Source organism: Sander lucioperca, chromosome 14 (assembly GCF_008315115.2).
Source record: "Sander lucioperca isolate FBNREF2018 chromosome 14, SLUC_FBN_1.2, whole genome shotgun sequence".
Lineage (NCBI taxonomy): Eukaryota > Metazoa > Chordata > Actinopteri > Perciformes > Percidae > Sander > Sander lucioperca.
This window is the reverse complement of record NC_050186.1, coordinates 29,638,738-29,782,916: the sequence shown is the minus strand read 5'-3', so window position 1 is coordinate 29,782,916 and position 144,179 is coordinate 29,638,738. Positions and strand designations below refer to the sequence as shown.

At 37.0% G+C, this 144,179-nt stretch overlaps 6 protein-coding genes across 13 annotated transcripts; 2 read left to right on the top strand and 4 right to left on the bottom strand.

Moving 5' to 3' along the window:
- Positions 1-43,947: 43,947 nt before the first annotated feature.
- Positions 43,948-77,208, bottom strand: galt (galactose-1-phosphate uridylyltransferase). 2 transcript variants are annotated; one of them, XM_035991455.1, is made up of 12 exons: positions 77,119-77,208; positions 75,714-75,824; positions 74,062-74,231; positions 73,442-73,517; positions 72,091-72,139; positions 69,399-69,528; positions 67,745-67,801; positions 60,525-60,647; positions 54,485-54,617; positions 52,420-52,503; positions 44,948-45,102; positions 43,948-44,674 (listed from the first exon to the last, which is right to left on the bottom strand). In XM_035991455.1, exons 2-12 carry the CDS (start codon positions 75,748-75,750, stop codon positions 44,579-44,581), a joined length of 1,110 nt encoding a protein of 369 aa, XP_035847348.1. In that variant the 5' UTR covers positions 75,751-75,824; positions 77,119-77,208; the 3' UTR covers positions 43,948-44,578. The 2 variants fall into 2 exon arrangements, with proteins under 2 accessions (XP_035847348.1, XP_031148485.1); XM_031292625.1 differs by lacking the exon at positions 77,119-77,208 and having other exon boundaries at positions 75,714-75,838.
- Positions 77,209-77,472: 264 nt separating this feature from the next.
- sigmar1 (sigma non-opioid intracellular receptor 1) lies at positions 77,473-84,364 on the top strand. The gene is made up of 5 exons (XM_031292626.2): positions 77,473-77,749; positions 77,880-77,931; positions 80,718-80,866; positions 81,867-81,959; positions 82,071-84,364. Exons 1-5 carry the CDS (start codon positions 77,605-77,607, stop codon positions 82,298-82,300), a joined length of 669 nt encoding a protein of 222 aa, XP_031148486.1. The 5' UTR covers positions 77,473-77,604; the 3' UTR covers positions 82,301-84,364.
- A 1,648-nt stretch (positions 84,365-86,012) lies between these two features.
- katnal2 (katanin p60 subunit A-like 2) lies at positions 86,013-93,648 on the top strand. 6 transcript variants are annotated; one of them, XM_035991451.1, is made up of 16 exons: positions 86,013-86,270; positions 86,991-87,061; positions 87,457-87,623; positions 87,776-87,812; positions 88,096-88,198; positions 88,284-88,382; positions 88,694-88,765; positions 88,910-88,987; positions 89,441-89,539; positions 90,369-90,432; positions 90,522-90,640; positions 90,780-90,871; positions 91,513-91,623; positions 92,076-92,238; positions 92,959-93,061; positions 93,225-93,648. In XM_035991451.1, the coding sequence occupies exons 1-16, from the start codon at positions 86,217-86,219 to the stop codon at positions 93,359-93,361; spliced, it is 1,569 nt and encodes a 522-aa protein (XP_035847344.1). In that variant the 5' UTR covers positions 86,013-86,216; the 3' UTR covers positions 93,362-93,648. The 6 variants fall into 6 exon arrangements, with proteins under 6 accessions (XP_035847344.1, XP_031148483.1, XP_035847345.1 ...); XM_031292623.2 differs by having other exon boundaries at positions 93,222-93,648; XM_035991453.1 differs by having other exon boundaries at positions 86,024-86,270; positions 87,471-87,623; positions 93,222-93,648.
- Positions 93,649-118,147: 24,499 nt separating this feature from the next.
- hdhd2 (haloacid dehalogenase-like hydrolase domain containing 2) lies at positions 118,148-124,211 on the bottom strand. 2 transcript variants are annotated; one of them, XM_035991563.1, is made up of 10 exons: positions 124,061-124,092; positions 123,000-123,051; positions 121,679-121,801; positions 121,418-121,520; positions 121,154-121,259; positions 120,614-120,698; positions 120,062-120,227; positions 119,751-119,801; positions 119,427-119,490; positions 118,148-118,450 (listed from the first exon to the last, which is right to left on the bottom strand). In XM_035991563.1, exons 3-10 carry the CDS (start codon positions 121,777-121,779, stop codon positions 118,347-118,349), a joined length of 780 nt encoding a protein of 259 aa, XP_035847456.1. In that variant the 5' UTR covers positions 121,780-121,801; positions 123,000-123,051; positions 124,061-124,092; the 3' UTR covers positions 118,148-118,346. The 2 variants fall into 2 exon arrangements, with proteins under 2 accessions (XP_035847456.1, XP_031148516.1); XM_031292656.2 differs by lacking the exon at positions 123,000-123,051 and having other exon boundaries at positions 121,679-121,788; positions 124,061-124,211.
- A 4,970-nt stretch (positions 124,212-129,181) lies between these two features.
- Positions 129,182-130,460, bottom strand: ier3ip1 (immediate early response 3 interacting protein 1). Its single transcript, XM_031292658.2, has 3 exons — positions 130,303-130,460; positions 129,784-129,885; positions 129,182-129,264 (listed from the first exon to the last, which is right to left on the bottom strand). The coding sequence occupies exons 1-3, from the start codon at positions 130,391-130,393 to the stop codon at positions 129,209-129,211; spliced, it is 249 nt and encodes an 82-aa protein (XP_031148518.1). The 5' UTR covers positions 130,394-130,460; the 3' UTR covers positions 129,182-129,208.
- A 600-nt stretch (positions 130,461-131,060) lies between these two features.
- Positions 131,061-143,939, bottom strand: skor2 (SKI family transcriptional corepressor 2). Its single transcript, XM_031292659.2, has 9 exons — positions 143,712-143,939; positions 139,527-141,541; positions 138,788-138,851; positions 137,899-137,976; positions 135,400-135,465; positions 134,942-135,040; positions 134,641-134,708; positions 133,516-133,579; positions 131,061-133,006 (listed from the first exon to the last, which is right to left on the bottom strand). The coding sequence occupies exons 2-8, from the start codon at positions 141,510-141,512 to the stop codon at positions 133,523-133,525; spliced, it is 2,418 nt and encodes an 805-aa protein (XP_031148519.1). The 5' UTR covers positions 141,513-141,541; positions 143,712-143,939; the 3' UTR covers positions 131,061-133,006; positions 133,516-133,522.
- Positions 143,940-144,179: the final 240 nt, after the last annotated feature.

Genomic DNA, 144,179 nt, shown 5'->3' with positions numbered 1-144,179 from the left:
TTCCTAAAATATGGCAAAGAAAGAACACTTTATGAAATATGGAAAGGAAAAAGATGGATGTCTTTACACAAGAGCAGTACACCCAAGTATGCGCCAGTTGGGACGCCATTTTCTGTAACTCCAATAACCATGTGTGCTGAGCAACTACCTAATATTTAAGATGTGCATTTACCACAATAACATATTTTTTTTTTTTACTTTTATTCAAACTGTCCAATACTTTTCATGTTGGATTTGAAAAGCCGTTTAGCCCCTGCTCATGTTTATCTTGTACATGTTAAAAGTTGTCGTAAAGGAAGTGAAATATGAAGCTATCTCTTTCCCTCAATGCTGCAACAGTGAGAATGTCCCCATTGTGGGAATAAAGGGCTTTTCACACGGGGAGCCACACTTCACCTGCGTAGTCGCGTGGATCCGCGGGATCTCGCTCCTCATGTAAAGGACAATTCTCAAACATGTTATGTCACTGAGTGGCATGTTTTCAGTTTTTAGCTATTTCTATTCTGTTGTATATGTTATAGGGTTAGATATGTAAATATGTACATACAGTATATAAATACATTATCTAATGATGTTTTACAGTTTCTTTTGTTTGATCATAATTACTGATAAAATAAGACACATTCTATTCTATAGAAAATGCATTTCCTGCGGAAAATGCGTGGGAATGCTGAATAGCTGAATTGCTAAAGCTAAACTGGTTGAATAGCTTAAATCAGTAAGAAGAAGTTGAAGTAGTGAGAAGAGTTGAAAAAGTGGAAATCGTTTTAATACGTATGAATTTCATTAAAAAGTTAAAAGCTTATGCTAAACTGAACTGTTGGCTTCAAAAGTTGAATAATGACAAAAGACGTAGAACATTGTGAGGTCTGAGTATATTTTCTAACTGATAATCACTCACAAATGCAGAAATATGAAACAAATAGTACAAAAAATCTTAAAGCTCAAATGCACTACACTGCTAAAAAATCTGGAAAATTGTTAGAGTTGGAAGCTAAACTGCATTACCCAAGTGAAGAGCTAAAATACATTGTTAGAAAAGCTTGAAGCTGAACTGTAATACTGTCAAAGATGAAAGTTGAAATGAATTACCTAAAACGGCTGAAAGAAGAAATACTTTGTATTATTATCAGACACTGCATAGAACGAAAAAGCATCAATCTAGCTGATATGAGATGTGAAATATATTAGGTAAAAAGAATGGGGCTGAATAAAAGGAAAGAGAGGACAGAGAGAAGGAGAGAAGAGAGGAGAGAAAGAGAGGAGAGCCAAAATAAAACATGAATAGCTGAATTGTTAAAGCTAAACTGGTTGAATAGCTTAAATCCGTAAGAATAAGTTGAAGTAGTGAGAATAGTTGAAAAAGTGGAAATCGTTTTAATACGTATGAATTTCATTAAAAAGTTAAAAGCTTATGCTAAACTGAACTGTTGGCTTCAAAAGTTGAATAATGACAAAAGACGTAGAACATTGTGAGGTCTGAGTATATTTTTCAACTGATAATCACTCACAAATGCAGAAATATGAAACAAATAGTACGAAAAATCACAAAAGCTTAATATTTTAAAAAGTATAAATAGTAGAAAAAAAGTTGAAGAAGTCCCATCATTAGCTGAAAGAGCTGAACATTTTAAAAGTTGAATGGTTTTAATAGCTGAATGTATGCAGAAGTTTCAGAGAGCCAAAAAACGTACGGAAGAGGGAATAAGAATAAGAAAAATAAACAAAATGGCCGACAGGAATAACAATAGTTGGAATGCTGTTGAACAGCATTCCCACTAAATATACGGCCAGAGATACTGCTTTACGGCAAGCTCTGAGTTGCTTCCTTTTTTCTCTCGAGGCATCGACAACACAGCTGCCAGGTAAGGCTGTCCCTGTCAATACACGTGCTAGAAAGAGGTTTGCTAATGTTTTAAAGACCACGCTGAAATATTCACTCTGACATTCTGGTTCCGCTTCAGATGCCGTCAAGCGGGATCTCTGATCGTAATCAGTCCTTCACTGACCAATCAGCATTCATTAGTAGAATGCTAGCGTGTTATGCACAACAACGACTCAACCTGTAAGAAATCAAAATGACATAAGTACTCGTTCATTCAACTTTCGACCTATAATCCATGTTGAACTTGCAAAAACTACAATCAAATCTGAGATTTCTCAATGACAATCAGGCAAAAGAGACAAATTTAGCCGTCTAGCTCCATAGAGTCCCATTCATTTTGCACTGACCTGTGATCACCCGCAGTGGAACTCTGGTGAAACTGCAACCTAATTCGGTACAATGGGGCTGAATAGGGAGTGGAAAGGCTTTCCGTAGACCGGCTTTGATGTAACTAAACTGTGACAGTTTTATAATGTTAACGACGTGTTTAAAAGCGTGACCGTTACGCTCTGCCGTTTAGCTATGAGGACCAAAAACGCCCCTGGGTCATATTAGAGGGTAGGAATAAACAAGTATACATAGGAATTATCATCTTGTTTGAAAAAACTTGGTGTTTTATTTGGAAAACTATGCTTTTATTTGTAAATATTTATTGGCAGTTGCATTATATATTCGCACCTTGACGTATTTTCCTGTTTTGTTGTATACTAATTGCAACCAACATTAGCCTAATAGCATGAAAATGCATTTATATTGTATTCCATTACTGGGTACTGTATGTACAGTAATTGAGACACAGCTTCAGCTGATCAGAACATCTTAATGTCTCTTTCCATGGTGCTGAAAAAGTTGAATAAGTCTGCTGAACTCCCAGTCAGCCATGTTGTATATTGTTATTGGTATACAGTTTAAATCTGAGTATTAATTATGAGTTACATTGGGATTTGTAAAGAGAGGGAGGCCTGGTGGTTCATGGAGGTTTTAGAACATAAGATTTAAATGATACATCTTATTGTTAGAATTAATAAGTCAGGGTCATCGACTATGGGTCTATTCTGTGCCCCGTTTTGTTTTAGTGACAGATGATGTTGTCTGCTTCGTAATGTTCAATTTAAATGTTCTTTTGTTGCAGTTCCTTGCCTTTTCACTGATGTAGTGTTCCAGGCAGCAGCTGCACACTACTTCAGTGGAATAAGGTTTTGAGTGGTTTGTGGTGAGTCTGGACTCCCTGTGATTTGAAAACTCTGTGGCTAGGTAGTCCTAATGAGATGAGATGCACCTTGTTGTCCCTTTTGATTTAGCAGTGTCCGTCCTGGTCTTAAGTCAGTGTGGTATTCTCATTTTACACTTCCATGTGCTGTCAACGGGTCTTATTTTACAGTGGAGCCAAGTTACAATCAAGAAAGTAATTAGAGTTAAACAAACAAATTAGAGAGGTTAAAAAGTAACATCAATGACAGTAGTAAACAAAATAATTAAGTGCAATTAAGAGTCATGAAACAGTAGTAATGACACGGTACTGAAACAGTTTGACTTGACAATTAGACACAATTACACTCAAAACACTGACATTTGTAAACAGATGTTTGAACTGCAGCAGCATTGGATGTAATCAATATTTTGAAGTTCATTCCAGGAGTTTGGAGTAAAAGACAGAAATAAATGTGTCTGACTGGACATAAGGTACATCAAGTAAAAGCTATTGTACTTACGGTAACAAAAAAGTAAGGAATGAAGCCAACTTATAAATAATAGATGTCTAAATAAACGACAGACGATTGAACAATAGTTGGATTTAATTGGATTACTGCTACTACGCAAGCCGAGATCATAGCATATAAAACTATATCAGTTACCACTGCTTAAACACTTAACATTTCAAACTGCACTTACCCTCGTCTCTGTGGTAATTCACACCCTGTTTGATGAATAAGTTATATATCAAATTAAATAATTTATGAGACTCCATTAACATTTCCATGGTTAATTGATAAAGCAATTAGCCATCTGTTGATGATCTCTTCACACATACTGACTGGTGTAATCTATACACACACACCTACATAGATCAGAGGATACACACTTGCAGCTGTCACTGTAAGACAAGGTTTGTGTGTGTGTGTGTGTGTGTGTGTGTGTGTGTGTGTTACAAAATGACTTCACCATGTGTTTCATTGTTGACCCAGCAAGTCATGAGCTTGTGTAAGTGTGTGTACGTGTGTGTGTGTGTGTGTGTGTGTTTGTGTCAGGTAGTGCCATCTGTTCTTCCAGTTTTAGGCCACGGCATGTTTTAACAAAGATGATCTTGAATCAACAGAGCAGTACACTCACCTGTGACCGAGCCATCTGACTACAGTATTAAACACTGACAACAATAAATGTCATTGAATTGCTCCCGCCTGCACCATCATGTGTTGCTATGTTTCTTAATCAGGCTTTATTAAAAGTCAATCTATTTCATCCGGGAGTTTATAGAGTCTGTTGGGGAGTGTAAGAGGAACAATTAACATTATGAGCTGCATTTAACGCTGTCAACAGTAAATGTAAAATCATATGGAGTACGAGCTGCAATTATGACTCACATTTAAATCCACATCGAGTTCAGATCTGAGTCATGATTGCACAAGGGTACCCACTTTGAAGTTGCTCTTCCCATCAAGTAAATTATTTTCATCCAGACGTCAACAGAGCATGCATACTGCTTTACAGAAAATGCTTCACATTTATAGTCAGAATTCAAAGTCAAGCTTGTGTGTTGTCCAGTACAAGTACATTGACACTAAGCAGCTCAGGAAGTTAGTGGTCATTCACTTTGCCTGCCAAGATTTTCCCAACCAGTTAGTCCACTGACGCAAAGGTGTGACCTGAAAATCCACATGGGTGCTTCTCAAACCTCCAGTCTGCCACTGACCCAAGGCCCATTATTTTCCATCTCAACTTCCAGACTTATTTTCATCTGCATATGAACTATCAGGATTCCGCGTAATGAAATGAAAACTATCCAAATGTTTAACTTTTTGTCATTCCAAAAAAAGTTTTTAAAAGATTATCCCTGTTTATTTTAAATTTTACAAAATAAAAATCTAATTAGAAAACAATAATACAGATACAATTTTGATTTTATATTACTATTTGTTTGTTATTGTTAGTTTTTATTGTATTATTTCTTACATAAGAATTCGAAAAATAAAGCATTCATTCATTCAAATAGATGCAATGCAATCACCACCAGCAGGTTATCCTGAGAAAACAATATATATTTGATGGATTAGAACAAAATGTGGTACAGACATTCATGGTTTCCAGACAATGAATCCTTATGTCATGATCCCATGACTTTTCCTCTAACGCCATCAAGGTTACCATTTGCAATTGTTTTGTGAAATGTAGCTCAGCGTAAATTCTGTCAGGTAGACTTCTAATACGTTGTCTTTATTCTCTTTAACTGATCAGCTGGGCAGTGGGTGTTTCGGTTCTGTATACCAATTAGAATCGGGCACGTATGTTCTATCCAATCACAGCATGACTACCTTGTTTTAAATATCTTCTCTCTCCCGTTTCTGTCAGTTGTATTTTCAGACGAGAGTGCGACCCGCCTCCTCCCCTTCTACCTCCAGGCATTGTCGACGGTGTATCGGTCTTCTCCCGGCTGACGGCCCATTTTATATCTCGGATTTTCTCACCACCACCACCAGTGTCTAGATTCCATTGGGGGATGTGTTTGGTTTTCCTAAACATTAATTGTATAGATCCCCTTTTACAATGGGAGTCTAATCTCCAAATAATTGTTTGTACTTGTTTGGTTAATTGTTAGTAATAAATGTTTGCATATCTGCAACGAAGTCTCTCCTGATTGAAATAATTGTAAAAAAGAAACTATTTGATTGATTGTCCTAAATTTGGTAAAGACCCCCCCCCCCCATAGACAAATTAGGTCAAAATATGTATTTGTTAAATACTTTGGAACAAATACCTGCAAAAATAATGACATTCCCATCATCCTCAGCCGCTCTTTGTGTTCTAATTAGCAAATGTTAGCATGCTGTTGGATGTTGGATGTGAGTGTTGGGAACTACACAATAATCCACTATGCTGAGTACAAAGCACTTTAAACCTGTGCCTATTTCAAGAACCTGCAAAAACAAGTGGATCTGTCAGGCTCAGTTTATTTTTCTTTAGTAGAATTTAACATCACTTCAGAACTTAGAATTGCATCCCACTTTGTGGTAAACTGAGCGAGGCACAGATGCTCTGCAATCTTGAATATTTTAACGAAAACTGCCACCCACAGGCCACTTTCACCCCTCAACACAAGTACCAAGAAATTGCAAAAGCACTTGTTACAGAAAAGGTGTTTTTTCTTCTAGCTCGAAGGAAATTCAAGCTTATTCGCATGGCAAATGTAAGTGCAATCAATAAAAGACCTTCAACCTCTATTTATTTTTGGACCAATTTATAAAGTCTCGTCTGACAGGACATGTCTCTAAGAAAACTTCTGAATGACTTATAATTACGTTTGTAGTTCCTGCCACTTTCAGAGGCAAGAAACAATAGCTGGCTGATTAATGGTCGGCTAGTGAAAATAAAGATGTTCTATTCCTTTCTATAATGATGATTTGGACATTTTCTTATTAATTTTCCATAAGGTTTCATTGGGGTGACCCTGAATCTAAAGTCTTGCCATGCATTTGCTCCCACTTGCAACTTATTTTCCGCTCTTCCTTTACTCTCTCTCCTTTCCTCTCCTGTCCCCACCCCCCACCTTTCTCTGCTCTCCTCCTCCATCATTTTTCACATCTCAGTCAACGCCTTTTTCTTTTCATTCTTTAATTCTCATACTCTTTCTTTACTTTTTGTTATCCTGTAATTTCTGTCTTTGCCTCCAGTTTCCTTTTCTTTTTCATCTGTGCTTCCATATTCCTGGTTTCATCCAGCACGTCCTCTCTGCTCTCTAGGCAGCTAATTAATCTTGCCATGTGCTAATTCCTCATTTAGTGGCAGCTCAGCAGGAGGATCCATAAGGATTTAATGTGTTTATTAAAAGTTTGACTGCTGGTCGATGGAGACTTCTCTTCTCCCAGCGGCCTACTCTCTGTCTCTGCCAGAAGGACAATGCACAGCATGCATGCCTGTGTGTGTTTGTCTGTGTGTGTGGATTCCTCAGGGCTGCTGTTTAGTAATTGATTTTCAATATCTGTGACACGTTGGGTGGCTGAAATGAAGCAGACAGTGATGAAACATTTTAGCAGTTGCTGTTTCAAGGGGACACACAATTTTTTTTCTTCAGATTAGAGTATCCCTGTTTGACAGTTTTTCTCAATTGTTTACACACACTTTCTGAATGCATATGTCATGTTCTCAGAACTCTACACACAACTCCCAAAACACACACACACACACACACACATGCACACACACAAAAAATTTGTACTCAACTTGCTTTTACCAATTACAATATTCTACATACAGAACCAAAAAAAAAAATATACTGTATACATTAAAAAAAAAGAAAAAAAGCAGATATTAGGCTGCATCCATTTCTGAAACAGGGAACATGACAACATCAGAAATAGACCTAGAGGATGAGAGGTCACGTGACTGACAACCGCAATGGTCGCTCAGAGCTAGAGCTCCTCACCTACCTCCGTATTTTCATTGAAAAACCAGGTCTATTTCTTCTTCCTCGACGTCAATCGTTTTATTTGTTACCACAGTGACTCAGTGAAATGCCTGCAGGCGCAAGAAAGCAGGTCTCATTGTCGTCTAAGTAATTTACCTAGACACAGAAATCTGCTAACATGGTGGCGGCTAACATGGCTATTGATGCTAGCGCGGACCTAAACATGGAAAACATTGTAGCCAAGGTCTTGAAGTGTGCTTGACAGCGAGTGGTCCAGGACAAGAATGAAACTATATTACAGTTTTTTTCCAACTGCTTGTACACATTTTCAAAACTATGTCTCCTTTTTTCAAAACTCTACACACAAAATGCAAAATGCCTCACATCTCCTTCAAAATCAAACACTTCATTCAAAATACCATAAACACATCTCAAAATGAAGCATTTGCATCAAATGGCAAACACTTTTTTCATAATAGTACATTTTTGGATATACCATGTACACACTAAATCTAAAGCTCTTTTGTCTTTCAAGGCTTATGTCTACATTTACAATGTTCTAGAGTGAAAGTAATCTGTTGAGAGGTGTTGAAAAGTGCACTGTAAACAACAATGTAATGTTACAGTAAAACAGAAAATATTTATTGGGCAAAACATTACGTTTGTAACAGTAGCATGAAACAAGAAAACAAAAGTACAAACATATGTAAACCAAAGGTATCATTTTTAGAATAAAGTGTGTGTGTGTGTGTGTGTGTGTGTGTGTGTGTGTGTGTGTGTGTGTGTGTGTGTGCGCGTGCGTGTGTGTGTGTGTGTGTGTGTGTGTGTGTGTGTTTGTGCGTGCTAGTGTGTCTGGGCGATTGTATGCACTTTGTGCAAAACAAAGTCTGATTGATTTGTAATGCTGAAATAGTCATTAGATAGTTGCATGCAGTATGGACGCCACTGTAAAGCTACTCAAGATGGACTTCTCTCGTTGGTCAATACGTGGTTGATCACATGATGAATAAGTGTGGCCCTGATCTCATCAGAGATTGCTCTCCTTTCTCTTCTTCCCTCCTCCTCCTCCTCCTCCTCCTCCTCGTTGTCATCCCCTGTCTTTCCCTCCTCCTCCCCTTGCTCTGTCTATTGTTGGCATCCATTGTTCAAAACAGGTAATCTGACCTTTGACCTATGTATAGGCCTATACTGAAGCAGTGATTGGTTAGTGTTCAGTTATGACATAATGTGTTTGCACATGTGTGTGTGCCCTGGTAAATAAGTGTATCATTTTAATTGGTTGTGTTTAGAAAAGGAAAGCAAGTCACTTCCTGTTAGATTTTTGTGTCTTAGGTAGAGACTTGTGTGTAGTGTTTTAAAAAAAAGTGTTTTATGCAATTGAAAACTGAGTGAAAGGCTGAGAAATAGCTTATGGTTTTGGAGATTTGCGGTGTAGTTTTGCACTTTGAGTGAGAGGTTTCAAAAATCGTGTGACATGAAAAGATTTTGTGTGTAAGCAGTTGAAAAAAACTGTAAGTAATGTTCAAATGGATCTGGCCAGGTGGACTGTGCTGCCGGCATCACTGCGGTCCAGGATTGCTGTTGTTAAAATGAACATAGTTCCCCGTGTGAATTTCTTAAGTTCAACGATCCCCTTACCACCACCAATAAATTTCTGGAAGAAACTTTATACTTTAATTCGGCAGTATATTTGTAACAATAAACAACCTAGTACTGGTAACAAACCTTTTGCTTGTAAGTGTGGAGGGACAGAGGTATTTATACTTTAGGCCAGTTATTCAATGAGAAAGGTTTGTTGAGTTTTGAAGACCTGAGAGCTAGTTTTGAGGTCTCCAGGACATCCTTTTATTTTTATCTTTGCTTAAGATCAGCCCTAAAATGTTATGGAGTGCCATGGGGAAACAGTCTTGAGGTGCACCCAGTCATTCAATGTTTTTTTGATTTTCCTGTGAGAGGATTAGTGTCCAAGATGTATGCTAAGCTGTTGCAAGTATCCATAGGAGAACTCCCAATAGTAAAGAAATGGGAACGAGAGCTGAGCTGTGAGGGGAACGCAATTAATTGGGAGACAGTTTGGGACAACATTTTCCACTGTTCCAACATATGCCATACGACATATTGGACATGGATCCTCAGAAGAGATACGTCTCGAAAGCCATTCCCACTCCCTATTGTATTTTCTGTCAACCTGAACAAACTGGAACTTTCCTGCATATAGTCTGGGAGTGTGAACAGGTGCATGAGTTCTGGCATAAAACAACATCAATAATATCTGATGTTATAGGATGTCTAATTCCTACTGACCCAATTGTTTTGTTACTTAATGATGACTCTAAATTACACCTGCTCGAGAGACAGAGGAAGATTTCGCTAGCCGGCTCAAATGCAATCAAGAAAATGATAGCTCAACGCTTGCATGTATGCAAACATGTATGCATTTAATTGCACATGTTATACTGTTATTTTGCCTACCCCCCTGCATATCTTAATTTGTATCAACATTCATGGGAAAAACTTTTTTACACCATTTGGGACAGAAAAAAATAGTTTTGCATTTGCATGCGTGTTGGCTCTTGGTCCTGGTCCAGTGAAGGTCTTATGTGAGTTAGGCGGTTAACATTCACCTCTGATACCCTGAAACTGAACATGGTTGTTGCCAAGAACAAAGCAATTAAGCTGATGTTACTTCATCAGTAGTGTGCTCGGTATAAAAATGTTTTAATTAAATAGATAGATAGATTGTCAGTTTTTGTGTATTGGTGGGATCCTGACGGAGATGTTGTTGTTGGCATTGCCTAACTCTTTGGTTGCAGTATAATAGTTATTTTTTTAGATTGTTCATAAGCAAACATTTTAGCACATGAATTTAGCATATACTTGCCACATAGTTGATCTGTCTGAAAAATATACTGTATCTACTATATCTTCCATAGTATCTACTTCTTAGATCTTATGACTCATAGATTTATGTTTGGTTTAATTCCAGACTTGAATTAGCACTTTTTTGATAGGTGAGTTTTTATATACATATAACAAAATTGCTTCCATATTTCAGAACTATGGAAATAAACAACTACTTTCTGAACAATGATGTCATGTGGTTGTGATCCATTAATCTCTTGCTGTGCATTAGAAGTTGTGGTCTCACATCTCTCCTCACTTCATTCCATTGCTGAACCAATGCCAGAGTTGGCAGGAGAGATGATTAAGAGTGGAAAACAATCTTGAGTGTTCATATTTCTTTACCCAGTGAGAACAATTGAGGTTTGCTTTTAGCAACCAGAATAGCTTGTAGTTCAGCACCATGGATAGCTCCACCACAGAAGTATGCATAAGTGAGCTACTAGCCATGGAGATGTTGAGCTGGATTATCTCTGTGATATGTATTTTTTTCACATGACTGCAGAAAAATGACTTTAAAGCAATGTTGTGTGGACAGTTAAGTTTCACAATTTGTATGTGTACTGTGTACTCCCTCACAAACAACTTTTACATGGAAGGATGGATTTTTGTTCTGTCGCTATCTTTCCCTCTTTTAAACTGAAATGTTGTTAACTCTTGTTTCACCTTCACACACACAAACACGCACACACACACACACACACATACTGTATCCCGCTGTGACAGGGTCAAGTTGAGCGATATCGTCTGCCATGGGACAATCGGTCAAAGCCAGGACAGAAAGTTGGCAGAGGACAATATCAGATACCAGAGAGGCACGCTGCCAGGATGAAAAGAGGAAGAGGGCAGCCAGGCAGAGAAACAAGCTAGAGAGAAAGCAAAACTGAAGGTGAGGTTTGTGAGGTGGGGGTTTTGATAAAGTGAGAGGTTACATTAGAGATAAAGTCAAGGTTTATTCTTTCTCATCTCAGACTACAATCAACAGTGATGTCAGTTTGCACTGAACACACCATGAGTCCACTTTTACATTGCAGATACAGTTTTTCTCAATCGATTTGGTACATTTCTCCAAACTCAGGTAACAGCTCTCAAAACAGTTAACACAGCAAACTAAACACACTCTTATGTTGGCGAAACAGTTAAGTATTCACTGCACAATGAAACACAGTATTTTATTCTAGTAATGCATTTATTAAAATTCAATATTAACATCAAAACTAAAAGTGTGTTCTCTGTTGATTTGATAACAAATTCAGCTGAAGATACACAAAGAAATAAATGAAAATACATGTTTTTCATTAAGTTCTTTAATGAGGAGTTCAGGTGTATAACAATGAGTTGTCAACCCACAAAAAAATATTATGCAAATAAGTACATAGGTAAATAAATTTAAAAAAAAATGTACTGCATTCACTGAATCAATTAATGTATTGATCATGCCTCTCAATTACATCTGGTCAGAGAATTTCATCAACATCACAGCAAATATTTTCACCAGTCATGCATCGTGGGAAAAAACGCCTTGGATGCTGTATCCATCCTTGACGTGCTTGTGCCCCAATATCTCCACAGGCCTCTTCCATCGCTTGAAGAAGACTTACTTGGTTGTAAGGGTTGCGATCACATACTTTCCATCTCCAAAAGGAGAATAATTGGATTCAGGAAAGGAGAATATGGTGGAAGGAACAACATCCTGAAATGTAGGGGATTCTCAAACCACTCTCGCACTAGTGCTGAATGGTGGAATTGGACATTGTCCCAAAGAACTACAAAATTCCACACCATTTGCTCCTGATCACCCTGCAGAAAGAGGATTTCATTGAGGAGGTTTAAAAAATGAAGGAACCTCACACTTGTATTGTATAGTCACAAGACAGCATTGTGTGCCACAACACCAGTTGTAGAAATTGTGGCACAGAGAGTGATGTTGCCTCCTCGTTGTCCAGGGACATTGACTGTAGCACGACGGCCAATCACATTTCTCCCTCTTCTCCTTTTTTTGTGAAGATTGAAGCCTGCTTCATCAATATACAGGTACTCATAATGAGTTGCACTGCCATCCAACTCCAAGATTCTCTAGAGTAAAAAGAACACAAGGTACAATACAGTAAGTTAGTGTTTTACAGTAATGACATTGATTGCAGTCAATACTACTGTGAAACTGTTGCTGAAGTTTGAGTTCACACTTTGAAGCAGCAGCATACATAGATATGCCTAAATATTTTCACTTACAGTAGCATGGAATAGTTTATGGACAGAAACTTAAAATTCAGGAAAAATATATCTTTGTGTTGACAGTAAAAGTGCAGTAATTGGGTTGCACATACTTGAACAAACTGGAATCGCAACTCCTTCACTCTAACGGAGTTCCTCTCAAAGGGCACTTTGTATACTTGCTTCATTCGGATTGCATTTCTCCTTAGAACACGATCAATTGTGGAGAGACTGCATTGGTGGATATTGTGGAACAGTTGATTGTCCTGTGTTATTCTTTGCTGAATTTCTTTGAGGTGGAGGGTGTTGTTCTGGACCACCATGTCAACAATGGCATGCTCTTGTTTAATTAAAAGAAGTCCACCTGAATGTTCTCTAACTTCAATTCTGAAAAATGTTTGGACAAGCAGGAACATTTACTGTAGAAATCTAGACCTATGTCAAACAAGACCACATGGACTCTCATTGTAGAAGTAGAATGATAGAGTTACTTACCGGTTTTCCCTCTGAAATATGCAGATAATTGAAGCCACTGTGGATCTGTTTATATTGGGCTGAACTCTCTGCCCAACTTCTCTCAGTGAGAGACCATGATTTATGACATGGTCAATAAGTGTGGCTCTGATTTCATTTGAAACATGTGTGTACCCTATCCTTCTACCTCTCCTCCCTCCTCTTACACCTTGCCCTCCTCTTCCTCTCTGTCCATCTCTTCTTATATTTTCTACTCTTTCTCTTTCCACTATACCATTGCCCTCCAATCTATCCATCTCTTCTCCCTCTACTCCTCTATATTCTCCTCTTCCTACATCTTCAGCTCTTCTTGCTCTTTCTCCATCTCCTCTTCCTCTCCCTCTACCCTGTCCACCACCTCTCACTCTTACACCTCTTCCTTTTCCACTGCTCATTCTTCTTCTTTTTATTGTCTTTTCCCCTCATTCGTCTTCTTTGTTGTTTTTCTCTTCCCCTTTTGTAGTTGTTGTAATTAAGACAGCTGTGTGAACAATTAGGAAATTGACTTTTTCTGTGTTGAGTGGATTACTAACTCATCAGATATCAATTTGGGGTTAATTGAGGACATAAGGTGTGCAACTGACTATTTTACAATTCACAGAGTTTTGTTTGTTGTGTTTTGAAAATGGTACAAAATGCTTGTGATCTTTGTGAAGACCAATGAAAAAGCTGCAAATGTTTTTCCTGATATATTACAGATTTGGTTGGCTGTATGAACTGCTGTGATAACATTAGGGAATTTTGTGCACAGTGTTTTGAGAAAATTATGCATTTGATTTGTAATTTGTATGAAATGAAGGAGAATTTACTATCTGTTTAGGACAATTACAAAGTGTACAGATCACTGTGTTAACTGTTTTGACAGCTGTTACCTGAGTTTGGAGAAATGTACCAAATTGATTGAAAAAAACTGTAAATAAGAACTTCAACCACAGAAGGTCAAGAAAATCAAGATTTTCAACTGGTGTTAAGTTACTCTTTAATAGTAGTAGTAGTAGTAGTAGTAGTTGAGTTTCATATCTTGCGACCATGGCATAAGGGAAATAAGGGAACAACAACTATTGAAATAAACACTGTAAAATGGAACCAAGACTAATATGTTATGTAATACAGTGTTTGTGTAATTACCTGACTCAAAAAAGTGGATTACTCTTTGATTATTTCCCATTTCCATAATATTTTAAATCATAGTCTTAAAAACATTATGTTTTAAATTGTACATTTTGTCAATCAAACTCTAAGAAGTAATTCAGAATTTTGAACTAGATTTATTGTGCTTTATTCCACATTGGGTTTATTGATTTATGCATAAAGTAAGGTCTGGGGTAAAACTAAGCCTGGACTTACATATTTATTCATTATACATTATAAGTTCAGCTGTTACCTGTATCTCTTTAATCCCTATAACATTAGTGATCAAATTGTGATTGTGCTTCAGACCTTGTATTATTCAGGTGTTCCTGTTATTGTATCCTGTTGTTCAGAAAGTTCAGAGTGTTTCTAGAAACTCCCCGGTCAGCTAGACGGTTTTTACAGTGTTGGAGGTCTTTAACAGTTACTATCACCCAGAAACCCATTTTGGAAAGCTAATGGTGTTTATAAGAGCCATCCTGGTTTGGGACAGCTGGAACATAAAAATAGATTGCAGCCTATATTCATAATGTACAACCTGATAAAAACTATTGTAGACTGTTTCTGTCATGATGGAGGCACACATCCGGTAGGAACCTCTGAAACCCACTAGTAAACAATCCATCAGCTGTTTATTTATGTAACACCTTTTATACAGGTTCACACAGATTTTATTACAGTGCAAATACGTGCATGTAATGCAAAAGTGAGGTGAGGTTGGATTAAACTTTCTTGTATACCCACATTTCTTGACTTTTGCTTGATGTTGAGCGGCTGCTGTTGGGTCCCTACAGTACACCACACAGTGTATTTTATGGGTTCATTTTCTTGTTGAACCTAAATGTAATCAATGTGCGTCTCAGAATGAAAATATCCCCTATTTCACACTGTCTGGTCTAACATTGAATTTATCAGCTGAATTATTTTCTCGTCTTTGGAAAGTCAAACCTGGATTTGTCTTTGAGTCTAACAACCTGCAGTTAATACTCTTTGGGGTAGGAACTGCTCACAACAAGCCAACACACACACACACACACACACACACACACAGCTAAATTTACAGTCCATCTGATGACACCTGTGGTAAATGAGCCAGGAAATGGAATACTGTTCAACACCCACATGCACACGCACTCTTACACACGTTTTCAATGCAAATATTTAAAAGCAAAGACAAACTATTTTATAGCTGTATACAAAAATGGGAAATCACTCTGTTCAATGTGACAGGAATGAGTCCCAAAGTAGCAATATTATGCACCCAAACACACACAAACTACACACACACATACAAATACTCTTACACATTCTTAAAAGCTTGAAATCCATCCAGACGTAACATCCGAGACAACTGGCGAGTCATCAGATTTTAAGAAATTATTTCATGGTCTGTTTATTAAAATATTAAATTTACTCACCATCGTTTTATTTGACACACTCTCACACACATACACCTAACATGCCCACACATACAGTACATATATAGGGCATACATATATTCAGAAAAGGGGTAACATACCCAAACTGACACATGGGAAAAACAACTGCAGACTTAAAACATAAGTTTAAGTAAAAATGGAAAAAGGTAAATCAGAGTGTACTAACATTTCCATACATATTTATTATACATAGTATATATGAAAATGTTTTGATTTTATAGCTTAATATATTGTTTTATATTTTAATAATACTTTCAAATGTAGGGTCCTTTGAATTTATATATTGGATACACACATGTAAACACACCCACATATTTGTACCTCTGTGTGGACCTTCATTGATAATTCATTAAGGAATTCCCTCGCCTCCAATCATTGCAACTACATGGCTAACCCCAATCATAACCCTAAACTTAACCTAGATCTAACTTTATTAACTCTTAAACCAAGACTTAACCATAAAACAGCCTTAGGAGAGGTGAGAACGATAGTTACGTATTGTAACGTATTGATAAGATCGTAAGATCCAGGCCACCTGCTTCACTAACATTGGCTGAAGAAAAATGCTGATATTGGGAGCAGAGCTCTGATCTCGCAGCTGTAATATACAGTAACTGCAGACATAAAAGAGGCCTGTGCAGGGGCACAAGGGCGCAAAAGAAATCTTCAAGGCTGCGCATGCGCGAGGGATAAACCCAATAGCAACAGCTCTTAGAGATACAATACGTAACTATCGTTCTATTTCGTATAGGTTTCGCCTTCTAAGAGCTGTTGCTATTGGGTTAAGGGCAAAGCTGATGTAGTCAATGCCACCTGTGACACCAAAATCCACAAGCAGATAGCATAGACTAGCTCCTCTTCCTTCTCACACTGTACACTTTTTTATGTAAAAAAATGATATTGTTTGCTTAAAAACCTGATAGGATATCTCCATGACTGGCCTGCTTAACATTGTGAGGCCCTGCCACATGGATTCTGAAGGTGCTCCATAATTAAGATTAAAATCATCATTAATTAATGCAAAGCACATTCCTCACGGCACACTGGTGTAGGAGGATGGAGACATGGCATACCAGCTCTAATAGCGCATCACATGCCGTTAAGTGCGGATAAGACAGAGTGAATCATGGAGAAACATCACGCAATGAAAGCGGATGAAAAAAGGCACGGAGATGACCAAGACGCCGTTGCGCAGATGTCAGCCACTGTCATACCTCTGAGGAGGGCTGTGGGTGCTGATAACGCTCTCGTGGAGTGTGGCCAGATGCCACTCCCTTTACACTAAAAGCGTGGTTGATAACCTCAAAAAGCCGGTGAGACAGCCGCTGTTTCGAAAGAGCCGCATGAGTGTGGCGGAAGGAAGAAACCCTCAAGGTAAGAAATTCTCGGCCAAAAATAGTTTGTTTTTCGCATGCGCAACAGCAATAGCAACAGCTCTTAGAGGGCGAAGCCTATATGAAATAGAACCGGCCAACATGTCCTCACTTTCAAAAAACATTGGTCCTCACAAAGATAGGGGTACAGGAAGCAGGCACACACACACACACACACACACACACACACACACACACACACACACACACACACACACACACCATAACAACATTTCAACCTGCGCAAATCAGTCACAGTAAAACTAACCCTTTGGAAATATCCCTGAAATTGACTAGAGTAGTAGAAGTAATTTTCTAAAATAAACCAATGTACTGCATGTTTATAAGGTTTGTGCGTATGTGTTTTTGTGTATACAGAGTGAAAAGTCAGCAGACCTACTCCATTATCCCCGGTCAGTCTTTAACAAGCTCTGAGACCCTGTACGGCCCTGCAGCTGTCATCTACCAAACAAGCACACAAACACACAAAATAGACACCGAGCATTGTCACTCTAAACACACACACACACCATTTAACTTTCCGATACACATCCATACAACTTATGAACCCACACAAGCAGCCTTTCTGCTGACACTCTGCACAGACAGTCTCTTTAATTTTGTCTCGCACACACACACACACACACAGTAAACACACGTTTGCAGTCATCTAAGTTGATGGGCTCATCAATTTTTTAATCTGCATTGTTCTTAAGACAGCAATTACTGTCCTTCCCTCTTGTCACATTGCCCAATAAAAATTGGTCACACAGGGTGAATAGCTTGTTATTGCAGTAATTACATACAATTGGTATAACTCTCTTCTCACCACTCTTCTGCTCTCTGTCAGTTGTCTCTCCCCTTTGCTTTCCCCCACCTCCATTCATCTCCATCAGGTTTTTTTTTCTTTCCTCTCACACCGCTTCCCTCTCTCACTTGTTTTTGTTTTTCTGCAATTCAAATGTCTGCTTATTATAAGCAACTGTGGGCTTGTTTTCCAGGGAGCCAATGTTGATGGCTGCAATTTAGGGGGTGTTTTCTTTGGGTTTGGGGTTTATTGTGTCTATCTGCTGTACACAGAAGCACCACAGATCTAATATAGACTCTAAGTCTATGGGACTGTATACAAATTATTAGGTAGTGAGGGGAGGTAAGAAAAGGGGAAGAATGGTCTGATTTAAATACATAAACACAAGCGACACAAGTGACATTTGAATCATGCCTTCATTTTGTTCAAAAGAAGTACGATTTTGTACACCATAGGTCAATGTCACACTTAAGTGGATAAGAGCTAATAAACGCCATTATCTAATTTGATTCCTTCCACAAATTTAGTTTAACACCTTTAAACACCTGCCTGTTGCTTAAAAGATTTAGTGAAGGTACAATTTCAGACAGTTGTTAATAACAATACTCTTTCACTGGTGGACATCAATGGAGGACAGTAATTGACTCTCTAAATGTGTAGCTTCCTCTGTGTGTCAGTGCCCAATGCCCCTTTCAGCATTCTGACAGAGATTGTGGTTTACAACAGTTATTGGTTGATTAACCTAGACAGCAAGGTGGTAGCATTATTCTCTGAGCAGCACTAACTTCTGTGGAGAGTTAGTGAAATGGGGCTGTCAAATTAATGTCTGGAATCTACACTGTAGACAGGTGGAGGCGATAAATTCAAAACCTACTTTTGTCATCTGGAAAAATCAAATAGACAGATAGAATGCAGTCCATAGTGTTGTGTCAAGATAATATGTGAAGAGCATTTTTGTTCTTGCATAACTTGTTTCCACTGAAGTTAGCATTTCTCTAGCCACCCTGAGGCAGTGTGTCATGACGAAGGGCATCACACAATATCTCTATTATCCTGTACATGCAGGTTACAAAATAAGAGCTTGCTTCCTTGCTAAGCAGGGTGGGCTGACCTGTGCTGCAGTGGTAAATTACAATACCGCTGGGAGCTTTGATGGACAGTTTGATGGCCAACTTCCAACTCTTACTTTGGGCAGCCTGTAATCTTGCATTGCCCTACTTTCCTCCACAGTGCTGCGGAGGACGGTCTGGCTAGTCCACACAGCATTCCAGGATGGGAGAAAAACGATTTAAGAGGACTATGGTTAACTACTCCTCAGATCTCTGCAGGGTTAATCGAGACAACTAGCTAGACTATCTGTCCAATCTGAGTTTTCTGTTGCACGACTATATCAACCTTTGAACGTACATATGTTTCACCAAAACAAGTTCCTTCCTGAGGCTATTTTGCAGAGGCGCCGTGGCTCTGCTCGGTGCTTAGTACTGCCCAAGACGATTGTGATTGGTTTAAAGAAATGCCAACAAACCAGAGCATGTTTTCTCCCATCCCGGATTGCTGTGTGGACTAGCCAGACCCTCCTTTGCAGCGCTGTGGAGGAAGGTCTGGCAATGCGAGACTAGTATTACGGTAAAATAAAAAAGGGTAGGGTTCCTACTGCGAACTGACTAACGGCAAGAAGTTTTTCTTTCCTCTTTTAGATGGAATGGAACAGGAATTGTGGGGAGAGAAATACTGATACGATTGGTTGACGCTTCACCATGTCATTGGAGCGCTGAAAAAAAGTTGAGGCAAGGTCAACTTTGATTTGTAGCGCATCACGCCCGTCATGCAGAGAAGTGTCTGGCGTCAGTTTGTAGCTAATGCCACCGCCTTCCATTGAAAATAATTTGTAGCCTGTTGCTTTGTCACTTGTAGTCTGAACACACATTAATTAACTCACCCAGTAGAGTGTGCGCCCCACGTATTCTGAGTCCTTGGCAGCGGCTTGGGTTCGAATCCGACCTGCAGCTCTTTGCTGTGTGTCATCCCCTCTCTCTCTCTCCCCCTCTTTCTGTCTACTATCACTATCTAATAAAATAAAAAAAAACACCCAAAAAATAATCTTAAAAAAAAGAAAAGAAAGAAAAATACAGTATAGTTATTTCTTAAATCCTTCAAAAAATGATTTATTCTTGTTTCACTTCATGACATCTGTCTTCTTGACTTTAACCAGCCAGCCAAGTGAACCTCTCCTCGTATGATTGCTGAGATGCTCAGTCTAACTACAGAGGTGCAATGAAATTTTAACTTTGTTAAGTGCCAACTTTATCAGAGATGTCAGCAGATAGCTGGAGTGTGATTGGATTTTATTGTCAAAGAGAAAATCTGACCCTTGGATGCAGTTAATAATGAGAGAGCTACACCAGTGCTTTGGAGAGACTTTATTTTCCCATCTCACTCTGCTCTTTGTCATGTATCAGTATTACACTGTGAGAGAATATTGCCAACAAGATTGGAGTGTTAGTCCCTGATCTGTGGACATCTTCTGCTGTGGAGCCTTCCCACCTCGTACCTGGCTAATAAAATATCAGCATAATGAAACTGAAAGGCTAGAGCACCGTCTGCCCCTAACATGGGAAAAAAAAGATATAGCTGACAAAATAGCTGTTCAGCTGTCACACAATCAAAACATGCTGTCTGGTTGTATATGGTTCACAATTATGCAGAGTGAATTTATATTTATCTAAGATTTATCTCAGCAATATATGACTAAAGGCCATTGGTTTTGGTCTTTACCAGTTTTCAGTGATAAATACCTTAATATTCTGAAAACGAGCAGATCAGTTCAAACTAATTTCACCTGGATTTTTTTGTCCCTACACATTTCAAAGTTACTGTATGTTTCCTGCTGCAAGAGGACATATCACTGCAACTGAAAGTAAACAAGATCCACCTGCATGTTACGCTTTGTAATAGAAAGTGAAGAGATAAATGGGGAGACAAGTCATATGTGTCTGTGTTTCTAAGTAAAACAAGACTAAAGGCCTTTGCACAGTAAGTCTGTATTTTCCGTGTGCATTTTTTAATCCGTCATCTGATAAAATGTATTATGTATAGAAACCTTGCACACTGAGTCCTTTGCGATTTATTATTCTAATCGTTGTGAAAATTCGCAACACGAGACAAAATGGAGTCGCCAGTGGCAAGGGTTACATTCTATTAAAAGTTAAAGCATGTTAGCAACTACATTAATTAGGCGTGTAATGGATAGTGCTAGTTCCAAACGAAGCTAATGAATGATTGACATTAGCAAGAAGTTATCGTTTAGCTGGTTCTGACTGGTTGAACAACTCTAAAGGCTTTTGACGGATGCGAAAAAATGCATAAAATGGAACCTGTTTCAAAAACTATGATGATGGACGAACATTTCGTGAAATGTGATTGACACAACCTGAGGCTGTATTTATTTTTAAACACGCGATGATTTCAGACGAAAATTACAGACTTGGTGTGCAAAAGCCTTAAGAGTCTACAACCAAGCTACTTTGTGAGCCTGTAATGCTTATTGTGTAGATAAATATATTGTTAGACAAACGTTTTTGATCATTAGGTTGAAAATAAGCTATAGTCAACACAAATGGACAATCCCCAGAAAACCATACCACAATGATTTAATGATTTAGTAAATAGATAAGACAACAAAATATCACCAAGAACAAAGCATATGTCCTGTATATACAGTAGTCAAACAATGAGATGTCATCCATAAACACAAATTATCCTGCTTCAGCATTGTTCTTCTTGTCTATATTTGTCAGTATGCATGCATACTGTATTCAACATTTAGACATTTTTTATTCAATACACAATAAAAACATGTTCCCCTCCCTCTACCAAGCTGTGTGGTGAGCGTCTGGCGCCATAAGGCTGCCGTGCACGTTGGTGGCGGTAGAGAGTTGTCGTCCCCCCGAAGCGCTTTGAGGGTCTATGATAAAGCGATGATAAAGCGCTATATAAATGTAATTAATTATTACTATTATTATTATTCAAGGTACACAAGTAAATGCTAGATGAATCCATGTATCAAAGCTTATTCCATGAAGGGGCTTTGAAGCCTAGATAAATTATATTTGCACAGTCTACTTGAATGGAGGGATAATTCAATTACCATGTTTTGTCATTTTTTGTCCTATGTTACTATGATTCTGTATGTCATTATGTGTTTGTTGTATTATTTGATTATTATAAATGACCATTTTCACCTCCTCCTTGAAATTGTACAGTATCTGTAGTGATAACATGGAACTTCACATCGGTATCACATATCAAAAGTCACATCCTTCCAAACATTTTTTTCTTTAACTGACAACACATTTCTTTATTAGTGCTTGTTATCCTTTGACATATCAGAGGACAATACATGTGCCTAAAGAAGGATCCGGATGAAGATTCTTTTCACTCTCCTCACCTGGACAAACATGTTGTGACTCGAAGCACCTGACTGCTGTAATGATTCACATTTCCTCACCTCAGTCTTCGTCAGGTCGTCCTTGTGAACCTTCTGTGTTCCGTCTGGTTCCCTGTTGGCTTCCTGGCTGACAGATTGGTAAATGCCTGATGGTTCCTGGCTGGTTCAGTGGCTGGTCACCAGCTGCTGGCAGGCCAGGTGGCTGCTAACTGGCTGTTGGCTAGCGGTCTCAATAGTTATCATCTGCTGGCTGTGTGGCCAGTTACCTGCGGCTCCCAGGCTGTGGGACAGAGACTGGCTGCTGGTATACTAATTGGCTTGTTCCCACCTTGAGGGATTGAATGGCTGGGTATAATGAAATCAGAGCTTATGGCACTGAAAAACAACCAGAAATGTTTATGGGTGCATGTGAGTTATGACCTGTCATCTAATTAAAACACATATTTCAAACATGATGCGTATGAATCTGTGGTAACATGCTGTATATTTACATTTACGTTTAGAATTAAAGGGAAATTACAGTATCAGTTTCAACAGGGGTCTTATTCTGATAATGGCCATTCTCACCAATGAGCCACCTCCGTTTTAGAGATTCATTAAACACGACTCCTGCAAGATTCATCATATCGGGTCAATCAGGACAGCCATCCTTAAGCTTAAAGTGTAACGTAAGGTTTTGTCTCTGAGTATGACTGAAAGTAGAAACAGAAATTAGCCACCTTGATTAGTAGCTGCATAGTGGTATAGTTCTGGGGCAGCATGCTGGCTAACTGTTAGCTAGTATGGTGTACATTTATTGATATAAATTTCCTTTTTTTACCACCCTGCAGTACACTTTGTAATACTGTTATTGTTATCCTTTCTCAGATATCCCGCTTTCATTGGCATTTATATCCAATTTCCAAAACAAGCTAATGTAGCAGTAATAGCTTCAGAGTTCATCTGAAACACTATCACTATAAGTACACTGTTATCTTACATGAAACTGAATCAATGACAATACAAAAACACAAACGTGTCAGCAGGAATACATAAAATGCAAATAATTATCTGGCCATATTTTCAACCATGTCCTTTTCCAACTTTGTTTTTGGAGAAGACAGACATGTTTTTTTTGTATTCTATTTATGGCCAGTAGTTTTTTAACAATATTCACTCTGTAATTGTCTCTTTATGTGCTGGTTTTCATTGTTACTCTCTGTGTCTGCCTTACAGGATGCATTGTATGCACTTGCATTTCTGACACAGTAACCTCTTAATGTGTGTTTGCTGCCCCCAGTGTTCAATACACATGCCATTTTGAACAGAACTTTGGGACCTGTAGCCTATTAAACACACTTGCCATTACTGCCAGTAATCGCAAATCATCCAAAAATCGTAAAGATCGTAACTGTAAGGTGTGTGGAGGATTTTTCCCTCTGTGGTTTTTAGGTCATCACTGTCTCTCTGCCAATACTGCCTTGTATGGTTCTGTCCTCTGATTAGCTTACATTGATTCAGTATAGACTGAGTGGTCATTACTCAGTCTATAGACTGACTAAGCACTAACTGACCTATGCCTTTGTGTATGTAAACGACCGTTATTGGACTTAAAGGAATTTAGTAAAACAGATGTGTCTGCATGCAACCAGTATTGGCAGATTAGACAAGCCTACATATATTTAACTAATTAAAAATGAATTATATAGTATGTATTTAAGCTCAGCCTTTTACTTTGAGGTGGGTAGATTTAATCCATAAGAACATAGAATAGCCATTTATAAGTTTTTCTTTCAGCATAAGCCTTTTCAGTCACCAATTACTGTTAGAGTTTACAATGTGATATGTTTATAATTACTGTTTTATGATGACTGACACACTGAAACAATCTACTAAACTAAACTAAACTAAAATCAGTCTCCAAGCAAAAACATACAGTAGATTATGCCTCAAGACAGAAAAGAATGGCAACTGGTTCTGTTTATAGAGGGATTATTGTTACAGCTGAGTTGCAGTAGATCCTGGGACGAAACCATAAAAAAACAATGACATGGACATTGACAATGACAAAAGAAAACAAAACAAGATAGAGAAATGTGATGAGGCAGAGAGATGGGACGTGAGCCAGTTAAACCAGTGCCAGCATCCACAGCAGTTAGAGCAGCAGCTGGCTGGGTCAATTGAAGATGAGGCTTCAGTCTGCCAGGCTACTAACCTTGTTTTCTGTTAGGTGAAATCATTGTGTGACTAAGGATAACCTGCACGCTCAGAGCAGTCTTACACTCATAAAGACAGCCAGCAGTCAGTGATATGAAGCACGAAGACCAAGAAACACATCTGGGTTCCCAACAGCAGTTTGGCCATGAATTCTTATTATTTAGATTCAGATGTCCGATAGATGTATTGTGCTTCTTTTAAAACCCAAACGTCAAAGTGCTGATTGTCTTTTCTGTTGCTGACAAATTCTGTTTATTGGCATTTACCTGAATATGTCCCACCTACAGTATTTAGCAGTGTTTGCAATCGTGATTGAGTTACCTACTCAGGCATTTTGTGTTCAAATAAAGATAAGAACAAATTGGGGCACCAGGAAGCTCACCTGGTTGAGCGCGCGTCCCATGTACAAAGGCTCAGTCCTTACCGCAGCAGCCGTGGGTTCGATTCGACCTGCAGCCCTCTGCTGCATGTCGTTCCCCCTCTCTCTCCCCTTTCCTTTCTTAAGATGTCCTGTCGAATAAAGGCCTAAAATGCCCCAAAAGGATAAGAAGAAATGAAAGTTAACCCTGAGTGAAGAATAAGTATGTAAGATTTAGAAATGACTAGACAATAAGTTGTCTCTTAATATGACTAAAACAGAATGTATTTTATTGCATCACACCTAGGCTAAGAAAACTATGTGTGACCAATATTGTCCTAGATGGTCAGATTTGTCCTGCCAAGCCCTCTGTTAGTTACCTATTTTGTCTGTTAGACAGTAGTTAAGGTGGAGAGAGTGTAGCATGAGAGACTCTGGGGAAAGTGAACAATTGAACCAGGTGTTCTTTTAGAAAGCTAATCATTCTTTTATTCATTCATTCAGATCATTGAATGGGCAACTCTCATTTACAACGACAAACGACAAAGACAACAAAACAGAACAAACAATACAATAATCAATAAAGAAGGTTTGAGAATTCTGAGCTGTTCTGACGACTCATCTGAGCTACTAATCTGTTCGTGGTTTCAAGGTCTAGGAAAAACACTCTAAAAAACAAGTTTGTCATAGATGTGAGAGAACACAGATTGACAGACAGCAATTCCAACAGCTGGGGTGGCTGCCATCAAAGGATATATCCACGTAATTCCATCTTAGTTGGGTTCATAACATCTATAACAACAGATCCTCTGAGTTTCTCAAAGAACAACTTTGCAGGGCTAAAGAGAACACTAGTGTTCCTTTCCTCTGGTTCCCCTTTCTTATCCTGCTCTCCCTGTCTTTGAAATGACTGGAGCGATTGCTACAAAATGTATATGTCCTTGTGTGTCTCATTAAACCTTCAGAACATTGTTGCAATGAACCCTGCTTTGTGTCACTTTGTTCTCTGAGATCTCATAACTGCTTTCAGTCAACTCACAGAGGTCAAGCCAATAGATGATAGCATATGAACCACAAAACAACCGGATAGTTTCATAGCAGTTATCCTTGACACTTTGCAGATATGTGTGGCCTGGGGTCCTCTCTCTCTTTGTGTCAAACAAACTAAACTTGTTTGAATATCGCTTCATTAGGCACACTCATTTGAAATAACTTTTGCAATTGTAAGGAGTTGTTTGCAAATGTACTCTTTTTAAATTATGCATTGATGATGGGGCACACGGATAACGAGTTAAAAAATATATAATAGTGTGAAGTTGTGTAATGAATAACACTTTGATAGGAGAGGCTCTTTGAAGTTAAACCTCTACTGTATTTTGAATCAGGGGCTGGGTGAAGGTAGACAGAATGGGGCCGATCCGTATAATTGAAGTGGCTGCAACAATTTGGGCAAGTTAAATGTTATTAATACTGCAGCTGTGTTCATAATTGCCAACTAGAATGAATGTAGGATCTCTTTTAGCAGCTGTGTGCGAACTTGCTCTCACACGTACAAATATTGTACACACTGAGCCTCCTGAGCCTGCAGCTCTCTGCCCTGTACTAATCACGAATGTCCAGTCACTGGTTTTGTTCTCCGTGTTACACCACAGTTCCCTTTCTCTCCGTCTTCTGTCCCTCACTTTGACACTCTGTCTTGTCTCTATTGTGTTTTTTTGTTCTGTTTTATCCGGCCAGTCCTTCTTGGTCGACTTCCTTCTGTTCTTGTCCTCTCTTTAGTTTTCTCAATTTAGCTTTTATTCCTTTGTTCCTCTGTCTATTTTACTTTCTGATGCATAGCAATAAACAAAGCTCTTATTTTCTAGACATGTAAAGCAGCTGTCCTGCTGTCACTCTCTTCCTATTTTTGCTTTTAGTCTCTATAGTGTTACAAGCATGACATATGAAGTTTGATAGCCAGCATCAGTGTCATTTTTCAAGGGACCTCTTACGACACACACTTACTGTAATAGGAACATAATTGTATATGTTTAATTAGCAAACATTTGACTGGTTATATCTGCTTCCTTATACTTGTGCAATACCTTTAGGACATTTTGTAAATGTAAATTGTTAGACACTGCAGTATTAACTATTTCTCAGAATACATATATATATATATATAATTCCCTTTAGAATTACATTATTTTCCATTATTCTGTCATGCCCATCAGACACGCTATTAGACATTGCTTGAGGTAAAGATGCAATAACAAAGACATTAAGAAGCTATTTGATGTTCATCTACCATCAAGTCTACATAATAATTAAGATGGTAGATGGAGTAAATAGTGTTATAATAACGTCTTTGTATAACCGCTTGTTAAAATGATTCAGAAAGATTTAGTTCTGGGTTTAACCTTTGTCACATATCATTCCTCCATATTTCCCATTTCTCTTGACTGTCACGTATATAAAAAGGCAAGAGTCCATAAAATAATCTTTCCGACAACAGTATCTCTGCTTCATCTATGATACATTTCTCCCTGTATTATTGTTGAATGTTGGTGCAAAATAGTCAGTCTAGGAAGAGGCAGGTCTTATTCGATTGTGAGGGACTGACACCAAACCCTGACATTTACAGCTGCTGTTGTGGTAAGCAGAAAATATGTCCTGCTATCAAAATCAAACGCCGCTTCACTGGAGACATAATGTCACCCTTTTTTTGCAGCAGGGATATAAAAATACCACCAATATACAACTATGTTAAAATGTTTTAAGGCAAATCTTCCTCCTTGAAGACCTTTCTCCTCAGTCTGCAGAAGGAAGATATCTAAATATTCCACATATTGATGAAGAAATTATGTGCACGGCAGAAATTGTAGCAGGATGAAGGTTATCTGATGCACAGGTGTGTTTGTCTCTGCACCACCTCGGACATCTGTGGATGTGTGAAGGATGCAGAAGAGAAAACTCAAACAGTGTTTGGAAGAGAGCATGACACAGACTTCATGGCCTTGGCCAAGCAGAGAAGGATAAAAGGCTTCCAAAGGCTGGCTTCCTGATTGTAGCTGCATTAAGATTTGTAATCAGTTTGCCTCCTATTTTACCTCTACAGGTTTATCACTTTGTTAACGACAGTAGAAACACAAGGACCATTACATTCATTCAACAGGATGTTGACAGACTTATGAATCATTTTTCTTCTATTAATTTAATTTCTGTGTGGCACAATTTGGCTGCATTACAGTTTTTTTTCGATTGCTTAAGCACTATTTTGAAAACAGGGACCGGTTTTTCAGAACACTACACACAATTAGCACAACCCGCACCCAATTAGCAGAACACCTCAGACCCTTTGCAAAATGAAAAAATGTATAAAAAAAAACATATTTTGTTACCATATGAAACACACATGTTCCATATGACTTAATTCAGTTTGAACCAGTTACACACTGCTGTTGCTAACCTGAAACACTTTATATACAATAAGTTCACCAAACACAACACAAGACCAATGCTGCAAACTGAGGAAAATAAAATGTATTTCTCTCCATATACTCAAATCAGTCAACATGTCAACATGGAGAATCACAACAAAACATGTCCCAGTTTTCATACAGCTACTACAGTAGTGTGCATAACACTGTTAGCTCAGCAAACAACAGACAAACATAAAATACTGTATCCAGTACAGGTTACAATTACAGTAAAAAAATACTTTGGTGTGTCTACAATTAAGCAATCATGTGTTTGCGTACCTGATGGCTGTGTTTCAAGATTGGCTCATAGGTGTGGTCATTTGATGGTCAGTGCTTTGGAATTGCAAGTGACATAATGATATACTTTGTCTAACGTATACAAGTGTGTTTAGTGTTTTGCAAATCACTGTGTGTATGATTTTGCAAAAAGTGTGAGGCTGACATTGTGCTTATACTGGTGCACATCTGGGCCAATGTTTTTCTCCTTTAGTGTAAGGTTTTGATAATTGTGTAATGCTTTTGATTTCAGCGTGTAAGCAATCGGCAAAAACTGTAACGTGATCAGTTGCAAATCTCTTGCACTGCGTAATAAGTCAAATGAAAAGAGTTTACATTTACATGAAGGTAATCAACCACCAACAGAGCATTTTTTATATTGTTTGTTTTGTCCCTACAGGGTGTAAGAAAAAAAGAAGTGTTATACACATGCAAAGATAGACACACAATATCAGATGAGGAGAAATGTCTGCTCATTGTATCCTGACTGTAATTTTATTTATCACACACGATGAAGACCACATGGTGGCTTGAAGCATGTTTGCATCATTGATAAATAAATCCGGGAGCAGCTCACAGCAAGTGGACGTCCATCATTTATATGAGACAAAAAGCTCAAAGCCTTTCTCAAACTTTCCACACCAGAAAGTGAAGATAGATTTACATTTGGGAATTAAAACTGTAATCAGATTGTCCCCAGGAGGTAAAATTGGGTTTCATCCACTTGCTTTGGAGAACAGCTATGATAAAACAAATACCACAAGCCAATAAATGGCACGGTAAACAACACAGAGTGGCCAGGGAGATAACATCCACGTAACAGCTGTGGACAGCACAGGTTAACAAGTGTTTGTTTAACGACGCTATGGGAAACAGGATAAAAGACTGTTTGTTGTTTTTTTCTTGTAGCCTTGAGACGTGGAGGCTGAATCCAGAAGTCCTAGTGCGTTCAGTCTTTCCAATCTTGATTTGACCAGCATTGAGGTTATCACTTGCAGCCTTTTTTTGTGTGTGTGTGTATGTGTGTGTGTGTGTGTGTGTGTGTGTGTGTGTGTGTGTGTGTGTGTGTGTGCGTGTGTGTGTGTGTGTGTGTGTGTGTGCGTGTGTGTGTGTGTGTGTGTGTTTGTGTATGTGTGTGTGCGTGTGCGTGCGTGTGTGTTTCATTTATCTACTAAAGTAACATTTGTGTAATTTTTTTTCAATATCTGATGGTGGAAGACTTATTGCCTCCTTTCCAGATGTAACCATTTCTCTCCATATCCAGTAAGAGTTTGGAGATTTTGGGATATAGTTGCATGTTTATCTCAGAGACACTAATAAATATTATAATTCAACAGCCCCCTCTACGGTTTTATGAATTGGAGTTAAGGGAGTCTGGGTCTGTGTTGAGCTACAGCAGCTAACACTCAGCCTCTGAAATCCATCTGCTTGCTAATTCTTTTGGTAGCTATGAAACTCCTACGTGGCCCTGTGGGGCTATCGATTGTATCTGTTTCTCTAATCAATGTATGAAAAAACATGATAACACCAACAGCTCCTTAGTCAGCCTTTATACTGATAAATGAACCTGGGGGTGGACTGGAGAATGAGGAGAGGACGAGGGAGAGAATAAGGAAGAGGAGATAAAAGACGGAGATGGTAGGTAAAGAAATAGGGGCTGTAGACAAAATATGGAGATAAAGTGATGAAGCTAAGATAAAATATTAAAGAGGAGGAGGATACAAGAAGGGATGAAGAGGGAGACAAGAATGAAGATGGAGGGGGAAGAAGCACAAAGGTGAAAGAGAGCAGGAGGAGACATGGAAATATGTTGTTTGATTTTGTTACAACCCCCACAATGAGTTATTGTATAAAATAAAAATGTCTATATGCGGTGTGTATAATTCGATAGAAGATTATGCAGTGTAACATTCAGAGTGTCCAGTCTAAAAAGTTTAAGCATTTTACCAAAAAGGCAATCCAGTAATTTACTATTCCTCTCCCCTAAAGTTAAGGGACTTCTGAGAAACAGATTGGAAAAAGAATGTTTTCATCAATACCCTGACTTTAATCCTTTGTATGGGTCATGCTTCAAATACTCTGCATCCTACAATTCCCATAATGCCACTCAATGGTGTCCTTCCTTATGCTGTAATCATTCAATATCGGTAAAATAGGAAGAACAGGAAAAACTTGCACTTATTTTGACTTGGGAGCATTCACTAAATATTTGGATATGGTTACCCCCACTGCTAGCCTTGTATCCAAGTCAGATAAATTCACCATATAAACTGTTTTTAATGTATCACATATTTGTCGAGGTGCCATTCACAGTAGCCATTTTGTCTTACATCCCATACGACCACGTAGGTCCTTTGTCCCTACCCTCTAATACTAATCTAGACACACCCTAGCGGCAGCAAATGTAATTTGCAGCCAGGGTCAGTCTAGTAACTCTCTGTTGGCTTGCGAGCTGGAAAAAACAAATTCTGGCCAATTCTGGCCAAATTCCAGGCCAATCACGTCGTGTATAGAGTCGGTGGGCGGGCTTAACATAATGACGGCAGAGTTGCGACGGTTGCGCATGAATTCCCTGCTACTTGAAAACGAAGAAGATGACTGCTGCTGCTGGCGAACAGCGGTCTTTGGAATCGGCTTTGGCCGAGACTCTGGAAGACTTGGAGTTAAGCACTGAAGTCATTCTTAAAAATGGAAGATGTGTTCGGAGTTTTGCCGAAGGGATACGGCAAAAGTTTAATCTATCAACTAGCGTTGCTCTGGTTGGCTATGAGTGCAGAGGGAATTTGAAAGACAACCGTTTATCCCGCCCCTCAGATTGAGCCCTGCCAATGGTGAGTTCCCAGACCCAACATCTTGATGTGGGTCTGGCTTGTCAGGCTAACGACCCGCAGAACCATTTCCTAAATTAGCTGGTGGCAGGAGATCAACATGTCCTCATACGCAAATACCTAGACATAACGGTCACAGTTTTAAACACAATATTTCTTTTCCTGGGATAATGAAGCTATGACACGCTCTACTCTGCCTTAGATTGGCTTACCTTGATATCTTACCCTAACCATATCCAATCTCCCTCTTCATGCCTAAACCTAACCAATCCAACCAACGAAGGCAAGAGGCAGAGTGGGGCGAGTCGTGCTATCCCCATCCTAGCAAACCCAAAGGTTTGTCTTAAATATGTGGTAAAAATACTTGGTTAGGTTCAGGAAAATATTGTGGTTTGGGTAAAATCAGACATAATAATACACGTGACATAGAACGTGAAGTAGCTACGTTTGTTGTGTTAAGTTAAAATAACTCAACGTTGACTTTTGTTTTCAACCCAGACACGGACAGCGGCCTCCTGGATCAAAGTCCTTTGCTTGTGTGACCAATCCGCCCTAAATTGACTTTCTTGGTCTTACAGTAATAGTATGTTACAGTACTTCCTGTTTTGCTCCAGTCAAGGAGGAGGACAGTTTCACATTTTGACTTGTCTTAGTAGAAAAGCACAGGTGAAACTAATTTTGTTAATGATGGCCCAGTTCCATTAAGCCATGACAGTGAGCCAGCATGCACAATAGCAGCACCCTGAAAAGGCCTCATCTAAATGGAATGCAGTCATTTATTTTATTACATCAATTACACCTGTGCTTTTCCTACTATAACAAACCAAGATGTCTGCTTTGAAAAAAGTCTATTTGACCCTTCCTGTCTGGTAAATGCCTACTTCTTACAAACAATAAACACCAATTTGCAGAGACTTTCCTCCCAAATAGACCTCCCTCCAAAATATGACATTACACCCTCAATGAATATTCGTGCAAACATAACTTCTAGTTAATCAATATTCATTTAAAGATACCTTCAATACTGTCTGTATTCCATTTTTAACAGAAGTTTTTCTCAAACAATATAATGTGTTTTTCTGTTGCCCTGCAAAATCATTCCATCCACTCTGTTGCATATCACATAATGAAAAGGAAACAGCTCAATACCATTGCAATAAATATACAACACATTTTAATAAAAAACTCAAGAAGCAACATCGCCAACAAACAACCACTGTGGTCTATGAGCTAAAATTGTAATCATGGCTCCCACAGTGCATAGTGGTCAGTCAGCAGTGTAATACAATAGAATACAAAGGATAATAGGATAACGATGTTCACACTCATTTCCAAAGACATGTGGTTCAAATGTTTCTGCATCCTATTTACCCAAAGAAGGTTTATTCAGAACGTCCTGCCTTCTCAATAACACTTTTGAGCATTTTACCAGATGCTCAAGTGCTAATGGAGGAATTCATTTTGCAGACTCCTTGTTATTAATGATGCCTGTAATCTGTTTATGCATCACGATTGAGATTTAAAAGTATCTTACTGCCCTCTGTTGTTCATTTACATATAGCTGCTCCACACCGACAGACACCGATAGGCCCATACCAGTTTTTCTATGGCGTTTGCACATTTTAAACACTACCACTGGGGTGTGTCTTGTTTTCAAAGTGTTTTAATTTTCTTTCTCACATTAGATAGTCTCTCTATGTCATGAAAACCATTGCTCTTTGTTCATTTTCCTAACACCAGCCATGTACGACTCTGGGACCAAACTGTGAACGTTTTCAGCCTTGTTTGAAGTCTGATGCTGGTTTGATTTTAAATTGAGCTCTGCGGCAGAAAGTTATGGTTGATCTGAAACAATTTGCCAAAAGAGCATTATGCACGCAAGAAAGTTTGATTTAAAAAAAGTTAGATAGATTTATAGATAGTACACTGATTGGGTTCTCCTTGACTTTTCAGAACGTTAAGGTGATAGCAGCAGTGCTGTTTTATTAATCATGTTTGGGTTGCATTTTAATCATAATTTTTTCTCACTGGAGAGCCTCCCCCATGTCAGGAATAAACACTTTTCTATTTATCTCCATGATACCATTGCTGCATGGTTGCAGGAGCCAACTGTGAAAGTTGTCAGCTTCATTTAAACTCTGCTGCTGATCTAATTTAAAATGGTCCTCCAAGGCAGAGATAACTTGTGGTTGGTCTGAGAATTAAAGAAGATGCACAAGTGGTGCACACAAGGGAAAGTTTTTTTTTCAAGTTCACGGCTGTTAAGTTGCCTTCTCAGATCAAAAGATAAATCCCTTGTACCCTCTCTCCAATTTGTCTTAGGAGTGGAGTAAGTTGATCTGTTTGGATGGCCTGATAGTTGATGAGCTAACCCTTACTTGGCCTTATTTCTTTGAAAAGTTCTCTGAAATTTCTCTGCAGAGTCCTAAGTCTCAGGGTTAGATATAGTGGAAGCAGACTACCTAGCTACTACATTGCTCTATTGTAAGAGATCATCTTACACAGCAACGCCACTTTTGGACATGTTCCTAACATTGGATTTGGTCCAAAAGAAACTCCATCTCTGAATCCCTTGCTTTCACTACAGGAAGGCTTCTTAACCAATACTCCCTTTTGCCTTTGACCTATTTCTTTTTTCTTTTTTAATTTATTTTTATTAATTTCTGTGGGTCATCATAATTACCATGAATTACATCATATAAAGGTGAAACAAAGAAAAAATAAATAGACAAATTTCAAAATGTCATCAAAATCAATTATTTTTCATCAGTCTATTTTTATATACTATGCTTCCCTCAATACTTATTATTGATTATATCAACCCACCTCTACCAACCCATCTCCCTTCCCCCAACCCACCCTACCATCCGCCCATCTCTCCCACCCTCCTCCCCATTTACCCGCCTACCGCACATTGCTGGTCCTCATTCAGGACAGATCACACACACACACACACACACACACACACACACACACACACGACAACAACAAATAAGTGAAATAAAATAATAAAATTAAGGGGGTTCTAAAGACATGCTCTAGAGGGCATTATAAATTTGGCTCCATTGGTTTCAAATCCTTCTCTTCACTCACTCAGCTGCCTCAGGACCTACTTGGTTAGTCGGCCCTCTCTCACAGTTTAATCGATGGATATCTTTTACACAGCTCGCGTTTTGCTTCACATACAGTGGGGAATCTTAGTTCTTCATCTCCAATCACGATCCACAGAACTGCTGGATGTCTCATCCTAGTTGTAATGTTTAGCTCGTGCAATTTCTCCCTCAGAGGCCAGAATGCATCCCGTTTCTTAGTTAACTGTACAGAAATGTCAGAAATGATTCTGGACTTACTGGTCTTTGGCTCCATCTCCTCGGTTAGATTTGCCTGGTTTGCTTGGCTTGCATTAACGGCTTTCAAGATTTGTAACTTTGTTTGGAAGTGCTGGACCTGGAATATTATGCCTTGTTGATTTCGTGTTTTTTGCTGGCGTGGGTCTAGTCGATGCGCCTTCTCAGTATCCATCTCCTGTAGAGTTAAACCCCATTCAGCCTGTATTAGGTTCACCAGAAAGGGAACCTATTTCTGTCTCTTTCTCATTTTGGTTGGTTCTGAATCTTCTTTCTTATCTTCTCTCGAACGCAGAAAATTATACCAAAGGGACCTGGACAAACGTGTCTCCTAAAAAAATATTTTTCCATACAACTAAACTGCATTTTCAATTACTATTACAATTATGTCAAGGGAAATGTAATTGTACCAGCAGCAGGTGCGTGTTGTGAAACAGTCGCAGTTTTAAACATGTGGTTAACGAACAGTGGTCTTATGGGTAAAAGTCCTGTGTTTGTTTGACCCATTCATCCACGCCCACCTCCTCCTTATTTAGACTTTGACTTTTTAGACTTTTAGAAACATATTTGTGATACATCAAAAAACAAACGTAACCTGGGACAAAATATGTTTACCCTCAAAACATACTTGAGAATGCAGTTTAGTTGCATGGGAATATAATATTTAGTAGACAGTGCTGGTACAGCAGACAAATAAAGTTAGCAACTAGCTGGTAAAGAAAACCCATCATCTAGCAATCTAAAGGTCCATGCAGTATACAGGAGTTGGTGGAGAGAAACCCAGAACGAACACATTTCCAGAAACACAACTCCAAATGAATGCTACTGTTGTGTTCGACTGGATGTAGGCAAATGTTTGCTAACACAAAAGCTACAGCCACTTTATAAGGTAATGATATGTCAGAGCTGAGGGTTGAAGTGGTGAGCTAAATTCAAAGGAAGCATGGTGGATCGAGTCAGGGTGCATAGATGGAGTGGGAGGGTCCTGTGTCAGAGTCTCATAAAAAAAAGGCACTGAGGCTATAAACTGGAACAAATTGCAGGAACATCCTACAATATAAGGCAATCCAAAAGCCCTGAGATGAACAACCTTTTATATCATTAAATTGTTACTGAGATCGTGCCACAGAGGACGTGATACGACTATGATCATTTCTGAGGCTGTAGCTTGCGGAAGGTGGATGTTGTAAATTATTTTCTTTCAATTTCAAATGAAGTCACTCTGTGGTGTCCTGACATCCCGCTGCCACAACCTCCTCTGTCTTCTGTTTCTCCCCGTATCTCATGCTCTGTTGTCTCCCTCTTGCCCTCGCATCACTCTTTATCATTAGGATCCATAGCACCATAGCACCCAGTGAGGTAACAGATGAGCAGGAGAGAGGCTCGCTCACGCCTCCCTCTAATTGGAGTCTACTGAGCTGTTAGCTCTGTCTGCATCTCTCTCACTCTCTCTTCTCAGCCAGGAGAGGAGAGAATTAAAGTTCTGCTTTTAAATTCTTCAATAAATCCTTTTTACTCATATCAGCTTGACTGTCACGACCGCAGTTGACCGAAAAGGGCAGCATTTCAGTGGTGCTAAATTGGACCAGTATGATTGACAGTAGAATGCCTGTGTGATAGAAAAGTTGGTGTTTTGTTCAACATCTGAAAATGTTTTTTTTAACTTTATCCTTTTTTAGGTTGCTTTTTTTTTGGTTTTAGTGAAATGTCTCAACAACTACTGAATGCATTGCCATGCTTTTAGTTGGTTGTCGTTTTTTGGGTAGTTTGTCATTTTTAACAATAGCGGCCGAACTAAAGAAATTCACATCAGCCTCAGCTATACTTTGCATTGCACAGTGCTAATTAAAACATATACTCTAGCTAGCATACTAAACTAAGATGGTGAACATGGTTTAAAAATACAGTTTCCATTACATTTTCAATTACGTTTTGAAGGACACAAATAATTATTACGTTTGATACGTAACTTAAGTTACATAAGTACGCCTATACTGACTTTTGGTTTCACAAGGGACACAAACATCGGCCTCCCGGGTGAAAGTCCTGTGTTTATTTGACCTATCAATACTCTCCAACCTCCTCCCTATGCAGACTTTGAACACAGACTTTGATTAGAAACATATTTGTAATATGTCCAACAAAAACGTAATCCGGGACAAAATATGTTCCCTTGAAACATAATTGAGAAGGCAGATTACCTTTAAAATAACATTCCTTTTTACAATTACCTCAGAAAATGATAAAGGCACTTGTAGATTATTTTTTTCCTTAAGATTTCATTAAACTTATTTTTTTATTTTTTTTTTTTATCAAAATGAACCATAAAACTTATTTAAATGATAATATAACCCAAGCCATATTCATCTTCTGTATTTGTTTTTCAAACAATAATTAACACTCCACAAGCTGCTGGAGCTTTTGTGTTGGGAGAAGAAAGCACCATGAACACCATATAATATGCACAACCCAATGCAGCATCACCACAAACCACTGCCTCAAATGTTGCCATAGCATTCAAAAGATGCCTCTCTGATAGTGTCAACTAAAAATGTAACGTAATAAGCTCCGTGTTTTGAATTGTACCTAAGGCATTCACAGAGACAGTCCTCCCCCGATAAACTCCCAGTCGTTGTTTGTTTAAGCAGCATTCATACTATGTGATCATTTCTTGAATGTTAAAATAACTTGCCTTCTGTAACTTGTTTAAATACCACAACATGTTGTTACAACAAGGACATGCAAATTTTTACTAATCAGATTTCATAAAGCACATTTGGCATCATTAGCTGCATTGGGAGAACAATTCTCTACCAGAATAGTGCTGGAAAAGACAAGCAACAAGAATTTGGCAAAACTACCCTTCTTCCTCTGCCAGGGATGAAATACACAGGGGTTACACACAAACACAGACACAAACACACACTTCCTTCGCTATCTGTGTAAAGACAAAAAGATATATCCTGTATATACACACACACACAAACAGACACACGCGCTTACACTGAGAGTCTCGAAGGAGTGATGAAATAGATGAGAAGATGATCCACTGTGAGCCTGGAGGACTGGATAAATATTGACATGAATGTATGAGGTCTGTCACAGTACATAAAAAGGGCAATACACTCACACACATACCCACCCAAACACACTTATACTGTTTCACCAATGTCCATGCCCTCAAAGAACCTCTCAGCCTGTAAACTACAGATGCACATCTTCGCTGTTCAACCGTATATTTTAACAAAACCTGCAATCAATATTAATATTTATGAAGAAACTGAGATTGCTTCACTGGAAGTAGTATAAATAATAAAAGTGGTGTGTGTGTGTGTGTGTGTGTGTGTGTGTGTGTGTGTGTGTGTGTGTGGCTAATAAGTGTCATTGCACAGTCACCTTTTTTATGTACATTGTGGAAATTCAATTTCTTTTCAAGAAAAAAAAAAAGTTTTTAAAAACTGCAAAAAACTTGGTATACTTGGCTGAGGGGGATAGCTGATGTGGTAAAGCCTGATGGAAATAGATTTTCTTCTAAAAAAAAACAGTGACATTTGCCAGATCTGCCCCTGTTTTTTCTTCTGTAAATACAATATATTGCTGCCAAACAACAGTTAGTCTGTAGTCCACTAGAATGCCAAAAAATTAAGGATAAAAACAACAGCTGACAAAAACACAATATTGTGTGTGGAAAATGAGATACATGTGTTAATTAAAGTATTTGCCATTTTGGATGAAGTTTAAAAAAGCCTTTTGACTGGTGCTCTTTTCATCATGTATTCTTGTAATACCCATTTCTGAATATTCAAGTAACTGTAGCTACAGAACTATTGCTCACATTTGAGTTATAGCCATACATGGTAGCACAACTACTTGCAAAAATAGCATGTAGGTTATATCACTGTTGATGAAAGTTACTGTCACTGCATGTAAAATGTTTAGTCCTTCGACAAGAAATTAAAATCAGCAGAGAATTCAGATCTGACACGATGTAGTGCGATATAAATTAAATCCACCTTTGTTTAATATGCTCTGAAATGGTAGACTGGGTAAACCCAGCCCGGTCTGCCGGCGATTTGATTTCTCAATGCAGCTCAGGCTGGAAACCTGTAGTTTATCTATCCTGCTTCCGTTACAAATTTGCGGGGACCAATCACAAACTTTCTTATCCACCTGGCGCGCTATTGGCGGGTTTAACACAATGACGATAGAAAAGTGACTAAGCAGCTTCTTGTTTACATTCAACATGGCGGCCACCGAAGCACAGTAATCCGTTGATGCCACTGTCGCTGCTAACGTCACCCGGATTGTTGATCTGATTGGTTGAAGGACTATCCAATTGCGTACAGAGTCATTTGAACTATGCCCGTTGATCACGCCTCTTGTGCAGAAAATACAGAGCAGACTCCCCAGACTAATGTTCAATCTTAAAAGATTGAGCTTGGTCTGGTGATAGCCAGTCAACTGAAATGGGACAAAAATGGGTCAGAAATAAGTGAGGTCAGACTAAATGATGCAACTCAAAGAAACAAGAAGTCAGAAAGTTTTATATTCATCTGTCAAGATGGAGCAAACAAAACCCAGTTAATGCAATGGTATTTTCAACAACAAAAAAACAGGGTGTCCAGCACACACATTTAAACTCACTCACTTACTCACATGCTCCAGTATTTTCTTCTAGTTTTTAAACATGAATTGTAATTTATTATTTCAATTAATCAGTCATGCTGTTCAAACAGCAGAGCAGAGCCTTGTTTACGTTGTGTAATTTCATTTCTAAAGGTGTCAGTTGTGGTTGTTCTTTGGTGAAGTGGGTGCAGTTCATTTAGTGATAGTGAAAACAGGTGTGCATCATTAGGTTCACAAAGCAATAAGGGACTGGGCACGGTCAAGTGGGGAAGGAAGGGTAAAATACTTCTCTAGTAGATGACATTATACCTAAGTTGGTGTAGTCACATGTGTCTGTGTCTGTGTCCATAGTTCCTTTTTTATGTAAGCAGTTACCTAACTGAGGAACCTTAAATTATTTCTCTGTTTTTTTTGCGTTTTAATTGAATGCTTTATAGAGGTTTAGGCTAGCCCACTCTGTGCTTACCTGAGTAGATGGTACATTCCAGTTAAAGTAGTTAAGGCTGATGGTGCAGTTGGCCGAAATTCACTTGGCAAATGTTCCTGCTGTGGTCTAACCAAGGGGATAAGCTTCTCCTCTGAACGCATAGCTCCTATGGCGCCATTTTGATGCTAACAAGCCATCATCTCCCATTAGCATTCCATTGACTGCCATTCATTTTAGCGCCACTTTGACAGTGAATAACTTTACATCTGAAGCATTTAAAGACTCTATTCTAAAGAAACACAACAATGTATAAAAGGCTCCATTACCTTGTACCTCACGTTATGGCTCCGTAGCAGATGTTTTTGTAAAAACAGGCTAAGGATTGTGTCATAACCACGCATCTTACTGTCGCACAGTAGAGGAATTACCGTACAGTACAGGAGAAGCTCGCAGGCAGTTTCGACTCACATTAGCTGTTTAAGTGTAATTACTAATGTTAACTAGTATTTTAGTTAGCAATAATTAGCCTGTGCCCATGTTATCTCCTTACATATACCTACGCTCTCCGTCTCTGCAAAATTGGGAATGATTGAGATTTCTCTTGGCACAGCTACCAGAAGACTTCCAACTTTCAGACAGGTTCCTCACGTCACATTAACGCTCAGCGCTCACCGGAAAAGTGCTTCTAATATCCTTCACTGGTCTCCGTCCAGAGCAATGGGATCTGTTGGTCCACTTTATATATGTCAATGGGTCTAACCAAAAGCATGAGGGGACAGGAGATAGTGTGGTTAGGATTTGAAAACATTGGCGCTAGCATAGCTAGGCGGCTAAGAACAACGGCCCACAAAGTTATATTAAACAGCGTTTCATTGAACATTTAATGTCCGTAACCTTTTTCGCTGTCCTTAGTCTTTTCTGCTGCTTGTATTATTTCGTATGGAGCTATAAAACAAGAATATAAACAAACATTTCCTAAATGAGGTCAGTTCCATCCTCTCTCTCAAACTGACTGGACAATAGAGAGCAAACTGATTTTTTAACATCCCCTTCAGTTTTCTACTCCCCCCTTTTATTTTTATTTTTTTAAAGTGTTCTGGCAATATACAGAGTATAGCCACCAATAATAATATCAGCTGCCAAACCTGACATTTTTGTTCTTTTACTCAGTTCACCACTATAAAAATAAAAAATATTATTGGGCCTAAGTAACTATTGCAAGATCAATTAATTGTATAGCCTACATGGGAAATTTCTGTGAAGCAAAATCATTTATTTTACCGGTATTAAATAGGCCTATGTTTTATTTATTTTTATTTTTTAGGTTAGGAATTTCTGAATTTCTAATCTGCACTGGCAGGAACAAACGGCCCTGAGGAAGTTCTAAACAGAGAGGGAAGTTGTAGCCTAATTGATGTGCGAACTGTTTTTTTTTTTTTGTGTCTGTTGTTTTGCTTTAAAACGGTGTGGAATAATTTATCAGCAACACGTTTTGATGTGCACATCAGTACAGAAGCTTCTGTGTTTATTTTGCGACAGTCTGGCGCTCATTGCACGAAATGGAACTAGCAGATCTGCCATGTGAAATTGTTAATTAAAATATGAACACACACATAGGATTGTCTTTGCTTGCTCCTATGCTTGTGAAGACCCTCGTTGATAGTTTTCTATCCCCCAAACCTAACCGCAACTATCATGACTTGGTGCCTAATACCACCCTTACCCCAACCTCAACCTAAAACTACTACTAACCCTAAATCCAAGTCTCAATCGTAATTGGTAAACCTTGTGTGCCCCTATTTCTGTGTGTGTGTGTGTGTGTGTGTTTGGAATGTCAAAACTACTATGAAACTATTCAATTAAAACACAAAAAAGCTACACTTTTATGAATTGTTGATAAAGCGAATTGATCCCTGGCTGAACTGATTCTTATTCTCTGTGGCTTTTGTAATATCACCCTGTCTCATCAACTGCTCCTGCTTCTGCCTGCTTACTTGTTTAGGCACAAACATACTTGCTTACAACATCAGAATGGGAGACCACCAGCCTGCTCATGAAATTACAGTTTTCAAACAGCATTGCATGTATCAATTTGAGTGTTTTAATGTATTAATTATCCATTATGTGGGCTGGCACAGCTGTTACACAGCAATGACCATTATCTCTATAAATAGGCAATAATTTACAAGAAGTAAAGAGGAGCAGGTCACGTTGTGACATCTACACTGAAAATTATTGGGTGCAGCAGAGTGGTGTTTAAAGATATAAAGACCAACTGTACGCTCCGGGAAACACTTGCCACATCATGGCAAACAACCCGCACATCAAGTGTCCTTGAGCAAAATACAGAGCACCTTTTTGCTCTAATGGTACTATTCTGTAGCTGACCCTCCCTACTGAAGGAGAAAAGAGAGATTGCATATTTAAAGGTATTGGTATAATCTAAAGCAAAGTCAGATTCTCAGCCTAAATCCAGCTCACTTGCTTTACTTTTTAAGCAACACTACCATCTGCTGTTGTCATGGTGAGAGCACACCTGATTTAACATGTCAAGAATTAACTTGGCACTTACAATTGCATAGCTTACAATCACCTGATACATACCGTTTTTACTTATTCACTTGTAGTGCTTAATGTAATATGGTTGGAGGATGCAAGTATCTCAATCCACATAAATCTTCTAGCTCACTGGGTCTTTGCCTACCCCATCTCCAGGGCTCGCAGTAATCCCTTTAGTGTTTTCATTAGTTACAACTGAGTATTTATTTCCCCTGCATACTATCCTAATACACAGCTGATATTAAGCTTTTAAATGTAATGGTAGTTAATTATAATGATGTAATTAGAATAAACCTTGCATGTACACACCTATGGAACAAGTGTGAATTAGACATCCATACCACTCTGTTTAATACACTCCACAGCATGGTCTTCTGTGTCACACTAAAGTACTCGACGAGGTGTTGGACAGATCCAACACTGATTCTGAGACAGTATGTCTGGACTACTATCATTCTTTAGCCTCTGCTGTATGGTCAGAGTCACATCCTCCCACAAGTGGAAACTTAACTCTGCAGCTGGTTTACAATCACGTGATGTTGCCTTTCCGTGCGTCCTTAGTTTGAACATTACATCATCGGTAGTGTGATATACATACAGCATACAGCAGTCAAACTAAAGGATAAGGTAACGTTTTTTAAAGGCTTTTAAACAATACTCACATGCCCATGCTGTATGTACTAACCCCAACACTTGAAATAAATGAACTTAGCCTTTAACATATTGTCCCTGTCAAAGCATGCACAGTCTCTGTCCATGGTGCTGAAAGATTCACTTCAGCTCTATCTCTGTTCTGAAACACTAAACTCAGGCTGTGTCTCTCTCCATGGTGCTGAAATATCATTCGATGAAGCTATTCCACATACCCCTCTAATTTGTAACACTTTTGATTCCGTTTCATTCCATGTCACCCATTGGAAGGTGTAGGTTGAATAAGTATAATTAATACAGCTGTCAGTGCAGTAGTGTAAATACCACCAAAGTATACCAAACATTCTGTATATAATTCTAGACATGTTCCAACTTTATTATCTATATGCTTTACGTGTTTCAAACTCTGAATATGGTGTTGTTGATGTTCAAAAACACTATTGGAGCTGCCTAACTATGTTAAAGGTGCAGTAGGTAAGCCTTATAAAACTAACTTTCTGTCATATTTGCTGAAACTGACCCTATGTTCCAGTAGAACTACATGAAGAAGGTAATTTAAAAAATAAACAAATCCGGCTCCTCTGGCACCACCTACAGCCTGTAGTGCGATTTGCAAAAATTCACCGCTCCCTGTTCAGATGCACCAATCAGGGCCAGGGGGGGTGCCTAACTGCGTGTCAATCACTGCTTATGCACACACATTCATTCTCCCTTGTGGGGGGAGGGGCTTAGAAGACTATTTTGGGCTTTAGCAGAAAGGGGGAGGGACTGAGAAGTTGTGGATGTTCAAATTTTTTGGCTAAGTCCTGGATCTTCACAATCCTACCTACAACACCTTTAATTCAAGATAATACTGACTGTTAACGTAGGCAGGTAATATGAAATCTGTTAAATCATTTGTTTTATCTATACAATTAAGCATTACACTGTCACACCCTTTAAGGCTGAAAGCTGTCAAACTGTTAACTACTTAAAGAATTATTTTCCATGTAAAAACATTCTCAAGAAACAAAGGTATTCATCTGAATCACAAATAACTCATTGTGTTGGAAAAGAATAAGCCTTGTTGTTAGGCTTTCAACATAACAAAACAACAAAAAATGTTTGTTTAACTTCAACAGAAGGGACAGCGAGGGAAAAAAGAACAATGTTCTCTCATTATCTCACTTAAACATGGATGAGGTGTTTCATAGCACATTTAATTTGAAGTCTATTTGGTAATTATAGTAAGAAGCCCAGTACCAGCTTTGTGTACAAGAAGAATGTATTGAAAATATATACATACTGTATACTGTGTATTGTGCAAATAAGAATATCTTCAAGCCCTGTGTTCGCAAAGGCACTTTAACATGTTGCACCACTTCAGAGAAGTTACATATCATGAAGATTAAATGTTATTTTTTTACAGTACTTCCAAAACAAAAGCCATACATTATCATGGCTATATATCCAAAAGGTATATGGGGTTTAAATGAAGCTGTATTTGTCCCCTCTCTTCTAACCATCACACAGGTCATATCACTTTTCTCCATCTTTCTCTTTTCCTCCTCCTTTTTCCAGGTTCTCTCTGGTTTTATAGTGTTCCTCTGGTAGATTCCGTAGCTTCTCAGCAGCCTAAAAATACAAGGACACAGCAGTGCCAAGCTTTTATACAGTTTTAAAGACAAATATATGAATAATGAGCAAATCCATTGCAATCATGGTTTAGCATTATAATTAGTATGTTGGGAAAGAATCCGCTTTTGATGATGGGGCTGTGATGGCCTAGGGTAAAAACAAAGCCCCTGACATCACATCTCAAAATGTACTACTTTAAATCAGTGGAATTAACAAATGAGAAACCTTGTATAAAGCTGGGTTTGCACATGTGTATGTTACATTATTCACCTGTTCAGGGGTGAGGTCCCTTTGGTCCTGGGCAAGCATCTCATACCCCACCATAAACTTCTTAACTGTAGCTGAACGCAGCAGAGGAGGGTAGTAGTGAGCATGCAGCTGCCAATGAGAGTTGTCTTTGTTCAAATGGGGGCCAGTCGGGGCTCCTGAATGAAGAGAGGGAGAAGTTAGACTGGAGACACAGAGCCAGCTTTGCTCAGTCAATCAGAGGCTGTGTTCACACTGATGTCTGGTCGGCAAAGATGATCCAGATGGGTTGAGGGTTTTACAGTCTTAAATATTAAACCATATTTGTGACTGTCTAGTAAAATTGCACAACAGGACACCAGGCATATTTCCCGTCAACAGTTTAAACACTGTTTTATATCAGTGTGCAAGGTATATACAAAAAAAAGATGATTATGGTAAATGGCAACAGAATAAGCTCGGTAAAAACGAGTTGTGCTGGTATTGGAAATAACGGACTTGGTAGAGAGCTCCCTAATGCCTGGTTCAGGACATCTTGTTGTGTATTATCTGCTACTGTACATAGGCTTCAACACTAACACTTGCAAAGTGCCAAATGGCAGAAAATGCAAATATGTACACAATCTACTGTACACATTTACTCAATGTTTCTGCAAAAGTGGAGGACATGTAAACACATGCGCACACTCGCACGCACGCGCGCGCGCGCACACACACACACACACACACACACACACACACACACACACACACACACACACACACACACACACACACACACACACACACACACACACACACACACACACACACACACAAAATGACAGCACAATCAAACACTTGGCTAATTAAGGGTATGCATAGCCAGGACATAACAAGCTAATTTATCTATCTGCCATCCACACCACATGAAAAAGGCCCTCTGCTCATTAACGCCTTTAAGCTGCAGACCAGACAGCCCCCTATCAGGGAGCTCACAAGGTAAATTAAAGAAGCAGCCAGAGTTGACTATGTGGGCAATAGAGCAATAATCTTTCAAGTGTAATAAAAAAAATAAAAAAATAAAGATCCATTCTTTCAGAGATTGTATGTTTTATATCATGGCCACTGAAACATATCCACTCTGATTAGGTGGCAGGGGTCTACTAATTTCTTTTAACTAGACAGTATAACCAGACTCTCACATTCTAAATAAATACAGTATTAAACTGTAGGCAATCAGAAGTGTAGGCTTCAGTGGTTTGGCTAAAGAGCTTTCAGTTTGTGTTGTGTAGGTTGCGCAACCAATACAAAAGTAGATAAACAGCCAAATGAGAAATGTACAAATTCAATTTTAAACCTATTTGATATGTATTTAACATTTAAATATAGTCTTTGTTGCCTGTGATGCTTTCTGAACTAAGTGGGATGTAATGAGGGGATCAGAAATTAGACTTATCTCTCTACAGAGACAACGGGAGGTTGACATAAAGGAAACTAATGGATGGTAAAAGAAAAGAACAAGAACAAAGAAAAGACTGAAGAGACCAGATAAGAAATGAATAGAGACAGATGCTCCTATTAGTAGACAAGTACCTACTTTTAAACTGTTTTTGGGTGTGTTTGTTTTGCTGCAATTGTGTGAGCATATAAGCGAGCTAACTTACAAAATATTTTTGGATAGGGGACCAGCAATCGTAACATTTACTGGGGTACCTCTGTGTCACTGTCTCTCTGTCTCTCCCGTGTCCTTGTCCTCCATCCAGCATTAATATGGTCTGTAATGGGTTGTGTGTTTTCCTCCTGAAGGAATAAGCAGGTAGCTTGATCTAATCCTTGATTTCCCAGGTGACTGAAACTTCATCCAACTACTTCTATCTCCACACTAATGAGCCTAGACCAAAAAAAGCTGGCTGCTTCGAAATGAGCTAAAAAATAAAGCACAAACACAGATGGGGAGATAAGGCAACTCATTATGTGAGCCAGGTTTGTGTGAGCACTTATGTGCATGAGAGTGTGCGTTACCAAATAAGGTGGTCAGTGTGTGCAACATGTCTATGAGTGCATGTGTGACGGACAAACTGTGTATTAACGCACTACAGCACATCAGTTCAAATCTCAGCAGATTCCCTTAATCCACCTTGATTAAGTTAAAATATCACCATTGCTTTGGGAGTTAAACAATTGTTCTGCCAATTAAAAAGATCATGGATGTATTATAAGAACTGATGCAGCGTTAAAGGCGGGGCCCTATTCATTACTATGAAAGTTTCTCAGTGGCGCATGAGGCATGAATGTTGGTGGCATGAAGCCATCGTGAAGCCAAAAAATGTGTATATAATTACCAGGATGATTGGCAGTGCTTCCACACTGTGCGGCCTATAGAGCAGGCGCACTAAAGACTTCTGCTGGCTCGAGCCAGCTACATCGGGTTTAGCGCTCTGCTAACTTGAATGGTGATTAAATGATTTAATCGTGCGGCTCTTCTAGACTTTCCAAATGTTATGGAACCAAATGGATCAAATTCTGATAGTGAAACGAGTCATTCCTTAGGGGCTGTGACAAAAAAATGTCTACTGTTACAAATGTCTCTTTCCCCATGTAAGTCAATGGGGAAAAAGTCTTTTTGGGCCAGAGGGCATCACATGAACGACTCGGGAGTTGTAATTCCACTGTATAGCCACTATTTCTAATTTGCTTCAAAGCCCGGCCGGTACACTTCCTGGGGGCCTGATTAGGATGGGTAACATGTTACATTTCCCTTTGTCAGAGGATCATAAAACTGCTTTTGCCATCTTAAATTCCCCTCAAGAACACATCTGCAGTGTCTCAGTTAGTTAACGTTATTGTCCACACTGTGGAAAGCTGTCTTTGGCTTTACCACATTGCGTTAAAAACAACTGACGATTCAATTAGCACAAACAGCAGGGACACAGTATCAACAAGCAACATGCTTTACATTTTACCGAGGCCTGTCAAACATCTATGCCAAATACCGCTCTATCAATTACTTTATACGTTGGTTAGGTGACATTATCCTGATGGTGATACTATAAAATGTCTAATTTTAACTGTAATGTTATTCATTTCAAAATGGTATTTAACACTTGTATTTACCATTTTTTGGCAGATCCAACTACCTGTGTATAACCTTTAACACATTGCTGTGTCATGGAGTTTATTCTCTAAAAATCTATCTAAAAAAGAAAACGCACACAAGATTAAATCCAAAACCTAACACAAGATCTGTAGGCGGCGGCTACACCAAAGGCAACTTTAGGCTGAGATATGGCTTCAAAGATTGGATTTCTGATAAAATAAAAAGAAGAAAGTAAGTCAAAGGCTGTGTCCTCAAATGCCCTCTGTCCTTTACTCCACACTACAGTTTGAGTGTACCATCTCTCTTTTTAAAATCTTTCATGTGGGCTGCCTTGCAAGAAGAAAAAAAAACAAGGTAGGAGCATCTCGGTGACCTAGGGGATCAATGTTCACAAAGCTCTAGCGCTACATTCTCTGAAAGAATATATGAAACAATATAATCAATACAAATTGTCTTTCTTCAACAATATTAAATTTGGATTAGTCTCTTCCTGACTTTGGAGCTGTAGACTAAATTAAACTAGTCAGACTCTGCACACCTCATTGGAAGATGAAAGAGATCACAAAAAGCCCATCATGTGGAATTGGAGGAGTAAAAAACGAACAAAGGAAAAACAACACTTGTTGACAAGCACAACTGCAAAGATCTTAAAGTGATCAGTGCTTGGTGAGAAAGAGATATACAGCCTGATCAATTGATTCTATCAAAACTGTTGAGTAGGTTGATCGTTTGTCTATGTTGAAATAGTGCAGACGGACACCATTCATCTTAAAGGTATTATTTCTTTGATTTATGAAAGTTCTTTTAATTCAATATAGGCAATCTCTGATGCTATTACATTCCATGTCTGAACTAAACTAAGAGTCTACAGCTGCGCTTTGAGCTAACTTTAGCATGCAAACATGCACCAAATGATAATGCTAACATGATGTTTAAAGAGTATAATGTTTACTGTGTGCACCATCTTAATGTTTAGCTAATTAGCACTTGAGTATAGATATAGGCCTTATGTTTGACAGAGAAAACTGCCCTATATGTGTACAAGTTGTCTTGGTAGTGCATCTAAAACCAAGCTGCAGTGTTCATGTTCCCAGCCTGCACATCATTCTGAATAAGAATGCACCCAGTAAACAGTGAGGTTTCCTTTCTGTTAACAACTCAGTGAGACACAACTGTTGAAGGGATTGAACCTGCAACCTTTAGCTTCTACAAGGACAACTCCGACCACTCAGCCGTGATGACACTGCTCTCCTTTCTGTCACAAATCACTCATTGCATCACTGCACTCTGCTAACCCTTTGTTCCAGTTTAAACCCAACGAAAAGCTCACAATAGGTATTTCCCTCACTGTCTCAGTACAGGTAAATATCAGCCAGGGCCTGCGCTCAGTTTTAGATTCACGAGAGGAACAGCTGTCTTGATGGCAAACACCTTTTCGTATAAAGCTTACAGTCTTTGTGTGTTTGTGCAAGCTGCTTCTTCACATCAGGCCAATTAAACACTTGCCTGGCCACGCGTGGTTAAAAGAAGATGAATACCCTCGTCTTGACTGTTGTGAGGTGAAGGTATTTCAAAATAGATTCATTTTGGATTTTATCATCTGATATCTATGTAAATGTGTTTTTCACTCTGCATGTCCTGTCAAAATAAAAAGGTGATTTGGCACTCACTGCAAAGGTGACATCTCCCAGCATTTTTTGTATGTTTGCTTGCTTATTCACTTGCTCTTAGTCTTGTTACTGGATCTTTCATTTGCTCTGACTGTGGTGTTTTGCTGTGATGCAAAAGTAATGGGAACTACAGAAAATGGGTGCAGGATCCAAACACATAATGTTAAAAAGCAACTCCTCTATAATGTAGTGTAGTGTAGTGTAGTAATTTAGTATTCTTACGTACAATGCTTAATGCACTAAAAGTTAAAAGGTCTTGGAACAGACAAACATTGTCATAAATCCCAATTTTAAGTATTGAGATTAATATGAAGCTAGAGATACTGTATGTAAAATGTGCATATCTGTCAGTTATTTCTCAAGTTTACATAACAGGGTTAGACGTTCTCTCAGAACCAGAGGCTGAGCAAAGTTCAGCAGACAAAAGCAAAACATTCTCGCATTTGGTCTAAAATTATTATGAAATTTTTCTCTGAGGATATAAACCTGTGAGTCATCTCCAGAAAGAAATACAAACAAAACCTGGAAAGACAGGCAGGGAAAGACAAATGAATCTAACTCACATAAAAGTGGGAAACTTTTCCTTCGAGTGTTAAATATCCAGCAAAATTAAGAGATTAAAAAACACTGGGTTGGGTAAATTAAGATTAAAGCTGCTCTTTCAATATTTTTACATCGGCAACGGTTCAAATGACTGTGTGTAATGTGAAAGGTGTCAATCATGGTGGCGAACCCACAGATAATTATCAACCTGCTCTGCAGTTTCTCTCAGGTCTACAAAGCATTTTACCGTCTTTCAGATCGTTTTGGTTCTACGGTACAAAACTTTACTGTTTTCAATCTCAACGCTCTAATCAGCATATGTATTACAGCAGCAGCTGAGAGCAGTTTTCAGCCAATGGTACACAGACAATGTTAGCAATTAGCTATTGAACATTTGGTAGAGACTAAAATAGAGCTAAAAGGAAAGTGAATACTGGATTGATATTCACCAGGTGGAAAGACACACGACGCCAAATGAATGCTAATGTTGCTATGTATCTGCTTAATGTGTAAATAAGCCATTATCTGCTAATAACAACTTGTTAACCCTGCAGTCATGCTGTTCCACAAAAAAGACCTTACAGTTTTTCTGTCTCCTCATGTCACTTTAACTGATGGTAAAAGCCTGGAATTACACCGTAAGTGCTCTTAACCTGTGAGAACTCCTGCTTTTCTTTGTGGTGATGTATGAGACAATACAAACATGCTGATGTGTCTGAGTGTGCACTGACGTGGTAATTAGTGGGTTACATTGAAGCTGAAAGTTTCATGTTTGTCAATTTATTACAGCGGAGATGACTGAAACGCAACAAGAGTTATTTAATCTGTAGGGAACGCACACTGCACCTTAATTTACATACATCTTTCCAGTGACATTGCACGGGCTAATCAAAACGTGATATCAATGCCATGTTGGTGCATGATGTGAGCTAATGTAAAATTATACTTGAGAAGAAAAACACTTGGTACAATCCTGTCCGTGACTCAACTTCACTTATTCCACTGGGAGTGGAGCTCATTCACATATCAAACTGACTAAGTGAATTCATTTACAGCTGGCCCGATATGTGAACAGCCTCCAGTTTGTAGCAGTGTTTGTGTTCCAATCCACCAACAGATTATTCATGTATTTAGAATCAAATTATCTTTAATCTCTCCCACCATCTGTCCCTCTCTGCTGCTGTCACTCTACAAAAGAGACTTTAAACAGGTTATCAAAACTTTTTGTTTCTAAAGGGCCACTATTATAGAGCATTTTCAGGATTATACTTGCATTTTGTGTTTGTACTAGAACATGTTTACATGCTTTAATGTTAAAAAAAAAAACACTTCATTTTTATCATACTGCCCATGGCTGCTGCACCTGTATTCACCCTCTGTATGAGACGCTCTGTAGGAGCGCCTGTCTCTTTAATCCCTCCTCCCGTAAAAGCCCAGTCTGCTCTGATTGGCCAGCGTGCTTTCTGGAATGTCCAGAACCTCCGCTCTGTGTTTCTTGGCTGCCAGTGTCGTTAAATTCTCCCCAATTCCGGGTCACATTACTCCTGAAACATGTCCTATTGGGTAGTGTTTGGTTCAGAAGCCTTTATCTGCGATTTGTGACGGTAGAAAGTGCTGCTTCGTTCCACTACAATCTAACGTTAGCATACTGCTAACTATTAAGTAGCTACATGCTAACGTGACATAGCTGTAACCTCGGCCAATGCTGGTCATTTCTCCCCAAATTCCGGTCACTTTACTGCTGGGACATGTCCGGTTGTGTAATATTTGGTGATTTTCCACGGTACAAAGTCCTGCTATATACTCCATTGCAGTAGCTTCAGCTTCAACTAGCCACGATGACATTGTTTACTGCCGTTAGCATGTAGTTACATGGGACAATGTTAACACCGCAGTGGCTTTAAAAAAAACACTCCAGTCCTGCCTACTTGGAGCAGATGACCAATCATAGAAGGCTGGCTTTTTTGGTAAGACTTAGCCGAGAGTAGAAAAAAACTGTTGAAACCGGAGTGTTCAGAACATTTGGAAATCTGAACGTTTTAGCTCACAGGGATTTGTCTAAAATATGTTTACCTCATTATTTGACTCTTTGGCCATGTTTAACATGAAAATCCAACATTATAAAATTTTAAATGTGACAGAAAAGATGGAAAAGCCTAATATGTGACCTTAAACACTCCCATTCTCCCACTCTTTTGTCTTACCGTGCCAGCCCATGGAGTAGGGGAAAGAGATTTCAAACAGATTGTCATACTTGGTCAGCAGTTGCTTCATAATGTCAGCCAGACCTGATAAAGAAAAAAGAGAAAGATGATGTGAGAAAACAGGAGGACGCTGGGTAGGAAGGAGAAAGAAGATATTTGTTAGTATTGTTAATAATGAATGACATGAGGAAGGGGAGCTGAAGTGAAGGCATGTAAGAGTAAAGACTAACAAAAACAAACTGAAAATTGAGAGAGGACTGCACGTAACTAGAACTAGAAAAGCTGTAAATTGAAAAGAAAAGCTTTTAATATATTCTTGTGGGAACATGAAATATAAAACACAATGCCTGAATATGAATGATGAAATCAGACAGACCAGAGACAGAAAAATATAGTGCATAGTTAAATAAACACCAGAGTCGGAGTCAGACAGAAACTTTGTAAACTTTGAACGTTTCTGTCTAACTCTCAAACCAACAGATAAAAAGCATCAGATTAAGGATTGAAATTTGAAGCAAGATCCTTAATCCATTATCTGCAACAATGAATAATTGACTAGTAATTAAAGGTTTATACATTATAACATATGTTTTTGAAAGCATGAAAAGCATGACATCTTTATTCAACAACTGCTATTTTACATCTCAAGCCAAATAAATTGGGTGTTGTGAATTGGGTAAAATATTTGGTATTTGTATCATTATTTTTATAAACACACTGTTAATTATTTCAGCCATGAATTAAAAATAATGAAATGAAATAAAGCGACGAAAACAAAATCTAAATAGTCAGCTTTGTCATTTTCCAACAAATGGCCAAACAAAATTTAGATTACACTAGAATAAACATAATTATTTGCATTTCCAGGCTTTCCAGATTTCCAGGCCAAGCAGCACACACAGCCCATCAATATCCAACAGAAACCCGGATTTGGAACAAAATCTGGATTTTATTCAACAATATTAGAATATAATAAGAATATCCATCCAGTAAAATGGTTAGATGCATTCAAACATCCAACAAGACACCTTTCACTACGTCATATCTGCCATATTAAAAAACAGCTAAAAATACTCCAGAGAACTTATGTCATAGTAATACACAATAACTGTTGAGCCAACTTTGCCTATATTCAGTAAATACACTCTTGATTGATCTATTTCTTAATGATGATTCAATGATTACTGAATTATTATTAACATTCCTACTTCAGAATCCAGCCTCAACAAATCCACCTTTCATTTCAAATGGCTGCAGCCTGCTATCCTGTGTTGATCTTCTCCCGTGTTTATTGTGAAACAGTGGTAATGGGCGTGTCTCAGAAGACACTTATCCCACCGATCCGTCTTATCTATGTGCCTTGGGCTTCACACCTTCACAACACGTTGGCTCAATCAGCTAAACAGACTGATTTAGACTTCTAAACAAGTTGATTCACAGAAGCAATGGTGTTTGTCCTTGAGAGGTAATGGTAGGTAATCTTACCAGATCTCCTCGATCTTATAAGAAATTCATTATCTGCTAAAGTCATTTAAACACCATAATGTTAGGGAGAAAGGGAAGTGAACGGCAGCAAATAGCCAATTTGTTTAACAATCAGCGAAGCGTATAAACTATATAATATTGGGAGGGTTGACAGGAAACAAATACATGGAACTGCCATAAACTTCAATGTACCACCTTTAATTAGCATAATGTTAAGGATGGAGACCGGCTGGAAACTAGACATCATCCATTCGTAAGTAGCATCCAATAATTTAAACACTGTTTAGATGTAATTCATTTTTCATTTCCATAGTTTTATTGAGCCGATTCGAAACCACCGTAAATACCACTCCATTAACTGCAATTAAAAAGATGTTTCCTCCCTTGCGAAGCTTGAATGTGCTGTGAATGACACACACACACACACACACACACACACACACACACACACACACACAAAGACCCTTGGCCTGGAACCAAATCTGCAGGTTCCCCACTGTGCCGCTGGGTCACCTTAAACTAGTCTTAATTGCCTTAGCGCTTTCTCAGTCACTCGCTCTGTCGGTATCTTCACACTCACCCTCTCTCTCCTCTGTTGTCAGGTCATTGATCCTAAGGACATGTCGTCGTGGCAACAACAGCGTCTGGTAGGGCCACGTTGCCCAATATGGAACCACTGCCAGCCAATCAGAAGTCTCCACCACCACACGCTCCTAGAAGACAAAATGTAATTGTTTTTGAATGTGCAGGGAAGCAATATTATGCATGTGGTGTTTTATAGGTGTTATGCTTAACTGTGATTTCTATTGACAAAGTCAAAAAAAGAAATAAAAGCCAGGTTCTGTTCCAGAAGAACATAATTAAAAATCAAGACATTTGTGATAATGCAAAATACTATAGGTCCAACCTACAACGGGAAGCAACTATACACTCTGCAGTTCACTCATTACACAATAATAATGTAATATTGTTTTAACAAAGTAATGTTCAGTAAGACCAAAGCCAAGCTTTAACAAACTGGAGCCAGTCGAGTGGCGAGCTTTTAGAGTGGACAGGGAAATCCCAACAACAGACATTTTTTAGTTTCAGAGCCATCTTAGCAGTCAATGCATCAACTAAAAACCTAATATTCCACATTAGAGAGGACTGCTGGTCTTAAAACCATCTGTTTCTACTTTACTTGTTCTCTTATCTTTTTCTAATTTCATGATTTTGCTTCTTCTGTTTTTTCTTGCATCCTTTTCTTTTATGCCTGCTCTTTTCTGTAAACTGTTTCAAAGCTGAATGTTGATGAAATGACCATAACCACACATGTTATAATGAATACACACATACAAATAAAGAAAGACAGTAATAACCACATGGACTGCTTTGGCTTACTAGGTCATCTTACAGCATCTATTCAGACCCATTAGAGTTTTTGTTTAGACCAGAAGACAAACAAAAACAGTGAAGGTTGACTGAGCACGTTCTTACTTTACAACACACTGAGTTCAAAATTGTTACAAAAGAGGTCAGTCAGGATTGGCTGTTTGCAGCAAGAAGCCCCATTATCATAAACTGTTTAAATGCAGAATGTGTCAGAGGCTGAGATTTAACAAGCTGATGAGTGGGCACAAACACGACCTGACCTTGGTATTATAATTTAATCAGAAATAGATTAACTGTGTGAGTGTGTGTGTGTGTGTGTGTGTGTGTGTGTGTGTGTGTGTGTGTGTGTGAGTGTGGTGTGTGTGTGTGCTAAACAGCAGCAGGAATCTGGTGGAAGTCAGCTTCATACTAATTCCAAATACACCACAGACATCTCTGTTGTTTTTTCTTTGCATTGGATTTCCAGTAACTGCATGTTAACATATATTTTCAAACAAAACTCCCTGTTTGCCTCAGTCTCATCACGAACTGAAAGGGAAATGATGATGTGTCAAGGCCTCGGAGAAAAAACAACAATATCCGGCAGGGTTGATCGACCGTAGGGTGTAGTTCTCAAATCTGTATTGATTGATTCTTTTTCGCCACCTGGGGCCAGAAGAACCACACTGCAAGCTGAAAAATACACAGCCCTGAGAGATAATCACCATATCATGTTGTTATGGCCAAGGTGTTAGCAAAAAACTGACTGCTTACACAGACAGCAGACGGACAGCAACATTGGCTTTCATATGCTTTTGGCCACCTGATGAATGCAAGTCAAATATGCATTTCCTTCAACCTCTGGTTTGGTCTTCACTAACTCCTGAGCCAAATGTCTGGCTCTTTAGCTGCTATCGTACACTATGTTCACTGGCTAGTCGCTAACTTTGTCTGTCTGCTGTTTGGTGCTGGGCAGGTAGCATACAGTAGATTCATCAGAGCTAGTTTGCTGAAAAGAGCTGGTGTCCTGCTGTTGGAAAAATAACAGCAATGAGACTGAACTATACAGTAAATGTGCCATGAAACCAAAGCAATAGGCTAAAAGAAGCTAGGTTATTGTCCGGTAGCTGGGTCTGAACCAACTGTATAACCGCATATACGCATATAAACTATGCACAAAAAGTAAGGACATTTGTGTTTGGTAGATTATTTCTTTGTTGTACAATGCTTCTTGGCAATCAATCTTATACCAATGGTGCCACATTTGTAAGGAAGATGCATTTGTGGGATGAGCAGCAGAGCTGAGTATGTGAGTTGCGCCCATTAAAAAGAAATTGCCAAATCTTCTCTGACAATGCCAAACAGCTTTTCTTTGTTGATTCTTGTTTGGTGTTGTTTAGTGGATTGGGTAATTGAAGTCTGAAGTAACAAGACATATTGGCAATTTCACAATTTAGGGCTGCTGGCAGGCCATTCCATCCGTTCCACTCCCAAATTCTGGAGGTAATCTCTGATAAACCCCGCTCTGTGGGGATGGCCGTTGTCATCTTGAAGGATAGAGTTCGGTCCCAGACTGTGGAGATATGGGATTGCCACTAGTTGCAGAATTAGGCACCTGATTGTCAGCACCTGGGGGTACCAGAAGCTCAAAACAAGAGTCAATAGCAACAGCTAAGAAAAGCTGTTTGGCATTGTCGGAGACGATTTGGCAAATATTTCATGGGCGCAAACCATAAAGTCAGTTCTGCTGCTCATCCCACAAATGCATGTTCCTTACACATGTGGCACCATTTAAAAAGGGAAATAATCAGGCTTTCCAATGGTATAATATGTATTTGCAAGAATCATTGTAACAACAAAGAAATAATCTACGAAACACAAATTTTGGGCAATATGGTGACTCAGTATTTACCACTGCCATCTCACAGAAGTTAAGTCCTGGGATCACAACTCAATCTTGTGGCAAACAAAGGGTTCTGTGTGGAATTTGAATGTGTAATCTAGGTTTCCTCCAGGCATTCCAGTCTTCCACCAACAGAAAGTATGAATTTGTCTCTAGCTTCTAACCTATTTTTATTGTTTAACTTGCACATAGTTTAGATATGAAAACAGTGGCCGTCTTCTTTACATAATCTTTTAGTTTCAGAAATATCGATTGTGTCTAGGGCTGTGGATGGATGAATTGTATGTTTTCTATTTTTACTCATTGTTTCTTTTGCGTTTCCTGGTTTTATTACATTTTAATATTTCTTATTGTGCATTTAAACAATATGACAGTCAATTGTATTATTATATGCATATGGTGTTCTATGTGAACAGTATGGACACTAATTAAAATCAAAAAAATGTTTAGCAGTAACCAGACACCAAAGCAAAGAGAGAGTGTTAGGGCATCCTGGGCCATGAATCTCCCAGAGGTTTGAACAAACTTGTCCAGGCATTAGTGCATAACTAAGGCATCTACAGGGAATGGTGTGGTGTTTAATAACAGTGGAGGAAAACACAGCGTAATCTAACTAAATCCATCAAAGTGTTCACTTAATGAACTGCAGTATAGGATTCTACTTAGTGCCTGGTGCATTAACACTTTGACTATAGCTTCAACAGATATTTTGAAATGGTCAAGATTTCAGCTTTCTCCTCCTCTTCAATGTCAACCTTCCTCACACTCTTTTTTTTACAACCTTATATACGGCCTCTGCTGCCTTTAACAGGATTATAAAGGAGCAGAATGAAAAATAGAAAAATATAGGATGGAGAGGGATGATTGAAGAGGAGAGAGAGAGAGGAGGAAGTGAAGGATGTCCCAAAAGCAGACACCTCACAGACTTCAAATCCCAAAGAGTTTTATTCAATTAGCTTAGAAAGTTTTTGTTTCAAAGTCACTAGTGTCTCCAAGGAGCTAAACCCCAATTCAAACTCATCCAAACACTGCAGTGGGTCAATTTACTAACCTTGGGTCAGAGAGACAGGAGCAAAAAGAGAGACACACACACAAGCGGACATAACAAGTAGTTTAAGGCATTCTTACACACACACACACACACACACACACACACACACACACACACACACACACACACACACACACACACACACACACACACACACACACACTTGTGCTTCCACTCTGATTTTATAAAGATCAGACCCCATGAGCAGATGTCTAGGAGAGTCAAGTGTCTCCTCTGCTCGAAACCTTGATTCTCTCCCCTCTCTCAAAACACACACACACACACACACACACACACACACACACACAGTAGACCAGGTATATCAGCTCATTCCCTGAATGAATCAGTGGCTATCTGACTTTTCCTTCTTACCTCCACATCTCTCTGTGTGACTTTGTGTCTCTGTTCCTGTACTTACTCGTCTCCTTCCACTCCTTCGTGTCATTCTTTTGTTCCCTCTTACTCTCTGTTCCATCGCCTTGCTTCCCTGCCTCCATCTTACCTTGTGCTCAACTCCATTGGCTCATTCTCAAGCCCATTCTCCCTGTCCAACTATTCTTGGAGAGGAATGAGATACTTTTCTTTGAGTCACTCAAAAGAATCAGCTTTAATTTGAGTGTAGAAAAAGAGTAGAAAGTCCCTCCTCTTGACAGAGACCCCAAGTGACTTGAGCTTTGTGTGTAGAGTGGCTAATCAACAAAAGGTAAGGGCTGTGATTTGTTGCAGGAAAAGAAAGCAGGAAAGGAGTTGCAGGTCTAACTTTGTCGAAACTTTCTTTTGGTGTTAAAATAATCATTCTGTCTTGGCTATATTGTCTAGCGTGAATGCTAAACTCAATAGTTGCATATACAGTATACTTGTGTATAATGAAGTGCAAGTGATGTTTTGGTTTTTGTACAAAGAAGATATAAGTAACTTTGGACAGTTTCATCGTTTTCTAGTTTTTTTTGCTAAGTTAAGCTAACGGTTGCTGGCTAGGCATTGATAGTACAGACGTAAGAGTGGTATTGATCTTCTCATCAAAATCGCGGCAAATAGGCTAAGAACCATATTACCAAAAACATCTATCCATTCCTTTAAGAAAAACATTTCAAATGAAAATAAATAAATAAATAAATAAATAAAGTTTGTATTTTCTTCCTCTATGGTCTCTTTAAAAGCTTTGAAAAGTAATGTGGTAAAATTAAGATTTTTTAAAATGTATTCTGTTGAGACTTTATATTTCCTAGTAGGCAATATGAACAAAGACCAATAATCTGGATTAAATAAACACTGAGAAAATGGAGGTAACCTTCTGCTAGTTTGTGTGCTAGACTTTAACAGAAGTGTACAATCTGTTTATTACTTATTGAACTCAAAGGACAATTTAGAGGTGGAAGCCTAAAAGGTCAAGTAAAAAAGTGCTGCAAATTAATCTCATTAGGACAAGATAAACTGGCAGCGCATTTGATTGGCCTATCACTGGATAGACACAAGTGAACCCAGTTTCAAGAAAGGTTATATTCCCAGCTAAAAACCTAAGATTAGGTGTATTAAATAATAAAGTAGCATAAGTAAGCCATCTTTTTCTACAACGCCAGGTAGTGAAGCAAAAAAAGTAATTGTTCTGTCAAGTTTAATTCTCTTGTAGAGAGAAACACCAAATGTCTGCTGACTAATTAGACATTTGCCAACCTGTTTAATGCACTCAGGGCTCTGTTAGAACACACGCAGTCTGTTTTCCTAATCTCCACGCAGGTTAAAGATGGATGCCGCAGCATTATGCTAATGAGCAAATCTGCTGTTCAATGACACGCTTCACTGACTGAAAGACAGGCTGTATGCTGGGGGAAAAAGAGAAAGATGAAGAGAAAGAGAGAGAACGATGATGGGAAAAGGTGGAAGTAGATGGATGAAGGGAGAGGCAATGAGGGTAGTCATGGTGAAAAAAAATATGATGGTACTGTTTTGCAGAAATTTAGAGACCCTTTTTTTAAAGCATTCCTCTGATGTTAATTATAAAGCATTATCACACAGTCAGCTAAAATGACTGTGTTCCCCATCACCATTTCCAATGCTTATTGCTCATGGTCATCAAATCCAAATTTTAGTGAGGTAATCAATTGGGAAATTCACAATAAGCACTTCATTTAATCAAACATGCCTTTTAAGCAATGTATTATTGGTTGATTCACTGTGTCTGGCCTCTATAACCTGGGATGCCAGATTTGCAGCACATCTAAGCTCAAGTGGAACTAGATGAGACCAGAAAGACGGTAAATTACAAGTTTCCGACAGTAAAATTTAGCTTTAATTTTTTTTTGTGTACAGCTGTACCTTTTTCTCAGCCTCTTGTTTGGCGTATTGCAGCAGCAGCGGTTCTCCATGTTTCTGATAGTAGGCTCTCTGACAGCGGTCTGACAGAGCCGGCTCATTAGGCAGGAAGTTGCTGGCCCACACCTACAGTGTTACAGGAAGCAGGACGAAGATGGAGGATGATGAGACATAACAGAAATATAGAAAAACCTTAGAGTTGTCACAGACATGCATGTGTGTATACTACCTTTTTCTGTTTAAAAAATTAAAGTGGTAACAAGCAATCTGCCCAATCCTTCTACCCCTGATTCCAAATGACCTCATTCAATCTGTGATTTAATAGGGCTATGCATCAATACTATTCACTCAGTGAATGGTTCACAGGTGCAGAAATTTCTGTTTTAAATCTCACTTTCATTTTTCCATTCATGCTTTTTAGATTGATAAATGGGTTCCCCCCTGCAGCCACTGCCTTTCATTTATTTCAATACAGTGTAAAAATCAACTTGCAGACACTAAAACGTAATTGAGATAGGTACTTCATCACAGTGAACAGCAAGGTTCCATGCACAGGCACAGGAAAACCTTTTTTCTCAATCAGCTTCTTAATGAGATCATTAGGGTGCTGTATTATTTCACACAAGATGTTTTTTTTGGTTGATATTTTTGTTTTGTCCGTGCTTGTGTCACTGGTCTAAGATAGTAGGTTGGGCTCAGTTGGAAACAAGCTAATGTCAAGATATGTTACACTACAAATACTATAAATACTTCCATGCTTAATGTTAAAGTCAAATTGAATGACAGCTGCAGCCATTGGTATGAAACATTTGACTCTACCAACACAACTGTTAACATACTCTAAATGGCAGGAAGCTAATTTGGTCAGTGAGTCTGTTACTGTCTTTGGGCAAACGTTGCTCTGATTGTGGTAAATTATATCTCTAAAAAAAAAAAAAAAAAAAAAGATTTACAAGTTTGAAGTAGCTGTTTTGATATCAAACTGAGACAAACACTTTTCAGCCACCAACTGGCATTCTGTGGCAGATAGTATTCACTATATAGTGATAGAAATGAGATGCTATGGTATGGTATTAACTGTGATTTAAAAAAGGAAACAATCGAGAATAGTTTCATGCTGTAAAACAGATGAGACGCTGTCTGTCACTTCATTTGTGGAGAACATTCTTCGGTGTTATAGCACTACAGTTCATTTTCAATCATGCTTTGGAGAAATTGCCTTTAGGCTGCAAAATATGCTTTACAATGTACTTCTACAGCATTCCAGAAGGCTCATGGATAACAGTGAACATCAAGACATACATTCGGTTTATTTGTTTGCACTTTATGGCATTTTAATGGCTGTAAAAGCAAGGAAGGCGAGCGAAATGACTCTAACATGTAACTACTGACTCATCGCTGCATAATAAATGAATACCTGAGATTACAGGTGCTGGGGTTTTGAATAGGAGGTAATTACATAAGGGTTTGTTATAATTAGCATCCAAACTAATGTACACACATTTATGCAGGTATGCATGACTAAATTGTAATAGTTTGCATAACATATTCATGCTCTGATGCGTGAGACCTTCACCAGAATATTGATTAGTTATTGCTGCACTGAGGAGCAAAGCAGTTTGTGTGTATTTATAATGGACAGTGGTCTTTCGTTTGGCTTCTAGTTTGGTTTCTTTTCATTATGTGTGTGTACTTTGCAGGCTATGCATTAATATAAACTGCTTTCAGGTTTTTTTGAGAGCTTTAAGGCCTATTAAAGTAGAGTTTTACTGAAAGTAACATATTTGTGTCACCAGGAGTGTGGTTTTCCAATTATAATATTCCATCGCATGAACAGAGTAATAATCAGAGGCATTCTCTGCTGCTTTAAAGAGCACTGCTTCAGGCTGCATGGCAAATTGTTTCCTGATTAAATACTCCTCTACTTTTTCACCCAGAATGCAATGCAGGAACCACACTGTCAGTGAATCCTACAAAGTGTTTTTTTCTCCTTTACAACAGGGGGGGAAAGCTGCATTAACGTCATGAGGGAAAATGTAAAAAGGGTCCTCTTGATGATCAAAGAGCTCCATCATTTTTTTCATCACTGGCAATTTATGAGTGTCCTGCTGGCCTTGCCTTTAGGGCACATGTCAAATAGCTGTATCATCCTGGGTTTAGATTCATAAATAATACTTAAATTACAATATAGAAAATGCAATTAAGAAAATCATTTATTATAAAATCTGTTGGCATTTTTGCCCTTGGTATGATTCTGTACACAATTACTGCAGTGGGAGCAGAAACCAGCTTAATGTGATGTTAATGGTAATGAATAGTGGATAAAGGCTGCATCATGTTTACGATCATAATCCTCAAAATACAGAAATAGAAGGCATGGTTAATGTGTGAACTATATGTGTAAACAGCCTGTGCTTTAGGTCCTCTTGAAGGAGGTCAATTCCTTCCCTTTCTTCTGCCGTTGCCTTTCTCCACAACTTTCTTAGCCGTCGCCTCTCTTTCACAAGTTGTTGGATTTCTTGCAGCCGACGGGACTTGGGGGCGGGAAGCATGTCTTTCTTTCTGACTTGCTCCTTCACTCCACATTTCTCCTCTCCATAGCTATAGATAAGGTCGCCCATCTTCTCCAGCTTCTTCTCGGCTGATCCTTTGATGTTACTTAGGATAAGGCTTAAATCTGTGTTGATGATTTCCCACTCCTTGCTGTTAGACTTTGGCCATTTCACTAACAGCTTACGTCCTTGCATGTTTTCTTTTTTGCGGTGGGCTGGTTGTTGTCTTGGACTGATGGTTCTGCCTGAAGCTTCCTCCTCGTTCCCTGGGGTGCTGATTCTCTGAGGACTGTGGGTTTCTTCCTGCTGCTGAGTTTCATCCGACTGACTTAACCTTCTTCTTGACAGAATCCGGTCAATGCGGGGCCCTGGGTTGGTGGTTTTCAGGCATTTCTTCTGTCCCTGATGTACCTTAAGACCATGGGTTGAGGTTACTTTCGCCCATCCACACACGCAAGTCTGAAGAACATGTCCAGCTGCTGGTTTCTCAAGAGTCTTACTACTTCCTTCATTTGTTGTCATGTCCATTCCAAGGGTCATTACCGGGAGGTCAGTCTGTGAGTCTTCTTGCGCCCCTGCTCTCGCAGACTCCAGGGGTATTCTTCTTTTTGAACTTTTCATAACCAGATAAGGTGGCTCTTTTGCCCTAATAGGGTGACGGAGCCTGCTGCTATGGGTAGCTAGCCCATAACAGCCCCCGTTGGGGTCTATTTCCTCCTGACAGCTTTCCCTTGTCGTCAGCTGCACTTTCACAACAGTCACTGGGTTTTCTTCCAGAAGATCAGTAAAGCTAATAGAACTAGATGTTTCAATCCCTTTAGTAGGAAGCTCTTGACAGTAGCAGTCGGTGTGGAGTGGTGAAAAGGAGGGTGAGGTATGTCATTGGGGTCATCAGGTGGGCACCCTGCTTCATCGACGTTTCGCTGATTGAAGCCCACAACGTCTCCAGAGGGCTCAACAGTGTACCTAGCGTCCCAGGTACACCCCCCTCCATGCCATACCCTCCATATCCCTGATGGACTCTGCATGGCAGGGGCGTCCTTTTCCCTGAGTCGGGCCTAAGCCTGACCGCATACCATCTGTCTCTACCTTGCTGCCCAGTTGGGGTCCTTCCGCTTGATCCAGAGCCAGTTACTGCTTTTCTCGGCAGCACTTGACATGGACTTGATGGCCTGTTGGAGGGAGCGACCCTTCACCCCTATTTTTTTCAACATACTGGTGGTAGATGTGGCAACAAATCCTCTGCATCCCACCTCTACTGGGAAGATGCTAGTCTTCCAGCCGCCCTGGGATGCTTCAACCGCCAGGTCTGAGTATTTGTTCTTTTTCCTCTCATAAGCCTCTTCAACCCCATCTTCCCATGGTACTGTTAATTCCACAACATATGCCAGCTTAGTTGTTGGAGACCACAGGACCATATCTGGCCGGAGTGTTGTAGCTATGTAGAATGTGCCTTAGGGATGCAGGTACTTGACACAGGGGGCAGGCGGGATCTTCTCCATACCACACTTTCAGATTTTGGGGGGAGGGTAGCAGGTCGTATGTGGCTCTGATGACAAAACTCAGCCGCGCTCCCTCCATTGCCAGATGTCACGCCAGCTGAGCTTTTTCTTCTCCAGGCCCTCCCAGTTGGTCCATCTCCCCTGCTTGGCCATTGAGACGGCTTTGGCATGTCGCTCTCCCTCCTCTGGTCTCTTGACTTCTTCTACCACTAGCCGTCTCTTCTGCACTGATGTTGCTTTGTGCCACAGACAAGTTTTTGGGATGAGCCCGAACCCTGCCCTCCCATGCTGTACTTGTCCAATCACATATCTGAAGTGAAGCGCAGACTTTGCACTCTGAACAGCTTCTGATGGAGTCCACTTCCTTCCTGCTACCACCCGGGGGGCCGCTGTACGAATGACCGCATCCTCAGATTCAGTTAGGGTCATGACGAGCCTTGCTTTGGTGCATTTGAACTCTTCCACGAGCCCTGTGATTGGTAATTCCAACTTGCCATGTCCATAAAGTCCGACGGAGCTTAAACAACGTGGAACTCCAAGCCACCGCTTCAGCTGTGTGCTTATCAACCGTTCCAACTTTTCAACCTTGGTAGATAGAGATCTCATACACAGTTAACGGCCACAAGAGTCTTGGGAGTATGCCAAACTGAAAGCACCACAACTTGAGTTTTCCTGGCAACAAGGTCTTGTTGATGCGCTCCATGTACATGCTGATGTCATTTTTTAGTAATATATTTGCACGCCTTCCAGCATCTGTAGCTGTGGCACTATTTGTACAACTGTGATTTTGTATTCACATATCTATTGTCTATCCAGCAGCAGACTGTTGATTCTCAGCGAACAGTAGAGAAAAGTGAAGTAAATACAGAAGAGAAAATAATAGGTATAACTCTTAAGAGCTATTATGACACCATTGGCTCTTTTAACTTTGGCTTCCAAGTGTTGCTCTTCAAGAGTGAAATACATTCTTAGGGAGTAAATATGAACTCAATAACTGTCTGCTCCTGAGAGTTAAATGTTTTCAAACACAACCTGAGCACTTCACAGAAGGAATACTTTATATATGTGAAAAATAATGTTACTATTCCAAGGGCATACGTTTTTCATTCCTCCACTTACATGAAAATACATACAGCTCTGTCCCGGTGAGACCAAAGTAGTCAGAAGCATCGCTGCCTGCAGAACATGATTAACATTTTCTGTTCATTATTAATACGTTTTAGATCTACAGTTTGCTTCTTGCGTTCTGGCCTGGAGGGGTTGTCTGGCTGTATTGTACACTCTACTCTTTTCTTGGACTTTCAAAGGGAAATCTGGACTGCAGGAAGAAACAGCATTTCTAAAACTTTTTAAAAAGCCGCGTCAAAGCCAACAATCCAAGTTTGAGTTTGTTTCTTAAATTCTTTAATAGTGGACCACATAAAAAACAAAAAAAAAAAAATTTCAAACATAATCTACTGTAATAGTCAACAAGAACAAACAAGACTTTGATGGCATCTGAACACATATATTAAAGGGGATTTAAACCATATTAATCAGAAAGCTTCTATCTTTGCAGCAAATGTATTACTTTTTTTTTTTTAATTAAAGCAACTTTCTAAAGTACCTAATGATACTGTGTGTTAAAACATGTTATTTTGAGGTCACATACTGCCCTCTGCTGTTACTTGTGTATAACAGCCTCAAAAAACATCACAGCACAGATTTAAGTACAGTAGGCCTTTGTTTCTGTACGGAGTCAAATCATTATTTTACTCCAAAAGCCGAAGGATTTGAAATGTCATTGATCAACCAGAGACCAGGAACGCATTAATACAATCAGGACTGTTAACTTGCTTTTCTCTGTTTAAAATAGCTTTGTCTCCTTTACACACTTTACACACACACACACACACACACACTATAAAAGGCAAGGTGGCAACATTGATGCTGTATTTGTGGACAGCAGTGAATAATTAACAGATTTCTTAAAGCAGTAGTGCAACATTTTGGGGATTGGGGTATAACCTGTTAATTAGTGAGCTTTAGAGGTGTTGGTAGGCAGTTTTCTTTTCTTTTCTTTAAATTCTGTCTTACTTTTCCAAAATTGTTAACCTATTTTTTAAATGTTTTGGAAATAAATACTAAATGAAAAGTATCCTCAGAATTTGTCTGTGTGAATGTAATTCTCACCACACCTACACGACAGCTGATTTTCCGATATTTACCATATTTCTCTGTCTTTATCTACATTTAAAATGTGTGTAATATTCTCATCATAGTTTATTATTTCCACCAATGCATTTGAACTTGGCATAATGGTTCCACAAAGAGCAGCTTCCCCCGACCAATCAGCAAGCCATCTCACATTAGGCAGGGTGAAGACAAGTTCCATATTGTGAAAGTGAAGTGAGAGTGAATGAAGCCATGAAACAGACTTTCTCAGCACTACTGCCAAATACACGGACTCCCAGCAACTTGGATATTACTCTCAGGCTGAAAATCAATCAGGCTGGCATATTATTTTGACCACATTGACAAGAACATTGCTGTTTGAAATTCAACACTCTGTCTACACTAACCACTCTTCTGTTTCTGTCACTCTGTCATTCTCCCTCCTGATTGTGCTCTTTCGCTCTCTCTCTCTTTCTGTTAGTTTTGCCTGATTCACCTTACGGAATAGGCAACCATGAAAAGACAAAAACAGTAATGTAGAAAAGAAATCAGAAAAGGAAGAAATTACAGACACACACTTACACAAAATGTGACAATAGCACACAGTCATTGGTGATTTCTGAATGAAGAGTCAATTAACAGCTTCTTTGTTAAGACTTGTCTGGTTTAAAACTTTTAAGTGGGACTCACTTTTTAACACATTCAACTTCATTGTCAAATTGAATCTGAAAAGCCAGCGGGGTGCAAATTGAACCAATGACACACATCACATTGTGCCAATGTGATGAAAGCATTTATTTCTTGTTAATGCTGCACCTTAAAAGTAGTCGTACAGAAAGATGTGGCGGGTGTATGTGTTTTAATGTACAGTATGTATGTATTCCTGAACTTCATATTCTCACTTCGAGGACATTTTATCTATTCAAGTAGCTGAATCAATGTTTTCACATTTTTGCATATGTGCAAGTCAAATGAACGAATACCTTGTGTGTATATGCATGTGTGCATTTCCTACCTGACAGTGAGGATGTGGATTTGAACAGCCCATCATAGCTCCTTTATTCTCAAAGATCTAAAAAACAGAAAACAAGAGGAACAGTTAAGTCCAGAGTTTAGTTTAACCTTTTTGCTCGTACGTACTGAAGTGCGACAAAACTAAGGCAAAATGCATCAAAAATATAGAAGAAGAGAAGAGCCCTATTTTGGATGTCAGCACTGGGATAAACGGAATTCTGGTTTCCTCCATTAGTCAAAGTGGACAATTCTCTCTCCAGACTCTTGAACAAAGCAAATCCTTGCTGATGCAGACGACTAAAACAGGAGAGACTGGGAGAATGGTGCTGTCCTTGGTGCTGATATTTGGTAGTTAATACTGTTTCAATTCACCTGCAGCTATGAACTTTTCTTTCCATTTTGGGTTGGTCTGTAAATATAATCTGAGAATGTCAATACTTTACAATGCACTAGTTGTATTTTTGTGCAGAATAGAGAAATTAAATATATTGGGAGGTCAGGTTTCAGGGTGAAAAAATTGCATTAATTGATCACCCTATATATGACATTAGAGAATATTGAAATGGACACAAAAACGTCCAGTCTAATTATCCTACAAAAAGGTTTCAATTAAATAAAAACTAGAATGGCACTAGGACCTCCACTAAGACCAATGGATGCATGTATTGTATGTTATTGCTCACTGCATTTATCAACACGTTGATATCTGTTTCCAGTATTTGCATATACTGTTCAGGTGAGGTTATTCCGATTATTCCAACACCACATGAATGTAGCACAAAATGCCTTATCTCGCAAAGTCAACGAAATTGAAAAAATAATTTGTGTATCAGACCCGTGATAAGGAGCCGGTCCAAAATGAAATGGGTTCGTCCTTCCTGCCCATGCAACACCCTTCCACAAATCCTGCTAACAAACAAACAAACTGATAATATAATCTCCCTGGTGGAGGTAATTAAGACTGTGTAAACAAAAAAACATTGGAGAGAAGTCCTAAAGAGCATTGTAGTTGAAATCACCAATCACTTCTGTGCTACGGAAGTTAGAAGCTGAGCTATGGAGGAACCAGATGGATATTTAGAGTAAAATTAATCAATTCAGCTTTTGGATTTTGGATGACTTTAGCAACTATAGTGCAGTGATTTGTTCATGATTATTATGTCTTTTCCATAGTAACGGCTTATGGGAGTCATGCTGTAGTATTTGGTGCCATTCAACACACTGAACAAAAAAAAAAAAAAAAAAAAAGCTGTGACTTTTCCGGATTCAGTTAGACTATGAATCCATCTGTATACCTAATAATTTATCATAACCAGTAAATATCAGCTTCTGATGACCTCTAATCTATCAACAAAAACACAGCATTTTTATTTCCTGTCATATTCTCAGCATTTGATATAGGAAGAATTACATTTCTCTCTCTCTCTCTCTCTCTCTCTCTCTCTCTCTCTCTCTCTCTCTCAATTTACAGCAATTTAAAGTTTGCTCAGAGACATTATTAGCAGCACCAGGGCTTAGCGCCACCCAAGACGATTGTGATTGGTTTACAGACCCTCCTCCACAGTGCTGTGGAGGAGGGTCTGGCGATGCGAGACTAATATTGTGTAAATGTTAATAGGCGTGTGTATGCGTGTGTATGTGTGTGCATCCCATACCTGAACCCAGAGGTAAGTGGTGCCTAGTTCTTCAATAAGCTCTGCCCACTTGTCAATCACCTTGACAACCTCTTGTTTTTTCATGAGAGAAAGGGTAACATCAGACCAGGGATGGAAACACATGACCTTACTGAAAAAGAGATGAAGAAAGAGACAGAGAGGACAGCAGGATGGATGTTAGATAGTGGGGAGGTAATAACTGCCTGTCTGGCTATTTCTTCTTTGTGTGTTTATTATTTATTATGATGTGTGTTGTTGTTGTTGTTGTTGTTCTATTTGTTGTTTAATAAGTGATACATGTGCTGCTGCTGTCTTACCTGGGTCTTCTATGAAATACATTAAGAAAAGAGTGCTTGATCTACTCTATTTTGGTCAGGCCTGGTTAAAAAAAGTAAAAGTGATAATCTGTAAAATTGATTTTCTATATCTCTGGCGCGCAGTGCTGAGTACTACGAAACTACTGCTCTGCACTTCCCAGAGACCACTTGTGAACAACAGCTACACATCTTTGACATCTTTTTTACTTTGATATTCTGTTGATGCTGTTGTTGCTGGTGCTGTTCGGATCGATTGAAAAATGGTTGCACTTAGAAAATAGCAAGTCTGCAATATGCAGTTTATCTTTGCTCTGAAATACAAATCACAGCCAAATGTGACCAAACTTCAGTATTAACACAGATTCCCATTATGGGCTAAAAGTCATTATTGTGCTCCTTTGAAACGCATTTTACAATTTGAAATGCCAGCCACAACTAAAGATAAATAATTCAATGATGTCATTGCCTTTCCTTCTGTTATGAGAGGTACTTATCATGAGATAGTACTTTAGAATCACAAACGGGAGATGTAGTGGGCAGAAAAATGATATCTGATGCTTTTCACATTAGTAATTGGAAAGATGATGAGAGACAGGCATGATTGGGATTGACTGGTTGATTTGAGAACACGGGAACAGGTGTCAGATTCAAAGCTAGAGCATCCGGTTTATATGGTCAGAGCTTTACACTTGATATCTAAACATTTTGTGCTGAATGCTGTTCAAAACCAAAAGTGTGCATCACTAACTGAAGAAAAAAAACATAGCTTCAGGGTTTAATTATGTTTTAACCGCTTTGACTGGAGTTTAGAAGTGTGTGTGTATTTAATCCACATCCTCGTGTGTATGCTTAATTTCAGCCTTACCAATGGCACCCAGGGGATACCAGCAACAACATACAGGCTGCTCTTGGGCCTAAGAAGCAAGTACTTGATCAATAATTGAACAAGAATTTGGTGTTTATGCTCCGAGCAAAACTGAATGGTCGTAATTATGAATTGTTCATGAGTATCATAGGAGCTAGGTGTGTGTGTGTGTGTGTGTGTGTGTGTGTGTGTGACACTGGAATTGGATTTATTTGATTTTAATTTATGGGTACAAACAGCATTCTTCAAGATAGAATGCCTTTTTTCTATGGTGTTGTGAGCCTGTTTAATTAGTTTCAACAGTGTGGGTTGAATAATGTCATTGTCTAATTTTGAAACTAAGTTTGTAGAAACTAAAAACTTTGTAATTTGGTATCACAATAACAACAATTGTGACGGTGTTTTAAGTGTTCGGAGCAGTACACACAGTTGCTGATTTCCAGAAATATTTCCTTGAAAGAGATCTATTGGGTAAAGATACAAAAAATGTAATCTGCAGACTGACAAGCACATATCTTTGATATGATATTAAATGTGAATGGCTTGTATATGTGCAAGAAGCTTCACTTTCTGATCTATGGCACAGACAGAGCAAGAGTCAAGAGAAGGAACATTTTATTAGAAAAGGTATTGTGCAACATAGCTTTCTGTGGATGTCGTAATTGTGAGCACAAACAAAGGATTAGCTTTGACAGGGAATAAATCCAACAGTCAATGCCGATAGATCAAAAAGCTGGTTCAAACTTTCTTAAGTCCATATTTCATGACTGAATAAAACATATTCCCAGAAATAAGCCCTTATCCCCAGTGTGCCAACACACAGGGTCTGAGGTAAATATCACTGGACTGAAATCCATGCCATCATAACATTCAGTGGTGAGAAAACATCCCCATCTGGTGTTGCCAGAGAGGATTGCACACATGTTAATATACTGTATGTATGGATGTGTGGATTTGGGGTTTTGCATAGTTCAAGATGTCCTGGAAGCAAGTGGCATGCAGCGTGTTGATTAAGTACCTTCTCCTAATAGCTGATTGTGCTGATGCTGATCACAACAACGAATGGAAGTTGCCTCAGCATGACTGCTTTGATTGCACTCATCAGTTCGGATTTAATTAGTCATAAATTTGAATGTATCATCATTTTTAAAAAGGAACATTGATTAAGATGCATCCTTGACTAAGTTCTAACCACATTTTAATTAAGATTATGAATATGTTTAACGTTCATCTCACTGCAACATTGTATTTTTTTGTTGTTTATCGTTAAACGTCTGGGTACAATATAAAACATAGATGTTGCTATTTGATATACTGTTACAGGTTTAGTTTAGAGTTACATTCCATATTCAGTTTTTTGGCATGTTTCATTAAATAACACATAGGGTATCATTCCAAAGTATAATAATAGCATTTATACATACTTTACACAAATGCTAAAAGCTTCACACAGTATGATGGCAGACAATGATTATTTCTGCAATGTGGGACACGAGGCTTTTTCTCTTACCAGACGCCCCTGGCTACTTTAGACTGAAACAGTGGATGTTGATCTGAACCTGAGGATCACAACAGCAAATGTAAGTTGTTTCAACAATTCATTTTTTTTTTTCTTTTTTTTTTTTTTTTTAGATCAACTTTTTATTGTTTTTATATTTTTTAACATACAGAACAGACAAATAAAATTGAACAAGAACAAAAACCCTCTCCCACCCCCCACCCTCTGCGGTCTCGAGGAAAACAAAACAAACAAACAAAAAAACAAAAATCACACCTTGCCTAGTCACTCTCCTCTAATTCTTGTGATGCTGAGGTCATTAGGACTGATATCTGTGCTGCTGCGCTTCCATAGGTCTATAGTCGATGATTTGGCTTTGTTAATCCTTGCTGTAGAGAGCTCAAGCATAACTACGTCTAGGAAATACACCAACCACTGTTTTATACAAAGCGAGTGGGGGGGGGAGCCAGCGTTGAGCTATCATTTTCTTCAAACTTTCTTCTGTCTCCCAAGCAGGTGTAATTTAGATTCGTCATTAAGTAACAAAATCGGGTCAGTAGGAATTCGACATCCTATCACATCAGATATTATTGATGTTGTTTAACAAATTCAGTTGAAATGTAATCTTAGGCACAATTATTGATCCACCTGTACCTATTAGCCCTGATTGAACAGTTAATTGTGGCATGAAGTTATCTCAAAAATTGATTTGTGTTTAAGATGTAGATTAAAAATCCCTTAGCAAACATTATATATGTCTATACTTTGCAATTTATTAAACAGCAAAATCATTACGTGAAAGAAAAATATGTTAAAAAATAAATAAATAAAAAATTGCAAGCAGCTGAACAAATGTCTATGCGCTGTTATTGCAACCAGTTGCTTAAATATTTTCTATCATGTAAAACACGTGTCAAACTCAAGGCCCGCGGGCCAAATCCAGCCCCTGGCAGATTTAGATCCGGCCCTCATAACAATTTAGGTTCATAATATATTTTGGCCCACCTAGTTTTTGTCGCTTTTTCTGAAGTTTTTGTCACTTTTGTTGATGCTTTTGGCACTTTTTTTCAACGTTTTTGCAAATTTTGGCGACGTTTTTTCTTTGATGGCTAAGTTACTTTTTTGTGGCTTCATGTCGACCAAGCTGTAAGTGAGAAGAGTATATGAAACATACAATAATACAGTCAAAGATGTTTTACTTTTTTGATTAAATAAAAACATGTCAATAAACTAAACATGTCTGGCCCTTGATGTGATTCTTATTTTCGTAGTGAAACTGAAACTGAGTTTGACACCGCTGATGTAAAACAATGACTTGAATTGACAATGACAGAATTTTTACAGCATCAGAAATGGCACTCACCAGGATCTGGAGCATCTGGCTGAAGAGCAGGGAAATCATTTTCAAAAAGAAAAGTGCTGTCATAGTCTGAATTTACCTGGAGAGTAACAGACAGACACAGAGATATCAAAAAACACAACATCTATTGTGCTGTCCAAAGCGAATACCATTTATAATGGGCATATGTTGTTTGGTAGCTGCAGGTATCCAGATAGGTATCGAAAACGACTTCTGCATTCAACTGCAAACACTGGCAATGTTATGGATAAATTATGCCTTTAATGTAATGGTTTATTACACCATCAACAATGATGATGATTAACTGCAGAGTACCCCCATTGACTGCAGAGAGAGAAACATCTGTGGCATTGTCTATACAGGTTTCTCAAGAACTGTTTGAAGCCTGGAGCTAGTGTTTACTGTTTTTCACCATCTTCTCAGATGAAAGGCTGAGAGACGTGTTTAAATGTTCCAGAGTTTAAAAGAACTGTGGCAAAACTCACTACTCAGTGTGAATGCACCCTCAGTGCAAACAATGACCTGTAGAGAATCAAATATTGTTACCCAAACAATGAGCAAATAAGCTGTAATTTGCTGTGGGCCTATACTTATATTGAAGAGATGTATCTACCTGTTCTTACCTCTCCATTTGCACGTGTGTTTCCGGGACAGAGTGGGTTGCGGGGGTCATATCTGGGTGTGTGTTCCTCAGGAGGTTTTTCTACCTGACCTGCCCAGGGTCTCTTCATGCGGTGGGCCGACACCAGGACCCAGGTGTCCCGCAAAGGGTTATAACGCAGATGCTGGTGCTCTGAAGGGTTTGGGAGACATAATGCAAAGCAATGTAATTACAAACACAGATTTACAGATAACGCTGGTTCTCTCGAAAGTAGAGGTGTGAATCTTCACTGATCTCCCAATTCGATTACGATTATCATGTCAGCGATTCGATTCGATATCTCGATGCATCACGATGCGTCAAATACATTTTCTATTAAAGCCATATACGATATTTAATTCATAGCTTTTCAAGCTTCAAAAACAAAACATTCTGCAGTGCTCTGATACTAAATAAATTGGATACATAAAACTACAGCACTGAGCACATAGCACTTCCTGAATGTGCAAAACATAACAGAATATGTACACAGAAAGGTTGTTAGGCATACATTAAATTGTAAACAGAAATAATCAATTATGGCCCGGCCGATTATCGATGCAGCATCGTCCGTGTCCACGATTCGATGCATCGATTATTTGATTAATTTCAACACCTCTACTCGAAAGCCAAAAAGTGACAGTGGAATGTAGCCTAATCATGTGCATGTGCACAGAAGTCAACCTGATCAACTAGTCACTGGAAGTCCATTTTATTGCCATTATCTGTAGAGGAAATTGCTGATGCATGGCTGAAACAAATGACTTTTGTATCATCAATTGTGTGTTCCTGTTTCGTAAGAATAATTAATTTAGTCAGAAAAATGTCAAAAAATGTCATGTTCTAATTAAGTTACTAGGCTACACATAACCAACACGTCAAATTATGAAACCCATCCAAAAGCATTAAGGCACAGATGATTAAGGTACAGTATAGCTGTGGTTTATAGGGATGCCTGTTAGCTGGCAGCAGGAACTCAAGTCACGAGACTACACAGCTGGCTGTGTGTACTGTAAAGTAATAAGCACTCTGTCGATGCAGGAAGACAGGCCTGACTAGAACAAGTGGCTTAACACCAACATATATTGATTTCAGCAAACCTATACGTTCTCCTCTACGTGGTAATTCAATATGACCGGAGTCCAATGATAAATATGTTAATTTAATGGTTGTGTGTAGTATCGGGGAAAGTGTTTCTAGGTAGAATATATCTTAGACGTGTTATGATTAACTTTGACCTACCAGTAAATTCGGCTTTTATACTTTTCACTTTGGTTAGATAAATCTGTTGTAATAATTGGTTCACATTGTTTGATTGAAGCCGTGATGTGTTAAAAAGAACGAGAAACGCTGACAATATCGATAAAAGTGGTCTGTAGTGTAATGAAGCTATGCAAATTGAATAGTGTGTCCTATGTACTTGTAAAAAAAAAAAGTCTGTTTGTGAGGATTTGGCGTTTAGCAAGGGAAGGTAAAACTAGCAGATTTTAAATGGAGCTTGGAATAACACCTCTGCACGGACGTAAAGTCTTGTTTTATCTCTATGCGTAAAGTAAACAACAGCTGCTGCAGCTACCGATATCCTGGATGAATGGAACTGGCATTTACCTCTCGTGGGTTCACAAAGCTCCCTACCTTTTGGATCAAAACTGACTTCTTTTTTGCCACTCATGTCGGTTGGTGCTGTTTCAGAACTGTCACCTCTCCGGTGCTAAATCCTTTAACCATTAGCTAACTCCTCCTGAACTTTAGTTGACGGCTTCTTCTTCTTCTTCTTCTTCTTCTTCTTCTTCTTCTTTGTTTTTTGGCAGATTACTACTTTTGTATTATACCGCCACCAACTGTACAGGAATGTGTAATACCATGAACTTCATAGAGTCTAGACTTGAATTAATTCAAAACAAACAAATAATAATAAAAAAAAGGCAACCTTATATTCTTTTCATTAAACCAGTATTATGAAGAAAAATAAATAATGTTTCAAGTCTCTCCCTTGTCATACCCTGTTCTTCAAGTATATCATGTATTGCATTCTCTCCTTCCATTTCCTGCCAGTTTATTCTACTATCATTATATTTCTCGCATACAAAGAGTACATGTTCTACATCTTCTTTGTCTTGGCATTCTATGCATAAACCATTACCATTTCCTACTATGTGTAAGGTAGCATTCAGTCCTGTGTGACGTAATCTAAGTCTGGTATAGACCACTTCTTCCCTTCTGTGTAAACTCAGCAAAGTAACCCTTTTCCCAGTCACAGTCTTCTGTAATTTATGGTAGTGTCTAGCATTACACTCTGCCTCCCATTCAGTTTGCCATCTTTGCATACTTTCAGACTTAATTATCGATTTGGCTTCACCCTTCCCCAGTGGAACATTAATTCCTATACATTTGTTTTTCAGCATCTTTTTCGCAATTTTATCAGCCTCTTCATTTCCTGAAAGACCTATGTGAGCTGGAACCCAACAAAACTGAATAGTAATTCCAAGGTTCCTGAACTGCAATAATAAATGTTTAATTTCAATAATCAAATCTTCCCTTGATGAGTGACCTGTATCTAGGCTATGAATAGCTGCCACTGAATCTGTACAGATTACAGCTCTCAATGGTTTAACTTCTTCAGTCCACCTAAGAGCTGTTATTATCCCAGTCATCTCAATAGAGTATACAGATAGAAAATTATTTAACCTATAGCCATCTCTTTTATTAAATTCCGGAATAAATATCCCAATCCCACAATGCCCATTTTGGGGATCTTTCGATCCATCTGTATAAATTTTAACATACCCATAGAATGACGATTTTATATATCCCTGGCAATATGCTGCAAAACTTTGATCATTTGGATACTCTCTCTTTCCTTCCAAAAGTTCACTATTAATCTCTGGTGATGGAAGAATCCATGGGGGAATAGCACTTAGAACCAGTGAAGGACTAAATGTCAGATCTTTAATTCCATATTGTTCTACTATACTGTTGATGTTCCACCCAAACCCTTTTGATTTTGTTTGATATTCCCAGCAAACATTAAGAACTGAACTTTTAGTTGACAGCTATAGCTACCAGTCCATAAAACTCCTCTGCCTACTTCCTGTTTTTTTGACATGCAAAGAAACGTGCTCTTTGGGACAAATCAACGTGTGATGACAAACCTCTAAAATGCCAAAGAATAAGGGCGAAAATGACCAAATAATAATAACCTGGAAACTAAATGTTTGCATTTAATACAATGTCTAAAAATGTATATTTGTGTATAACTCCTTTTTGTATAAGTATGTTAAACATTAAACAATTATCTAAAGGGGGTTTTACAGTATGCTTGGCAACCCTAAAGTTGCCGTCGCCTAAGCGACAGACTCGTCCTCTGATTTGCTGAGAAGCCACTGCCCGCCCCCCACCTGACCAGGAAGAAGCTGTCAGTTGGACTCTTCTCTCGATGGCGTGTTTGGATCAACCTGTCTGCCTCTGTGTACACGTGTAGTCGAACCTGCTGCTCTGTCTCTGTCTGTGTCGTTTTGTTTTAACCATGTCTGTAGTTAAAACGATTTTAAAACTCTTCCTGTTCGCCGTAGTCACCGTCCTGGCCGTGCTGCTGCTGCGGCACTGGATGGCCAACAAGCAGTACGTTTTCAACAAAGAAGACGTCGCCAAATTGGCCAAACAGTACGCAGGTGAGTTTGGTAATGAGAAGTTGTTTAGCTGCATCAAGTCAAGCCAAGCCTGCAGTTTATTCAATACATGAATGTAAGTAGTCTCCCCCTGCCTTCCATATGTGTTTATTGTAAGTGTCTCTATTCTCAGGACAGGACCATGAACAGGCCTTCTCCAAAGTGGTGGTGGAGCTCAGAAAGAGGTAAACAATTATTTTGCATCAGAAATATATTCAGAAACTACAAGTTGCAACTGTACAAAGGTCATCACCTTCAATTTCTTGAAGCAGATACCAACATGGTTGACTCATATTCAGTCAATGGACTTAAATTATTTCAGCATTATACCCTATTATGTTTAATGTGTTTAAAGGGGTGATAGAATGATTATATAGGGTATTTCACACTGTTGCTTAAGGTCTCCTAATAGGGGATGTAACATTGGTTGGGCTGAAAATGGCCCAGGTGCTATTCTATGGGTCCTAATGCATCCCTGTGTTTTGGCCCTATTTGGAACGACAACTTTTCTTCCAAATATGGTATTCTCATGAATATTTAGATGAGCTGCGCGCTGATTGGTTGAGCGAACCACACACACACACACACACACACACACACACACACACACACACTGGCCCTCATTTATCAACCTAACGTAGAAACCAGCGCAGATATGAGCGCAGAAATCATCTTACGACAGGCTTCACGTGTGATTCATGAAACGTTCGTATCACACCAATCAGAGTGTAAGGATGGTCGTACATTCATAAATGCAGCGGCTGGAAACGATCGTAATTTAAATATCACGCCCCAATATATTCTCGGTTTTGAGGCCTCGCCCCTACAATTTACGACGTGGCGAGACATAATCCGGCTGAGAATCGGCACTTTTCAGAGGTGGAGATTGAAACCCTGATGGTGATATTGCTGATGCAAGACAGAGCCATCTGCCCTTAATCAATCCGATGGAGCGTTCCACCGTGGGCACTGTTACCAGCGCATAGAGGTCCTCTATAAGAGCCAGATCTGCCATTGCTGATAATTGATCAACTGATGACTTCTCCTTCTCCTGTTAAACTGATGATATGCTGCACCGCAAGTCCACACTGACTCGAAAACGTGCGTACACGAGTTCAGACCAAACGTGAGATTTTATTGCAGCCTATGCTCACGTTCAAATTGATAAATGCCTTGCTTTGCAACGCCTGTTTTAGGTCGTACGCACATTTCATAAATGAGGGCCACTGTCTGTTACATGCCCAGACATGCCCGGGTGCGAGCTGCAGCGGCTAAAACAGCTGAGACAAAATGCAAAGTTTCGACACTTTCATTATAACTAGTGTTGTTGTAAAGTTACCCTTGGGACATAAAAAACCTCCACCAAAGAATCACAACTCACCCTGTAGCTAGTCAGCGCGGGGAGCGGAGTGTGAAGCCCTGCAAGCATGTCCTCTGCCCCGCTGCATTAGATCCAGACTCCGGCTCCATTGTCCGATATACTCGTTCTAAAGACTTTTCTCTGGGCTAGTATTCCGTTGTACAGACTGGAACACTGCATTTAAGTCATTTTTGCATTTACGACCGTGGTTCATTTTCAACATCCTTGAAAAACTTCCAAACTTTCTTCTTTCTAAAGTACACAGCGCAGATCATGTGTGAGACACTGACAGAGCTCCAGCTCATATAGCGGGTCTGTGAAGGGGGAGAGGCCGACCGGGAAGGCATCAAACCCGGCCGGCAGCCGCCGGCTGTCACGGCAGATTATGGAGCTCCTGAAGTCCGACACTGTCTTACCAAATTTGCAATTAGCCATCAATTTTCGTAAAACAGCCCATCTTTTAGCATTACGTAGTTGATTTCTCGAATAAAAAAAGTCTCAAGTGAATTTAGTGATGGAATAGCAGACGAACAATGTATAACATTTCTGAGATCTGCCCGACCTAGATTCAGAAGACTACCTGATCTCAGGTCAGTGGTGTAGCCTATGTAAATGTTGGGGCGTGACAAAGACTAGAGACTAGAGCCAAATAAGGAGGAGCCACATAGTTGACGTCAACTATGAGCTTTGTTGAGATTCGCCCGTTTTCAGCAGCAGTTTCAAATTGTGAGATTTGCAGAGGAAAGAAGTGTCAATGAAATTTTGAGGTTCTATGTATGTCCTATTTACCCTCCAAACTGTCGTTTTTCAACTATGACAAGGTGAAATCAAGGGGTTAAGCTTCTCCTCGGAATGCGTAGCTCCTATGGCGCTATTTTGATGCTAATAAGCCATCAACTCCCGTTAAGCATTCCATTGACTGCCATTCATTTTGGCGCCACTTTGACAGCGACTAACTTTACATCTGAAGCATTTGAAGACTCTATTTGCCCATTGTTTATTTCTAAAGAAACACGACAATGTATAAAAGGCTCCATTACCTTGTATCTCACGTTATGGCTCCGTAGCAGACGTTTTTGTAAAAATAGGCTAACGATTGTGTCATAACCACGCGACTTACTGTCGCATAGTAGAGGAATTACCGTACAGTACAGGAAAAGATCGCAGGCAGTTTCAACTCACATTAACTGTTTAAGTTTAATTACTAATGTTAACTAGCATTTTAGTTAGCAATGATTAACCTGTGTCCATGTTATCTCCTGACATATACCTACGCTCTCCGTCTCTGCAAGATTGGGAATGATTGAGATTTCTCTTGGCACAGCCACCAGAAGACTTCCAACTTTCAGACAGGTTGCTCACGTCACATCTATGTCTTCATCACATCTATGATTCATTTTATACATGTCAATGGGTAAAATCGGTTTTGCATTCTATCACCCCTTTTAAAGCCATTGTGGGTTGCAGAGCTGAGCCTGTATTAATTCAACAAAGCTAGGATTCCTACTTTGGCTACATTCTGATGTGGATACATGCTATTGAAGTCACAAGATGAGGGTTTTAAGTTGTGTTGTTTGTGTAAAAACAGCTTATGAATTGTAAATGAACTAGGTATCCTGGCCACATCCTGCCAGACGAGGACCTGCAGTGGGTGTTTGTGAACGCCGGAGGTTGGATGGGGTCCATGTGTCTCCTCCACGCCTCGCTCACAGAGTACGTGCTGCTGTTTGGTACTGCAGTGGACACAGGAGGACACTCAGGTAAGGAATGAAGAGTATTGAAAGTCTGTCAGGCAATGGGAAAGGAACAGTTTCATCCAGCCAACAGTGATACTATTGTAGTTTTTTAAATGTTTCATGGTCATATTGAATTACTGAATTAAAAAGTGTTTTTTGAAAGAAAATAATCATTAATTTTATGAAAACTTTAATTATATTGAGAAGGACAAGAAGTGATCTTTTGTTTTTTTTAAAACAAACCTTAATATGCAGTACACTTTTTAAAAAAAAAAAAAAAATTATTTATCAGACCAGGCAACATTTTTCCAGTCTTCAACTGTCCAATTTTGGTGAGCTCGTGCAAATTGTAGCCTCATTTTCCTATTTTTAGTGGAGATGAGTGGTACCCGGTGGGGTCTTCTGCTGGTGTAGCCCATGCGCCTCAAGGTTGTGCGTGTTGTGGCTTCACAAATGCTATGCTGCATACCTCGGTTGTAACGAGTGGTTATTTGAGTCAAAGTTGATCTTCTATTAGCTTGAATCACTCAACCCATTCTCCTCTGACCTCTAGCATCAACAAGGCATTTTCGCCCCACAGGACTGCCGCATCCTGGATGTTTTTCCTTTTTCAGACCATTCTTTGTAATCCCTAGAAATGTTTGTGCGTCAAAATCCCAGTAACTGAGCAGGTTGTGAAATACTCAAACCAGCCCGTCTGGCACCAACAACCATGCCACGCTCAAAGTTGCTTAGATCACCTTTCTTTCCCATTCTGACATTCAGTTTGGAGTTCAGGAGATTGTCTAGACCTGGACCACACCCCTAAATGCATTGAAGCAGCTGCCATGTGATTGGTTGATCAGATCATTTCATAAATGTGAAATTTAACAGGTGTTCCTAATAATCCTTTAGGCGAGTGTATATACATACTTTGGTACTTGTGGTGTACACTGAATTTTTGCTCTTTTCTTAGGACTGTGTGATCAATTAGTATAAGAAACGTTGGAAGTTTGACTCCATGTATGCTCTCTTCTTCCGTCAGGTCGTTACTGGGCCGAGATTTCTGACACCATCATATCCGGCACCTTCAGACAGTGGAAGGAGGGGACAACAAAGAGTGAAATGTACTACCCTGGTAATACCATAACACATTTTTATCTGCAATAATATGTTTTGATATGAATGTTTTTTTCTCTTTATACTAAATTATACCAATGTCTTCCTGAACTTCCAAACTGTTCCACAGGTGACACCATCGTACACGGTGTAGGCGAGGCCACTTCAGTCCAGTGGAGCACCGGGACGTGGATGGTGGAGTATGGCCGAGGTTTCATCCCCTCCACGCTGGGATTTGCTCTGGCAGACACCCTGTTCAGCACCCAGGACTTCCTTACAATGTTCTACACCGCCCGTGTCTATGTCAAGGGTCTGCTACTTGAGGCTGGTACACTACTTACAGAGGCCGGAGTTTTCTGAGGCACGGTCGAAGCTTGGACACCCGCACAGGGACAGTAACATCAAAGGTTCGCCTTGTCATTACACCACTTTACCCCTCATCACGAACATCTAGCATGAGGAAAAATCTGTGCTTGATTATTCTAGTATAAATATGTTTACCGGGAATTGAAGACAATCTAAATTTGCATCCGTACACTACATTCAAGTTCTTGCCCCCTGGTTAAGGCTACCCAAAATAAAGTGGTTGAGTCCCTTTCTCCTGTGACATTTAACTTGCATCAACAACAACAACAACAACAACAACAGTGCAACATTTACCACTGCCTTGCATAAAGGCTGTACCACTCAACGAGTCCCACAGTGATACTCAGCATCTGACTCTACACAATAAGCATTACTCTGAGAGCTCAAACTGCCTGCATAGTCAGTGAGGTCGTCAGTTTATTTTAAAGATCTGGCTTAAAGAATGGAGCCCATTAAACCTTTTTCCCAAGTAAATTGCCATATCTGAGATTTTTATTCTGGGAATAAGATATTTGTAACCAGACGTATGAGTAATAATATGATTTTAAAAAAAAAAAAAAAAAAGAAAATGGTGGTTGACAGCAAATTTGGGGACCAAGGAATCACTTTTAAAATGATATGCAATGCTTAATTTGGTTTGTGAAACAAACAAATATACTGTATAATGCCAAGCCAAATTAAACTATTTTCTTAGTAAATACCCATGTCATATTTATATGCATGCAGATTCTCAGTAAGTGAGGGTCTTTATGAAGATCTAACTTCTTAAAAACCAATCACAGAAACCAACATCAAGAAGTCAAGAAGCATGTTTGCTCCAAAGATCAAGCCTCCCTTGAAATTTGGCTCCATTTCCTCATTCACAATTGATCTGTTTATACTATACTATATTTTTTGGAAAATGTTGAAAACCTGAGGGGGTATGGTGGAGAAAACTGCCTGGATGAAGAGTGTGCAACGTTCCATTTTTTGGCTCAGTAAGTCAGGTTCATACCAGCTCCGAGACAGCAGTGTTTTAATGATTATAGATACTCTGTCATGGTGTGTGCTGACTACTTTAGAGCTACTTTGCAGCAACAGATTTCACATTTCACCCCAACCTTTTTGGGCTTATTGAGTAAGGGTTCAGTCTTTTCTTCTCTCAGAACTTTGGTATGGTTATCCTTTAAATCCAAACACAGTTGTAGCCCTCAGTTTTTCTTTTTTCTTTTCAAACTGTAAAGAAGAAAATGTACACAACATATTCTGCACAATGTTTGTTGCACTTAAACACCAAGATATACTTCTTTGGAGAAATTTGCCCTTTAAAATGTTTGTGCTATTTCTATTTGGCTTAGATTAGGGGGAAAACACTGCAGTGTTAAACTGTACCTCTACACATTTACTTCATTCGTTTAATGGGATGGATTGAACGTATAACTTAATTCAAAAACAGTACCTGGAGTTTTTCAGAGTTTTACAAGCTTAATGGACATGGCACAATCATTTTGAAAATGTAATTGTTGAGATAAACGTGAATAATATTGTGCTCTGAGTCTCACCAAGTGAGACTTCTAGGCTACATTGTCCTCAGCCTCCGTTCATTGTCGAGAACTTTGCACTAGCCCAACAGGACAAAAACAAAACGGTATCGGCAGGCCTTGTCCTCTACAATCCCACATTGCAATGTAATGCTGAGAAGAAATGGCAGAAAATCAAATCCTTTTGGAAATATTTGTTTATTTCACGGGGAATTGTATTGTACAGGAAAATCACTGCTGCTAAATCCACCACCTCCAAGTCCAAGCCTTAATTTCAGACCGATGCCTATAGCAATCTAGGCACATATGGGATTTCTGTGGGAGTGAAATTATACTGCATAACTACCCAAACTGAAGTTATTTGGTTTATATAAAGCAGCATCAGTAGTAGTGTGGTCTCATGGATGTATGGCAAAACAAAAAAACACTATCTATGTACCTTAAATGTTGATGAGAGGATGTGCAATTTACTGTAAGGTAAAAATGAAGGCAGGAACGACAGTGCCAGAAGAAATAAATGTTTTTGAATTAAAAATGATACAAGCCTGGTTTATTACTTATTAATTCATACACATCAAAGATCAATCTCAAAAAAAGTTCACCTTTCCTGAATAATCTATCACAGGTACCTTTATCCTGCAAAACAACAAAAATAAACAGGGGATTTTGGGTGGTAAACACAAGCAGAGTGAAATCACAAAACTGACCTTATATACGCCAGAGTTAATAAAAATAGAGATGAGGTTAGGGATTGTGGGTAGGTGGAGGAATGCTGCATGATCACATGGTGTTATTCAATAAAACAGGCCAGCAGAACAGAGGATAGACACATCAGTCCTCATCTCCGTCTGTAAATGTCAAGAGGATGCAGACGACCTGATTTGTTGTCATCATGTCCATGAGAGAGGTCCAGGTGATGATGATAGAAGTGTGGGTGTAGGTTTGTGTGTGTGCATAGAGGTGAGAGGGAGTGAATGTGCATGCTTGTGTACACGTTCTACCTGCCATAGAACATATGCATTGTGTGTGTGTTTGTTTGTTTATGCTATATACTATATATCCACCCTTCCTCTCTATCCATCTGTGTATGTGTGTGTTACCATATTATCCCAGATATAGATTTAATGTCAGCGTAACAGACTAGCCTGACCCCACTGCCCTCCTTCTCTTTAAGCCCTATAAAGGAGATGTATTCAGAATCGAACTGGGCAGCCGGTGCTGAAATACCATGCAGCGGCCGAACCTTATGGGATAGATGAAGGCCTCTTTGACTAATCACTCGATGTCTTCCAGGCTAATGATATCCTCCCATCCTACGTTGTGGCTTTGCAAATAAATGTCCTTTAGGGGTGAACACACACACACACACACACACACACACAGAGAGTGAGGGATGCAAGTAGAAACTATTGCAAAGGATGGATACAAACAATACAAAATAAGATTCACAGTCACACTAGTAGAAAGCCAGTCTGTGTGCATGTATATACAAAAACACTCCATACATGTCACTGTGCAATTAGGCTGGAATAAATAGGTGTCCTTTAGAATGAATTGTCAGATAAAGGGAGATGACCCCTGGGCCTTTATTATTACATAGCTTTAATTTGCTCACAGCAAAGCTCTTCCCTGCTCTCTAGTGGACATATTCAGTATCACATCACTTGATATTTTTGGATAGAAATATTTTTACACCATCTCAGTAGGAACAACATCTGACAATGAGGCTGAAGTTGAATTTTTCATCTGATGGCATTATTTTGAGTAAAAGAAACTAAAACGAAAATATCACAACAACAGTGCAAAGTATCCCTTAATGTTAGAGTTCTGTATGTACTATCATTGTGCATGTGATTTGCTGGAAAATTAGAATACAGTCAGATAAGTTATTATTTAACTATAATTTATGAAGACTTACCAGTTTAAACTACTCGTCAAATAATATGTTTTTCCCCCCAAAAAAAAACAACAATCTTAACCAGAGGTCCACAATTCCTTTTCCAGAGCTTTTGACTTTTTTATCCACATGTATTGCTATCTAATACAAGACTAATATTAATTTGGGCAGTTCTGTTGCATTGTCATTGTTTAACAGCGTTGTGCTCTCCTCAGTGTTGTTTGTATTTACCATAGACTGTTAATATTTACAGTCAATGGTATTTGCACACACACACACACACACACACACACACACACACACACACAGAGGGAGAGACCGTAGAGTCTATGGAAGAGACAGACAAGAGACAAGAATACCTGTGTGTACGGTATCCCCGAGGGACAAAACATATGATCTCACACAGAAACACGTTGAACAGACTTTAAAAACTACTGATGGACATTAGGAAACTCACTTAGCATAACCACTGTCTCAGTAACCTTTAGGGATCATGATGGAGCTCTCATATCAATCTATGAAAGTCGCCCACCAAGCCCGGGAAGCGGTAAGTGAACAAGGGGTTTTGTTTTTGCTGCAAGCTAACAACTTTTAGCTAACGTTAACTAGCAATGATACTTCGGAGAAGGGGGGCATGTAAAGTAACGTTAGCTACCTCTGCTTATGGCCTAATTAGCTGTCTCCGATGACAAGCAACGTTATACTGATAATAACATGTATTCAGGGCCAGGTCGTTGCATTCTACACATATGTTATGCAGCAAACAACAGCTAGCTAAACTGTCACAATGAACTTGGCTAGCATTTAGCCGTTGAGCTAATCCGGCTAGCTAGTTTCATAGAGGCTAGTTTGGCACGCATCCTGTGACACAACTAATCAGCGTCTACAGGTTGCCTAGATACCCAGTCAGGTGGTTGTCGTTTGTGGCAATTTGTCGCCCTCTACTGGGATTTTGTCTCTCTCCATCGATCCCAGCCACTGAGCAACTCATAAGAATGAACAGGGCTCCGCTTCGAACGCTGTATCCAGGTTTTATTATACGTCCATGATCCCAATGCACTACCCTCTATGATGCTCTCCACATGTGTCAACCATAGACTTATTTTAACAGTCTATGGTGTCAACCACAGGGAAGTAAAGGGTACTAGAATATAATTCTCAAGTACTGGACTTTAAACCTTTTTAAAAGCAGATATTGTGACTTGACTTATCTTGTTATTAATTAATATCAACAATGACAACTGTGTTCTGTGTTGCTGTCCAACAGGATGAGCTGAGGACTGAGATGAGGAGGAAGAGCCTCCTCATCCTCATTTACCACCACCTGCTGGGGCAAGGGTCAGTATGAAGTTTGTAAATGGACTGTATATATATATATCGCTTTTCTAGTCTTAACGACTACTCAAAGCGATTTTACATAGTACAGGAACCATTCACCATTCAAACACAGTGGCCGAGGCTGCCGTACAAGGTGCCGCCTGCTCATCAGATAAACATTCACACCGATGGAACAGCATCGGGTGCGTGCGTGCGTGCGTGCGTTACAGAAAGTGTCTGACTTTATAGGCTACATGCAACTCATCAACAAAACACATTAAAACTAAATCATGTTGGACTCCCCAGGCTCACAGCACAAGACAGCGGACATATTTGACCTTGCTTTTGTTACTTTTTGATCTTTCCAAGGATTATGCGTGCATGTGTGTGAGATCTTGTGTGTGTCCATTCACCAGCTACGTGTCTGCAGCAGTGGCCTTGGACCAGGAGACTAATGGAGGTGTGAGGAGGTTCGAGGTCTGTGATAACATCGATCTGGAGATGGTGCTGATGGAATACGAGAGTTATCACTACGTTAAGTTCCAGAAATATCCCAAACTTATCAGAAGAACAGCAGAACCAGGTATATGACCTCCACTAAGACATGAAGCAACTGTGAAATCATACCTCATGCCCATTGCGATCAATTTGCTGCTAATTTCTGAATTATTGGGATGTAGTCATTAAATCTCAAATATACTCTGTGAATATTTTCTGTTGTTGTTTTATGTCAAGGTGAGAACAGGAATGCAAGAAGTGGTAGTGTAAAAAGGTGAGTCTCTCCATCTCTCGTACCTTTCTTTTTCATTTCATGTTCAGGGTTTACACCATCCATACATGCTAATCATATAAACAAAATAAGTAAAATACACAACAAAAACAACATTGTAATTCTTGATTTAAAGAAGCATTACACTGATTTGACAGTGATGTTGAATAAGGTTAGGTGTGCTTGGAAGTGCAAGTATGATGGATTAATTTGAGACAGAAATATCTACCAATGATAGTTTGCTTCATCCATTGATGAATATATTATCTGTGTCTTTGTCCATCAGGAGTTCCTGTTCAGCTGCAAAGCCTCTTCCCAAAATCAACCCGTCCCAGAGCCCAAAGTCTGGAAATGGAGCCAAAAGGACAACTGCCAGTTCACATACAAATGTATAGCATTAACCACAGAACAACCAAGATCAGAATATTAAAATAAAAGGTGGTTATTCTGACATCCAGACGACTGTGTTTCCAGGAGAATGGTTCTGCTCTTCCTCCAGAGTTGTCAGAGTTTGGTCTTAACGTGTCCTCCATCAGAAATGGACCAGCTGGGGAGGCAGCCAATAACAGAAAGGTACTGGGGAATAAATGTTATTTACGGATGAAGGTGATCAAATTTACGTTTCAGGCATTACTAACCCTCACTACTAGTAAGACTACAAATGAACAGCAAATACTAATGAGAATTCCCTGTCATCTGTGATGATTTTACAGAAATTTAACATTATCAAATGTTTTTTTTTTTCTTTTTACTTAAGCATACACAAACTGATAAATATGTACACCGATATGTACACCCTTTCATAAAAACTGAATCACTGCTTTTGTTTTTTTTTATGCCTTTGTTCGCCTAAATGAGTTAAAATCTTGTGTTGCCCGTCTTAGGGCCAGATGACTGACGGCAAAGTTTCAATCAATGACGCTGTCAAAGGAGCTGGCAGTGACTCAGACCACATGGTAGTTATAGTGTGTAAAACGTGCAAAAATATATATTTTACATGCCCTTTTTAATTATATTAGAATGGCACAAATCAAACAATAGTAAAACTACGATTAGTACTTCACTATCACCAATAATAATGATTTTATGCTGTGTTGCAGGAACGGTTGCTGAAGCCCCTCAGTGGCTTTTCTGGAATGAGCGGCGAGATGAGAGAACTTGCTGCAATCATCAGCAGGGTACTACACACACACACACACACACACACACACACACACACACACACGCACAAATACTATATTGAAAACACTGACAAACAAGAAAACCCATGCTCAAAACATGTAGAGAGGCTGATTTGATCTCAACTTGTGGCTTCCTACTTGTCAAAATATGCTTAAAGTGATACCAAATAAGTCCACTAGAGAGCAGTAAAGAGCTTTGTTGGGAATGGATTGATCTGATGTATTAATGAAGGCCTAGGTTCTATCTATTCCCCTTATGTGACGTTACACTCTAAAGGACACCTATTTACACAAGCCTAATCACACCCCTGTGTGTGTGTGTGTGTGTGTGTGTGTGTGTGTGTGTGTGTGTGTGTGTGTGTGTGTGTGTGTGTGTGTGTGTGTATCAAGCTGATGCCTTCCACATGCATCCCTCACTCTGTGTGTTTGTGTGTGTGTTCACCCCTAAAGGACATCTATTTGCACAGCCCCAACGTGCGGTGGGAGGACATCATCGGCCTGGAGGACGCAAAGCGATTAGTCAAAGAGGCCGTCGTCTATCCCATTAAGGTGCGGCCGCTGCCTGGGCACGCTGGTATTTCAGCACCGGTCGCCCGTCTTCGATTCTGAATACATCTCCTTTAAAGGGCTTAAAGAGAAGGAGGGCGGCCGGGTCAGACTAGTCTGTTAGGCTGACATTAAATCTATATCTGCGATAATATGGTAACACACACATACACAGATTGATAGATAGGCAGGGAGGCAGGAACACACACACCTGCAATGCCATGTAGACTTTCTATACACAGCCACATTCACACAATTTTGCAGCTGCATACAGATATTGCACATACAAATAAAACATGGCACACACACACACACAAAATACACACACACACACACACACACTTCTATCATCATCACCAAGACCTCTCTCATGGATATGATGACAACAAATCAGGTTGTCTGCATCCTCTTGGCATTTACAGACGGAGATGAGGACTGATGTGTCTATCCTCTGTTCTGGCCCGTTTTATTGAATAACGCCATACCTCCACCTTCCCACAATCCCCAACTTCTGTCTCCATTATTATTCATTCTCTAGGGTATAAGGTCAGTTTGGTGATTTGACTTAGCCTCTGTTTGCCACCTAAAATTTGATTAATTTGTGGTATGTGGTATTTGCAGTACTGACTCAGCTGTACCTCAAGCAAATCAGTTTTCTTTGCACACAGTTCAGCTTCTGATTGGTCCGCAGAAGATATGTATGTAAATGTATGTTTTGTTGCTGGAAGATTATGTTTGCAGCTATAACATTTTTATTTTATTTTAAATTATGTGATTTACTAAAGGTTTGTCTGTGCTTTTTCATATTTTACTCCTCCCTCTTTTTTTACAGTACCCCCAGCTATTTACAGGCATTCTGTCTCCGTGGAAGGGCTTGCTGCTCTATGGCCCCCCAGGTAAACCTCATTTCCAGTCTAAAAAGTCCAACAATTTGGAATTCTTCCTGACATGTACTGTTGTGACAATCTCACTCACATACACACAGGTACGGGTAAGACACTGCTGGCCAAGGCCGTGGCTACAGAGTGTAAGACGACCTTCTTCAACATTTCAGCCTCCAGCATCGTCAGCAAGTGGAGAGGAGACTCTGAGAAACTGGTCAGGGTAGGTTATTTTTCAACACACACAACAGGTCAAATGCAACATTAAAAAAAAAAAAAACATGTTTAATGTTCCATACATTGTCTCCTCTACTTTGCGTGTTTTACTGTGGATTTGTGTAAATGTATGTATCTGTCTGCAGGTTCTGTTTGAACTGGCCAGGTACCACGCCCCATCCACCATCTTCCTGGACGAGCTAGAGTCAGTGATGAGCCAGAGAGGAACGAGCATGGGGTAAGCTGAACCACAAAATGTGCTAACTGATTTTTTTTTTCCCAGTTCTGAAGTTTTAGGGGAATAGAAAATGACCAATGACGTTTGTGAGCCCATGTCTCCTGTAAAATTGTCCTTGAGTGAGACATTTAACTCTCTGTGAGACATCTGTAATTTGTGAACCCAGAGTTTTTCTTACTGCCATATTACATCAGACATTTGATTTTATATATATGATAATATTATAGTGAATTTATATTAACTATATATACCATTTAGCCATAATAAAGGTCTGAATGCAGATGCAGAGTATTCATGAATATAAACAAAAAATATAGAGTCAAAACTGCACTAAAATAGTTCTAAATGATCATGTATAATAAACAGAATTAATCATTATTATTAATTCTAATTAATTATTAATCAAATAAAATATTACCCCAAAAAGATAATTAAAATGATCACTTTAGCTATAATTATGAAGTTCTTTATTAATCTCAGGAGACAATGGGCAGAACACTGTACGAAGACTGACTAGATTGATTCTATAGTTATTATATTATTATATATATATTATTATTCAGGTCACTATAAAGAGCATTAAAAGACTCGTGGTGGTGAATATAAATTTGATGTACCAACAGACTGATGTGTGTTTTCAGAGGAGAGCATGAGGGGAGTCGCAGGATGAAGACTGAGCTGCTGGTTCAGATGGACGGACTGGCCAAATCAGAGGACCTGGTGTTTGTACTAGCTGCCTCCAACCTGCCTTGGTAATACCTAAACATAGACACACACCACATTATGTACAAACCTTGATGGCCATCAGTATTTCCTCTTGCGTAAAGATAATGACAACAAATCAGTGCGTTTTTATTGCCAGAGCATCTACAAATAGAGATGTCAGTTTTGAGAATGGCAGATTCACACATGCATAATTTTCTTCGATTTTCCTCCATGCTTTATTTCTTTTTATTTATCTTGCTCAACTTAATGCTTGTTGGGTTGAGATGATTTCCTAAAAGAATATTAAATGTCTAATTAAAATTTTTTTTTTTTTTACCAAGTTATACCAAAACAAGGTGCATTTTCTTATGTAGATAATGAAATGAAATTGAATAGTAAAAATATGAATTATTCAGGATATTTGGACTTATTTGGTTAACGAGAAATAAAATTAAAATGCTGTCTACAATTTGTCTGACTGTTCCTGCTCTTTGCTCAGGGAACTGGACCATGCCATGCTGAGGAGGTTAGAAAAGAGGATTATAGTTAGTCTTCCCTCCTCGCCAGCTCGCCAAGCCATGATCTCTCATTGGCTGCCTCCTCTCAGCTCCACAGGAGGGGTGGAGCTACGAACTGAGCTGGACTATGAAACTCTAGCGAAGGTGTGTTACAGTAAGACTCGTTAAAGCTATAGTGCGCAACTATTTTATATTAATGAACGTCCGTTCATTAATTCACATTTTGTTCACATTCAAGGCATTGCCATATGAGTTGATACAAAGCTAATTAAGCCTAATTAAGTCCATCAGCTCCACAAAACTGTTTGTATTTTTCAGTATGGCTATGTTTACAAAATGCCATAATCCGACGACTTTGCGCGTAGAAGCTCGAGTGATCACCGCTGTGAAAAAACAACAGCATTGTTCAGCTTTGGAGATGAAGAGGACATAAAAACTACAAGATAATTACCTCTTCTGAAGAGTCCATCATGTATTTTTTTTTTTTTATCCTCTGTGTCCTCCTTGATTTGACGGAATAAACGCTACTAGCAACTGCGTGGAGGAGGGGTAGGGTTTTTGCAGGATCACAGAAGGATTGCGTCATGTGGTTTCTCTGACAGTGTTGTCATTACTTATAATTCCCCATGGGGGTGACAGCAACTACGTACTATAGCTTTGAGACAATTTAACAAGTGTTATTTATCCTTTATCTATTTCGTTTTTTTCTTTGTCAAGTATTTATTAATAATTGCCTTGTTTGGGATTAAATAAAATGTGACTCATGTGTTGCCTGTCATTAATGTTCATCTTCATCTGACTGTGTGTGTGTGTGTGTGTGTGTGTGTGTGTGTGTGTGTGTGTGTGTTTGTGTTTGTGTTTCAGGGGATGGAGGGTTACTCTGGCTCTGATATACGACTGGTGTGTAAGGAGGCTGCCATGAGACCAGTCCGCAAGATCTTTGATGCTCTGGAGTCCCATCAGGATGGTAGGACAACACACACACACACACACACACAAAGAGAGAGAGTCCTAGTGGTTTAACAACCTACTACCACATGAGAAGATCGACCCCAATAACAGCCATGTTTTCTGTCAAGTGCCCCTGAATAAAACACCTGTAGCCTCACTGGAATTCTCTTTCACAGGAGACACTGACGTGCCTGCCATCCAGCTGGAAACTGTGACAACAGCTGACTTCCTGGAAGTCATCACACACACCAAACCCTCGGCTCGAAACCTGATGGACAAATACACAGCCTGGGAGAGAGAGTACGAGTCTGTCTGACACACAGACACATTTTGACATGAGAAAAAATACTTTTTTTTAAAGAACGCTACTGCATATGTGACGAAGAAGGTTTTGTATACAAACTGACCTAATGCTGTTACACTTGGTGGAAGCCATGACAAGATTGCTCTTTATCAGGGCTTTCCTAAATAACTTATTTTAAGTCACATAGTCATACAAAAACATCATTACTTTAGTAAGTTTAACATCATTTAATTAACTCAATGTGTCCACATGATATCTGGTGAAATATTTGACGATTAAAGATCTTCTCACACCTCAAATTTCTTCAGCCTTGTTTTCGTTTTTGCCTCTCAAATGAATTTTTCAGTATCAATCTTTTGACATGGGTGTGAATACAAACCTCTGAACAAGAACCCGAAAACTATATTCTGAGCCAATGGTACTATATTTTATGCAGTCTTGCTTAATTTAGTTTATCTGTAATGATCATGAGCACAATGAAATAATAACCAATACCAGCTGATTTAAACTTATATTTATACATTATGATATAATGGCAAAACATGTTATTGTGACAAAAAATGGTGGGTACTTCTGAAATGCATGATTTGCTTTTACTTTTTAACACTCTGGACTGGAGAGTGTAGTCTGACAGTTTTATGTAAATGTATCTTTTTGATTTTGGCATGATAAATGAAGATTACAGGATGGTTATTTTTCCTTAATAGTGCTGAGGGTATGAGGGGATCATTTTAGGATGTTTTTAATAATTCAATAAATTCCTTCCCTCCATTGTTAAAACACCAATAGGCTATAACATTGATAACTGGCGATTCTGTAAGAAAATGAAACTGTAGACTTCTGTTGTTCCTTCTATCTTATAGCAGGTACTTCGGGATGTGTTCGACAGCTTCTGGGAAACTCACATGTCAGGTGGGGAGGAGGGTTGATTTTATTCTCATCTCCTCTGTATTCACCTGACAGGAGAGAAAGTGAAATTCCATCAACCACAAAAAAAAAAATCATAAAATAGGGTGTCCACAGGGTCTTAAATTTTTATGAATCAATTAACAATTGGAGCCCTTGAAATGTTATAAAAAAAGTTTTATCGAAAAAAAAGTCATTTTCCAAGGTATAGAATTATGTACTTTTTCAATACGTGTATTTGTCCAGAGAGGTTGTATGGTAATATTGTGTATGAATTCAATCACTAAGTAGACTGTAAGAAATACAAAGGCATAGGTGTGGTGATGGCGCAATGGATATGACACATTCCTTTGGTGTGGGAGACCTGGGTTTGAATCCCACTGCGTTACATCAACCAATGTGTCCCTGAACTTAACCCCTAGTTGCTCCAGAGGCATGCGACCTCTGACGTATATTGCAATTGTAAGTCACTTTGGATAAAAGCGTCAGCTAAATGACATGTAATGTAATGTAATGTAACATACAATAGCATGCCATAACTGTCATAGTATTGTTCATCATAAAAAAGTCATGGTATATAGTACAATGCCATTAAGTCATAGTATAGTATGTAATAAAATGTAATTGTATAGTATGTCGGAGAAAAAAAGTCATAGAATAGTGTGTCCGAAAAAAGTCATAGTATGGTATGTCGAAAATCATAAAAAGTCAGTATAAATATGTTGGAAAAAATTGTAAAAAAAAAAAAGTCATAGTATAGTATGTCAAAAAAGGCATGTCGAAAAAAGTCAAAGTATAGTATGTCGGGAAAAAATCATAAAAAAAATTCACTGCATGGTAATTGTAAAAGAAAATCATGAAAGTTATATGTTATAAGTATGTCGTAAAAATCCCAAAAAACGTCAGTATAAGTATGTCAAAGAAATCATGAAAATCATTTTATAGTATGTCGAAAAAATCATGAAAGTCACAGTATAGTATGTCGAAAAAAATCACAGTTTAGTATGTCGAAAAAAGTCATAGTATGTCAAAAAATCTAAAAAGTCACAGATGTCATTTTTTAAAATCTTTTTATTGAATTTTCCAACATACTTATTTACTCATCACAACACAAAACACCACAGTGATACAAGATATACAAAGTAACAGATTTATATACACATACAACCACGTAATGAAATAAGACAACACACATCACAGAAAATCAATAAGAGAAAAAAAGAAGGGTGGGGGGGGTTTAAGTTCAGGAAGTCTATGCTTACTGCTTGAATACAATTGTTTGTTAGAAATAAGAGAGGAAGGGCTTCTAGAATTTTGTCACAGAGCCCCTTGTAGAGTATCTAAGATTTTCAAGCTTGACATGTGCCATAACACTTTCTATCCACTTAGAGTGTGATGGCGGTTTGACAGATTTCCAGTGGATCAACACTAACCGCTGTGCCAATAATGACAGAAAGGCCAATGCATCACACTGCACACCTGTGAGAGCCAGTGAATAAAGCAATTCCTAGGTCCGGTTGTTTCTCCTTGGTACAAATTTTAGGGAATATTTCAAAAATGGCCGACCAGATTGTGGAAACACTTTGCCAATTACAAAACAAATGGTACAGAGTGTCTTCATCTTTATGGCAGCGGTAACAGGTTTTATCAAAAATCCAGGAAACATCTTTGCAAGTCTCCTTTCACTCAAGTGTAATCTGTGTATCAACTTGAACTGTAATAAACCATGTTTAATGCAAATTGATGTAGAATGAATTCTTGAAACTGCAGACTGCCACACTTCATCAGAAAATCAAGAAAATTGCACACCTGGAGGTACTGTGTTCATTTCTTCAAAAGGGAGAGAATTATTATTGTTGAAAAAAATCATGAAAACGTCATAGTATGGCGTGAAAAAAAGTCATAGCATAGCATGTCGAAAAAAATCATAAAAACGTCAGTATAGTATGTCGAGAAAAAGTCAAAGAATATCGGAAAGAAATCATATAAAAGTCATAGAATAGTATGGCGAAAAAAATTTAGAAAAAAGTCAGTGTGTCTGAAAAAAAGATGAAAAAAATCAAAGAGTCATAGTATACCATTTTAAAATAAAAGTCATGAAAAGACAGTATTGATGTAAAAAAAGACAGTATTTTATGTAAAAAAAGTCATAGCATGTCAAAAAAAAAAGTAATAAATAGTCAAAGTATAGCATGTCGAAAAAAGTGATAAAAAGTCAGTAAAGTATGTCGGAAAAAAAAGTGATACAAAATTTCATAGTATATTATGTTGAAAAAAAAGTCATATGTGTATAGAAAAAAATCATAAAAAGTCAAAGTATGCCACTTAATAAAAAAATAAAAGTCATAAAAAAATATAGTATGTCGAAAAAAAAAGGCATGAATAAGTCATAGTATAGTATCTTTAAAAAGTCATAGTATAGCACGTTGAAAAAAATCATGAAAAGTCATAGTATGCCATTTTAAAATAAAAGTCATAAAAATGTCAAAAAGTCATTGTATAGCATGTCGGAAAGAAAGTCATGGTACAGCGTGTCGAAAATAATCATAAAAAGTCATAGTATGGTATGTCGGAAAAAAAGTCATAGTATAGTATGTTGAAAAAAATCATAGTATATCATGTGGAAAAAAATCATAAAAAAGTCACAGTTTAGCATTTCTAACAAAAAAATCTTAAAAAGTCAGTATAGTATGTCAAAAAAAGTAATAGTATTTAAAAAAGTCACGGTATAGCATATAGAAAAGTCATATTATAGCATGTGAAAAAAAAGTAATAAAAAGTCATATGCCGAAAAAAGATTCATAAAAAAGTCATATTATAGAATGTCGGAAAAGTCATATACATTTAAAATATAGTATAATATGTAGAAAAAAATCATAATATTGTAAGTACAAAAAGTCATAGTATGGTATGTTGAATATAGTCATAGTATAACATGTCAAAGAAAATCATGAAAAGTCATAGTATAAAACCATGTCAAAAAAGTAATAAAAAGGTCATAGTATAGCAGGTAGAAAAAGTTATAAAAAAGTAACATTATGCCATTTCAAAATAAAAGTCATAAAAAGTCATAGGATAGTATGTTGAACAAAAGTAATAGTATAGCATGTACAAAATAAAAGTAATAAAAGTTATAGTATAGTATGTTGAAAAAAGTCATAACAGTAAAGCATGTCGAAAAAAAGGCATGAAAAATTCATAGTATAGTATGTCGAAAAAAGTCATAGTATAGCATGTAGAAAAAAATCATAAAAAAACTCACAGTACAGCATTTCTAACAAAATAAATCATAAAAAGTCAGTATAGTATGTCAAAAAAGTCATAGAATTTAAAAAAAGTCACAGTATAGCATATAAAAAAGTCATATTACAGTATGTGAAAAAAAGTAATAAAAAGTCAGCATATCGAAAAAATACTAATAAATAGTCATAGTATAGCATGTCGAAAAAAGTCATGAAAAGTCAGTATAGTATGTCGGAAAAAAGTCATAGTATAGTTTACCTATGTTGAAGAAAATTATAGTATAGCATGTGGAAAAAAAATATAAAAAACTCACAGTACAGCATTTCTAACAAAAAAATCATAAAAACTCAGTATAGTATCTCAAAAAAATTCATAGTAATTAAAAAAAGTCACAGTATAGTATAATAAAAAGTCATATTATAGGTTAGGTTAGGTTAAGTAATAAAAGTCATTGTGTAGTATGCCGAAAAAAAGAGTCATAAAAAAGTCATAGTATAGCATGTTGAAAAAAGTCATAGTATAGAATGTTGAAAAAAGTCATAGTATAGAATGTCGGAAAAAATCATGAAAAAGTCATACTATAGTATGTCGAAAAAAAAGTCATGGTATAACATGTCCACAAAAAGTAATAAAAAAACTCATAGTATAGCATGTCCAAAAAAAGTCATGGTATAACATGTAGAAATAAATACTAAAAAAGTCATAGTCATCTATAGCATGTCGAAAAAAGAGGAATGAAAAGTCATAGTATAGTACGTCGAAAAAAGTCATAGTATAGCAAGTTGAAAAAAATAAAAAAAGTCATTAATAGTATGTTGAAAAAAGTGATAAAAAAGTCAAAGTATAGTATGTCGAAAAAAGTGATAAAAAAGTCATAGTATAGTATGTCGAAAAAAGTCATAGTATAGTATGTCAAAAGAGTCATTGTATAGAAGGTTGAAAAAAGTGATGAAAAAGTAATTATATAGTATGTTGAAAATAAGGCATACTATACGTATGTCGAAAAAAGTGATAAAAAAGTCATAGTATAGTATGTCGAAAAAAGTCATAGTATAGTATCTCGAAAAAAGTCATAAAATAGTATGGCGAAAAAAGTCATAAAAAGTAATAGTATATTATGTCGAAAAAAGTCATAGTATAGTATTTCGAAAAAAGTGATAAGAAATCATAGTATAGTATGTCAAAAAAAGTCATAGTCTAGGATGTTGAAAAAAGTGAGAAAAAAGTCAAAGTATAGTATGTCAAAAAAAGTGATAAAAAAGTCATAGTATAGTATGTTGAAAAAAGTCATAGTATAGTATGGCGAAAAAAGTAATACAAAAGACATACTATAGTAGTACAGTGATAAAAAAGTCAGTATATGTCCAAAACAGTGATAAAAAAGCATGTCAGTCCCACCTTTCTCTCCCCTTTCATGTCTTCTGTCCTATCGAAATAAAGGCTGAAAATGCCCAAAAAATAATCTTTAAAAAAATAAAAAAGTCATAGTGTAGTATGTCGAAGAAGTGATTAAAAAAAATTGTATGGTATGTCGAAATAAGTCATAGTATAGTATGTCGAAATAAGTCATAGTATAGTATGTTGAAAAAAGTCATAGTATAGTATGTCAAAAAAGTCATAGTATAGTACGTAAAAAAAGTGATAAAAAAGTCATAGTATAGTATGTCGAAAAAAGTCCGAAAATAGTATGTTGAAAGAAGTTATAGTATTGTATGTTAAAAAAAGTCATAGTATAGTATGTCGAAAAAGGTGATAAAAAGTAATAGTATAGTATGTTGAAAAAAGTGATTAAAAAGTAATAGTATAGTATGTTGAAAAAATGATGAAAAGTCATAGTATAGTATGTCGAAAATAGTGTTAAAAAAGTAATTGTATGGTATGTCGAAATAAGTCATAGTATAGTATGACGAAAAAAGTCATGAAAAAGTCATAGTATAGTATGTTGAATGAAGTGATAAAAAAGTAATTGTATGGTATGTCGAAATAAGTCATAGTATAGTATTTCGAAAAAAATGATAAAAAGTCATAGTATTGTATGATGAAAAACGTGATAAAAAAGTCATAGTATAGTATGTCGAAAAAAGTCATAGTGTAGTATGTCGAAAAAAGTCATAAAATAGTATCTCGAAAAAAGTGATAAAAAAGTCAGAGTATAGTATGTCGAAAAAAAGTCATAGTATAATATGTCAAAAAAAAGAGATAAAAAAGTCAGCTATAATACATCGAAAAAAGTGATAAAAATGTCATAGTATAGTAATGCGAAAAAAGCCATAGTATAGTATGTCGAAAGAACTGATAAAAAAGGATATTGTATAGTATGTTGAAATAAGTCATAGTGTAGTATGTCAAAAAAAGTCATAGTATAGTATGTCGAAAGAAGTGATAAAAAAGTATATTGTATGGTATGTAGAAATAAGTCATAGTATAGTATGTCGAAAAAAGTGATAAAAAAGTCATAGTATAGTATGTCGAAAAAAGTCATAGTATATTATGTCGAAAACAGTGATAAAAAAGTCATAGTATAGTATGACGAAAGAACTGATGAAAAAGGATATTGGATAGTATGTCGAAATAAGTCTTAGTATAGTATGTCGAAAAAAGTCATAGTATAGTATGTCAAAAAAGGTGATTAAAATGTCATAGTATAGTATGTCGAAAAAAGTAATAAAAAAGTCATAGTATAGCATTTCAAAAAAAGTGATTAAAAAGTCATAGTATAGTATGTCGAAAGAAGTGATAAAAAAGTATATTGTATGGTATGTAGAAATAAGTCATAGTATAGTATGTCGAAAAAAGTGATAAAAAAGTCATAGTATAGTATGTCGAAAAAAGTCATAGTATATTATGTCGAAAAAAGTGATAAAAAAGTCATAGTATAGTATGACGAAAGAACTGATGAAAAAGGATATTGGATAGTATGTCGAAAAAAATCATAGTATAGTATGTCAAAAAAGGTGATTAAAATGTCATAGTATAGTATGTCGAAAAAAGTGATAAAAAAGTCATAGTATAGCATTTCAAAAAAAGTGATAAAAAAGTCATAGTATAGTATGTCGAAAAAAAGTCAAAGTATAGTATGTCAAAAAAAGTGATAAAAAAGTCATAGTATAGTAAGTCGAAAGAAGTGATAAAAAAGTATATTGTATGGTATGTAGAAATACGTCATAGTATAGTATGTCGAAAAAAGTCATAGTATGTCAAAAAAAGTGATAAAAAAGTCATAGTATAGTATGTCGAAAGAAGTGATAAAAAAGTCATAGTATATTATGTCGAAAGAAATGATAAAAAAGTATATTGTATGGTATGTAGAAATAAGTCATAGTATAGTATGTCGAAAAAAGTCACAGTATAGTATGTCGAAAAAAGTCATAGTATAGTATGTCAAAAATAGTGATAAAAAAGTCATTGTATAGCATGTCGAAAAAAGTGATAAAAAAGTCATCGTATAGTATGTCAAAAAAAGTTATAAAAAAGTCATAGTATAGTATGTCGAAAAAAGTGATAGTATAGTATGTCGAAAAAAGTGATAAAAAAGTCATAGCATAGCATGTCAATAAAAGTGATAAAAAAGGATTATGTATAGTATGTCGAAATATGTCAAAGTATAGTATGTTGAAAAAGTCTAGTATAATATGTCAAAAAAAGTGATAAAAATGTCATAATATTGTATGTCGAAAAAAGTCATAGTATAGTATGTCGAAAAAAGTGATAAAAAAGTCAGAGTATAGTATGTCGAAAGAAGTGATAAAAAAGTATGGTATGTATGGTATGTCGTAGTAAGTCATAGTATAGTATGTCGAAAAAAAGTCATAGTATAGTATGTCAAAAAAAGTGATAAAAATGTCATAGTATAGTATGTCGAAAAAAGTCATAGTATAGTATGTCTTAAAAAGTGATAAAAAAGTCATAGTATAGCATGTCAAAAAGAGTGATAAAAAAGTTATAGTATAGTATCTCGAAAGAAGTTATAACAAAGTATATTGTATAGTATGTCGAAATAAGTCATAGTATAGTATGTCGAAAAAAAGTCAAAGTATAGTATGTCGGAAAAAGTGGTAAAAAAGTCATAGTATACTTTGTCAAAAAAAGTGGTAAAATAGTCATAGTATAGTTTGTCGAAAGAAGTGATAAAAAGGTTTAGTGTATGGTATGTCGAAATAAGTCATAGTATAGTATGTCAAAAAAAGTGATGAAAAAGTCATAGTATAGTATGTCGAAAAAAGTCCTAGTATAGTAAGTAAAAAAGTGATAAAATAGTCATAGTATTTTATGATGAAAAAAATGACAAAAAAGTAATTGCATGGTATGGAGAAATAAGTCATAGTATAGTGTGTCGAAAAAAGTCATAGTATAGTATGTCGAAAAAAGTCATAGTATGTCAAAAAAAGTGATTAAAAAAGTCATAGTATAGTATGTCGAAAAAAGTCAGTATATTATGTCGAAAAAAGTGATAAAAAGTCATAATATAGTATGTCGAAAGAACTGATAAAAAAGGATATTGTATAGTATGTCGAAATAAGTCATAGTATAGTATGTCGAAAAAAGTGATAAAAAAGTCAAAGTATAGCATGTCAAAAAAAGTGATAAAAAAGTCACGGTATAGTATGTCAGAAAAAGTTATAAAAATTCATAGTATAGTATGTCGAAAAAAGTCATAGTATAGTATGTCGAAAAAAGTGATAAAAAAGTCATAGTATAGGATGTCGAAAGAAGTGATAAAAAAGTATATTGTATGGTATGTCAAAATAAGTCATAGTATACTTTGTCAAAAAGAGTGATAAAAAAGTCATATTATAGTATGTTGAAAAAAGTCATAGTATAGTATGTCGAAAATAGTGATTAAAAAGTCATAGTATAGTTTGTCGAAAGAAGTAATAAAAAAGTATACTGTATGGTATGTCGAAATAAGTCATTGTATAGTATGTCGAAAAAAGTGATAAAAAAGTCATAGTATTGTATGAAGAAAAAAGTGATAAAAAAGTCATAGTATAGTATGTCGAAAGAAGTCATAGTACAGTATGTCGAAACAAGTCATAAAATAGTATGATGGAAAAAGTGATAAAAAAGTCATAGCATAGTATGTCGAAAGAAGTGATAAAAAAGTATATTGTAATGTATGTCGAAATAAGTCATAGTATAGTATGTCGAAATAAGTCATAGTATAGTATGTCGAAAAAAGTCATAGTATATTATGTCGAAAAAAGTGATAAAAAAGGAATATGTATAGTATGTCGAAATATGTCATAGTGTAGTATGTCGAAAAAAGTCATAGTATAGTAAGTAGAAAAAAGTGATAATAAAGTCATAGTATAGTATGTCGAAAGAAGTGATAAAAAAGTATATTGTATGGTATGTAGAAATAAGTCATAGTAAAGTATGTCGAAAAAAGTCATCGTATGTCAAAAAAGTGATAAAAAAGTCAGAGTATAGTATGTTGAAAAAAGTCATAGTATAGTATGTCGAAAATAGTGATAAAAAATTCAAAGTATAGCATGTCGAAAAAAGTGATAAAAAAGTCATAGCATAGTATGTCGAAAGAAGTGATAAAAAAGTATATTGTAATGTATGTCGAAAAAAGTCAAAAAAAGTGATAAAAAAGTCATAGTATAGTATGTCGAAAAAAGTCATAGTATAGTATGTCAAAAAAAGTGATAAAAATGTTATAGTATAGTATGTCGAAAAAAGTCATAGTATAGCATGTCAAGAAAAAGTGATAAAAAAGTCATAGTATAGTATGTCAAAAAAAGTTATAAAAAAGTCATAGTATAGTTTGTCGAAAAAAGTCATAGTATAGTATGTCGAAAAAAGTGATAAAAAAGTCATAGTATAGTATGTCGAAAAAAGTCATAGTATATTATGTCGAAAAAAGTGATAAAAAAGTCATAGTATAGTATGTCGAAAAAAGTCATATTATAGCATGTCAAAAAAAGTGATAAAAAAGTCATAGTATAGTATGTCGAAAAAAGTCATAGTATATTATGTCGAAAAAAGTGATAAAAAAGTCATAGTATAGTATGTCGAAAAAAGTCATAGTATATTATGTCGAAAAAAGTGATAAAAAAGGATTATGTATAGTATGTCAAAATATGTCATAGTATAGTATGTCGAACAAAGTCATAGTATAGTATGTCGAAAAAAGTGATAAAAAAGTCATAGTATAGCATGTCAAAAAAAGTGATAAAAAAGTCACAGTATAGTATGTCGAAAGAAGTGATAAAAAGTATATTGTATGGTATGTAGAAAAAAGTCATAGTATAGTATGTTGAAAAAAGTCATAGTATAGTATGTCGAAAATAGTGATAAAAAGTCATAGTAGTTTGTCGAAAGAAGTGATAAAAAACTATACTGTATGGTATGTCGAAATAAGTCATAGTATAGTATGTCAAAAAAAGTGATAAAAAAGTGATAGTTTAGTATGTCGAAAAAATTCATAGTATATTATGTTAAAAAAGTGATAAAAAAAAGTCATAGTATAGTATGTCAAAAAAAGTGATAAAAATGTCATAGTATAGTATGTCGAAAAAAGTATATTGTATGGTATGTAGAAATAAGTCATAGTATAATATGTCGAAAAAAGTCATAGTATGTCAAAAAAAGTGATAAAAAAGTCATAGTATAGTATGTCGAAAGAAGTGATAAAAAAGTCATAGTATATTATGTCGAAAGAAATGATAAAAAAGTATATTGTATGGTATGTAGAAATAAGTCATAGTATAGTATGTCGAAAAAAGTCACATTATAGTATGTCGAAAAAAGTCATAGTATAGTATGTCGAAAATAGTGATAAAAAATTCATTGTATAGCATGTCGAAAAAAGTGATAAAAAAGTCATAATATAGTATGTCAAAAAAAGTTATAAAAAAGTCATAGTATAGTATGTCGAAAAAAGTGATAAAAAAGTCATAGCATAGCATGTCAATAAAAGTGATAAAAAAGGATTATGTATAGTATGTCGAAATATGTCAAAGTATAGTATGTCGAAAAAGTCATAGTATAATATGTCAAAAAAAGTGATAAAAATGTCATAATATAGTATGTCGAAAAAAGTCATAGTATAGTATGTCGAAAAAAGTGATAAAAAAGTCATAGTATAGTATGTCGAAAGAAGTGATAAAAAAGTATATTGTATGGTATGTCGTAATGAGTCATAGTATAGTATGTCGAAAAAAGTCATAGTATATTATGTCGAAAAAAGTGATAAAAAAGGATTATGTATAGTATGTCAAAATATGTCATAGTATAGTATGTCGAACAAAGTCATAGTATAGTATGTCGAAAAAAGTGATAAAAAAGTCATAGTATAGCATGTCAAAAAAAGTGATAAAAAAGTCACAGTATAGTATGTCGAAAGAAGTGATAAAAAGTATATTGTATGGTATGTAGAAAAAAGTCATAGTATAGTATGTTGAAAAAAGTCATAGTATAGTATGTCGAAAATAGTGATAAAAAGTCATAGTAGTTTGTCGAAAGAAGTGATAAAAAACTATACTGTATGTATGTCGAAATAGTCATAGTACGTATGTCAAAAAAAGTGATAAAAAAGTGATAGTATAGTATGTCGAAAAAATCATAGTATATGTAAAAAAGTGATAAAAAAAGTCATAGTATTGTATGTCAAAAAAAGTGATAAAAATGTCATAGTATAGTATGTCGAAAAAAGTGATAAAAAGTATATTCTATGGTATAGAATAAGTCAGATAATATGTCGAAAAAAGTCATAGTATGTCAAAAAAAGTGATAAAAAGTCATAGTATCATATGTCAAAAAAAGTGATAAAAAAGTCATAGTATAGTATGTCGAAAGAAGTGATAAAAAAGTATATTGTATGGTATGTCGAAATAAGTCATAGTATAGAATGTCGAAAAAAGTCACATTATAGTATGTCGAAAAAAGTCATAGTATAGTATGTCGAAAATAGTGATAAAAAATTCATTGTATAGCATGTCGAAAAAAGTGATAAAAAAGTCATAATATAGTATGTCAAAAAAAGTTATAAAAAAGTCATAGTATAGTATGTCGAAAAAAGTGATAAAAAAGTCATAGCATAGCATGTCAATAAAAGTGATAAAAAAGGATTATGTATAGTATGTCGAAATATGTCAAAGTATAGTATGTCGAAAAAGTCATAGTATAATATGTCAAAAAAAGTGATAAAAATGTCATAATATAGTATGTCGAAAAAAGTCATAGTATAGTATGTCGAAAAAAGTGATAAAAAAGTCATAGTATAGTATGTCGAAAGAAGTGATAAAAAAGTATATTGTATGGTATGTCGTAATGAGTCATAGTATAGTATGTCGAAAAAAGTCATAGTATAGTATGTCAAAAAAAGTGATAAAAATGTCATAGTATAGTATGTCGAAAAAAGTCATAGTATAGTATGTCGAAAAAAGTGATAAAAAAGTCATATTATAGTATGTTGAAAAAAGTCATAGTATATTATGTCGAAAAAAGTGATAAAAAAGTCATAATATAGTATGTCGAAAGAAGTGATAAAAAAGTATATTGTATGGTATGTAGAAACAAGTCATAGTATAGTATGTCGAAAAAATTCCCAGTATAGTATGTCGAAAAAAGTCATAGTATAGAATGTCGAAAATAGTGAGAGAAAATTCATTGTATAGCATGTCGAAAAAAGTGATAAAAAAGTCATAGTATAGTATGTCGAAAAAAGTCATAGTATAGTATGTCAAAAAAAGTCATAGTATAGTATGTCGAAAAAAGTTTTAAAAAAGTCATAGCATAGCATGTCAATAAAAGTGATAAAAAAGGATTAGGTATAGTATGTCGAAATATGTCAAAGTATAGTATGTCGAAAAAAGTCATAGTATCATATGTCAAAAAAAGTGATAAAAAAGTCATAGTATAGTATGTCGAAAGAAGTGATAAAAAAGTATATTGTATGGTATGTCGAAATAAGTCATAGTATAGAATGTCGAAAAAAATCATCGTATAGTATGTCGAAAAAAGTGATAAAAAAGTCATAGTATAGCATGTCAAAAAAAGTGATAAAAAAGTCATAGTATGGTATGTCGAAAGAAGTGATAAAAAAGTATATTGTATGGTATGTAGAAATAAGTCATAGTATAGTATGTTGAAAAAAGTCATTGTATAGTATGTCGAAAAAAGTCATAGTATGTCAAAAAAGTGATAAAAAAGTCATAGTATAGTATGTCGAAAGAAGTGATAAAAAAGTATATTATATGGTATGTAGAAACAAGTCATAGTATAGTATGTCGAAAAAAGTGATAAAAAAGTCATAGTATAGTATGTCAAAAAAAGTCATAGTATATTATGTAGAAAAAAGAGATAAAAAAGTCATAATATAGTATGTCGACAGAACTGATAAAAAAGGATATTGTATAGTATGTCGAAATAAGTCATAGTATAGTGTGTCGAATAAAGTCATAGTATAGTATGTCGAAAAAAGTGATTAAAAAGTCATAGTATAGTATGTCGAAAAAAGTCATAGTATATTATGTCGAAAAAAGTGATAAAAAAGTCATAGTATAGTATGTCGAAAGAAGTGATAAAAAAATATATTGTATGGTATGTAGAAACAAGTCATAGTATAGTATGTCGAAAAAAGTCGTGGTATAGTATGTCGAAAAAAGTGATAAAAAAGTCATAGTATAGTATGTCGAAAAAAGTCACTATATTATTTGGAAAAAAGTGATAAAAAAGTCATAATATATTATGTCAAAAGAACTGATAAAAAAGTCATAGTATAGTATGTTGAAAATAGTGATTAAAAAGTCATAGTATAGTTTGACGAAAGAAGTGATAAAAAAGTGTACTGTATGGTATGTCGAAATAAGTCATAGTATAGTATTTAGAAAAAAGTCATAGTATAGTATGTCACAAAAGTGATAAAAAAGTCATAGTATGGTATGATGGAAAAAGTGATAAAAAAGTCATAGAATAGTATGTTGAATAAAGTGATAACAAAGTATATTGTATGGTATGTCGAAATAAGTCATAGTATAGTGTGTCGAATAAAGTCATAGTATAGTATGTCGAAAAAAGTGATTAAAAAGTCATAGTATAGTATGTCGAAAAAAGTCATAGTATAGTATGTCGAAAAAAGTCATAGTATAGAATGTCGAAAATAGTGAGAGAAAATTCATTGTATAGCATGTCGAAAAAAGTGATAAAAAAGTCATAGTATAGTATGTCGAAAAAAGTCATAGTATAGTATGTCAAAAAAAGTCATAGTATAGTATGTCGAAAAAAGTTTTAAAAAAGTCATAGCATAGCATGTCAATAAAAGTGATAAAAAAGGATTAGGTATAGTATGTCGAAATATGTCAAAGTATAGTATGTCGAAAAAAGTCATAGTATCATATGTCAAAAAAAGTGATAAAAAAGTCATAGTATAGTATGTCGAAAGAAGTGATAAAAAAGTATATTGTATGGTATGTCGAAATAAGTCATAGTATAGAATGTCGAAAAAAATCATCGTATAGTATGTCGAAAAAAGTGATAAAAAAGTCATAGTATAGCATGTCAAAAAAGTGATAAAAAAGTCATAGTATGGTATGTCGAAAGAAGTGATAAAAAAGTATATTGTATGGTATGTAGAAATAAGTCATAGTATAGTATGTTGAAAAAAGTCATTGTATAGTATGTCGAAAAAAGTCATAGTATGTCAAAAAAGTGATAAAAAAGTCATAGTATAGTATGTCGAAAGAAGTGATAAAAAAGTATATTATATGGTATGTAGAAACAAGTCATAGTATAGTATGTCGAAAAAAGTGATAAAAAAGTCATAGTATAGTATGTCAAAAAAAGTCATAGTATATTATGTAGAAAAAAGAGATAAAAAAGTCATAATATAGTATGTCGACAGAACTGATAAAAAAGGATATTGTATAGTATGTCGAAATAAGTCATAGTATAGTGTGTCGAAAAAAGTGATTAAAAAGTCATAGTATAGTATGTCGAAAAAAGTCATAGTATATTATGTCGAAAAAAGTGATAAAAAAGTCATAGTATAGTATGTCGAAAGAAGTGATAAAAAAATATATTGTATGGTATGTAGAAACAAGTCATAGTATAGTATGTCGAAAAAAGTCGTGGTATAGTATGTCGAAAAAAGTGATAAAAAAGTCATAGTATAGTATGTCGAAAAAAGTCACTATATTATTTGGAAAAAAGTGATAAAAAAGTCATAATATATTATGTCAAAAGAACTGATAAAAAAGTCATAGTATAGTATGTTGAAAATAGTGATTAAAAAGTCATAGTATAGTTTGACGAAAGAAGTGATAAAAAAGTGTACTGTATGGTATGTCGAAATAAGTCATAGTATAGTATTTAGAAAAAAGTCATAATATAGTATGTCACAAAAGTGATAAAAAAGTCATAGTATGGTATGATGGAAAAAGTGATAAAAAAGTCATAGAATAGTATGTTGAATAAAGTGATAACAAAGTATATTGTATGGTATGTCGAAATAAGTCATAGTATAGTGTGTCGAATAAAGTCATAGTATAGTATGTCGAAAAAAGTGATTAAAAAGTCATAGTATAGTATGTCGAAAAAAGTCATAGTATAGTATGTCGAAAAAAGTGATAAAAAAGTCAAAGTGTGGTATGATGAAAAAAGTGATAAAAAAGTCATAGTATAGTATGTCGAAAAAAGTCATAGTATAGTATGTCGAAAAAAGTCATAAAATAGTATGATGGAAAAAGTGATAAAAAAGTCATAGAATAGTATGTCGAAAAAAGTGATAACACAGTATATTGTATGGTATGTAGAAATAAGACGTAGTATAGTATGTCGAAAAAAGTGATAAAAATGTCATAGTATAGTATGTCGAAAAAAGTCATAGTATAGTATGTCAAAAAAAGTGATAAAAAAGTAATAGTATAGTATGTCGAAAGAAGTGATAAAAAAATATATTGTATGGTATGTAGAAACAAGTCATAGTATAGTATGTCGAAAAAAGTCGTGGTATAGTATGTCGAAAAAAGTGATAAAAAAGTCATAGTATAGTATGTCGAAAAAAGTCACTATATTATTTGGAAAAAAGTGATAAAAAAGTCATAATATATTATGTCAAAAGAACTGATAAAAAAGTCATAGTATAGTATGTTGAAAATAGTGATTAAAAAGTCATAGTATAGTTTGACGAAAGAAGTGATAAAAAAGTGTACTGTATGGTATGTCGAAATAAGTCATAGTATAGTATTTAGAAAAAAGTCATAGTATAGTATGTCACAAAAGTGATAAAAAAGTCATAGTATGGTATGATGGAAAAAGTGATAAAAAAGTCATAGAATAGTATGTTGAATAAAGTGATAACAAAGTATATTGTATGGTATGTCGAAATAAGTCATAGTATAGTGTGTCGAATAAAGTCATAGTATAGTATGTCGAAAAAAGTGATTAAAAAGTCATAGTATAGTATGTCGAAAAAAGTCATAGTATAGTATGTCGAAAAAAGAGATAAAAAAGTCAAAGTGTGGTATGATGAAAAAAGTGATAAAAAAGTCATAGTATAGTATGTCGAAAAAAGTCATAGTATAGTATGTCGAAAAAAGTCATAAAATAGTATGATGGAAAAAGTGATAAAAAAGTCATAGAATAGTATGTCGAAAAAAGTGATAACACAGTATATTGTATGGTATGTAGAAATAAGACGTAGTATAGTATGTCGAAAAAAGTGATAAAAATGTCATAGTATAGTATGTCGAAAAAAATGATTAAAAAGTCGTAGTATAGTATGTCGAAAGAAGTGATAAAAAAGTATATTGTATGGTATGTCGAAATAAGTCATAGTATAGTATGTCGAAAAAAGTCATAAAATAGTATGATTGAAAAAGTGATAAAAATGTCATAGTATAGTATGTCGAAAAAAGTCATGGTATAGTATGTCAAAAAAATTGATAAAAAAGTCATAGTATAACATGTCAAAAAAAGTGATAAAAAAGTCATAGTATAGTATGTCAAAAAAAGTTATAAAAAAGTCATAGTATAGTATGTCGAAAAAAGTCATAGTATAGTATGTCGAAAAAAGTGATAAAAAAGTCATAATATAGTATGTCGAAAGAAGTGATAAAAAAGTATATTGTATGGTATGTAGAAACAAGTCATAGTATAGTATGTCGATTAACGTCATAGTATAGTATGTCGAAAAAAGTGATAAAAAATTCATTGTATAGCATGTCGACAAAAGTGATAAAAAAGTCATAGTATAGTATGTTGAAAATAGTGATAAAAAGTCATAGTATAGTGTGTTGAAAAAAGTCATTATAGTTTGTCAAAAAAAGTGATAAAAAAGTCATATTATAGTATGTTGAAAAAAGTCATAATATATTATGTCGAAAAAACTGATAAAAAAGTCAAAATATATTATGTCGAAAGAACTGATAAAAAAGGATATTGTATAGTATGTCGAAATAAGTCATAGTAAAGTATGTCGAAAAAAGTCATAGTATAGTATGTCAAAAAAGTGATAAAAATGTCATAGTATATTATGTCGAAAAAAGTCATAATATATTATGACGAAAAAAGTGATAAAAAAGTCATAGTATAGCATGTCAAAAAAGTAATAAAAAAGTCATAGTATAGTATGTCGAAAAAAGTGATAAAAAAGTCATAGTATATTATGTCGAAAGAAGTGATAAAAAAGTATATTGTATGGTATGTCAAAATAAGTCATAGTATAATTTGTATTAAAAAGTGATTAAAAAAGTCATATTATAGTATGTTGAAAAAAGTCATAGTATAGTATGTCGAAAATAGTGATAAAAAGTCATAGTATAGTTTGTCAAAAGAAGTGATAAAAAAGTATACTGTATGATATGTCGAAATAAGTCATAGTATAGTATGTCAAAAAAAGTGATAAAAAAGTCATAGTATAGTATGTCGAAAAAAGTCATAGTATATTACTTCGAAAAAAGTGATAAAAAAGTCATAATATAGTATGTCGAAAGAACTGATAAAAAGGATATTGTATAGTATGTCAAAATAAGTCATAGTATAGTATGTCGAAAAAAGTCAGTATAATATGTCACAAAAAGTGATAAAAAATTCATAGTATAGTTTGTCGAAATGTGTGATAGTATAGCATGTCGAAAGAAGTGATAAAAAAGTGATTGTATAGTATTTCGAAAAAAGTGATAAAAAAGTGATAGTATAGTATGTCTAAAAAAGTGATCAAAAAGTAATTGTATGTCATTTCGAAATAAGTCATAGTTTAGTATCTTGAAAAAATTATCAAAAAGTCAAAGTATAGACTTGTCGATAAAAGTCATAGTACAGTATGTCGAAAAAAGGTATAGTATGGTATGTTGAAAAAGTGATAAAAGTCATTAAATAGCATGTAGAAAAAAAGTGATTAAAGAGTCATAGTATAGGTCGAAAAAAGTCATAGTATAGTATGTCGAAAAAAGTGATAAAAAAGTCAGTGTATGGTTTGTCGAAAAAAGTCATAGTACAGTATGTCAAAAAAGTCATAGTATAGTATGTCGAAAAAAGTGATAAAAAAGTCATAGTATAGTATGTCGAAAAAAGTCATAGGATAGTATGTTGAAACATTTTTCAACATACTATACTGACTTTTTTTTATCACTTTTGTCGACATATACTGACTTTTTTCGACATAATATACTATGACTTTTTATCACTTTCTTCGACATACCATAGTATGTCTTTTTAATCACTTTTATCGACATACTATACTATGACTTTTTTATCACTTTTTTGACATACTAAACTATGACTTTCTTATTAGTTATTTCGACATACTATACTATGACTTTTTTCGACATACTATGTTTTTTATCACTTTTTTCGACATACTATACTATGACTTATTTTGACATACCATACAATATACCTTTTTATCACTTCTTTCGACAAACTATACAATGACTTTTTTCGACATACTATACTATGACTTTTTTATCACTTTTTTCAAAATACTATACTATGGCTTTTTTATAACTTTTTTTGACATACTATACTATGGCTTTTTTATCACTTTTTTCGACATATTATACTATGACTTTTGTTGACATACTATAATATGACTTTTTATCACTTTTTTCGATATACTATAATATGAATTTTTTATCACTTTTTTCGACATACTATAATATGACTTTTTTATCAATTTGGTCAACATATACTGACTTTTTTCGACATACTAAGCTATGACTTTTTATCACTTTTTTCGACTTACTATAAAATGACTTTTTAATCACTTTTTTTTTTAAATATTATACTATGACTTTTTTCGACATACTATACTATGACTTTTTTCGACATACTATTCTATGACTCTATCACTTTTTCGACATACTATTTATGACTTTTTTTGACATACTATACATTGACTTTTTTTGACATACTATCTATGACTTTTTTATCACTTTTTTCGACATACTATAATATGAATTTTTTATCACTTTTTTCGACATACTATGCTATGACTTTTTTCAACATACTATAATATGACTTATTTTATCACTTTTGTCAATATATACTGACTTTTTTCGGCATACTAAGCTATGACTTTTTATCACTTTTTCGAAGTACTATAATATGACTTTTTAATCACTTTTTTCGACGTATTATACATGACTTTTTTATCACTTTTTTCGAGATACTATACTATGACATTTTTCGACATACTATTCTATGACTATCACTTTTTCGACATACTATTTATGACTTTTTTTGACATATTATACTATGACTTTTTTTGAAATACTATACTATGACTTTTTTATCACTTTTTTCATCATACTATAATATGACTTTTTTCGACATACTATACTATGACTTATTTCGACATACCATACAATTATTTTTTGTCACTTCTTTCGACATACTATACTTTGACTTTTTTATCACTTTTCTCGGCATACTATACTATGACATTTTTCGACCTACCTATATGACTGTTTTATCAGTATTTTCAACATACTATACTATGACTTTTTTATCACCTTTTTCATCACACTATACTATGATTTATTTCGACATACCATACAATTATTTTTTATCACTTTTTTCGACATATTATACTATGAATTTTTTATCACTTTTTTCGACATACTATACTATGACTTTTTTATCACTTTTGTCGACATATACTGACTTTTTCGACATATTAATCTCTGACTTTTTATCACTTTTTTTGACATATTATACTATGACTTTTTTATCACTTTTTTGACATAATATACTATGACTTTTTTCGACATACTATACTATGACTAATTTCGACGTACCATACAATATACTTTTTTTTATCACTTCTTTCGACATACTATACTATGACTTTTTTATCACTTTTTTTGACATACTATACTATGACTTTTTCCGACATACTATACTATGACTTTTTATCACTATTTTCAACATACTATACTATGACTTTTTTATCACTTTTTTCGACATACTATACTATGACTTTTTTCAACATACTATACTATGACTTTTTATCACTATTTTCAACATACTATACTATGACTTTTTTTATCACTTTTGTTGACATATACTGACTTTTTTCGACATACTATGCTATGACTTTTTATCACTTTTTTCGACATACTATACTACGACATTTTTAATTACTTTTTTTGACATACTATGCTATGACTTTTTTATCACTTCTTTCGACATCTATACTATGACTTATTTCGACATACTATACAATATCCTTTTTTATCAGTTCTTTCAACATACTATATTTTGACTTTTTTATCACTTTTTTCGACATAATATACTATGACTTTTTTTGACATACTATACAATGACTTTTTTATCACTTTTTTTGACATGCTATACTATGACTTTTTTTCGACATACTATACTATGACTTTTTTATCACTTTTTTCAAGGTCACCAACCTTTTTGAAACTGAGAGCTACTTCATGGGTACTGAGTCATACGAAGGTCTACCAGTTTGATACGCTCTTCTGAAATAACAAATTTGCTCAGTTTGCCTTTAGTTATATATGATTATTAATGATTAATGATAGTCATCTATGTGAAGACACTGATCATATTAATCATTTCCTATTATCAATAATTATCAACAATGACTTAACAAGGTGGGAAACAGATAATATCAATATTCAATTTTCATTTTTAGAACAGGCCTGAGGGCTACTCATGTTGTCCTTGGGGGCTACCTGGTGCCCGCGGGCACCGTGTTGGTGACCCCTGTACTAGACTATGAATTTTTTTATCACTTTTTTCGACATACTATACTATGACTTTTGTCGACATAATATACTATGACTTTTTTATCACTTTTTTCAACATACTATACTATGACTTATTTCGACATGCCATACAATTACTTTCTATCACTTTTTTCGACATACTATACTATGACTTTTTAATGACTTTTTTCGACATATTATACTGACTTTTTTTGACATACTATACTATGACTTTTTATCGCTTTCTTCTACATACTATGACTTTTTTATCACTGTTTTTGATATACTATATTATGTCTTTTTTATCACTTTTTTCAACATACTGTGATCACTTACCCACTACATACTATGACTTATTTCAACATACCATTTTTCATCACTTTTTTCGACATATTATTCTATGACTTTTTTATTACTTTTATCAACATACTTTGCTATGACTTTTTTCGACATATTATACTATGGCCTTTCTGCCATACTATACTATCACTTTTTTACCACTTTTTTCCAACATACTATAATATGTGTTTTTATCACTTTTTTTCGACATACTATTCTATACCTTTTTTATCACTTTTTTTTCAAAAAACTATACCATGCTGTTTTATCCCTTTTTTCGACAAACTATACTATGACTTTTTTCAACATACTATACTATGACTTTTTTATCACTTTTTTTCGACATACTATAATTTGCCTTTTTTTAATCACTTTTTCAACATACTATATATACTATGACTTTTTTCGTCATACTATGCTTTGACTTTTTTATCCCTTTTTTCGACATACTATGCCATACCTTTTCATCACTTTTTTCCAACATACTATACTATGACTTTTTATCACTTTTTTTTTACATACTATTCTATACCTTTTATATCACTTTCATTCAAAATACTATACCATGCCTTTTTATCACAATTTTTGACATACTATGACTTTTTTTGACATACTATACTATGCCTTTTTATCACTATTTTTGACATACAATACTGACTTTTTTCGTCATACTATACTATGACTTTTTTATAATTTTTTCAACACACTATACTATGACTTTTTCATCACTTTTTTCGACATACTATACTATGACTAATGACTTTTTCGTTGAACTATAGTATGACTTTTTTATCAATTTTTCAACATACTATACTATTACTTTTTTATCATTTTTTTTTAACATACTATACTATGCCTTTTTTATGAAAAAAAAATCATCATACTATACTATGACTTTTTTATCACTTTTTCTCCATACTATAATATGCCCTTTTTATTACTTTTATCAACATACTTTGCTATGACTTTTTTTCGACATATTATACTATGGCTTATCTGCCATACTATGCTATCACTTTTTTCAACATAAAAATGTGTTTTTTATCACTTTTTTTCGACATTCTATACTTTTTCCATTATACTATACTAATGACTTTATCCCTTTTTTTGACATACTATACTATGACTTTTTATCCCTTTTTTCAACATGTTATAATATGCCTTTTTTTTATCACTTTTTCAACATACCATTTATACTGTGACTTTTTTCGACATACTATACTATGACTTTTTTATCACTTTCATTCAAAATACTATACCATGCCTTTTTATCCATTTTTTCGACATATTATACTATGCCTTTTTATCAATATTTTCGACATACTATACTACGACTTTTTTCATCATACTACACTATGACTTTTTTCATCATACTATATTATGACTTTTTTATAACTTTTTTCAACATACTATACTATGACTTTTTCATCACTTTTTTCGACATACTATACCATGAGTTTTTCGTCGAACTATACTTTGACTTTTTTATCACTTTTTTCAACATACTATACTATGCCTTTTTTATTACTTTTCTCTACATACTTTGTTACGACTTTTTCTTCATACTATACTATGCCTTTTTTATCACTTTCTTCGACATACTATACTATGACTTTTTTATCACTATTTCGACATACAAAAAAAAGTCAAGGTACAGTATGTCGGAAAAAAATAACAGTATATCATGATGAACTTTTTCAACATACTATACTCTGCCTTTCTTATTACTTAATAATTAACATACTTTGCTATGACTTTTTTCGTCATACCACACTGACTTTTTGCCATACTATACTATCACTTTTTTACCCCTTTTTTCAAAATACTATACTATGCCTTTTTATCCCTCTTTTCGACATACTATACTGTGACTTTTTATGACTTTTTTCGACATACTATACTATGACTTTTTTATCACTTTTTCGACATACAAAGAAAAAGTCAAAGTATAGTATGTCGGAAAAAAATAACAGTACAGCATAACGAAAAAAAGTCATACTATAGTTTATCGAAAATAAGTAAATTAAAATCATACAAAAGTCAGTATGCAGTAGTCAAATTGTATTCATTTTTTAAAATCTTTTTATTGAATCAAAACATATTTATTCACTTATTACAACACAAATCACATCACAGTGAAAATATACAAGATACACAACCTATGTACAAACAGATTTGTATACCTTTATAACCACATAATGAAAAAAGACAACACAAATCACAGAAAATCAACAAGAAGAGAAAAAAATTAGATTGCTCTGTTGCCGACGGAAATTGCACCGGATTTCACTAATTTAGACGGGATATCCGTTGCCTTGGGCTTTCTTTGTGATGGCATTTTAAACTCCGGTCGATTTATGTGGACTATGGTTAAACTTTTCTCTGATCTCATCCATGTAAATCCAGACAGCTAGCTAGACTATCTGTCCAATCTGAGTTTTCTGTTGCACGACTAAAACAACTTTTGAACGTACTCATCTCTAAAAAGTCATAGTATAACATGTCTAACAAAAACATAAAAAAGTCGTATGTCGAAATAAATTCATAGTAGTGTGGAAAAAAAGTACAGCATGTTGAAAAAGTCATTATATAGCTTGTTGAAAAAAAGTCACTGTATAGCATGTCGAAAAAAGTCTTAGTATAGTATGTTGAAAAACTCATACTATTATTGTCGAAAAAAAATCATGAAGTCATAGTTTAGTTTATCGGAAAAAAAAGTCAGAATAGTATGTCATAATACTGTCATAAAAAGTCATATTATAGTATGTCATAAAAAATTCATAAAATTGTCAGCAAGTCATAGTTTTGTATGTCACTATAATATGTCAAAAATAATTTATCAAAAAGCCATTGTATAGTGTGTCAGGAAATCAGAATAAAGAGCAATTATCTTAGGGCTTTCCTAACTAACTTATTTTTTGCTCTCACACATTACACACCCTCATATATCAATATTAAATGTACCTATACTTATTTATTCAAACTTATATTCATACATTATGATAACATGACAAAACGTGTTCTTGTGACAACAGATGGTGGGTACTTTTGAAATGCATGCTTTTTCCTTTCACATAACATAATGGACCTGAGACATTATGGACTTTTTATATAAATGTATCTTTTCGATTTCAGAAGATTACAGGATGGTTATTTTTCCTTAATCGTGCTAAGGGGATGAGGGGAACATTTTTGGATGTCTAGGATGAGGGAAATAATTCAATAACTTCCTTCCTTCCATTGTTAACACACCAATAGGCTATAACATTGATAACTGGTGATTCTATAAGAAAATGAAACTGTAGACTTCTGTTGTTCCTTCTATCTTATAGCAGGTTCTTCAGGATGTGTTCGACAGCTTCTGGGAAACTCTCACATGTCAGGTGGGGAGGAGGGTTGATTTTATTCTCATCTCCTTCTCTGTATTTACCTGACAGGAGAGAAAGTGAAATCCCATCAACCACAAAAACAATAATAATTATAATAGAGGATGTCCACAGAGTCTTTAAAAGCTGCTAAATTTAATTTAGTGACAATTTGGGCCCTTAGAAAGTATTGAAAAGTCTTAAACACCATTTCAGGAGGTAAAACATTTTGTATTTTTGTTTTCAATATTTGCCAAGGAGGTTGTATGCTTACGTTTGTGTGAATTTAATCATTGCATAGAATGTAAGAAATATAAATGCAATTTTTCAACTTTTAATACTTTTTAAGACTCTGCGAACACATTGCTTTACAGGAAAATATTGGCATAAATAATTTAAAATCCAGTTCATAAGCGCACCTTCGATTGCGATTTAATAGAAGGCTTTGTAGATGCAAAAATAATCGATCATTGAAATTGATTAACAACCTAAGAAAAAACAGATTGTGTTTCTAGCTATCGTGTATTACTGATAATACTCTTGCTACTAAACCTTGCATTGGGTTACTCACTTAACGCATTCTCTTATGCACCCTGTCTATCTGAATTATGTTGTATTGATACAGTGCTCCAAGGAATTATCATAAACTAAGACTGTTGTTGTTGTGCTATCTTGCAATCAATCAGTAAATGTGTGTCACTTATGTAACCCGTTATAACTCTTAAGTCTTAAAATACAGTATATGTAAAGGGTCTAATTAAAAATAAATTTAGGATTCCTTCATCTACCCTGTACTAATTGGATCAGTATTTACTGTAGCTAATGAGATCCAAGGGAAAATACCATGACATGTATAACATAAGTGGAAGAAGAAGATGGAGAGATGAGGAAGAGACAAAAAAAAGAACCACAATTTCTGGTCAATGAGCTGCTGTCAGGGAAGTTAACGTAGAGACAGGAAAAGGAAGAAGTGGAAGAATAAGAGAAACAACAGAAACTGCTGAGGCATGAGAATAAACTGGAGGAGGACGTTTTTCTTACCGGTTCTGACCAGAATTCCCATCATTCCTGCGTTCTGAGCCCCGCCCACATCATCTCTGGCATCCTATAACAGCAACGGGACACAAACCACAGCAAACAATATATGTTACTACACTCATGTTCTCAGGCTGCTGTGCAAATGGCTATAAGTTGTTTTATTACTACCTAATAAAGTTGTATTTTATTTGGGGTGGAAGTTCCAACAGAGGGATTTTTCTACAAGCTTATTAATATTGTTATCAAGTATTGAAAATTAAGTCTCTCCACTAAATGTTCAAATGAACTTAATTGCTCTTAATTAATCACAATTGACAATATACTTACATCGCCTATCATGACAGCTTCATTGGGGCTACATCCTAAATCAGACAGAGCCTATTTGAAGGAAGCAACCAAAAGAAAGTATCAGTTCAGACAATACCAAAAACAAAAAAAACTCATACAAGAAATACAGAAATCTGACTTGCTAAAAATTAACTCTACAGTTGGTCAACAAAAAGTTATCATAGAATCATATCTAGAGTTGGATTTCAAGTAACAATGTGTTTTAAAATGTTTGTTATGAATACAAAAGCCTCTTCTCTTTTCTTCCTTGAGTAAAAAGGTAGAAACACGTACAAGTATACATTTCTAACCTGTGTGAAAAACGTCTGTTCCGGCTTTCCCACCACAGTAGCTTTGCAGTCTGTGGCGTACTCAAGTCCTGTTACAAAGGGCCCGGGGCCGAGGGCCAAACCATCCTTACGTTTGTAGTACCGGGCCTTATGGATGGCGATGAGAGGAGCTCCATCCAGAATCATTCTTGGGGAGGAATACACTTGATTAACAGGCTTCACTGTCTTCATCAAAAATAATAAAAAGCATAAAGAAGGGAAGTACTACAAAGTTTAGATGGCATTTTTTACAGAGTTACTGACTTTGGTACTGTTCTATCATAGACTCTGCATTTTAAACTGGTAAAAAAGCAAGTCATAGATAATTTTGACCCAGTCTTTGAGGAAATAGCACAGTAGGAAAAAATGGAAGGCAAATTAGAAACTTGATTTTGGTTTCTCATACCAGTGAGAAAAACTAGACCGTAACATAATCTGACCTGTTACGTGACCTGTCAGGAAAACCTCACAATAATTGGAATTCAAATGTTCTGTGGTTCACTGAAAAATGTGTCTTATGAATGAGTGAACCACCTGAAAGCCTTGTTGAGCGTTTGGTAGTTGAAGTGATTAGGAGCGAGTCCAATGACAACAGCGTTTGGCTCTGACGTGTCAATACCTGGAAATGGAAAGACGTACATACAGTAGGATTAGTCAATCACTTTTAACCTTGCTATGTTTTTTTCTTTTTCTTTCATTTAGCAAGTCATTTACTAAGTACTAATAACTACAGATTCACATATCCAACATTGTTTAAGAGGTAGGTGTTTGTTGACACTGAAGAATAGACAGATTGGAATGGAAATACAAGGAATATCAGCTGACAGCACTGGTTAGCAGAGTAATAAACAATAATTCAACAACAATATTGACAAACAATAATAATATCTCGAGGTAACAAAATCTATTTTTTTTATTTTATTGTAAGGTTGTTTGCTATGGTCGCTGAAACAAATGAGTTTCAAAAGAAATAAACACACACACACACACACATACACACACACACACACACACACACACACACACACACACACACACACACACACACACACACACACACACACACACACACACCAGTGAAATCTTCCAGTGCGCTGTCCTCCACCAACAGCAGCGGTCTGTGTTGTTTCTGCTCTAACAAACTCCTCGCTGCACTCAGTGAAGTGAAGATCTCTTTTTCCTGGATTCAGGAAAAAAGGTAGCCCTCCAGAGGTCAAAAACAGCAAAATAATCACTTTTGTGTTGATCTTTTTTTACGAAATCCCCTCATGGGAAATTAAACCGTAAACATTTCAGTAAGGCATGCACTGAATTAAATATGGCTTTGGATGTTTTTACCTGGACGTCAAAGTTGAGACGTTGCAGTCGTTCCAGTAAGCTCCTCTTACTCTCCTTAGTTGTGTTGGTCACAAACTTCACAGCTACAGACGCCTGCCGTAACCTGACAGCACCAGAACACAAAAGCAAACATCTTGCAATTAAAAGCACATTCAGGATTCATCGCAATGATCCCAGAAGACACGTTTGCTTCAGAAGACGTGCAGCAACATTGTTCATTTAAATTTCATTCATGCAGTGACTCTAGACCCTCCATTCTACCTGTTCAGGGCGTCCTGCACCCCGGGAACTGCTGTGTCTTCTATATGTAAAGTTCCACTCAGGTCGATGAGCACGGCCTTCAGAGTCCGTCTGCCCGCCATGCTGGAGACCTGCAGAGGAGGAAATGGTGAACGTGACCCGAGGCTCAGAAAATCTTTTGCAGCTTGTAGAGATGCAGCGGCATGTGGGCATGATGACACAGATGTCCCGCTTTGGACCCTAATGTCTTCTGGCACTCTTAAAAACAGTGTTGGACACTTACAATCCACAACTTAATAGATTTTGCTACACTGTTTACAGAAATTCACTCATATGAAAAGAGTAATAATAATCCTCCCTTCCATTTGGTTGGTGTAATTTTACTTTCACTTACATTGAATGAACATAAAACAGCCCAAAACCTGCAGCCACCGAGCATGCTGTTAGAACAGAGCTGCTTGGAGTGCAGCCTCCGATTAGGATTTTCTAAACTGCTAAATATGACCACGGTCCGCTGTAAATGGAGCTTTAGTCAGTTTAAAAAAAGCTTGTTCTTTCATAATAATGTATTATTTTAGAGATTAGAGATTCATAATCATAATTCACATAGGTAGTGGCAGAATTGATCAGATTACTGTGTTGTTCAAACCTACATCAAGACAAAATTAGAGAGGATTATTGACCGGTTTGTCCCCAGAATTGATGGCTTCCTGCCTACACCACAGATTTTGGGATTGTATTTTACTGGTATTTGACTGTGTGATCCCCTATTATTTAGACATGCTTGGATTTCTGTCATGTAGTTATCAATGTGATGGTACAATTAATGCTCTTAATACCCCCCCTAAAATACAAACACACACACACACACACACACACACACACACACACACACACACACACACACACACACACACACACACACACACACACACGTGTATTTGTGTTTAGTTCAACTAATAACAGAAAACCGTGCTGATGAAAGTGCCGAGCTGAGAATAAGCTTATTTTTCTGCATGTGTGTGTGTGTGTGTGTGTATGTGTGTGCATGTGTGTTGTGTGCAATTGTTAAAGGGAAATCAGGGCTGTAACTATACAAGCTTCCCCATTCTTAAACACTGACCTCTGTTGTGTCTGTAGTATTTAGTTTTTTTATGTGACTTTGTTGTACTTTATATGATTTTTGCATTTATCAATAACCACAGTTAAGGGTTTATTCAGGTTGTTTCGTTAAATTGTGACCTGAGGAAGCAAACAGCAAGAACAATTGGAAAAGGGAACAGAAAAGATGAGGATATTATTAACATGAAGCCTAATTCATATAGGCCATGTCGATTTTTGTGATATCCAGGCCCTCGGGCTGAGAGCATCCCTGTAACATTCCAATAAAACCCCTGTAGAAAGACAAAGGGTATACTATGTTCTCAATACTATAGTTTACAGTGACCCCATGTTGTGTAAATGAACGTTCAAATACACAGAACCTGATATTAAGCTGGAGATCACAAAATTCTCAAAGATTTCCAATGGTGGATTTTAAGGGAAACGTGTATAAAAAAGATACATTTATTTCTATTTGATGTACTGGTGAAGCCATGCAAATATGAAATCTTATGTTATAGGCCTTTTCACAACAAACACAACTGTCACAGCAGCATGAGCACAGGTGTAACCAAAACATTAACGATGGCTACATTCCACGTACTGTATAAGTAACCCAGTAAGCCATGCTAGTTACCCAGCATGCCTGAGATGCAGCCATAGTTACTGTCATTAATGACACCAGTGCTGTTCCTAGTATCACAAGTCAAAACGTCTGCTGTGAAAAATGAATGTTTAGCCCAGTGTAAGCAATGTAGAGCTTCAGTGAAAAGTTGGAACATGCAGATACAGAAGATGGTTTATGCTGTAAAGATAAAGGGTTGTTGTTGGTGGTTTTAAGGATTTTAAGATTAAAATGAAGGGGGCAAAGTATGAGCCTCTGATAGCATCACTAACGCTACAACATCATAATCATGGTGTTACTTTTATAGTCCTTATTCATTGGTTCTTGTTTTAATTGCACTTGTTTTTAATCAACTGAACTGTTAATTGATATTTACTGGCCGAACACAAATTCAAACAAATTACAGTGAGATTACTAATACTTGTCAAACGCTACTACACGTATGAAACAACTGCAGGGCAGTGACGTTCGTCTAAAAACCTGTAGTATCACTGTTGGACCTGCATGAATGGTAAAAGCTAAAGTCGCGTCCATATAGCTGGGAACTAAAACCTTTCATTTCCGCACACTGAGCGACTTTATTGCTGATACAACGTGTTGCGGTTTTAATTGCACAAACGGCACACTAACTGAATCAAGTTTACATGTTTAGAAAGTTAGCACACTGCACAGCTAACCTTTAGCAGCAGCAGCAGATGCTTCTCTTGCTTCCTGTTGACGTTTTCTTCCTCGCTGGTGTAAGGTAGGGTTTGGTCTCCAGGAGCTCAGTGCTCCCACCTGCAGCTCGAAAAAGATAAAAAATAAAACAAAACATAAAATAGTTAAAAGGTACCGTTGCCGTGCCAAGGTACTTATCCCCATAGACATATATAGCTATGTCTATGCTTATCCCAGCCAGGATATGTATCCCATGGCCGCGGGAGCGCGCGTGCACTCAGAGCGGAGTTTAGCTGCTACACTTCGAATTCACCTCTTAAATGGAACAAACAGCGACGTGGAAGACTCCACAGGGTTTTCCATAGTAACGAGGGTCTTATTTATCTACATAAATACGTTTATTTGTCTGTTAAGGCGACGTGTGAATTGTTTAATGCGTCGTTTATTATTGTAGATTCATCGACAGTGTTTTCCAAAGTTCCATATTGACATGCACCTTAGCTACATAGGCCGACTGATAGGCCTATCTATGTGAGTCATGCTGGTTTATGAACAATATTTTTTCCTCGGCTTTGAGGCCGTCCCTGCCTGCCCTCTAACGTGATTTCTGTTTTAATTTAATTTAGTTTAACATGGCTTTTCAATTAACCGCTTTGTTCACCTGTCTACCATATAAGTTACATAGGGGATACACAAAATATCAGGCCGTTTTTTAACCTGATATAATGTGTATCCCCTCCACTAACATGCAAAGGGTCTGTCCTGTCATCATGTGTGTTATTTTCTGTCTACCAGGTCACAGTAAACAACCTGAGATAATATGGAGATGTCTGCTGTTTTACAGAAGGGATACACATTATATTAGGTGAAAAACAGCCTGATATTTTGTGTAACCCCTATGTAACCTTTGCTAGAAAACAGCAGACATCTCCATATTATCTCAGAAAATAACACACATGATGACAGGACAGACCCTTTGCATGTGAGGGGAGGGGATACACATCAGGTGAAAAACAGCCTGATATAATGTGTATCCCCTATGTCACTTTAGCTAGAAAACAGCAGACATCTCCATATTATCATGTTGTTTACTGTGACCTAGTAAACACAGACAATAACACACATGAGGACAGGACAGACCCTTTGCATGTTAGGGGAGGGGATACACAAAATATTAGGTGAAAAAACAGCCTGATATTTTGTGTATCCCCTCTGGTGCTATTGCTAGAAAACAGCAGACATCTCCATATTATCTCAGGTTGTTTACTGTGACCTGGTAAAGACAGAAAATAACACATGATGACAGGACAGCCCCTTTGCATGTTAGGGGAGGGGATACACAAAATATCAGGTGAAAAACAGCCTGATATAATGTGTATCCCCTATGTAACTTTTGCTAGAAAACAGCAGACATCTCCATATTATCTCAGGTTGTTTACTGTGACCTGGTAGACAGAAAATAACACACATGATGACAGGACAGACCCTTTGCATGTTAGGGGAGGGGATACACATCATATCAGGTTAAAAAACGGCCTGATACTTTGTGTATCCCCTATGTAACTTATATGGTAGACAGGTGAACAAAGCGGTTAATTGAAAAGCCATATTAAACTAAATTAAATTAAAACAGAAATCACGTTAGAGGGCAGAGAGGGACGGCCGCAAAGCCGAGGAAAAAATATTGTTCATAAACCAGCATGACTCACGTAGATAGGCCTATCAGTCGGCCTATGTAGCTAAGGTGCATGTCAATATGGAACTTTGGAAAACACTGTCGATGAATCTACAATAATAAACGACGCATTAAACAATTCACACATCGCCTTAATGTAACAGACAAATAAACGTATTTATGTAAATAAATGAGACCCTTGTTACTATGGAAAACCCTGTGGAGTCTTCCACGTCGCTATTTGTTCCATTTAAGAGGTGAATTCGAAGTGCAGCAGCTAAACTCCGCTCTGAGTGCACGCGCGCTCCCGTGGCCATGGGATACATATCCTGGCGGGGATAAGTACCTTGGCACGACACCAAAATTGACAGATAGTAAAAGCCGAATAATTTTTTCTTATATGGAAAAACTTTTTTTAATAACACTCTCTTTTTTGATAAATTTCTCTTCTCTCTATTATTATTATTATTATTATTATTATTATTATTATTATTATGTTATAATCAGATAAGAGGGTTAACCTTAACCACTTAATCACTCATTAGAATAATAAAAAAAACATATGTGTCCTATCCCACTAACAACCAACAGATGTATCGCATTAGTGGGTCGTTCAGGGCATTCAGATAGATTTAATATGAGGGGAGGTATTATCAAAATGATAAAAACCTTCTCTCTGCAGGATGCCAGACAACACTGATCAAATCCTCTTTCAACATAGGCTACCTCAAGTGAATAACACTGTTTCCCAATGTTGTTTTTTTAGTTTTCAGTTTTGGTTTTGGCACAAATATTGTTCAGCTCATTGACTGTAAAAAAAAACAAAAAAAACATGATGTTGGAAAATTAATCTCACACTATAAATGTCTTTGTTCAGACAAACTATCTAAATCAGTACCATTTTTAATTCCCTTCTGATTAAAACACTATTGCTTTAATATAATGTTTTGGATTTCATTTCTGTTTTTTCTTTTCTTTTACCAACCTCTTATTTTTTTGGTTTCTCTCTTTTGGTGCTTTCGTTGGTCCTTGCTACTGTTGTGAACAAACCGGCAACTTTGCTGGTTACAAAAACTAAAACGGCAGTCATAACAGGCACTTAATCTTTGTCTCTTTCCACAATTGTGTTAGTAAATAACATTAAAATGCATTGACAATTTTGATTAACTTTTCATTTCAATATTTATTTGGAATTTGAAGCAGCTGTCTCTATTGTTCTGATGGACATACTTTTAGGGTTTAAAGTCTTAAACCATTAGTTTATTTATTTTTTCCTTTAAATTGTAGATTTATTCCATCATAATAGATATGTTAACAAATAGGGGTGATATCTAGTTTTCAAATGTTGAACTTGTCTTTTTGGAATTAAAACTCATTCAACTTAAACAAATGAAAAATTGTACATCTTTAAGTCCCTTAAAAAGTAACCGATCAAAACACATTCTAATGATTTATCAATCAGAAGCCATACACCACACACCCTGACCTGTGACGTGCACATATGTGTGATCGCTTACAGAGTTTACTGTGAACCCACAGCTAAACTCTGACTAATCACAGATCAAAGTGGCTTAACAGTGCAAATCCCCCTGATAAACATATGCTTCTAATTCCAGTAGATCCCCTTTCCCCACTCACATATTTAGAAGCAAAACTACAGTAGTGTTATAATAAAAATGTTTGTGGAGCTTAGCGGGGGGAGAAAATGGTGATAATTCACAACATATGGGGATTATTAATGTAGTGGAGCAGGGATGGATGGACAAACATGGAGTCAAGAGAAATATGTTAATATTTACACAAAGCAGAAATGCAGGCATATTGCAGTATCATATACAAGCAAAATACTATTATTTAGCCAAGTGAAAGTTAAGGTACTGCTGCAAAATGAATTCCTATAACAGGATGAAGGGGCTTGTTTGAAATGTATTCTAGTAATAGTTACTAGTTAGGGGTCAGTTAGAAGTTTCCATTCCACTCCATTATAGAGAGAATACCAGCTGAGATCAGTTGCACAGTTTTCAGATTACATTATGTGCTTACATAATTGCTAAATGGTTCTCCAATGTTTTCTCAGTTAGCCTTTTAAAATAATATCAGATCAGTAAACAGAATATGCCTTTGGAACATTGGATGAATGGTTGCTGATAATGGGCAATGTAGATATTGTATTAAAGATCAGCCACTTCTTTCTACAACAGTCGAGAACCCTTTTGTAATTATGTAAGCACATAATGTGACTTGAAAACTGCTCCCCTGGTTAAAAAAAACAATGCTACTGATCTCAGCTGGTATTCTGTCTGTAATGGAGTGGAAATTTCTAAGTGACCCCAAACTTTTGACTGGTAGTGTGTGTGTGTGTGTGTGTGTGTGTGTGTGTGCACATACATATATATATATATATAAAAATCCACATTTGTAAAAAGAGAGACAATACAAAGAATATTATTGACTAATACATTTATTTCAAGACAAAAAACAATCCCAATACCATTACAGTGATGTTTGTGGCAGTTAGAGGGTATTGATGTGTAAACGGTAAAACGGTGCATTGTTTTGAGCTGTTTAGCAATATTGCTTAAAATCTAGATTACACACACCTGACCCAATCCCAGGTGTATATGGCTTAAAATAATGTTCAACTGACCAGTTTAAAGTGAAGGACTTTAGCAATTTTGGTACAGAAGACATTGTTCATCGTATTAAACTGCAGTTATGGAACTGGACTTTTTCCGCATTTCGTTAATTTAACAATTTGATTACATTTTCTGTAAATGTAATTTCCCTACCCAATGGTCGCAATGTTGTTTTAGAATATATCCTTTTACATTTCAGGACAAAACAATACACAATCACACTGAAGTCTAAAATACAAATTAACAGCCTTAAAAAAAACACATTGTGTATTTTTTAACCTGGTTTAGGAAACTCCCAAATATATATATATATATATATAAAAATATATATATATATAAAAAGGTAGCTATACCCCTGAATAGAAATGTAATAGCATATAATACATACTTACATATTGTCCAGCCCTACTGCTGACAACACAAGTTTCTCATTTGTAACACGATAATACTGACACATATCAAATCCTTGTGTCTCAATTTGTGAAAACGAGGACAAAAACGCAAGCACGGCACAAAGCTTTTGGATGATGACAGAATCATCATCATCATCATCAAGTATGGTGTTACGCAGGTTAGGTTAGTGTTAGTCCTGGTGTTAAGTCCACACCAGCCATACTTTCAACCGAGTGACGGGTCAACACTCCTTCTCTTTGGATGCGAGTACCTGCATGTTGATTTTTAAGTTGCTCTCTTCCCGTGCCAGCCCCATGGGCCAACGTCTCCACCCTGCTGATGACTGGCAAAGGCAGAAGTCTCTGAATGACGGATATTACTGGGTGTGTTTGTGGTTTTTCCTTGGCACATGTCTAGTCCTCTGGCTTCATTTTTTCCACACTGGCACTCGGGGTGTCCCGCTGTCAACCGAACAGTAACAACAGGACAATGCAGGCCGAATTCACTATTATCAAAGGCACTGTGAAAACAAAACAAACAAAAAAGTTAGCAAAATCCTCTACCTCTTAAGTATTAGGGTTGGCTATCAAACTTTTGCAGCACTTTTTGAGTACTGAGCGACATGTACCTGTCGTAGAGTATCAAAACCTGTCAAGTACCGAAAGTTTGGTTAAGTTTACAAATTCTATGATTACATACTTCCTGATTTAAAACAATAATTTTGCTGATTTTATACCGTTTTTATTTATGAAAGTTCTTAAAAACAAAATCAAAACACTGACGCATGTGAGAAGTGTGGTTTATTTTGTTAAATAGAAAAAAGGTTTTAAAGAAAACCTTGTTTACCCACTGTGAGGAATCGAAAAAAAAAGTACTGTTATGGTATATGCACAAGGAAGTCAGGCATTCATTGAAATCAGTGTCTGAACATTTCAAAAGGACACCCAGTCGTACCAAATATGACATTCACTCAACATTTACTTGAATCGGATTTATTTTGTTTTCTTCTAAGGGGAAATAGGGAAACTTGCTTTCCAACCTCTCATGACAGTCCGGACCGAGCGAATGAGGGTGAGAATCTGGGCTTTGATTCCTGGATCATCCCCAAAACCTCCAACTCCATGGTCAACACCCCAGCCAACTGGAGACAGATGAAGGAGGTGCAAGTAGAAAGGAGGAAAGGGGGGGGGAATATAATAAGGACAAAGCAAACAGGAGGCAGCAATTGGTTAGAGGAGAAAAGAAAGCATGACAGCAAAATGTACAGTGAGTATGTTATTTTAACAGCCAGTTTTCCCCTTTTTTTTGAATACCTCTAAGAATAGAAAACTCATCTCATTCCACACATGAACATTTCTCTTTAATGAGCACACCTTAATGTTCTCCCTGGAAATCTCAACATGAGTCAGTATAACGTTAGGAAGTTACACAGGCAGCTAATAGTGTACGTTAGTAACGTTACACACCTAACGTTAGCTAGCTTCTTTTAGCATGGCACACACGGTTATTTCAATTAAATGTATGCTGTACGTTGTACAAAACAGGGCAGAGTACTTACACTTGCTTAGAAACCTTTCTTCATGCAACACAGCGATTGCATTAGTGCATAGAATAGCAGTCTGGATGAGAGAGTACAGCGTAAACGCCATGCTGGCAACTTTTTCTTTTTCGTCCAGCACCACTCCCACCACAAAATGTAGATGCCGTAATCAGGCAGCGGAGGTCGTGCAACAGAAGTAAATGACGTCATTACGTTCATTTCAAAGTGGACTCGTGGAAGCCACACATCCACGGTGAAAGCGCATGGACTAAACAAGGGAGCTTTGATTTTGATTTATTTATTTAAAGAGTGTATTTGTGCCAGAATCAGGTCATATTTGGACATTATGTGTCACATTTTTCCCTTTTTAATTATCTTCCCTAAAAATTATTTATTTTATTATAAAAAAGGAAATAATGAAGACATTTTAAATTAAATTAAATTAAAATTATTTCAATATGTTTCCCTTTTTTCTTTTGAACATCAACTAATAAAGCAATAATAATAAAAAAGATTATCTGAAGTTTTCACAATATCTTCACATTATCTTACACTGTATAGGGCTACTGACTGTCTCTTCTGTTCCTTTATTTCGTTTGTATGTACTGTACATGTATCTCTATTTTACCAATCTATGTATCTTATATCATATTTATTTCTTTTCTTAAGTAGGTAAGGGTTCACCTTCTAATCCGACTTATTAGCATGGAGCTAAAAGGATTTCAACTCCATAAACAGCAAATAGGCCTAATCATCAAACCACATTCTGGTTATTAATAGACTTTTAATTTACACATAAATAGTAGAGAAACTACAAGAACATAGGTAAATACATCTGCATTAACAGTTTATAATGATAACATTGCTCTCAGTAAATGACAACTCTATCCATTCATTCATTTCATTTTATAAACAAGACGGGTGAGTTCTCATTTTTATTCTCTCATACACTTGACTGCACCATGATCACCATCATCATCATCATCATCATCATCATCATCATGTTGCTTTCTTTTTCTTTAACATTATAATAAATAATATTTTCACAATCAGGGTCTTAGGCCCTGGTACTCAAATAAATAAACAAACAAACACATATAGATAGACTGACTGTGAGGTTCAGTATTCTCACTATGACATTTTGTACAGTCAGGCAAAAATAATTTACAGGTAGATATACAACACTGACAAACTTCAGTCTTTTGCTCCTCGTTGCCTGGACACTCATTTGGTTGGCAAACAAGTAAACAGAATTGGCCTTTAAATGTCAATTCCCCATCTGATCACACCCCACACATTTAGCTGATGATGGCAATATTACCTTCCCGTCTGGCTGGAGGTAAAGCCTGTGGGTTGATGGTTAGAAAATTTGGGTGAAGGGTAAACAATACTTTCAGGGTGCCTTTGAACGAAGGATTCTCCAGATGTTCAATATAATTAACAGAAGAACACTGCTTCTTAACTATATACTGTAGATGTGACACAGGATGTTGTTTTGAGGTAACTCTTCCTGTATGAATAAAAGATGAAAAATGTATAATCAGTGCAGCAACATCTGCATTGAACATAATACTTAATTATTTTTTTATACACTCAGAAATCACTCCCAAATACTAAAACTATGAGTACAAACTGTTCTGCCAATGCCAGTGTACAGTTTGCTTAAAGCGTGAACCCTTTTTGCGATACCACCCTCTATTTATAATGGTCTCATTGCATCTTTAGGTTTAAAACCCAAAACACCAATACTCAATTCATTTCCCCCCTTTATTTTGTTCTTCATCTGGCATATTCAAGTTCGGGTCGTCTAACAGATGCATCTGACCTCTTCAGTGATGATTGACCATGTTGACAATCAGTGGAAATAATGATTTGTTTAGGTCATTAAACACAACTGGACACGATGAGGAGAATCCCTATAGGATCAAATGTTGCCAATACATAAAGCTTGGAATGTTTGTTTCTCTTTAGGGTCCCCATTTGGTGATACCACGGCAACATCAATAATAACAACAACAGCAACAATCTCAGTGTGAAGTCCATCCTCATCCACAGTCTGGTGTATGTACATGTTGGGCCAGCAGCAGTCAGAGTCATGGACAATAACACCCATTCTTACTGTATCTATGACTCTTTCTTCTTGCTCTTCATCTTTAAAGAGCTCGTAACGTTTCAGAGTTTTTATTGACAAAGTCTCCAACTGCCTTCCTGGTGGTCTTTAACAGCCCTAAAATTCACGAAAGACGAGAAAGGTTGTGGTTGCTTTGGTCCTGGTTGGGTAAAGCTTTGAGTCTGACTGCCAGTGCAGCAATGAGGAAAGAGCAGGAGTCATTCTGTTTCCCCTGATGTCGTCAGTTTGTGCCCATGTCAGTTCAGACCGTTTGGGAAATAAGTGGACCCAGGGAAGAGGAGACAGGGATGAAACTTTAACCAGTGTGCCACCCCACAGCAGTACAAACTGGTCCACATGTGTTTTTGTAAGACAGAGTTTAAGTGCGTGGCTATTAACAGAGGTTGTAGTGCAGAATCAGAAATAAAACATGGTCCAAGGAAAACTTAAGAAACATATTTATATACTATAGTGTCATATTTCTTTCTGTTCGTGTCTCTCTCCTATATTTCTCTGTCAGTTTTCATGTGACTGTTTTTTTTCTTCCTTCTTGGTAAATTTACAGAAATCCAGGCAGCTTCTTCCTCTCACATGGGATTTTCTTGACTCAGCCTGTGAAGACAATAAATAAAATAAAATCCCAACATTAGTGTCATGTTGTCAAAGACACTTATAGTCTGTTAAAATGGGGCCAGAGGCAGGTGTTAAGGGTTAGCTAGTGTGCCACTGTGAAGTGAAATTGAACATGCTTTACACTGTAGCTATCAGATGGCTGAAGTTTGCTGGACCAGGATGGCCTATTGTCAAGCAACTTAAACGCTGAAAAGTAATTGAATTTCACTATTTGCCATTAATTCAAATAAAAACATTTTTCATCATCATTTGCATGATTACAGCCTTGGTCTGGCTGCAAACTCAACTCCAGGCTAAATGTGGTCTAGCTTCCAGTAAACAGTAACAGTATTAGAACCATTTCAAAGGCAATTAAACTTTGCTGAACCTAATCTCGCTGCTTTGTGTTGTAAATAATTAAATGTTTATATCCTCATCTGACATCTACCATGTTGATATTGTAGTGTTAATATGCTGCATTATCAAATAATTGAAAAAAAAATAGTCACCTTATAGCTACTTGTTGAGATGGGAGCTGATCTTTTCTTTTCTGAGGATGTTTGCGTAGGGAATCTGAAAGAAACAACAGACACAAGATTCCATGAAAAATGGCTTTTTAGTATTAAAATAATGCATTATGTGAGGGTTAATAACACTATTTTGTTAAACAAAAAACACATTTGCCTATTTGTGAAAAGAAACAAGTTACTGTAAATAATATTAATATTTCCAAGGGTAAATACAAAATTCTGGGCAAGAGGTGTAAAGTTTGGGTGGGATATTCAAATTCAATCAAAATTCTAAAATATAATGCAGCAACATAAATCTAAAATTTTGTTGGCATATGAATGTCTGGGTGAAATTAATGTGGCATTACTCTCAGACAGATCCATCTGCTGTTTCTAGACACATTAGTCAATTTTGAATGTTTTTTTTTTACGTTTTTACGCTTATAAATGAGCTTGTATGCCTGTTCAGACGTCTGCCTACGTGGTTACATGAATGCAGCGTGCTCTTTTGTGTGTTTCGGTGGACGTGCGGGGTTTGCGATCATGTGCACACGAGCGTGTACAGTTGTTGCATGTGTCAGAAAGCAAAGACAAACACCGTCTGTCAGCCTGTCTGCCAGCTGCTCCGGTGATTGATGCGGACGGAAACACTCAGACGGCTGCAGAGGAACTTCTCACCCATGAAAGACAAACTAGATGATTGGCTCTGTCGTTTGACGGGCAAATAAGCAATAGGAGAAGTGTCTGGTTGAGTCCTGGTGGCTTTATTTATTCTTCAATTCATTTCTGTTTTAGTTTAAGACATGGGTTAGGATTTCATATGTATGTCTACAGTCTACCGTAGTTGAAGTGTTAATTGGGCTGTTATTGTCACATCTCCTGATGCTTTTTTGATTTTGTCTTTTCCTGCTCAAACTGTGTAACTATATTTCACTGTGCTTCATAATTAGTCTTAATTATATTCCTTCTGAAAATCATTATGAAGATTGGTTTTCAAAGCGAACAGTGAGGCCTTTTTAAATTCATGTATCTATAAAAGGGTGTTTTATTTGCCGTTTAAAGGCGTAGCAATGCTATTTATTTTCCATCAGTGTTCAGCACTGATTGTATCATTAGTATTCTTACCATCTGTAACTGTTGGACCATCTCTTCTCTATAGGCGAGCTCTCGTTTCATCTGGTCTTGGAAATTATCTGAAATTAGCGCAAGAATCTATGATTAGACTGAGCAGTATTATCATTTGAGTAACTGATCAAGTACACTTTCAATAATACAGCTGATGAAGGAGTCAAACAGGGGGAAGAGAAAAGTAAGGGGGGGGGGAGACAAAATGGCAAAGAACTTCAGAAAGACAGAGAAGGAGAAGTTGCCCTTCAGAGTATGAAAAAGAAAAGCGAGTTGAGTGAGAAAAAAAAAAATGACTTACGGAAGACAGGAAATGGTGAGGTGCCCTTCAGAGCGTGAAACTCTTGCTCCAGTCTCCTCCTGAAGTCAATCTGCTCCAGCAGAACCTTCTGGAGCTCCTCTGCAGGAGCAGGCAGGAGGAGAAATGAAAGTATGAGAGGTACAAAGAGAAAAGGGAATTGTCTGTTAGAAATCATTTCAGTAAAATAGATCCTTTATATATATTTACATGGTCAATCCAGCGACCAGAGGAATGGGGATGTTTACCTACATATCAATTCAATTCAATTCAATTCAATTCAATTCAATTCAATTCAATTCAATTCAATTCAATTTCATTTATAGAGTCAAATCATAACAGGAGTTATCGCAGGACACTTTACAAATAGAGTAGGTCTAGATCACACTGTGTAATTTACAAAGACACAATAATTTCCCCCAAGAGCAACAAGCTGTGTTCCTCAAATTAACAATCTTTACCTTTCTCCATGTTCTCAACATCCTTCTTTAGCGGCACCGGAGAGGCAGCACCTTGGCTTCGATCACCTGAAAACACGAGAAGACTTAATTTCTGTTCCACATATGCCATATTCATTTTCAGACATAGTTACAGTATGTAAGTTGTATTTGGCACCGAGAGTTCCAATCCTATTCTACCACAACATCAAACCATATCTGACCATATCTACCATATAATATTCATAATCGTGTCATGGACTGTTTCCCATCAGTCTTCTTATTTTTGCAGTGTAAACCATTGTGCATCGCCTCATCCTCTCCCTAACTGCCCCGCCAGTCTTTAGTGGAGCACTGTAATTCACTCGCTGGCCTCTAGATGTCAGTGTAAGATAGTGGTAACAATTTTGACGGCACTGTAGATGGAGACCTTTCCTGCACTCCCTCTCCCTGACATGTTCAATCTCTTCTTGCTGTCAGATCATATTGCTTTCTATTAAGACAACAAAAGAACACTGCTTGCGTTCAGAAATGAAATTGATTGTGTAGCTCTTAAAACTGAAGTGTAGGTGCTGTGCTTCCAAACTGTTAGTTTTTTGGCAGGGGAATTGTTTTGACCAATACCAGTGGCTATGAAAACTACATGAGGATAGAGTAACCGTAAAATAATGTAAAACAGTATATTTATAGTTATGCAGAATTTCGTTACGATGTATATTTTGTCTGTGTACTCTTTGTTACTGCTGGAAGCAACCTACTTGTTGCTTTAAAACTTCTCCATCCTCCATTTGCCTTTTTTTTAAACAAACATCTTCATCACATGCTGTTTTCAAATGTACCAGTTTGAAAGGTTCTATATTGTTCTGCGTGTATGTTTGCGTCTGAATAGTGACAATGAGGCATTGTGCACCTTAAATGAAGCGATCCAGCAAACTCGATATGTATATTCCCCTCCAGTCATTTCATATCCTGGCTCCTTAAGCCTCCCCATGCTTCTCTCTCTCTCATTTAGAGCAGAGAGAGCTCTCCTCTTCTCTCTCTCCTCTCCTCTCTCTCCTTTCCTCTCCTCTCTCTGTCTCATTTGACAAGCAAATTTGCAGACAGAGCCCGAGGATAACAACCTCGTTTGACAGTCAATTAACCGTGAATAGTCAAAGCCAAGGCGGTTTGCATTACATAAATGGAAAATTAGATTATTTTTTCTCCCTAGAAACAGAGGGAGAGTTTAAAGACAGTGGAGGGGGGGGGGTGGGACTCGAAGGAATCAGGCCTTCTAATCACGTAGAGCTTCCCACCGCCCAGGGAGACATTTGGCAATCAGGGGAAAGGTGGTCTCATTTAATTTGTTTCGTGTAATTTTTCGAAATACATTATACATTATGTGCAGAGATCATTACGGTGTATGTGTGTGTAGGGTTCGAGGGAGTGGAGGTGGGGGTCGGGGTGGGGGGGGGGGGGGGAGATATAAATGTTGGCACAGATGTCATAAAGCAGTTTTAATGTCTTCCTGACAGATATAAAAAGGCAATAAGCTGTGATCTTTTTCAAACGGGAAAGGGTTTTTTTGCGCTGAGAAGGGAAAAAAGGGAAAAGGTAAAAAAGGCAATTATGTCGGCGGCAATATGGGTCTAGGATGGAGATTGCCAGCGCGGCTGCTTATCTCTGAGCTGATGTTTTCTTGTTGAACTATAACGGCCCCCCTAAGAGCAACAGCCCTGGCGACAATGCCGCTAAAGAGAGCAGCCGTGGCAGAGCGGAGGCAGAAGCAGCTTTCCGCTGCTGTTTCATCTCTATGTATTTATATGAATCCCTAGCTCATGTCTGAGAGGAGGAGGAGATTGAGGTGGATGAAGCTGAAGACTGAATAGCTTTCTCTCACTGCTTTATTATTCAGTATTCTGAGTCTCATTTGTGTAATAAGTAGAAATTTTAACTTATGTACATAAAGTCACATGTTTTTCCAAGCGAGAGTTTTTTAATCAGCATCGTCTGTTTTATGTATGGACATTTTTACACGGTGCATATTCATCCACGTGGTGTGTGCTGAATTAAAACAGGGCTTTAGCTTTTGATGCCATTATATAATACAAATCGATCTATGTAAAACAATCAAAATTGATTTTTTTTTTATGTCAGACTGCAAATAATTATATTTCTGCTTTGTAGATAAGTTATTCAAGATTGTAGTTCTAATTTGCTAACTACAGTCTCAAGATGCCCTTGCAAATATTCATTGTTTTTTGTTTTTTTTTCTGATGTAAATGTTTGATCATGATTTAATCCGAAGCTTCATAAAGACCTCAGAGTTGCTCTGCGATGTGAGATTCAAAGTACACTAGAGTAAAGCAAAATGCAGAATTTAAATTAACCTTGCCATCCTAATAATTATACTTTAAGAAGTACCTAACATGTCATTTTAAAATACTTCTGTGTTTTCTTCTTTGATTGAATTTTTTTTTTTTTTTTTCACCATCTCCAGCTGCTCTGCAAAAAACAAAAAAACACGTAAGTGAGTATTCCTACCTGAGCTTTCCCTCCAGTAGTCGGGCGCTGATGTTTCACTGTCTGGCACAAAGAAACTATTCTGCTCTTTGTTTTCATCTGAGAGAAAATGAGACAGAGAAAGACAGGAAGAGAGTTTCAGTAAGGCCCATTGGTTGAGCTGGTTATCCGGACACATGGAGATAACTAAGTGTGCGCATGGTGTGTGTCCTTTGTGTGTATGTGGGCCATGAGAGCACACCACCACAAAACACACACAAGACATTTTCTTCAAGCGAAAGGGTCAGGGTGGGAGATGAGAGGAGCAAATGAAACGTCACAGGAATATGAGCCTCGCAGGGACACAGAGGCTCTATAAAACCACTCACTCAGACACTAAATGGAACAAAGATGCTATAATACAACTGACTAGGACGTCTGATGAAACAGATAGTGTGTAACAGTTTGCTGAAATAGATTGTGTAATGCTATTTGATGAAACAGTGTAAAAACCTGTTCAAACGTTTGATGAAACCAACACATTGTAAAACAACTTAAGAGTGAAAGATATAGTGTCAAGCAACCCATGCAAACAGCAGCGCGAGCAAAGTGTTTTTTTGTAGATTATATATGAAAGAGAAACTGCATTTTGGTTTTGCAAATGCTTAGTGTATGATGTCTTTTAACTTTTAAGAGAGCAGTATTTTACAGTAAAAAAAAAAAAAAAAAATGAATCGCACACAACTGATATTTTCATTATACTTGCGAGCAGCATTATCATGTAAAACTATGCTTCCAAGAACAATTTTGATCTTGTGTTTATTGTGTATTCTACCATTATAGACTTTTTTTACCCGTGCATCAGAAAATATGAACAGAAAAGGTTTAAAAACAGATTGAAGAAAAACAAAATTTAAATAACTGCGCTCACCAGAAATGCTGGAGTTGTCTTTGGTTGCGTACACAGGTAGTCCTTCGTCTCTATTTTTGTGAACCTGGAAAAAATAAATAGACTGTTAGAATTTCATATACTTGTTATGCATCGTATAGTTAAATTACAACAGAGCAGAACATAAGTCTTATAAGGCAGAATAAAGGCTATAAGGCTTTCTAATTTTGACTCTTTGATGTGATGGTTATTGTTTATATCAATCAATATTGATTTTTTTGTGTAAAATGTAACTCATTACTGGGCAAATCTCCCTGGTTGGCGCTCTGCTTTTTATCAGCCAATGGTAACATTCATCTGTAATGATCCAATTTAGCATATATGGTTAAAGCCTTTCTTTCCTCTCCGTCTCTAATATCAGTCAGATGTATTTGCAGCACGTTACTCAATGGATGATTCAACTCTGCTCTGGTTTAAAATGCTCCTCATATCGCCCCTCTCCTCCTCCTCTCTTTCTCTCAGAGGCCTGGTTAATGTGTGAGTCGACAGGTTAAAGATTAGAGTTGCCCTAACAGGCTAGGGTGACAGAGGGAGAACAAACACACCGTGGCCATTAAACAATCCACATCTGGGCCTATTAGCCAGGATCAGAGTGGGGTGACTGTTTCAATTTCTACAGGGAGAAACCAGCCTATCAATCTGCTTATGCAGATCGTATCACTGCCTGACTGCAGCACCATTTAAATAATAATTAGCTAAAGTGGCCTGGGGGGATATTTACGTTTTTGTAAGCTGGGTCATCTCGGTGAGGCGGGGTGGAGCTGGAGAGAGGCAGGCTGGCAGTAGGGGAGGCAGGAAGGCTGGGGGACTCCCGCTGGATGGGGTCCGAGGAGGAGGGAGGGGAGGTGCTGGTATACACAGCGCCACTCCCTCTCTCCTTCCCCCTCTCCTCTCCATGAGCGTCGCTCAACGCAGGGAGGTACAGGTTGCTTTGAGTCTGTGGCGGCCTGTTTGTGAAGCTCCCCTCCTCCTCGTCCTCCTGCTTCGACGACTCCACATCCACCTCCCCCTCCTCCTCACTCTCCACTCCCTCCACCTCTCCATCGCCTCCACTATCACTCCCGTAACTACAGCTGCTGCTGGGCGATAGCCGCTGTTGGCGGTCTGACCGGGCGACCACGACCCCAAAGTCCTCGTCTGTTGCCCCAGTGACTGCTCCACCGTTGCTGTGGAGCTTGGCCATGCTCTCGGCATCCTTGATCACAGGTCGGAAGGCTGAGCCGTAGCTCGGCTTCCTGGCTTGGAAGTTTGGGGTGTCCAGGAGTTTGAGCCAGCCCTCTGACGTCACAGGGCGAAGGTCAGGTGTTACTGTGGTGCATTCTGGGTCAAACAGCCCGGATGATCTTGGTGTGGTTGTCGCGCTGCCGGGGGCCATGGTTGCGCTGACACTATTTTCGTTGCCGGTTACAGCTACAGGCTCGCTTGGTTCTGAGAGATCCAAAAAGGCCTGCCTGAGAGAGGGGTTGTCTGCCAGAGAGGAGAGAGCGCTGGGCTGAGGCTGGAGGTAGGTGGGGACAGGGATTCCTCCTGCCGCTCTTGGTGGCCAAAACATGCAGAAAGGAGGATAAAAAGTGTCTTTGCGGCCAGGCCATAAAAGACCTGACAACCCTGCTCCTTTCTGCCCACCGGAAACATCACTGTCATCTTTTTTCTGCTGGCAGAGGCCGAATGCTGGGAAGGGGTAAGGCGAGGGAAAGAGCGACGTGGGAGGGAACTTCTGCAGCATGCCAAAGCCTTTGCTTGGGACAGGGATGACAGGGTAGCTACGTGGTGTCTTACGGGGAGACATACTTCCTCCATCCAGATCATCCTCGTCTTCAAAGCGGGCTCTTTTCTGAGCGCCCAAGTCACCCATCATATGAGGCACTACCGAACCCGGGAGAGTCTTCATAGAACCGATGGAGGAACAATGGGCTGAGGAGGGCAGCGCTCTCTTCCGGCTTCCTCCATTGAACATAGCTTTGACGTCTTCCCATGCGAAGACCATCTCATCAGCTGGGTGTTTGTCAGAGAGTTTGAGGTGTCGTCGCCAGGAGTTAAAGTTGGCGGCGTCGGGCTGGGTGTACTTGGCGTCTGGTGTGCGGTGGGAATGGAAAATGAACTTATTTGGGGAGAAGTACATGTTGCACAAGGAGCACTTGATGCATTTGGCCCTGGAGCTGTTGTAGCGTGCCGGGATGAAGTTACCACGGCAACCCCAAGCGCACTCATGTGTCACATCAAAGGCAAAGTTGTCGGGCAGTTTCGGCGGTGCGTTCTCTCCCAGGAAGGACTTGCAGAGGCGCTCGGCTTCGCGCTTGGTGATCATGCCACAACGGCGTGACGAGATGGGCATGGCACCAGCCCGGCGAAGAATCTCCAACTGAACCGGAGTGCACTGGACACAGGTGATGCCCAGCGCCACGCGACGATTATGAATCTCATTATAACTGTAGTTCTTGAGGAGCGTGTTGGAAATCTGTGCCAGGCAAAGTCTCTCATTGTGATCAATGACCAGCGATACAATGGGAACGCCATATAGGATGACCTGGCCGACCTGGTTTGGCTTCATGGGTGAGGAGGAAGAGGACGGAGAGGGGGAGGATAAGGAAGAGGATGAGGAGTGGAGATGGGCGGGTCTGGGTGGTGTCAAGGGTTCCTGCTGGTAGGGGCCTGTTGAGCTCGTCATTATGATATCATTAGGGCTCGAAAGATGGGTCTTGTCCATACTTGGAGGAAAACTGTTTGTTGAAAGACCTGCATGAAAAGAAAGGAAGAAATAAAAATCCATGAGTTGATTTTTTTTACCATAAAAAAATCCTCTTGTTTACACACGTCCTGTCTTCCTTTAATACACAAAATTTGAAATAGCTAGTTAATTACTTATAATATACACGTAGGTGTGCCCAGAAATACTTTGATGTGTGGAATTTGCAAAAAATAAATGTTCATATTGACATATTGAATAGTATTTTAAATTGAATGCATTTAAATTAAATGTATATCTGTTACACAATTTTATAGACAAAAAACAAACTGTTTTTATCTTTTCTTGCTTTAGGAACGGGCTAATTTCTTTAATTATCCTACTTCAACATCACTTCAAAAATAATAAAAAATTGATTTGTCATCGACAACTATTCTAATAAAATTATTGAGTGCATAGATAAATTATAAAGTGAATTGGGACACTGAATTAACATTTCCCTGTGATACTAAGTGAAGTGTTTGGTTGACAGCAAATAGAAATGCAATAGTTATTTTTCATGTAGTACCTCTGCATTTATATATATATATATATAAAAATGTATTTATTAAATGTTTTTGCCCACAAAGTATAGCCTCTTTAGCATGTTACAGCTATCCATTTATAGCTTTAAAGTAATGAGTGTGTCTGCCTGCGTCTGTTTTCAACAGTTGGCCAGTGAACAAACTATGAAAGAGGATAACACACTCTTCTAACGTTTAGCCTAACGGTTACAATGAAAGTACAATATTATCCATGTTCCCACACAAACATATCGGCACAAATTAATGTTTAAATGTTGGGTTTTGACATGAACATCGAACATAAATATCCTTTATATCTAGAAAATGGTGTAACCTAAATAGTTCATCTCAGTGTTAGATAAAAAGAAACACACATACACACACAACATACAGACAGAATCTTAAGGCATGTTTAGGTGGAATTATTTTTCAGACTACAATCGGACTACAGTATTGTAAAACTATTATGTCAACCTCATTTTCCTATATCAAAGTTGGCTGTGGCCCTTTGATCTGGTGTCACATTCAGCTGCACCTGTTTAGTCCAAATATTCCTTCACCTTTAAAAGTCGTCCTATTTATTTAGATATAATTTGAAATAGCAGGGAATTTACTGTGAAGAGAAGGCTGGAAATCTTCACGTGCTGGGTGACATAAACATTTTATTATGCTATTATTTGAACACATTATAGCCCACTGTAATGTTTGAAATGTAGAATTACAAAGCACGATTTTTAACTTCTGCTCAGCGGTGAATATGTTGAAAATAGGCTTTAGTATTCCATGTCAGTTGACAACTTCTGAATTTTATTTTTTAGAAATTATTATCTTACAGCACACAAAAACATTTTTTGTGTATCACATTTATCATATGATTTAAGAACAAAAAAACACAAACAACTACAGAAAAAAAAACTGAAATTGCTTTAAGTTTTTTTCCCAATAATGTAAGAAAATGCTTGTTTTAACAAATACATTGCTAATACATTTATGACCAATTGCACATTGCATTCAAGAAAACATTTTCTATAATAGCAAAATATGATACAGAATTATAAAGTGTTTGGGCTATATTAAACAGGTGTCGTTTTGCATGGGAATAATTTATTACAGCGCAATATGAACTAATATGGTGGAACTGTGTGGGCCGAACAACAAACTGTTTGGCTGAGGAGGATCAGTACGCAAGAACCAATAAAGCAATTAAACAATTATTAAACAATTAACACCAACTCAAGAGTTCACAGTTTGGCGTCAAATTACACAATATAGGCTATTGAAATATTTAAATGTGCATAATATCAGTTATGCCCAAATTTGATTTCTAGTAAAGTACCGTTAGGCCTTTAGCATAGTAGCACGCTATCATGTCTATCCATGGAACAATATTAAAGGCAGAGCTTCGTTTATTTAGTAACAGAAATGTGATGATAACAATAAGAAAACATTAATTATAATAATAGAATACGGTCACTGGCCCACAGTCATTTTAATGCAACGGAATGTGGAAAAATCCACACACACACATCTACTCAAGCATTTTCTTCTTTTAATCGTTTGTGAAGCTTTTTTGTTGTTGTTGTCCCACACAGTTTCGGTACATTTTTTTTTACCAACATTTTAGCCAACTTTACAGGAGAAGCAGAGCAGTCCTTACCTCTGACTCCCAAGAATACTCCCAAAACGGTCACTGAGTCCAAAAAATATCCCCGTCACGAGATAAATCGATGTATCCTACACAGCTTTAAAAAACTCATTTTTATCAAGCAAACGAACCGATTTTACTTAGTTATATCCGGGAAACACATGGAATCGGTACCCGCCTTCGTCTCAACTGTCGAGTGAGCTGCTCGTGAGATGTGAGTAAACTGCGACGCTCGCGCCGGCTTTATTCGCTTTTCACCACGCGCAGTCCTAATCCCCCCCACCCTCCCTCTCCCTCTCCCTCTCCCTCTCTCTCTCTCTCTCTCTCTCTCTCTCTCTCTCTCTCTCTCTCTCTCTCTCTCTCTCTGGACCACGCACCTGCCTCTGTTTGATTGGCGTGTAGCGCGAGCTCAGCCCACCATCCAGGACACACACACACACACACACACACACACACACACACACACACACACACACACAC

Bases quoted from the DNA above. Each gene is read 5' to 3' on its own strand.
- ier3ip1 (XM_031292658.2), bottom strand. From the start codon at position 130,393: ATGGCGTTTACGCTGTACTCTCTCATCCAGACTGCTATTCTATGCACT. The intron at 129,886-130,302 runs GTAAGTACTCTG...ATCTGTCTCCAG, and splicing joins AGAAAGGTTTCTAAGCAAGT to TTGGCTGGGGTGTTGACCAT. The intron at 129,265-129,783 runs GTTGGAAAGCAA...TTGTTTTCACAG, and splicing joins GGTCCGGACTGTCATGAGAG to TGCCTTTGATAATAGTGAAT.
- katnal2 (XM_031292623.2), top strand. From the start codon at position 86,217: ATGATGGAGCTCTCATATCAATCTATGAAAGTCGCCCACCAAGCCCGG. The intron at 88,766-88,909 runs GTAGTTATAGTG...GCTGTGTTGCAG, and splicing joins GCAGTGACTCAGACCACATG to GAACGGTTGCTGAAGCCCCT. The intron at 93,062-93,221 runs GTAGGACAACAC...TCTCTTTCACAG, and splicing joins TCTGGAGTCCCATCAGGATG to GAGACACTGACGTGCCTGCC.
- galt (XM_035991455.1), bottom strand. From the start codon at position 75,750: ATGAGTGGCAAAAAAGAAGTCAGTTTTGATCCAAAAG. The intron at 72,140-73,441 runs GTGAGTGCCATT...TGTGATCCTCAG, and splicing joins GCCAGATGCTCCAGATCCTG to GTTCAGATCAACATCCACTG. The intron at 52,504-54,484 runs GTGAGTGTGAAG...TTTCTTTATCAG, and splicing joins GACAACAGAGGAGAGAGAGG to GTCTGGCTGACATTATGAAG.
- sigmar1 (XM_031292626.2), top strand. From the start codon at position 77,605: ATGTCTGTAGTTAAAACGATTTTAAAACTCTTCCTGTTCGCCGTAGTC. The intron at 77,750-77,879 runs GTGAGTTTGGTA...CTCTATTCTCAG, and splicing joins ATTGGCCAAACAGTACGCAG to GACAGGACCATGAACAGGCC. The intron at 77,932-80,717 runs GTAAACAATTAT...TAAATGAACTAG, and splicing joins GTGGTGGAGCTCAGAAAGAG to GTATCCTGGCCACATCCTGC.
- skor2 (XM_031292659.2), bottom strand. From the start codon at position 141,512: ATGGACAAGACCCATCTTTCGAGCCCTAATGATATCATAATGACGAGC. The intron at 137,977-138,787 runs GTGAGCGCAGTT...ATTTTCTCTCAG, and splicing joins AGACAACTCCAGCATTTCTG to ATGAAAACAAAGAGCAGAAT. The intron at 135,466-137,898 runs GTAGGAATACTC...TCGTGTTTTCAG, and splicing joins CTACTGGAGGGAAAGCTCAG to GTGATCGAAGCCAAGGTGCT.
- hdhd2 (XM_031292656.2), bottom strand. From the start codon at position 121,779: ATGGCGGGCAGACGGACTCTGAAGGCCGTGCTCATCGACCTGAGTGGA. The intron at 120,699-121,153 runs GTGTGTGTGTGT...TTCCATTTCCAG, and splicing joins CGCACTGGAAGATTTCACTG to GTATTGACACGTCAGAGCCA. The intron at 119,802-120,061 runs GTTAGAAATGTA...TCCTTCAAATAG, and splicing joins AACAGACGTTTTTCACACAG to GCTCTGTCTGATTTAGGATG.